Source organism: Mandrillus leucophaeus, unplaced genomic scaffold (genome assembly GCF_000951045.1).
Source record: "Mandrillus leucophaeus isolate KB7577 unplaced genomic scaffold, Mleu.le_1.0 Scaffold223, whole genome shotgun sequence".
NCBI classification, from domain to species: Eukaryota; Metazoa; Chordata; class Mammalia; order Primates; family Cercopithecidae; genus Mandrillus; species Mandrillus leucophaeus.
The window spans coordinates 2,581,001-2,686,229 of NW_012102288.1; the positions used below are offsets into that span (position 1 = coordinate 2,581,001).

A 105,229-nucleotide genomic window follows, 5' to 3' on the forward strand; every position below is an offset into this window, starting at 1 on the left:
GGGGGTGGGGTGGGGAGGTCTATTTCGGAAGAATCCAGTGCATGGTTTATTAGCTGGACCGAGGAACCGAGAGGTGCTGGATGGCATTTGTGGGGAGCGAGCAGCCTAATTTGTTTTAAATAGCGGGACCCGTGGCAGGAAGTGCTTCATAGAATTGTACGGAAGAGCTGTTGTTGCTTGTCAGGTTTCGTAACTCGTTCTCTTAACCGCTTGGCAGATAACCTGTTGGTCTGCACTTGTTTTGCTTGCACGTCTCAGCCAAAAGCATTTGGTGCAGAATCTACAGATGGAGACAGGCGGTTTTGCATTAGATGGCCGTGGACAAACGTTTTAGCCTTACATTTGTGGTTTGGGACAAGCGGGTTACTTTTCTAGTAGCTCAGACACTGCCTGGGATTCTCCAGAAAACTCTGCACTTGAAAGGGAAATGTTACTCATTTTCCTTTTAGATTTTTACCCTAGATTCTAACTTCTTATTGCCAGAACTTTTTCTGTACTGTTTCTCTTTTTGCATTTTCGCTTCTATTTCTAATTGAAGACAAAGGGAAAATTTTTATTGATACAGATAGGTAATGTTACAGAATGTAATACAGAACTTCGCTGAAAAGTGACAGTAGAAGGTATACTAAAATTTGATAAGTTTTTCAAGAAAAATATCTTGTAACTTCAGATATTGACCTCGCCTTGACTCAATTTCCTTGTCTATAAATGGGGGTTTTATGTGGCAGAATCATTGTGGATTTCAAGAGATAATACAAATGAGAGCCCAGCATTGGGTCTGCCAAATGGTGGTTTGAAAATGTTTCCTTCTCCTTCCCTGAAATCAACAGAACTTCTTCTTGGTTACAGACCTTAAGTTTTGAATGTTCGATGTTTGCAAGAATTTTCTTTTTCACTACCTCCTCTTTTGCTCGCTGCATAATCGTTGCTTGTCTTCCTGCTTCTAGAGGTGAGCATCCATCCTTGGGTGTCTCATTTCCAGCTTGAATTACACAAATCAAAGCAAAACTGTTTTCTTTTTTTAAGGGTAACTTTGGTGCCTAAGTGGGTAGTTAGTAGAGAGTGTGAAAAGAGAGTTTTACCTCTTTCTTTCCTGGCTGCATTCCTCTCTCCTAAAACATTTTGTAATTTTTTTTTTTATTCCTCCTCTTTGCCTGCCAGCTCTTCTGTTATCAGAAGGATAATCCTCTCATTAGTTACCCATAAATAAATCTTTCCTTGAATGCTTTCTATGTCAGGTACTTATTAATACACACATGTACCTAAATGGTTGCTTTCCACACGTAATTCTTGTAACACCCCTGTGAGGTTTTATCCCCTAGTTGTTTTTTAAGAATTGAGGAGTACAATGAAGACACATGCACACATATGTTTATTGCAGCACCATTTACAGTAGCAAAGACTTGGAACCAACCCAAAGCCCATCAATGATAGACTGGATAAAGAAAATGTGGCACTTACACACCATGGAATACTATGCAGCTGTAAAAATGGATGAGTTCATGTCCTTTGCAGGGACATGGATGAAGCTGGAAACCATCATCCTCAGCAAACTAACACAGGAACAGAAAACCAAACACTGCATGTTCTCGCTCATAAATGGGAGTTGAACAATGAGAACACATGGACACAGGAAGGGGAACCTCACACACCCGAGCCTGTCGTGGGGAGGGAGAGCATTAGGACAAATACCTAATACACGCAAGGCTTAAAACCTAGATGATGGGCCGGGTGCGGTGGCTCTTGCCTGTAATCCCAGCACTTTGGGAGGCCGAGGCGGGAGGATCTGGAGGTCAGGAGATCGAGACCATCCTGGCTAACATGGTGAAACCCCATCTCCACTAAAAATACAAAAAAAAAAAAAAAATTAGCCGGTGTGGTGGCAGACACCTGTAGTCCCAGCTGCTTGGGAGGCTGAGGCAGGAGAATGGCCTGAACCCGGGAGGCAGAGCTTGCAGTGAGCCGAGATTGTGCCACTGTACTCCAGCCTGGGCGACAGTGTGAGACTCCCTTTCAAAAAAAAAAAAAAAACCTAGATGATGGGTTGATAGGTGCCAGAAACCACCATGGCACATGTATACCTATGTAACAAACCTGCACGTTCAACACATGTATTCCAGAACTTTAAAGTGGAAAAAAAAAACAAAAAGAATCTCAAAAGAATCTCTAGGATTAAGGCCTAGAGATGACAAGTGACTTGTCCAAATTCCTGTAGCTGTGTCTCCGGCAACATCTCTGCTCCTTCATATATCCCTGTGCTGCCAGGATTATTTGTCCGGTGTGCTCTGTGCCATTATGTAGCACGGTTACTCCATAACTTAGATTTTTATCTAACCTGTGTTTAAAGGTTCTTGTTAATCCATCCAAGACTAACAATTTATTGTCTCTTAAATCTGTCTAAAATCTATTCCCTTCCTTGTAGCCCACACTCGATTCATTTTTTAAATTAACTCCTTGACTTCTCAGTTACTGATTATGGATGTGAGGGGCTAGATACAAAGATGAATGACAACAGTTCGTGATTCCAGAGGGTTTCCTGATTTAATATATACTTTAAGCCCTGTATACACATATTTAATCTACACCTTGGACCAAAAGAGAGTCAGAAGCAGATATCTGGGAAACTTGTGTCTTTATATCTGATAAAGCTTCATGGCAGAGCTATCCATGTTAGATGTATCAGGGCCTAGCACTCCTGAATTGGTCAGGATGCTTTTGGTGCAAGAAACAGAAAACCCAACTCAGACTTACCTGTGCATCTGACCTGAAAAGTCCTGAGGGCAGGACTTTTGCTCCATTTCTCTGAAGTCCCCTCACATGTCTGTTATGTCCCAGGCTGATTTTCCAAGATGACCGACAGCAACTGCCACCGTAATCTCACATGGGGATTTCTTGACTTCCTACCAGCCTCCAAAGAGGGTGCCTTAAGATGATTGACTTAGGCCTTGGTTACTTGAAGCAGTAACTGGAACAGTGGACATTTGATAAGCTGATAAGCTGAAGGTCCATCCCAGAATCAGGGAAGTGGAGTTAAATCTCCTCAGCTAGCTACTTCACCTTTAAGAAGGGCCTGCAGAACACAGGAAGTCAGCTACAGTGTCTATTGTAAGGACCGAACGGATGATTGGATTAAACGAAATTGACTTGAATTAAAATTAGAATTTAGCCTTATGTTTCATAAAGGACTCTTAGTTGATAGGCAGGAATAGGAGGGCATGCATTCTAGGCAAGAGGGAGTTTGGAGAGTAAGCTAGTGTGGAATCATTGGGCAAAAAGCAAATAGCACAATTGGCAAAAGCTGGTTTAGGAGGCAGGAGTGGAAGAAAAGGCGAGAAAGGCAAGTTATTGATGTAATAATAATAATGGCTAACTTTTACTGAGCTATTGTATGTTAGACCTTGCACTGAGCCCCTCACAAGGACTTACTTCTATTATTAATGAATGCTACAGCATTCCCATTTTACAGGTGGAAAGAGGCCCAGAGTTTAGACATTTGATTTGAGGTCACGAAGCATTCCAACTTAGATCACCTTGACACTCTGGCCTGCTCCTTCTCCTAAGGTGTTTGGTAGAACCAATAAGCTTTTGAATGACAGTGAGGACATTCTGAGTGCTGTGCTCCAGAAAGACAGGTTAGAGTGTAGGGTGGATTGGTGTGGATTTGTTAGAGATGGCAGGACATTGAAAAGCCCTGACCTGAAGCCACAGCCATGAGCACAGACTGGAGAGAGGTAATTGTGGGAGACTGTTTCCAGGATAAGACCTGAGGACCAATTAGATCTGAGGGACAGCAAGAGGAGGGGTACTCTTTCAAAGAGAAGAGGGAGCTTTGTAATCAGATGGAAATAGCCCCACAGCCTAGATAGATATCCAGACTAGCCATTTCTTCCAATTCCTCCTCTTCACAGCCAACCTTTGTCTTTTTTGGTTGGCTTTCTGCAAGAACGTGTTTCCACCACATTTCATCTATTGTCAGCTTTTCACATTTCACATCTGGGTAGAAGTGGAGCTTATAATCAGTGTCATCTTAAAATCACTGCAGGTAACTTTCCACATTTTAATATTACAGAATTGGGATGCCTCCTACACTTGTCCCTGGTGAGAAGAGGAAAGCCGCAATATTACCAAAGGTGGTGCAGCCAGATGCTGGCAGAGCCAGGCTTCTGGGCTTCTTCCACCAACTGGGTTACCTCTGCTTACATAATAGATGTTAAAACACACATAGCTTCACGTGATAGGTTTATAGTAAAGCACATACATGTTTGTGTGTTTATTAAAACTGAAATAATTTGAGAAGATTGGAAGGCATGATTGTTTAAGTAGGGTCCCTCATTCTTGTATAGAATCTGGCTGCCTTGGTTTCTTGTCCTAACTTGAAGAAAATCAACTCTGAGCATTGGTCTCTTTTCCTTTAAAAATGAAAGATTAAATTTTATTTTCATTTTGCCTAGAGCAAATTTTTATTTTTTTATTTTATTTTTTATTTTTTCTTTGTTTCTGTTTGGCCAGGGATAGAACATGAAAGTGAGATCATTTAGATCTTAGAAAGATAGATGTTGGCTGGGCACGGTGGCTCAAATCTGTAATCCCAGCACTTTGGGAAGCCATGGTGGGCGGATCACTTGAGCTCAGGAGTTTGCGACCAACCTGGGCAATATGGTAAGACCCCATCTGTACAGAAAACACAAAAATCAGTTGGATGTGGTGGTACATGCCTGTAGTCCCAGCTCCTTGGGAGGCTGAGGTGGGAGGATGTCTTGAGTCCAGGAGGCGGAGGTTACAGTGAGCTGTGATTGTGCCACTGCCCTCCAGCCTGGGTGGCAGAGCCAGACCCTGTCCCAAAATAAAGAAAGAAAGAAGGAAAGGAGGGCAGGAGAATGTCAGAATTTGTGATGGAGATTGCAGCAGTAGCAAGCTGCTGGCTTTCTCTTTATGAGATTAAAACATAACTGCTGGAGATGTTTTGGCCTATCCTGACCTGATTTTCAGTTTCTACAATAGGAACCCTCACCCCCAACCCCAATTTCAACCCGTAAATGTTATTACCACGCTTTTTGGTTCCTACTGTCATGTTTGCTCCATGGTAACGTTTTTAGTTGACTTGTAGGCATTCACTTTGAGAATTGTGTAGCCCCTGGATTTAAAATATTCATACTTGGTGACCTTTTAGAAAGACTAAATTCTCACTCTTCTCCTCCATCCTCTTCTGCCAGTTCTGTGTGAAGTACAGTTGTAATTGCATTCAGGCATGAGTATGTCTTAGTATTCCTTATTATTAGGTTGGACTTTTGTGCCTTTTATTTGATGTCTGCTTGCTAACTGGGATTTAGGAAATAATTTCTGATTTATTTTAAGAGTTTTAGTGTTGATACTGGCATGCTTTCTCTAATTGGGAGAATAACAATTTTATTGAAATATACCTGTGATTTTAAACTGTAATCTTTATGGTTATATTAGGTAGGCACCGTCTTGCGAGCACAGACTAATTATAGGTTCCATCTCTGTTAAGTTCCACATTTACCTCATCCTTTTCCTCATGTCAACAATTTCATCCTGTCAGAATTAATCTCTTATAAGCCCATGCTGAACAGGCCTAATTAAAGCCATGCTGGTGAGTTGGCCACTCGGGTCTGTGTTTTATGAGTTTCTGAACCCCAGAGTACTTGTTCCTCTTTGGTCTTGGCACAGCAAATGCTACAACAAAGTGAGTGTTATGAATTTCTCCTTCCCCAAAGAATAGTTCTTATGATACCAAATTCAGTAATTATTCATTTGCTTCCCTGAGAGTTTGAAAATGTGGTGTTTCTCCCTAGGGGTAGTATTCAGGGTACTTTTGCTTCAGTCTTTGGCAGAAGAAATAATACTACAATATTTACAGAAGTCGTTGACGCCTCCATCAGCTGTTACTTGTTATAAGCATCTCTGTGAAAATTTGAGTTTGCTTCTGTCTGAACTTCTGCATATTTATCTCTTATGGATCTGAGGTTCATTTAAAAGAATACCTTCTGTACTACTTTTAAGTAAGGACAGCTGTAGGAAGCAGATTGGGTTGGCAGCCATGCACCTATGCCGGGTTCCATCTCTGCCACTTAATGGCTGTGTGGGCTTCAGCAGGTAAGTCACTCTACCTCTTTGAGACCCTAGGATCTATCTAGAACTTGGAAGGTGATAATCCTGTGCCTACTGTGGAGGGTGTTAAAACTATCAGTATTGTACATGAAAGTTAGGTGGGGCACTGACTTAATTTGATTAGCATAGTAAAAACATCTGTTATATAGGATATTTATTGAAGCATTGTTTTTAATAGCAAAAGATTGGAAGAGTTAGTAGACTAAATGTCCTTAAGAAGAGTGAATTGTGCTACAGCTGGGCAACGGAATATTCTACAAATTTTAAAGAGAACAAAGCTGTTCTGTGGGTAGTGAATATAGGTGCTTGGTACCACATAATAGGCACTTTTTTGAAGTGTTCAACTTATATTAATTCATTATGGCTTCACAAAAGCGCACGAGTTTGGGACCCCAATTTTACAGATAAGGAAAGTAAGATAAAGGTTAAGTCACTTGTTCAGATATCCACAGCTAGTAAGTGGCAGAGCCAGGATTCAAACCCAGGCAGACTGGCTTAGAGACTCTAATCTTGGCCACACTGCTATGCTGTACACCTGTCAGACCTAAGTAGTGATCTTTGTATTTGAAGCTTTAGATACATGAGAGGAAACAAGGTTGAGTTTCTTATTCATCATTATATTCTGGGAGGTTGACGGTATAATCAACATATAGCTTCTGTTGACAGTAACTAAATAAAGGTTTAGATAAAGAAAGCTAATAGGGAATAACATTTATGATCAGTACTTGAAAGGGTGACCATTTGTTTCTTCCATTACTCCTTATTTTAGATAATTTGAACTTAAACCTCTTTTTGGGAGAAAATCAGAAGTGTAAACACTGAATGGCTTATAATTGTTAGTATAAGAAATCAGTGTTCACTAGCCTGACTGGTCTAGTGTGGCTGGATTAGTGTGACTGGTCAAGGCCATCCAGCACTGGTTTCCTTACCTGGTCCTAGCCCCATCTGGGTTTGATTTACAAGGTATATATGCTCAGAGAAATGCAGACTGGAAGGGAAGGACACCCAGATTCTCTAGGGAGCCTCTTTCTCCAGATTGCCTGATCTCCCTTGGGTGAAAATGTAAGTCAGGTGTACAAGTTATACAAGTCATATATAGCTTGACAATGGGAATACTTTTTGAGAAATGTATCCTTAGGCAATTTTGTTGTTGTGTGGTCATCATAGAGTGTTCTTACACAAACCTAGATGGTTACCACATACATAGGGCGTATGATATACCACATTGCTCTTAGGCTACAAACCTGTACAGTAAGTTACTGTACTGAATACTGTAGCCAGCTGTAACACAGTGGCAAGTATCTGTATATCTAAACAATGAAAAGTTACAGTAAAAATACTAAAGATAAAAAATGGTACAACTAAGTAGGGCACTTGCTGTGAATAGAGCTTGCAGGACTGGAAGTTGCTCTGGGTAAGTCAGTGAGTGGGGAGTGAATGTGAAGGCCTAGGACTTTACTGTACACTCTAGACTTTATAAACCCTGTTCACTTAGGGTACATTAGGTTTATAAAAAATATTTTTCGATTAGGCGTGGTGGCTCATGTCTAATCTCAGCACTTTGTGAGGCTGAGGTGGGGCCAGGCATTTAAGACCAGCCTGGGCAATATTACAAGACCCCATCTCTACTTATTTAAAATAAAAGGTGTTTTAAAAATATATATTATTTTAATATATATTTTTCCTTAATAAACTGTAGCTTATTGTAACATTTTTATTTTATAAACTTAAATTTTTTAAACTTTTTGACTCTTGTAATAATACTTAGCTTAAAACACAGGCTGTATGGCTGTACAAAAAATATTTTCTTTCTTCGTATCCTTATTCTTCAAGCTTTTTTTCTCCTTTTAAAGTTTTTTAAATTTTTTTTTGCTAAAAACTGAAACACACACATTAGCCTAGGCCTATACAGGGGCAGGATGATCAGTGTCACCGTCTTCCATCTCCACATCTTGTCCCACTGGAAGGTCTGTAGGGGCAGTAACACGCACAGAGCTGTCATCTCCTATGACAACAATGCCTTCTTCTGGAATACCTCCTAAAGGACCTATCTGAAGCTGTTTCATAGTTAACTTTTAAAAATACATAATTAGAAGGAATACACTCTAAATTAATGACAAAAAGATATAGTATACTAAATACATAAACTAATGACATAGTTGTTTATCATCAGCATCAAGTATAATGTACTGTACATAGTTTTATGTGTGATACTGTTACAGGTCTAGCTATGCGGTCGGTTTATTTACACCAGCATCACCACAAACATGTTATTGTGCTATGGTGTCACTAGGCAATAGGAATTTTTCAGCTCCATTATAATCTTAGAGGACTACATTTTTGTGTATGTGGTCCGTTGTTGATTTAAAGGTCATTATGCGATGTGTTACTATATTTTGAAAACATTCTGATAGAGAATGACATTAAGTCATTTTGATACAAGGCCCCATTAAGGGCCGCTGTGCTGGGCCATGGTGTTCAGGCTATAGACAAGTCTTCCACCACCTTCAGTTCTCCGAGGATCCTTAGACTCTCTCAGAACTGAGTTTTCTTTCTGGGTGTGGGAGATTAGGTTTGGCAACATTGTAATGGCTTTAAGTATCAGCATTCCTAAAATAAGAAAATCACAAAATTCATGGGGTGGCTTATATATTCACATGGAACCTGAACGGGTGATAAAACTGTTGGTTTCAGAGACACGCTATAGAGGAGATGAATACACAATTGCTAGACTGTGTGTCCCTTTAAAAAATGCTATATTGTAGCAGTATTTTCCCCCATTTTTTACACATTTAACTCTACTTTTCCCTCTCCTCACTCACCCTCACACCCAAACAACAGTTATAAAATGTGGGTGTGTAGATTGAGTTTTAAAAAAGAAATGTGTTTTTGTGTTATATGCCTTATTTATGTTACACAGGCTTGAATTAAAATCTTTTAAGACATTTTCGTTTGGGGGGGTTGCATAGCTAATCTTTATTATGTTTCTCTGCTGTCTTTTAATTTCAGCTGAAGGTATCACTGCCTTTATATACTTTGCACAAATTAAATTGGGGAATTCAATTGATAATTTCCTCAAATGATAATTTATTTTGAATATTCAAGTAATCACGTGAGTTAAGAGACTGCACTCAGATAAGAATCATCAACAGTTGCCCATAGCAGAAAATGTTGCTTAAAAGCCTTTTGAATATTTGTTTCCCTGTTATTTGCAATTGCAGTCTTTTGGTTTACATGTTTAGAATATGATTGAAGTGGAGCCCAGACTGCTTAAGCTCAGGCTTTAAGGGAACCATGAGACGTGTGTGTACTATCTTGGTGTTTGTTACCTGTCTTGGCCATTGATTGTCTTCTCTATAAGGATGCTTCATCCAAAAAGGAAGTTGCCCTTTGAAACAGGTGCCCTGAGCTTCTCCAGAGAGCCCCATGAAGACATTATCCCGGGACCTCATGTTTCTAGGAGAATGTGATATTGTGATGGTTTCATTTTCAGAGCAGCTCCCTTTTCTTCCCTTTGCAAGGAGTAGGAACAAAGAGCAGCTTCTTTTTGTTCCCTTTGTTCCCTTTGCAAGGCCTTAGAATAGACTCAGCGTGACCCAAGGGAAGTTGAATGTGACTAGTGACAGTAAGGTAAGTACTTTTCGCTGATCCCCTGGTACAGAGTTCATGCTTGAACTTATCATCTTTTTAAGAAGTGGAACTGGCATATTTTAAAAGGTCTCTTAAAATTTTAAATGTGGGTGAACAGTTGCAAAGTACTGTCAGAAGACCAAGTCTCATTGCATGATCTACTTGCCCCATGGATTCAAATATCCATCCACCCACCCACCATCCACTCTTAGATATTTATTTCTAGCCCATATATTTTTTCTGAGCTCCACACTCACAACTTTTCATCATTGGGTGCCCCACATACCTCCCCTGTTGGCCAACATAGTCTGGAGCACCGTCCTCCACCAGTTTGCCCAAACTATTAAGCTGGAAGCAATGCTTGTGTTCTTCTCTCTCATCAACCGTGCTCTTACCAAACTTTGCTCAACTGTCAGTCACCAAGTATTACTCATTCATACTCTCTGTCCTTCTTAGCTTATTCCCCTTCCTCACATTGCCCCAGCCTTCCGTAGCACATCACATCCTTCCTGGACAACAACAATTTCTCCTTGGCTTCTTGCCTCTGTTTTCTTGATTCCTGAAAATTAGATGAGGCAGTACCTGTATAGTGCTGTGCATAGTGTCTGGCATGTTTATCTGGCACATAGTGTAGGTATTTAGCAATTATTTGCCTGAATGTATCTCTAAATACATATGTACCTTTCAAATATAACCAGTCCTATAATATGTGCTAATGGCTGTGTGAAACTGAGTATGCCTTGATAGCCTGAGAATACATAATGTTTCACAAATGAAGAGCCTATTTGGGCAGGAGACTTTAGAAGGCCGGTTGCCTTGCTTCCAGCTGAAGGAGTAGAATACCAACAGCACTCAGACCATACAGATTGCTAGACACCTTTTCCTGTTGTGACGTGGTGCAGTGAGGAGCTCTTACCTATGCCTGGAGACATGCCGTCTAAGGACTCGTTGGCTGCAGTCTGTGCAGATCTTCAGATACAAGGAGATGGCCATAGCTGTGGTGCTTTGCAGATGTGGCAGTGGCTTTATCAAGATGAACGAGGGGCCCCTGGAGATGATCAAGCTGCTCACATTGCAGTACAAGCTACTGGAATTAGGTCTGCTTCTGGACAAGGAACAGCTTGCTGGAATGGACATTCATGTTTGTGTGAAGGGTAGTGGTCATATGGTTCAGATTTATGCTGTCCTTCAGTACATCTCCAAAGCCCTGGTGCCCTGTTACCCAGAATATGTAGATGAGGCTTCTGAGGAGATGAAAGACACCCTCACCGGACCTTGCTGGTGGTTTCCCTGTTGCTATGAATCCAAGAAATTTGCAGGCCCTGGTGCCTGTGCTCACTACCAGAAATCCTACCAGTAAGCCCATCACAAAGATCAAGGTTTACCTTTATAGAAAACAATGGTTGAAGCGTCTTTAAGGTTAAAAAAAAAAATTGCTAGACATCTCACCTGCCCTAGAAGCAGAGATGACACATGCTGTTATTTTAAAGGGCCTTGCTTACCTGCATATTACCTGTTAGGGCTTTCAGGTGCAATATGCCAATGATAGACCAGTGTGGGTGGCACTGTTCCCAAGGACAGAATAGAGTGAACTTTGATGTCTAGGCACTCAAATACTCCATAATAAAATGATAGTGGAAACTGGCACTCTTTTTTTTTTTCTTTATTTCTTCTTTTTTTTGAGACAGAGTCTTGCTCTGTCACCCAGGCTGGAGTGCAGTGGCGCGGTCTCGGCTCACTGCAAGCTCTGTCTTCCGGTTCACGCCATTCTCCTGCCTTAGCCTCCTGAGTAGCTGGGACTACAGGCACCCGCCACTATGCCTGGCTAATTTTTTAAATATTTTTAGTAGAGACGGGGTTTCACCTGTGTAGCCAGGATAGTCTTGATCTCCTGACCTCGTGATCCACCCGCCTCGGCCTCCCAAAGTGCTGGGATTACAGGTGTGAGCCTCCGCACTCGGCTGAAACCGGCACTTATTCCCATTGCCCAGGATGGAGTGCAGTGGCACCATCTCAGCTCATTGCAGCCTCAAATTTCCCAGGCCCAGGTGTTCCTCCTACCTCAGCCTCCTGAATAGCTGGGACTACAGGCAAGCACCACCATGCCCAGCTAAGTTTTTATATTTTTGGTAGAGATGGGGTTTCACTGTGTTGCCCAGGCTGGTCTTGAATTCCTGGGCTCAAGCAATCTGCCTGCCTCAGTCTCCCGAAATCCTGAGATTACAGGTGTGAGCCATTGTGCCTGGCCTGGCCCTCTTATTTAACCTTGTTTTGGTTGGCAGCAACATTGAGCCCAGGCTAAAGTAGACCATACATGTCGGACAGAGCTTATCTGCTTCAGTAGCCACTTGGTCAGTATTTGTTGATCTCTCAAACCCACTCAGTGTTGATCATTTGCCTGTGTTTGCCTCTGCTAAGGAATGTGGACCCTACAGAGACACGTGACAATACAGTTACCAGTAAAAAGACCCAGTAGGAATTATGAGGTATATATGCGAATCAACAGGTAGTTTATTATTATACCATGGGTATGGCTGTGTATGTTGCAGTTAGGTTCAGCTGCAGTGATGGACATGCCAAAATAATAGTGGTTTGAATAATGGGATCCCAAAACAAGGTAGAAGTGTGTATCTTTCATGAAAGGCAGGGTGGATGGGTCAGGGCTAGTATGACCCTGCGTAAATTCCTTGCTCATCATACGTCTGTCAGGCTTAGTGTGGCCTCCATCTTCCAAGCAGCAGGATGGAAGAAGAAACGGAAAGTAGAAGCGCGGATGGTGCTTTCTTTTACGGGAAGTTCCCAGAAACAGCCTCCAGATAACTTTGCTTATGTCTCATTGACTAGAATATCAACCCGTGGCTGCAGGTGGCTGGAAAATCTCATCTTGATTCTGGGTGGCCATGTGCAGCTACAAGTGCTGCTACTGTGTATAGAGTTTGGGCAAGAACCGACTGTCTGTGCCATAAGTGGTGGACGAGACCAGCAGTCCCCACTCACTTGGAACTGAGAGTCTGGGGGAAGGATAGTGACAAACAGATATTTACAGTGGCAAAGCCTCTGAGAGGTCTGCGAAGGTATGCCCTGCGAGTAAACAGGAAGGACACCTAAATCAGACTTGGAGGGTGGGGGAGGGGGTCAGGAAACGTTGCCTGGAGACTAAGCAAGAATTTCTGGACTGAAGAAATGGGCAGAGTATTGAAGCAAAGGCTCGGAGGCAAAGGGGGGCAGGTAGTTGGGCGTTGTAGGAGCATATGAGGAACAGAAAGTAGACCAGGAAAGCCAGAGGGAAACAGGGTTCTGATCACGTGGGCCCGGGGGCCACAGGGACGGGTTTGGTCATTTTCCCAGGAGTCTTTAACTGGTTTCTGGAGGTGAGTAACCTAGACAGGTGCTTTAAAGGGGTGAGGAGCAGCACAAGACTAGAGGCGGGAAAGATCCACTAGGAGAGAGTGTACTAATCTGGTTGGGAAATGATGGTGGTTTCAACTACATAGTGACTTTGGGGGTCAAGAGAAGTGGATGCAAATCCTGTAAATCCCATAGAGCTTGGAATTTAGAAATAATTTGGCTTTTTCACGTTATAGGTGATGAAACCAAGAACGAGAATTTAAATGGCTCGCCCAGAGTCACACAGCTAGCTGTAGAGCAGCACCAGATATCATTTCTCTGTCTAACCCTTTCCTTTATGTCACTGTTGAATGTGCTAATTTGGGAGAACAGGGAGGGCATTGTGGGCATTTTGGAGCCAGCAACAGGACCTGAATCCTAGTGTCCATTGCAGAGGGAGGAGTCCACCCTGCTTTGGCGGCTAGATTCCTGGGAAGGTTATGGGGCAGGTCACAGAAATGAGGGAGTTGGAAAAACGAGGTGTGAGAGGATGATGGATTCAATTTTTGGTTTGTTGATTTTGAGATTCAGGACCGCCATCTGTAGGTGGAGAGAGATCAGATGGAAACTGGTCCTTGAGATTGGAATTGGGGATGCAGGATTGGGTGGAATTGGTCAAAACTTTTCTATACCCTTTCTTTGAATTTCTCCAGTGAAAGGGACTCAGCACCTCTGTTTTTGAGTCCAGTGTGTCATGTATCTTAGAATTAAGAGATTTTTCCAGTGTTTAGCCATGAATGACTTTTGCTGCAATTTGAATTCTGTGTACCCTCAAAAATTTAATAAAAATAAAATAGGTTAACACTTAAAAGTAAATTAAAATAAATTAAGTAAAGACAAAGTTATATGGCCCTCCCTTGCATATTTTACCCTGTGTTGCAGATCTTCTCAGGAGCCTCTCTGGCTCTGGTTGGTCTCTTGGTCCAGACTGTGGCCTCTGTCTCCTGGGTTTTCATACTGTAGGATTTCTCCAACTGAGTTTGGCAGGCTGGAGCCCCAAACAGAACTTGATGACTTGTGCTGGAAAAGGGGAAATGGATGCTACTTGCTATAACATGTTAACTTCTGTTTTTAAAATGTCATTTTGGCATCAAACACTTTTTTGGACTTGTTTACATCTTAAGAGTTTTGGTTTCAGAAGTTTTTTGTCCTTTGTAATTAACTTGGTTGCAGTGATTGAAGTATAGCCTATTTCCTGGGAAGTGGGAGAGAAACAATTTCAGAGCAACTGTAGAACATACTGACATTAGAGATTGTTTTCTAGGATACCATAGACAGGGAAGTCAATAGACAGGCAACATGGTATCATAGTTGTTTTATCTCTCGCTGGTCACTGTCTTTCTACCTAATGTTGTTTCACCATGGAATTTGAGCTTACAGGTGAAAAAGACTTTCAATGAATACTGCACCAAGTATAATTTAAAATTTTTAAATCCTATATAGATATGGGGCATGACTAATAGAGTAATGACTTCCATAAACCACACATGAAAACTGCTTTAATTATCATTATCATTACTTTTATTCTCCAGAAAGGGAAATAAGGTTAAAACAAGAGATCCCATTCATTTTAAGTTGACCAGTTAAATTTCTTGTTCTCCCTTCCCTTTGTCCTTTGATTTGATAAAAATAAGATTTATGTGTGCTAAATTGTAAGTATTCATTTACATTATTCAGTATCCGTATAAGACAAAGCCTGTGAAAACATAAACCAAGTGCAGCACGATTTAAAACAGAGGGAGGAGACAGTCTTGGTCCTGTTCTTGATGCCCTGCCCGTTACTAACGTCTCAGCTGTACTGTCCACTATAAAGTCATGATTTTTTTTCCCCATTCTTCAGATCAAGTTGGTTTCCTCTAATGAGACAGTCTACCTCGTTTCATAGGCATTTATCTGTAATGTCTTCCAAACTAAGAAAGCAAACAGCAAGCATTTTGTTGGGAGAAACCTGCAAGTGTCTGTTCTGTGGCTGTGAACTAATGATCTTTCAGAGGTGTAGTTTAAAAGCACTGAGTTTCTTCGTGACACATGAGGATATGTAATGCACCTTTATAGCAGGTAAGTGTTGAGGTTCACACGGGATTAACACTCTCTTTAACACTGTTCTCTTGCAAAGCCATACCCTTCCTAACCCTGAGAGGCATGCTGGGAGAGGTGGAATGTCACTCCCAGATTCTTATTTTAGAGAAGGGAGTGTCATGTAATTTTCTCCCTACCTTACTTATTCATTCTCTCCCCTCTCCCCCTTGCTGACCTCCTTTTCTTCCTTCAGCCAGCTCTTTGCTTTAAGGAGTCAGCTGAGCTTAGGGCCACATAGTGGCCCAAGCCACCCTGTAGCTGTACCCTTTTGGGGAGGGCAGCTTTTGTGTTTTTGTAAAGTTTTGAAGAACCTCTTCCATGATACAGTTTGAACTGATTAGCAAACAGAGCCAAAGAAACTAGTACCTGATGAAAACTGACTGACATGGTAGGCAAATGGAAAGTTTGGTTTCCAAAAAGCGTGTGTTGTGGCAAGTTGAAGTCAGAAAAATGAATTTTTGACTTTCATTCTGAGTGATCACTCCTCTACGCACTCCCTTTTCTCTTTCTCTCCTTGTCCTCTGCATTTCACTCCCTCTCCCTTCTCTCTTCACCTCTTTTCCCTCCTCCTCCTTTGTATGTGTGTGTTTGTATGTATAACAACACTTCAGCATTTATGTAGTGGTTGATAATTGAATACATTCTATTTGCAGTACTACCTAATGTGATTTAACCACAAGAAACTTGCTTCTCTCATTATTTATGATTTTAAATTTTAGTTTTTGGTGATTAAGCTCCATGAGGAGCGTCCTCATTTGGAAGGAAAGTTAGTATCATGCTGTGACTAAAGAAACTGTTTTTATGCCTACCAATAATGTGAAAATCAGCTCACCCCTGTTTGGCTGATTGGGTCGAATTTCTCTTAATACCATACTAAATGTAACTTGACGAGTTAGTAGGGAACTGGTAACAGCTTATTGCACAGAGTACTTCTAGTTATTGATGTAGTTTGGGTGTTTGTCCCCTCCAGGTCTCACGTTGAAATTTTATCCCGTGTTTGAGGTGGGGCCTACTCGGAGGTGTTTGGGTCATCGAGATGAATCCCTCATGAGTGACTTGGTGTCGTCTCATGGTAAAGAGTTCATGTGAGATCTGGTTGTGTAAAAGAGCCTGGCATCTCTCTCTTGCTCTTCTTTCTCTTGCTTCCTCTCTCACCATGTGACACTCTTGCTCCTCCTTCACCTTTCACAGTGCATAAAAGCTTCCTGAGGCCCCACCAGAAGCAGATGCTGGCACTGCTGCTTTGTGCAGTCTGCAGAACTGTGAGCTACAATAAACCGCTTTATAAATTACCCTGTCTCAGGGATTCCTTTATAGCAACACCAAACAGACTAATACAGTTACAATATATTTAGTGTAAGATTTATTCATTATTATTAGCTTATTTCCAAAATGACCATTTTAACAAACTTCACATATTTGAGTGTTAGGTTTTTAAACTCTGTGTACTCCAAGTTTCATTTAACTGCTAAAGGACAAGTTTAGTCATACACTGCATAACCACATTTTGGTCAGTGATGAACTGCATATATAATGGTGGGTTTCTGTAAGATTATAATGGAACTGAAAAATTCCTCTTGTCTAGTGAAGTAGGGGTCATCTTAATTTCCTAGGGCAGTGTATTAGTCATGTGTTTGTGGAGATGTTGGTGTAAACCTACTGCACTGCTAATTCTATAAAAGTATCACACATACAATTGCGTACCATATACGGTGCTTGATATGGATAATAAACAACTATGTTACCGGTTTATGTATTTACTATACTTTTATCATTTTAAAAATGTTTATTTATTTTGGAAATGGGATCTCGCTCTGTCATTCATCTGGAGTGCAGTGGTGTAATTACAGCTCACTGCAGGCTTGATTTCCTGGGCTCATGCAGTCCTCCTACCTCAGCCTCCAAGTAGCTGGGACCACAGGTATGTACCACCATGCCTAGCTTTTTAAATTTTTTATTGAGATGGGGTCCCACTGTGTTGCCCAGGCAGATCTTCAATTCCTGGGCTCCAGCAGTCCTTCCACCTTGATCTCCCAAAGTGTTGGTATTAACAGGCATGAGCCACTATCTGTCATTATTTTAAAGAGTACTCCTTCTGCTTACCAAAAAAATGAAGTAATTGTGAACCAGCTTCAGGCAGGTCTTTCAGGAGGTGTTCCTGAAGAAAGCATTGTTATCACATATTATTGCCCCTGAAGGCCTTCCAGTGGGACAAGATGTAGAAGGGAAGGAAGACAGTGATATTGAAGACCCTGCGTAGGCCTAGGCTAATGTGTGTGTTTCTGTCTTAGTTTTTAAGGAAAAGTTTTAAAAGAAAAATTTACGGAATGAGTGTAAAGAAAATAATTTTTTTTGCAGCTGTGCCATGTATTTGTGTTGTGTTATTACGAAAGAGTCAAAAGTTAAAATGTAAAGGTCTGTAAAAGCCATGAACAGTCGCATGCACCTGTAGTCCCAGCTACTCGGGAGGCTGAAGAGTCAGGATCACTTGAGGTCAGGAGTTCGAGGCTGCAGTGAGCTGTGATTACACCTGTGGATAGCCCTGCTGGGCAACGTAGACTGTGTCCCTAAAAAAAAAGTTTACAAAGAAAAAAATGTTACCATAAGCTAAGGTTAATTTATTATTGAGGAAGAAAAAATTTTAAAATGAATTTAGTGTAGCCTCAGTGTAGTGTTCAGCCTCATTGTAGTATTTATAATGTCTACAGTGTGCAGTAATGTCCTAGGCCTTCACAGTCATTCACCACTCACTGACTCACCCAGGGCAACATCTGTTCATGGTAAGTCCCCTGTACAGGTGTATTGGTTTTTATTTTTTATATTCTACTTTTATTATACCTTTTCTTTGTTGAGCTATACAAATACTTGCCACGTGTTATGGTTGCCTACAGTATGCAGTATAATAACATGCTGAACAGGTTTGTAGCCTCCTAGGAGCAATAGGTTGTACCACATAGCCTGCATATGTGGTAGGCTGTACATCTGGATTTGTATAAATACACTCTATGATGTTCTTATGATGAAATCGCCCAGTGACACGTTTCTAAGAATGTATTGCCATTGTTAAGTGACACATCTGTAGAGACTCTTTATTTTTAAAGTGTATTTGGGATATTTGCCATTAAGATAAGAAGCTAAATATGTAATTTTTTTTAGAAATAAAATCTTACAGAGGAGGAAAATTCTATGTGCAGTTTTTAATACAACAGCTCTCAAACTTTTTGGTCTGAAGACATACTATTCTCTATCTTTTTTTTTTTTTTTTTCCTGAGACAAAGTCTTGCTCTTGTCCCCCTGGCTAGAGTGTGATGGCCTGATCTCGGCTCACTGCAACCTCTGTTTCCTGGGTTCCAGCAATTCTCCTGCCTGAGCCTCCAGAGTAGCTGGGATTACAGATACCTACTACCACACCTGGCTCATTTTTCTATTTTTAGTAGAGATGGGAGTTCACCATTTTGGCCGAGCTGGTCTCGAACTCCTGACCTCAGGTGATCCGCCTGCCTCAGCCTCCCAAAGTGCTAGGATTACAGGCGTGAGCCACTGCACCCGGCCGACGTACTATTCTTAGACAAAATGGCCTGAGAGAAAAACATTTGAAAAAGCAAAAGGAAAAAAAGATAAGATTTGTACTATTAAATGTTACTGAGAAACTCAAAAGCTTTTGTTTATGTGGATTACATCTATTGGTATTTACCTTATTAGAAATCAATTTTAAATTGTTTTAAAACAATTATGAAAACATTTAAAAATAACCTATTGTATGATAATAAAGTATATATTTTTCAAAATATATTTCAAAATATAAAAACGTATTTTTCAAAACTTTTGGTGACAGTGAAGAAGTAATCCCTTAGTAGTAGTAGTATGAAAATAGTTTCCATCTTACCGAACTCCTGAAAAGGGCGTGGGGACTTTCAGGGATGTTTGGACTACTCTTTGGGAATCCCTGTAGTAAGTCCTGTTTGTAGCTTTTTTTTTTCTTCTTTTGAGGTAGAGTCTCGCTCTGTCACCCAAGCTGGAGTGCAGTGGTCTGATCTCCCCTCCCTGCAAGCTCTGCCTCCCGGGTTCACGCCATTTTCCGGCCTCAGTCTCCTGAGTAGCTGGGACTACAGGTGCCCGCCATCACGCCCGGCTAACTTTTTTATATTTTTTGTGACTTTTTTGTATGGAGTTTCACCATGTTAGCCAGGATGGTCTTGATCTCCTGACCTCATGATCCGCCTGTCTTGACCTCCCAAAGTGCTGGGATTACAGGCGTGAGCCACCATGCCCAGCCATTTATTGCATTTTTAAAGAAGGACCACCTTTCTCCTTAGTTATAAAAACATTTTTCCTTCTTGCTTCAGCAGCCATTGCCTTCTGTTTCCTTCTGCCTGAATAAATTTCGTGATTTATGCCACAGGCTCTATGTGTGTCAGCTTCACTTGTGAACTTCACCAGGTGGACTGGTTTTGGTCTTTTTATCAATTGAACATATCTGTAAGGTACTCTGTGTAGATAGGACAGTATTTAAAAGCAAGCTCATGTCCTCTTAACAACACTGGTCGCTTGCTTTAATGCCCTATGAGAAGACTGTAGTGGTCAATTTTTAAAATAAAAACCCACAACAGCAAGGAGTAAATGAAGAGATTAAGGTCTCAGTGTAGCATTAATCGCTTTTTAGATGTTCATTTTATTTTTTTAATTCATCCCTTTTTCTTTGTTATCTATACATTACAGTATTTAGGCTTCCAGACTAGCAGCCTTTTGGAATAGTTTTAAAATAGCTGATTTCTTTTTTGTTCCTGTCTATTGTATAGATACTACTGGACCTTTTTTTTTAACTGTTGATTTTGGATAATGCCTTTGTTTTAATAAAAAATTGCTGCATCATGTCCCACATCTCCATCTTGTTTTATGTAACCATTTAACCTTTAATTCTATGTGTTACAAAAAGATTTCCTCTGGCCTTTTTTTGTATAATGTCAAATCAACTAGATCTTTACTTTGGGGACTGTAAATAGAGCAATAGCCTCCTCTTGATTTTACTCTAAGGAATTCTTTTAAGATTTTTATAACCTTAGATTCTTTGATACGTGAATTGGGTACCAGTACAGTTGAGCAACTCTATTTCCAGATGCTCAGATTTTTTTAAATGGGATATATTTTGCACTATCCAATATAGTAGTCACTAACTACTACTAGTTTTTGAGCATTTGAAGTGTGATTAATATAACTAAGAAACAATTTTTAGTTTTTCATTTCAGTTTACTTAAATAGCTATTTGTGCCCTCGTCTGTCTCATTGGGCAGTGCAATGCCAAGGGTATCTGGCAGTTTGTTTTTATATTTGTAGGTTCATTCATTCATTTTAAAAAGTGGAGGCTATTGATAATTGGCTGACTTTTATGGGGTCTTGGGATTGTTGTAGATGAGATTTGAGGGGAAAATAAAGTTCAGGGAAGGATTTTTAGGTTGAACACTGGAGCAGATTTGTCAGCAGAAAAAAAGGATCCAGTCGAGAGAGGAAATGGAAGGTAAAAGGCAAATGGGAGATGAATAAATTCTTGAAAGAAATGGGAAAAGATCCAGAGTATAAGCAGAGGGATGGAAAGATCTCTGTGAATTGGGAGGGTGAAGAAGGACTTTTAAAAAAGTTATTTGAAATTTTTCAATTGAAGTGTAATTTACATAATATAAAATTAGCCATTTTTAAGTGTTCAGCTTAGTGGCATTTAGTACATCCACAGTGCTGTTTGTGGCAGTCACCTCTAATTCCAAAACATTTTCACATCCCCAAAGGAGACCACTGCCAGTTAGCAGCCACTTGCCATTCTCCCCTCTCCTAAGACCCTGGCAACCACCAATCTGCTTTCTGTCTCTATAGATTTGCCTATTCTGAATATTTCCTATAAATGGAGTCATACAATATGTGACTTCTTGTATCTGGCTTCTGTCACTTAGCATAATGTTTTCAAGTTTCATCCACCCCTGTTGTAGCATGTGAAGAGTGACCATTGAAGGAGGAGGACTTTTAAGGGATTCATAGGGACTGTCCAGATCTCAGCAAAACATCAATTCTGCTTGTTGGATTTACGTAGCAGAGGCGCCACAGGGGTAGGTTGGGCATCAAGAGTATTTGTGATTGTAGGTTCCAGCCTGAGCAAGGAGGGTGGGGACAAAGATCTGCTTTGGTGATGGCAGATTGCCTGCTAGGGAAGGCAGACAGGAGGAGTTAGTGGATAGAAACTTGTCATAAGAGGGAGCAGAATGTCCTGTTTCAAAGGATTTGGGTTCATTTGGGGTCCTAAGTTAGAGAATGCATGTGGAAACATGAGCTCATCTAAAGTAGGGTCATCTCATCTGTCACCCATAACTGTCTGCTGCAGTAGTGGCAGACACAGTTTCTAAAGTTGCAAGCAAGGTGAAAAGCTCTGTAATCTTGCCCTGCTGGGTAATGGTGCCGAGCGCCTGTTGTGAGTGCCTCCTGCTCTGCTGGAAGCAGGGTGGGGGAAAGCAGATCTTGGGTTTTTTTCTGCTTTCTCGTGAAGGCCAGTATGGCTGAGTCACCATACTTTCTGGTGCTTAGGGCAAAGCTGCTTTCCAGCCTCACAGTCATCCCACAGATATATAATGCCTCAAGGACTTAGATGTTAACCACAGGTTAAATAATTTGTATTTGGGGTATGATTAGAATGTACACAGAGGGACCTAACCTAGTCTGGGGCTCTGCAGGAGGAATCAGGGAAGATTTCTCTGGTGTGCACAGATAAGGGGGAAGTAGGACAGGAGGGGAAGGGAGTTTTCTCTGCTAGGGAGCTGCTGGAATCAAGGACACACTGCAGAATGTGAAAAGGAAACAGGTGGGGTTGGGGGCAGTGAGCAGGAGGGGAGGGCAGAAGTTGGGCTAGGGAAAGCAGGTGTGGGCCTGGGTGTGAAAGGGTCTCTAAGCCAGGTGAGGAATTGTAGGCTGTATCGAGAGAGCAAGATGACAAAAGACGTCAGGCAAGAGTGGCCCCACTGGTTTTGGGAGTTAAAAAGAACTCAGTTGCAATGTGGAGGTGGATAGAAGGGGGCAAGAATGAGTGCCTGAAAGCCAGCTGAGAGTCCACAGGAAAGAAAATGGGCCTTGGTGGTGCAGCTAGGAACACGTGGATATTTGTAAGATGCTCAAGACAATAGCTTCAACGGGCTAAGAGATGACTGAGTTATTCTGATACCCTACCCCTTCTGTCTGCTGTGCCCTTTCGCACCTCCATATCTCTTCATGCTGTGCCTTCTGCTTGAAATATCCATCAATCATTTTGCCTTCTAGGACTTCCACCCTGCAAAGTCCTTAATAACCTGGCCAGATGCCACTTGCATGAAGTCTTCCCTGATGCTGTGTCCAGAGTTAATTCATTTAACAAATATTTATGGAGCATCCACGTTTTAATGTGCCTTAAATCATTGCTGACTTGGTTTTCTGGTCAAGCAACGAGTGGAATGTTTAACATATGCCAGCCAATTAACATGGCTGCTTAATAAAGTTGAGGTAAAATTTGAGACACCTTTCAGGCCTACCAAGTGTCACAATTCTTCCCAGATTGTGGCAGCCCACTCCTGCTTCCAATTCTTGAGTAGCAATTTCCTTATTTCTTTCCCCTGCTCCTTGGCCTACCCAAACCTACCAGTCTCTTAAGTGACACTGGAAGTCCCCTTTCTCTGGTGAAGCCTCTCCCTGGGTCCCAAGCCTGGATCTCCCTCCTGAGTACAGCCCTCGGCCCTGTGACTCTCCGTCTCTGACTGGGTTCTGGTGAGATATTAACTTCTCATGTGAGTCTAGTTCTTTTGGACGGTCAGAAACTCAGGCTCACTCCACCCAGAAGAGTGCTTCTGAATACTTGACAGGCATAAATATTTACGGGGTGGGGTATCACATCACTTTCATGGTTTTCCATAAATGATAGGTAAAATACGGGCACTTTTTAAAAAAAACATTTGGACATAAGTATCAGATATTTGGCTTACGACACACAGTAGTGGGTATCTTAAGCCTAGAAGTTGTGTTTTAGATCGAAGAATCATACATGATTCTCTTTGGCTATATTTAACCATAAATTGTCCTGTCCTTGGATAGGACATCTAGACACATGTGAAGTGGTCATTAGTAAATCGAGTGTGAAACATGTGGCAATTTGGAGAATAAATTGTGAAGCAACCTCCCTGAAAACTTACCGGTAGGATGGGACATTCATGTTAGCGAGTGAGCCTAGGGTGTTGGACAGAGTCAGGGAGACCAGGTGACTTTTAGCACAGTGCTTTTCTACCTTGTTTCAGTCGAGATGGAACAGGGTTATCAGTGTCCAGAAAAAAAAGTCCTTGGCCTCAGGTTAATCTGTACGACCCAGCCATTGAAGAGAGTGGGGTGCTTATTTATGCAGTATCTCCCTATGCCTTTTCTAGTGTTTGCATATCTCTCCACAAGTTTCTTCTGTCAGACCTCAAGCTAATTCTTTTCCTTTTTGATATGCTTTGGAGATGAAGAAATTCTGATTTTTTTTGGTATGATAGCCCATTCCTCTGCTTTCTCTCTCAAACTAAGACTAGTTATCCCAGAGTCATTGCTATAGACCAGTTCTGCCCTCCTTCCTGATTCTATTTCTTTTTTCCTTTTTTTTTTTTTTTTTTTTTGAGACATGATCTCCCTCTTGTCCCCAGGCTGGAATGCAGTGGTACCATCTTGGCTTACTGCAGCCTCACCTCATGGGCTCAAGCCATCCTCCTGCCTCAGCCTCCTGAGTAGCTGGGATGGCAGGCACACACCACCGCACCCAGCTAATTTTCCTATTTTTTGTAGAGGTGGGGTTTCTCCATGTTGCCCAGGCTGGTCTCAAACTCGGGGGCTCAAACAATCTGCTTGCCTCGGCCTCCCAAAGTGTTGGGATTACAGGTGTGAGCCACTGTGCCCGGTCCCCGATTCTTTTAACTCTACTTAATCCATGTTTTTAAATGTTATTTGTAGTTATATAAACTTATGTAATCACTATCCTTAGAGATCTGTAACTGTTTTTCTTTTTCTTTTTTTTTTTTTTTTTTGAGACAAGAGTCTCGTTCTGTCTCCCAGGCTGGAGTGCAGTAGAACAATCTCAGCTCACTGCAACCTCCACTTTCCAAGTTAAAGCAATTCTCCTGCTTCAGCCACCTGAGTAGCTGGGATTACAAGCGTGTGCCACCATGCCGGGCTAGTTTTTGTATTTTTAGTAGAGACAAGCTTTCACTATGTTGACCAGGCTGGTCTTGAACTCCTGACCTCAAGTGATCAGCCTGCCTCAGTCTCCCAGAGTGCTAGGATTATAGGCGTGAGCCACTGTGCCCGACCCATAACTGATTTTCTTAAATGCTGCATATCCATATTTTAAAAGGCATATGGGAAAAGCTTGTTGCTTATCCTGGCTTTAGAAACTGACTAGTATTGGGCTGGGTGCAGTGGTTCATGCCTGTAATCCCAGTACTTTGGGAGGCCAAGGCGAGTGGATCAACTGAGGTCAGGAGTTCGAGACCAGCCTGACCAACATGGAGAAACCCCATCTCTACTAAAAACACAAAAATTAGCCAGGTGTGGTGGCGGGTGCCTGTAAGCCCAACTACTCTGGAGGCTGAGGCAGGAGAATTGCTTGAACTCGGGAGGGGAGGTTGCGGTGAGCCGATATCATGCCACTGCACTCCAGCCTGGGCAACAAGAGCAAAACTCCATCTCCAAAAAAAAAAAAAACAGAAAGAAACTAGACTAGTATTGGACATGGTAGAGCCATTTCTCATTCCATGAAGTTTCTATTTGAGATTTTTTTAGTCATAGCTTCACTGAGATCATGTTATCACTGTATTTGCTTTTATGTCATGTCTAGGCAGGCCTACTACCTGAGAATTAACATGACCTTGTTTATTCTGTTTCTAGGATGCCAAAATCTGATGATTCATTTGAATGGGGAAGAAAAACCAAATTATGTGTCACATAAGCATTGTAATTCATGTAACCATAGACTCACTGACGTTCTATTTTTTACACCATTGTTTTGGTGTTAGGTTGTCTTGGACATAAACTGTTCCTCACCTAAATCTTAGACTTCTACTTGGGACCCAGTAGTGTGTTACAGGTATCTGTAGGTTGCTAGTTTGATGCATTTTTGTATTTTCCTAATAGAGTTAAATTTAGTCTAATCTCAATATGATTGACAGTTAAAAGTGCAGGTTGTGGAGTCAGCACCCAGGGTTCGAATCCCATTTTCCAGCAAGTGCAGGCTCGGTAACTGAGCTTATTGAGAAGATTAAATTAAATAGTGCATGTGAAGTGCATGGTATGATGCTTAGCACACATTAAGTGTTCAGTGTTAGCTACTATGATTATTATCCTTGGTGTGTTTTCTATTTTTAATGGTATTATGGTCCTGCAGCAAGGGACTCAATAAAGGAAGAATATTATGGTTTCATAATGAAATCCTTTTAACTCATTAGTGAAGCATTACAGTCTGTAATGATGCAAGCTTTGTTTGATGCTCTAACAATTTAGGCCAGAGTTAATGCCATTTCATCCTGTTAAACCTTGGATAGCTTATCTTAGTACTTGCCCAATGTTTTGCTGGTGGAGTCTTCTTATTCAGTGTGACATAATTCCCAGATAGTGGGCTGGTTGTCCTCCTGAGGATTTTAATGCCCAGGTAGGAGTTGGTTGATTCTAAATGGAAGCTGTTGTGTTTTATGCTGTTTGTTTATTCTGGATGTGGTGATTGAACCGAAAAGTGCAGGCAAGAGAACTCTTTGGGGTTTCTCATTTGTGTCCTGTGACATGAGTATGAAATCTCTCTGTGAGAGAGTAAAAATATTTTTCCAACTGCTCACTTAGTACCTCCACATGGGATTGGAAAAATCAAGCTGTTTTATGCTGCTTTATTGACAATAATAACAACAACATAAACCAAATTTGGCTGACTCAGCTACTGAGTTACAAAAATAGCCTGTCTTCTATGAAATGTTGTATATATAATTAAACAACAGGAAGAGTCTTCTTACTTCAAGTTCTTAAATACTTTAAAATTTGGCTTTTTTAAAGGTAGTTTTGTGCCTCTCTCACAAGAAGTGAATTTTTCCATAGTTTACAGGGTTCCTGTAAAGCTGTGGATGGGTTTGTAGGTTCAGTTTTTTAAATGACAGTCCATGTCCCCAGACAGAATAGATATTTAACAAATGTTTGAAATGTGCTTTTTAAAATCCATACTTGTTCGCAGGGATTGCTATTGTTTATGTGAAGCATAATACTTCTTAGAGGTTTTAAAAGTTGGTAACTAGACTTAGCTCCTTGGATTGAGGGGGAGTTTTTGTGGAATGCAGACAGTTGTATTTACTATGTATTAATAACCTGAGAGAAAGAAAGGCTCCTAACATAGGTGACCTGTTAACAAATACCAGCTTATGTTCACAGATTAATCCTTAGGCAAGCAGAGCACACACAGAATTTGCCATTTCACTTTTCTCTTACCAGTGTTAGCCAAAATGGCTCTTTATTTACATAGATTTTCAGTGTATGTATTTAGTGTTTATTTATTCAGCTGTTGGAATTTCTGTATGATTTATATTTCCAACATACTTGTATAGTGTTTTACGTTAGACTAAATTAATGAAGAATTTTTTTCTTCATGAGGTTGTCCAGTTATGGCAATGGTGCAGTTATATAGGCTGTTTACATAGCCCTTGCTTGTGGAAACATTAATAGATAAAAATGTTTTGAAAAGGAATTTTGCAATGCATTCTAAGACTCTTTGACCTAATTGGCCAATTTCTGGGAGTCTCACTATGGAGATACTTTAATATACAGCTAAAGTGTTATGTGTAAAGATGTTTATTGCAATATTATTTAAACATAGTGAAACCTTGGAAACATTAAATGTCTAATATTGGAGGAATAAATAAAAGTATTTGTATAAATGTTGCTTCAGAAGTCAAATTAGGTTCATGAAAATGATTGCTGGCAGACTTCGTGCAGGTAGATGATCCAAATGCGGAACCGTGGATAGTGATGCGCATGATACCTGCAGGACTGACCCTGCTCGTGGGATTTAACCCTCTTGTCACAGGTAATGTTATTTGGAAATGTCTCTGCAGTACACATACTCTTTGGTATGGCATAGTGTCAACTCCGAGTATGACCTCTTGCTACATACCCAACAGAACATCTTACGTAAGGAAGAAGGCAGGGATCTCTTGTCTGGTGATTATCACAAGCATGGATGAGTTTCTGCAGCAGTTCATCAAAGAATCCAGTTGGTGGAAGGATTCAGTTGGCTATTGCCATTGTAATTGCTTTTTCCCCGTTTTTCTCTTGGGTCTCCATATACATAAATAAGGAGAGGTGATCCTTCTGGCCACCTTACTGCAAGACAGTAGTTTAAATGAATTCAAGAATCCTGTTTTTAAAGTGAATGTTTTCTATCATTTAAAAAAAATAAACATTGGGATAATAAGCTGGTTTCTAAGGAGTTGATTTCTGGTAATTACAGCGAATACTAGAGATGATTTGTTTTTTCAGTCCTAAGAACTTTTTAAGGCTGCCTGCAATTCAATGTGTGATTGGGTGGGACTAGCAAGAGGTGGGGCCTGATATTCTGTGGAAGGAAACCTTTTCTGAGAGGTGTCCTAGCATAGTAGAAAAGACACTAGGACAAAAGTTAAGAAACGTGGGGTTTTTTGGTTTTGTTTTTGTGGTTTTTTGTTTTTTTTTTGTTTTGAGACAGAGTCTCATTCCGTCACCCAGGCTGTAATTTTTGTAGAGATGGGGCAGGGTCTCACTGTTTTGCCCAGGCTGGAAGTATGTGCTTTTTTAAAGCATAGAAAAAGGTAGAAGAAATAAAATTATATTTACTTATGTAAATATATTTATGTCAATTTATATATGGTAATAGCAAAGTTCCATGCTAAATGCTGTACATGAACTGTCTCATCTGATTAGGTATTCATGTTATTCCCATTTGAAGAGAATATTCCAGGTGAGGAGATTGAGGTTTTCAGACATGCATTCGCCCAAGTTCACTCCACTTAATTATAGATGGTAGAAGGATTAACATGGATTCAGCTATACTCTTGGTAGCATTTTGTTTTTACTTCAAAATGAAACAAATATTTTTTCTCTACTTTCCATATTTTCTATAGTAAACATCATTTTACTATAGAAAAAAAATTTATTGTAACGTGGGGAGGCAGTAGAATGTAGTGGTTCAAAGAATAGGCTCTGGAGTTAGTTGGCCTCCTCTCAGTGTAACCTTGGACAAGGGACAGTGGCTGTGTGCCTGGGTGTACTCATCTGTGAGAGGGCTGGCGTGAGGACTGAGATTACCCTTGTAAATATACAGCCGAAAGACTGGCACATAATAAGGATGGAGTGAGTGTTAGTTGCTATTATCATTATTATGTTCTGCAAAGAAAAGGACTTGAAAATAAGGGGGAAAAAACATCATTTGAAATAGTGGGCTGGATTAGGTTTTTAAATGGTTATCTGGTTCTCTTGGAGAAACGTTAATGTGATGAGAGAAATCACTTTGGAAAGCTTCCTTATAAGCATTCGGTCATTAGCAGACTTATTTAGTGAAGGAAATAGCAATTTGCTAAATAATTCAACCTCCTGAAGTGTGTAATTCATGTTTGAGTATAGCTGGCTTAATGTTTTCTTAGGACAGTGGGAGTACGTAAGTCCCTAAACAAATGTGTGGGTTAGGTCCTAGCGTAAGAATGAATTTCTTACATTTAACACTATGAACTTAATATACAATTTATCTTTCTTATTTTACCCTGTAAGAGAACATGTCAGTACAGTGAATTTCCACTAATTTGCACTCCACTAATTCAAAATATATGACATGCCTCCTAATCCAACAGGTTATGAAACATACACATGAGACCATAATCAATTTATTAATAAAATTAGTAAAGTGGTGAAGTTCTAGGTGAACAGAACTTTCCATATTCTCTTCTTGCAGTCTGCTTACCACCCCTCCATACACCCGCAGCCCCCATGCTTCCTCACTCACTACATGGCACCTGCTCCAGCGTGAGAAGCCAGGAGCTTGGACTCCTTCGTCTCCCTCACCTTGCCCACCCTGGACATCTCTCCTGTGTGGCCCCTGCATTGCCTCTCCTGCTGTGCCTTTGGAGGGCCCCATCTCTCATCTGGACTCCTGCAGTCCTTTTTTAACCAACTTGATGCTGATGTCACCCTCTTTTCAGCCTCTTGCCCCCACTTTCATCCCTTCTTTTCCAACCCCCCAGTTTAAAAACAAACTCGAGCTCTTACCTCCTTCTCCAACATCATTTTTCACTTTTTCGCCTCTGCCTCCTGTCTGATCCCCACTAGCAAGCCTTAAATATTACTCTCTTTGCAGAGCTTCACCTGACCCACTGGTCCCCATACAGAATTGACTGCTCTCTATTAATTCCCCCACCCCCACCCATCCTTTTCTCCTGTACATACTTTGTCATGGCACATAGATCACTTTATTATGGTTATTTACTGTTTCTCCTTCCCTTGCCAGAGACTTTTGACCTCTCTGAAGGCAGATTTGTTGTCTTGTGGATTTCTGTGTCTCCAGTGCCTGTCACAGTGTTAAATGTATGTTTGATGAATGTGTGCTTCTGATGATGATAAAAATAGCTGCCACGAATTGAGGTGTTTATGCATTATGCCAAGTACTTCATACAATTTTATTATCTCATTTAATCCTCACAGCAACTCCATGAAGTATAAGCATTATTGTCCCCATGTTTATGAGTTGGGAAACTGACTTCTATATAGTTTTAGCAGCTTGCCCAAGGTAATATTACAGTGTATGCTGTTACAGTATAGTTTCAGAGCCTAGAGAACTCGAACTGAAATTACACATGTTACATATTACATCTTTCTCATAGAAATGGTGAGATTCTAGTCGTATTGCTGCCACTTCATTATGAGTTAAGTAGTTTAGAGCTGGTCTGGAGATCTGTCCACCACTGAAAGCTAGGATTTTTGACTTGGAGACTACTGGGATTTGGGGGAACGCTGTAAGTGTCAGTTTAATCCAAGCTCTGTCATTTTGAGATGGAGAGAATTTCCCTTTTGCTTTAATCAGATTTTCACAATTGATATGGAATCCCCAGAAGTTTAAGAACAACTAATAAAACATTTCTCCAAAAAATTATTTTCCAAAGGCCGGATGACTAATTTATAACAGTACAACCCTTTCATAAAGTGGAGATTATGTGTTTTGATAACTTGACTATGTGAATGAAAATGATTCACCTTAGAGACTAGGTTTTTTAAAAGTGTCAATTTTCTTTAGATTCTGTAAACAGTCATTCCTTTATCTCTTAAATGGAAAACTACTTCTCTGTTAGGGACTGAAGGTTTGTGTCCCCCCACTCTCAATTCATATTTTGAAACCCTAACCCCCAAAGTGATGCTATTGGAAGGGTGGGGCCTTTGGTAGGTAATTAAGTTTAAATGAGGCCATGAGGGCTGAGTCCCTATGATGGGATTAGTATTTTTATAGGAGGAAGAGGGACCAGTACTCTCTCCACCCGTCCCCATGTCCCCAAGTCATCTGAGGCCAGGAAGAGGACCCTTATCAGGAGCCTAATTTGCTGGCACCTTGATCGTGGACTTCCTAGCCTCCAGAACCCTGAGAAGTAAATGTTGTTTAATATAGCAGCATGTGGTATTTTCTTTATAGCAGCACAAGCTGGCCAAGACCCTCTCCTTTTCTTCTCCAACCCAGTTGCAATTTTTTAAATTGTTCATGTATATGAAAAAAAATCATTGCGGAAAAACATAATGCATTTTAAACATGTCACTGCTTCTATAGTTTCATTAATTTTCTTCAAATAATTGTTTTCTTTGGATTTTGTATAGGAAGTATGTGATAGCTTTTCCAAATCAAGGTAGGATATTATGTCCTATTTTATATCCATCCCCTAGCCCCTGACCAGTAAAATGTTCTTTCCTTTCAAGGGTGGGTGTGTGTTAAGCTGTTGTTAATTTGTGGTGATTTTTTTTTTCTTTTTATTTTTTTTCACTCAAATTATGACATAAGACATCAATTTCTGTGTTTTGAAATGATCTGAAAATATGGGTCATGACTGGAGGAATAGCTAGATTTCTGAGCTGAAGGGAAAGGACCAGGTTCTCTGTCCCTACTACTTGCAACAGTGCCTTACACATTTGTTGCTCAGTAAAGGCATATTGGTAAATGATTATATATGCCATTTTACAATCTCAGTTCTGTTTCTAAAATTTTCACGTGATTTCTCCAGGAATGCATTTCTGTAATTTCTGTACAGGAATAGGTATTTGTTTCTCCTTCACTATGTCCTTAATTTTCATTTTGGAACCCATTGGTGTCTCTCCCTTGGTGTTCTGGCTGTAGGTGGGCACTTAATTGACTTCATGTTAATTTGATCACTGGCTTTGCTTCATTTTGTTACAGCTAAATGGCTCTATGACAGCCTAGAGTTGAATATTGGTACTTGCAGAGAATTGAAATGAAGGAAAAATCATATTAGCCAGTCAGAATATTCAGTTACATTAATGTGACTTGCTAAAATCCTACAGTTCCACTAAAATGTAATCATCTTAGGACCTAATTCTCAATATTTCACCTTTAGTGATTGTCAAGGAGGTTTTAAACACAGTGGCTCATTTGTTGAATGTAGCACTTGGTGAAAAGAGGAAAAGCATTGCCAAGAAGAGATCTAATCTTGCTGGATAATTTCCAAGGAGGGTTACAGAAGACATCACCTCAGCCTTTTCTGGGAAACATCCTCTGTGCTCTGAAGAGCTGTGGGGATTGAACAGCTCTTTGCTGATGACAGGCAGCAAAAGGCCCCGAGCAGAGCACAAGCGTGGTGGCATCACTCTTTAGCAAGCTATAGTCATGTAGTGACTGCACATTGTAAAAGTGCTGCTTAACCCTTTTTTGCTTCTCAGTGCATTGACAAGAAAATGATCCAAAAGATGGAAGAAAGCACAGTTTTTTTGTTTTTATAGTATGGTAAACTTTTACTATTTTTCATTTTCAAAAACATTTGGAATCTGACAGTCTAAAACTAAGTTACCAGCGGAGCGTGGTGGCTCGTGCCTGTAATCCCAGCACTTTGGGAGGTTGAGGCGAGAGGATTGCTTGAGCCCAGGAGTTCAAGACCAGCCTGGGCAACATAGTGAGTCTCCTTCTCTACATTTTTTTTCTTTAATTAGCTGGGAGTGGTGGCACATGCCTGTAGTCCCAAGTGCCTCAGGAGGCTGAGGTGGGAGGATTGCAAGAGCCCGGGAGGTCAAGGCTGCGGTGAGCCATCATTGTGCCTCTGCACTGTAGCCTGGGAGACAGAGTGACGTCGTATCTTAGAAATGAAATAAAACTAAGTTTTCTGTGTACCATGTATTAGAAAGGGAAATGGCCAGGAAACTAACTGCAGGAACTTATATAAAGCAGTGGAGTCTTAATACATTATAGACTTTTATCTCAATTATCTGTACCTACTCATCTACAGTACTGTAAAGTGAGATTTGGCATTTATAATTCTGACTCTGAAATACCTCAAGATAATGCCTCTGAATCATCAAAGCTTACATTTTAATCAGGAGGATTTTATTTGGTATCTTTCATAACTTTCTTACTGTTTGACAGCAGGCCTCTTGATGAGATGTATGATTCCTTGAAGTGAATTAGATCATTGGGTTGATCAAAACAGTACCCCCATCACCTGAGTAGTCTGGATAAATAAATGTGTACTGGGAAGCTTCATCAGACCACTGTGAAAATGAGTAGTTGAAACACCAACATTTAGGTAAAGCCTTACACAAACCTTCCTTTACAGTTACAGGTGCCAAAAAAGTCACCACCACATGTGATTGGGTTGGGGAAGTTGAATTTTTAAAAAATCAAATGCTCAGCCTTGTTGGTTTTTCTCATGGTCGTAAATTTTTTTAAAAAATTGAACTTTTTGAGAGAATTGTAGATTCATATGCAGTTGTAAGAAATACTACAGAGATCCCAAGTACTCTTTACCCTGTTTCCCCCAGTGGTGACATTGTACAGGACTGTAGCACAATATCACTACCAGCATACTGACATTAGTGCAGTCCAGATACAGAACATTTCTGTCAGCACATGTGGCCTTTATAACCACATCCTCTTCCATCCTGCCTTCACACCCTCTGTAACCCCAGGCAACTTGTTAATCTCTTTTCCATCTTTATAGTTCTGCCATTTCAAAAGTGTTTTATAAATGGATGGCCCTTTTCACTTAGCTTAATTTCTTTAGAGATTCATTCAGGTTGTTGTATGTATCAAGTTCTTTATTGCTGAGTAGGGTTTAATGGTGTGGATATACCATGGTTTGTTTTAACAGTTCACCTGTTGGAGAGTATCTTGGTTGTTTCTAGTTTTTAGCTATTATGAATAAAGCTGCTGTGAATATTCGTGTACAGTTTTTTATGTGAACATGAAGTTTTCATTTCTCAAAAATAAATGCCCAATAACTTCATTTGAATTATGGCATGATATTTAATTATATTCCTGTACTATAATTTCTGTAGCAGAAGGTTACTTCTAAAAGGTTGCAGAAGGTTTCATCTAGAAGGTTACTTCTAGATGGATACTTGAAGGCTAACCACCTTTCAGTTTTTGTTACAAATATCATTGATGACAATCATAAGTCAATCTTAGTGCACATCTGCTTTTATTTCCTTACTGTAGATTGTTAGAAGTGGGCTTGAATGTCTAAAATATTAAACCTTTTTTTAAAGTACCTCTCCTTTTCTTATTTTTAAGTATATCTAATTCTAGAGCAATGTCATTACCTTAGAAAGAAACATCATAAACAGTATCAGTCACTTGCCATTCCTTCGTTTCCCCAGCCCCTGGCTACCACTGATGGATCTGCCTATTCTGGACATTTCATGTAAATTGAATCATCTGTGGCCTTTTGTGTCTGGCATCTTCCACTTTGCGTAATGTTTTCCAGATTCATTCATGATATAGCAAATGTCAGTACTGTATTCTTTTTAATGGCCGAATAACATTCCATTGTATGAATGTACCACATTTTGTTTATTAATTCATCAGTTGATCAACTTTTGGGTTGTTTTTACTTTTTGACTATTACAAATAATGTTACTATGAATATTTGTGTACAGTTTTTGGAATGAATGTATGTTTTCATTTCTTTGGGTGTATACCTAGGAGTGGAATTGCTGGGTCATATGGTAATTCTGTGTTTCAGTTTTTGAAGACTTGCCATACTATTTTCCACAGCAGATGTACCATTTGACAGTCCCACCAGCAGCAAGCGCCTGAGTATTTCAGTTTCTCCATATACTCGCTAGTATTTGCTATTTTCTGTTTTTATGATTATAGCCACTCCAGTGGTTACTACATGGGTCTTTTTTTAAAAAGAACTGTTTTGGCAACACTGCCTCACTTACCTACCAGGTATGACAGCCACAGGAACAGTTTATGTTGAAGTTTCTAGTGGTGCCAATTGGCTGTCTCTAGGCTTCTGTAGAAGAGAAAATTGTTTCACTGCCTACCTCTCCTGCCAGAGCACCAGACTTGATGTGAAGTTCTGTGAAGAGCCCACCCAGTCACCTGTCAGCTCATTTAGCCACACTGGAGAGTCTATTGAGGTACAGAGGGGAGTTACCAGTGTCGTTTTTGGACTCAGTTGCTATTTTGGAACAGAAATTTATGGAATCCTTCAAGCTGAAAAATTTCCATGCTAGTATGTATGATATGAATAGCAATTATTTACCCTTTCACAGAAAAAAACCCAACAGTCTTTTCTGTGTGTAATGTGAGATAAAGCCTGGAGGGGTTTGTGGTTTTCTTTTTAATAGGTGACAGTTCGAAATTTGTTGCAGATCACAAGCTGCCAAATAATAGCTTTAAGATGTACTTTTTAAAATCAGCTGTGTGATTGGCTGGGTGCAGTGACTCACTCCTGTAATCCTAGCACTTTGGGAGGCCGAGGCAGGCAGATTGCTTGAGCCCTGGAGTTCAAGACCAGACCAGCCTGGGAACAGAGCGAGACCCTGTCTCCAAATTAACAACATCAACCAAAAAATCAACTTGTGATAATTGTAAAGAGCACAAGTTTTGGACCAGCTACAAATTTAAGTAACTTAACTTTGTGAGCTACTTAACAATAAGTAATGTGATTAACTCTTAACTCTTCCTGGTGTGCCCGAAAATTTTTTGATTTTTATCACTGAAAACCTTATATCCCGGGAAATCCCCCCAGAAAAACAGGACGGTTGCCTACCCTAAGCCATATAAACCTAGAGTTAACTAACTGGCTCAGTTTGTTGTTTGAGCAAGTTACTTAAGATCTGTGAACTTTAGTTTCCTCATCTAGAAAATAGGGATAATTCCTTATTGAGTCTTTGAAAAGATGGCTACATAGTAGGCTCTTCGTAAATGTTAGATCTCTTGTCTCAGGCTAATAACAAAGTGTTGTATTGTTTTCATTACTAAATTCTATACTTTAGATAATAAGCCTTTTCACTTCTCTTCCCAGTTCCAGTTAAATCAAGGGGGGGGGGGAGCGTTTATATTTTATTAGGCCATGCTTGTAATTGGTGCCTTAATTATGTGTAGTAACCAAAAGGAAGGCTCGCAAGAGGAAGTAGAATTGAGTTGTAAGAACGTCTTCTTCCAACCCCACTGACCTTGTTAATTTCTAAGCCTTTTATCTATTGTTAACAAATTACCCCCAAATTTGCCACCTTAAAATGCAGAAACATTTACTATCACGCGTGTTTTCTGAGGGTCAGGAGTCCCAGCAAGGCCTAGCTGGTTGGTTTTGTCTCAGGGTCTTTCATGAGGCTGCATTCATCTGAAGCTGACCAGGCCAGAGGATCTGCTTCTGAGCTCATTCAGGTGGCTGTTGGCAGGCGGCCTGTTTCTTGCCACATTGTCCTCTCCCTAGAGGGAGAAGCCACAACGTCTGTTAGCACCTAATCTCAGAAACGACATACCATCCCTTTTGCTTTATTCTGTTGGTCACACACCCAACCCTGGTTCATCGGGGAAGGGTACTACATAAGGGTGTGAGTATCAGGTGTACCAAAATCTTTGGGGGCATCTTAGACTCTGCCTCCCATAGATACCATATTTACTTGAAGAAAGCTTCAAGTAGTCTAAGTCATGTAGTCTAGGTAATGAAACGAATATAATAGGAAGCAGCTCAGCTTAGGACTGATGATAATAGAGCCAGAGCCCACATTTCTCAACTAGTGTTCAGGTTCTTCCTATCACCCATTTTGCCTCCTTCCAAGGAGTGTATGAAATTACCCTTGGCCAAGCATCTGATTTGGCGGCAGCAGCAGCCTGTCAGCAGTGTTCCATACTGCCCCAGTTCAATATGATGAAACAGGGAGTTACTAAATTCCTTCTGTGTCCCAACAACAGCTGCTAGGGATTACAGGGAGCAAGGCAGATGTGTTCCTTGTTCTCACAGAGCTTTATAGACTTGGCCACTGTTGACTCCTGGTAGTAATGGTGTTAAGGATCTCCTCTACTGATAGTAATATTTCTACAACAGGATCCCCCAAAAAGAGCTTACCAGTAAAAAAAAATCCGTCAGGTGCAGGATGGATTAATGCATGCTTGTTATGTGTGATGTGTACCATGTCACACAGTGTTTGAAAAATATGAGAACTGATCTCTACCTTGGTATGAGGTTTTATTTCAGCGTGAGAGATGGTTTGAGAAAATATGATTACTGTCCCCCCGGCCCGCACATCCCCTCCTGCCAGCTGGTGGAATTAGAGGAAACGGGGAATTGCTGCAGAATTTGTTGGAATAAAAAACAACTTGTCCTCGAGATCATCATCCTAGTCTAGGCTCTATCTCTGTAATACAGTACATGGATACCGTCTGGGTGATAAAAATTAAAGGGCGGCAGGGGATTTTAGTAAGCATCCAAAAGCTAAATTTATATATGTAGAATTGGTTCCCAAAGCAGGCTGTTCCCCCAGAATTACCTAAGGATCTTTTCAAAAAGATATTTCCTAGCATCTATTGAATTAGAATTTCTAGGAGTGGATCCCAGAAAACTGTTTTTAAAGCTGTCAGGTGATTTTAAGATGCAGCCAGATTTGAGAGCCCATTGATATGAAACTCTAGAAAGTCATTCATTCATTGATCCATTCATTATTCATTCATTCACTCATAGTTTCAGTGAGCAATCAACAATTGGTCAGGCACAGATCCAGACACACTAGCGATAAAACGGGAACACCATAGGCTCTGCCCCAGAAGAGCTTAGAGCCTAAAGGGATGTGGACAGATGAACAGATAATTATAGTGTAACTGATAATCACAGCACTTAAAAAATAAGTCTGTAATTTTATCACTGATTGAGATACAGTAGAAGTGATGATGAGAGTGTGAAAATGAGGTCAGGAAGGATTGCTGCCCCTTTACTTCCCATCTGGGTCTTAATTACAGAGATCTTAAAGGACTCTGTTACCAAACATCTTGTTCCAAACAACTTTTTTTTTTTAACTTGATAATGTTATTTTAAAACTACATAGTTCTGTATCTTTTTCTCATAAAACTATATGAATTCAGGCAATACTAACACATGTTGTCACCATCTTTTATGTAAATACGTGAAGATGTCCTCTTGAGAGACTGCATGGGGTATTTTAAGAATGGTAGGCAACAGAGTTGGAGACGTGGTTCAAATTCTGACTCTACCCAACCTCTGTGACCTTTGGCAACTCAGCCCCCTTTTCAGTTACGGTAAATGAATAAGTTTATTGGCCATCTATTATATGCTAGTTGCCAGGAGTACAAAAAAAAAAAAAAGGCTTATCCGATGCAGATTTATTTCTGCTCTGTAATAAGGTTGGGATAGACACTGGTCTGCTGGAGAAGTCAATGACCAGCATCTCCTTGACATTTCAGAGGAATTTATCTAGAGTCTTTTACAAATCCCCAGATTCACAAGTGTCATTATGGTGTGTGAGTCCATGCCAAATAGAGAATAACAGAGCTGTGAGGTATGGATGTGAGCACGTTTCACTGCCCATGGACCTTGCAGGGAACTCCAGTTTATGCCTTAGCAAAATTCTTCCATAAACATTGAATATGAAATTGATCATTGTCAAAGGTCTCTGTAATGATGATAATAATAGAAACATTTTTATAGCACTTGCTGTGCCACACACTAAACATTTCACATATCTTAACTCATTTAATCACATGAGGAAGTTAATGTAATTACCCTCATTTTACAGTCTAATAAACTAAGGCACAGAATGTTAAGTAACTTGCCCAAGGTTACACAGCTAGTAAGTGGTGAAGCAGGGATTTGAACCCAGGCTCTCTGGCTCCAGATTGTGTGTTCCTAACCACTACCACCCAAAAGTGGTTGAGCCACAGATGTCTTTGCACACTGCTTACTAATTTGTACTGTGTCAGAGGTCATGTCTGTCTCTGTCACCGTCCTGTTCCTCACAAGCAATACTGCTTGACACAAAGCAGACACTAATTAAACAGTTGTTAACTCAGTGAGTCAACTGCCTTTCAAATGGCTGGTAGCCTGAAGAGCAGTCATTCTGAGAATCATTGGACACACAGAAATAAAATCAGTCACTAGGATGACTGACTCCTGCACCTGATGGATTTTTTACCTTGCTTCACTGCAGCCTTGTGGACATTAATTAGTTACTGTCAGCAAAGTTCTATGTGAAAGTGGAGTTCTGAGTCCAGCTGCAGCAATCTGGCCTTCACCCACCAGCAAGGAGCATTGTGTGTGAATTATCGTTGTCTTCGTCCAAATAACAGTGCTTCACCCAACTAAAAGTTATCACCACTTCTTCTAGTTTCAAAAGAAAATTAAGTTGGCAGCTTTAAGATGGTAAAACTCTACAAGAGTAATTTTCTACAGTCATGAACCCTTTTCTGAATGCTCGTTTGTTTTGTGAATTGTTGTAAGTGGTCCTTGTCTTGACTCTGCTGAGAACTGGGGGAAGAACTTTGAACTTGACTACATTTGGTCTTTAGCTGTGAATAAGAATTCCCCTAGAATAAAGTTCTAAAATCATGTTACCCTCCCCCTACCAACTGCTGAAAAAATTTTCTGTATCTGAGTTAAGATCAAGTGTATTTGTGTATTGCCTTTCAAAACTAGAATACATCTTTGTCTCCCAGTGGGAAAGAAATTCCCTTGAATGTTTAAGAGGGGTGTGTGTGTGTGTGTACATGCATGTTTTTGTTTTTGTTTTTTATGGGCGCACACTTTACAAAGTGCCTTTACTGATCATGTAGTAGATGAGAAGAGAGCATCTCTGTTAGAATTCCAGATAACTAGCACTGAGAAAGTTTTCCCCGAGGAAATGTCATCTGTAACTAGGATTTAGTGCATGTTTTAGGATGCTGCCATTGTGGAGTCAGTTGTGCCATTTTCTTTTCTTTTTATTTTGTAATAACAGGTGTATCTCCTCATACTGTCATCAATAGATAATTATTATACTCATAGGACAGCTTGGAGTACTTGCTGTTAAAGAGTTTGGACTCTAAGGAGTTGCAGTTTGTTCCCATAATAACTGAACACAGAAGTATCTAGCTCATATAAAAGTTGAAGTTGTTGTATACTAAATGAGTTGTCTAGACAGCAACAAGAGGGGCAGCGGAGTGGAGGTAGGCTTTGTAACACCTCATCTGGGCCTTGGAGAAAAGGTTGGAAATGAAGGCAAGAGGACAGGGAGGAAGGACCACAGATAACAGCCACTGGTGTGACTCTTCCGCCGCGTTAGAAGGATGTCCTTCTCCAGCGATGGTTAAAAAGTGCTTTTTAATTAACTGGTGGCAGCCAAGGAGCAGGAAGTGGAGGCTTCTGTTTTGACCCTAAACTTATTTTTATACAACAATTTGATTGTTGCAACATTTAAAAGTTTCCCCTCCAATTATCCATTATACCAGAATGAAGTTGTTCTGCCTTGTTCAGCTGTGGAGCTAACCTGTGGCAGTGCTTTGTAGAACCTATCAGTGCCCCAGTTTTGCAGTTACTCATCTAAAACCCCAAATAGGGCTGTGTTTTTTTCCTCCATGTATGATATATGGCAGGAAAAATGACTTTATCAGAGAATTACAAGAGTTTGTTATGTCCTTAGAATGGAAGTTAGAAAGTATAGGAATTCTGCGGGGGAAAGACAGACAATAAGCATAGATTCAGTGTGTTAGGATGATAGTACGCAATCAGATGTACCACAGTTGGTGTGGTAGATCTTTTTGAGCCAAGATTTAATCCAGAGTTATCATTTATTTAAATGCCAACACTTTAACATGAATTGTGTTGTCAAGTTACTTTCATTTCTAAAGCTTGTTAGTACTTGGATGTTCTTTCCTTTATGGTCTTCATGACATTTTGTATTTTAACATTCCTAAGCAAGGTGTGGTTTTATTTGGGAGCTGATTTTCCCAACCTAGAAAAATCTTTTTAAATTCTAGAATCAGGATTGTGACTACCAAATTAAAGCACCGTTTAATTTGTCATTTTGTGTAACTGGCAGCCAACTTGAAGAATGTTCCCGTGCCTCCCTAACACGATTTGACTGATAAAAGTGATGGATGGGAATGAGAGAAGAGAAAATGCAAGGAAATCGCATTCTGATCCCTTGCAGCACATGGGTTTGTAAACTCAGCTGACTCATTTTTAGGTGAACAATAACCATTAAAAAACGTAAAGCAGGATATGATGAAGTTAAGCTAGACAATAGCTAAGCTTTTTTAAATCAAAAGGAATGTGACTTGACTGATTTCACAGGAAAGGGAGCTTTCAAAGCAAGCTGACTGCTGCCTTAGAAGCCAAACAAACCAAGACTTGGCCCTAAAAAGATCTTTACTGCTTTAGAGTCAGCAAACAGCCTGGTTGTGGGTTTAGGAAATAAACTTTTCTTTAATATAATTATTATACCAACTCTTTAATACATATTTTTTAAAATCTTGATATCTTTTAAAACAGATTTGCCTTAAGATCCCAGTACTTTTCCTTTGCTGGGCAGTTTTCTCACTCTCTCCTACTCCAGGTAGAAATGGCCAAGATGCTTAATATTTGCACTCTCCTAGAGACATATACTTCACCTTGAGAATTGTGACTGTGCCTTCTCCTCATTAACCCCAACCACCTCCTTCCATTGTTGCCACCTGCCCCCATTCCCTCATGTTCTGTTGTCCTTGGGAGCCAAGTGGAAAGGAGGAGGAGGGGGACTGATTTGCTGTAAAGCTTATCATAGTGTCTTTTTTCAAACATGCTTCTACCAACTAGTTTGATTATTAGTTCAAAGTGAGCACTGATGTTGACTTAACCTCCTACATATGATTCGCCTGGGCATATACTTGCCCCTGGAGGGAGTTGAGCAGTGGACAGATGGCTTTTCCATATGAGCAGGACTCTCTTTAGGGCTTTGGGTTTTGCTCTGTGTTCTGCTCGTGTTAGTATTTCCAGGTTTTTGTATTCCAGACTGTGGTAGTTTCAGTCTCTCTCTCGAATTCAGGCCCAAGGATCCTAAAATTCTACAACACTTAGTATAGTACATGGGGAAGGAACTAGCCAGGAGCACAGAACTGATCCATGGTGGTGGGGGTGAGTCAGACGAAGTGTGCTGAACTCCCTTACACTCTCATGCTCCTTTCAGCTGTGTCTTTAAATATAGGGTAGTTTATAAAGAGAATGATCAGCTCCAATCAGTTTTTTGTAGTGAGATACTTAAAATGAGACACGATTATAATATAGTTGCATGGTTACCAAAAACACTCCAGAATTTTTTTAATGGGAAGTGGCTTTTTAAACTAGGAGTGTCTTTTGGAAAACGTGCACTAAAAAGGAATTCTTTAAAATTGGTTCTAATTTACCTGCCCGTAATCCATTTTTACTGTCATTATTTTGTGGGCATGGCTCTTGAACTAGTGAATAGCTTTGAGAGATCATTTTTGTTGGGATTTGTTTTTCACTGGGCCCTATTATTACTCTCTGTTGTGACCTGTAATTCTGGGAAGCCCCCTAGGTTGAGTGCAGGTCAGAGACTCCTGGTTAAAGAGGATGGGAGTTGATGCTTTGGCTTGGTGTCAGCATGGTCTTGTTCCTGGGACATGCTGGCCACTCCCAGCCCTGTCCGTTTTCCTGTCAGTGTGGGGAACCAGCCAGATCAAAGAATAGCTTATTCTTTTGCTGCATGTAGGACTAAAGCTCCTTTTCCACGGAGCCTAGTGCCTGGGCTTGGTCCCTGCTAGTACAATTGTACAGAGCAGCTGTGTTCCCACTTGACCCAGCTCACCCAGGCTGCCTGTAGTGTGATGCGGGTTATTGAAGTGTTATGTCATTGGCTCATGTAGCTCAGAAGATGGGAAACTGCACCAGTGAGGCCAGCCACAGACCTGGCAGTGTGATTGGGCATCTTTTGTGAAGTAGGTCATGCCGTTCCCATAAATCCAGATTACTAGGCAAAGTGTCAAGAGTTTTGCATGGCCCTATGCCTCCCATTCCTTTAGTACAAAAGAGTATAGCTCAGCCCACAGACCACTCAACAAGTGCCCAATTTACTTAACAGGGCAGGCCAGCCTTGCCTGGTGATGAAGAATTCATTTGCTGAGACCTTTGTACTGTTCATGTGGCATAGCAGATGAGGCTCAGCAAGGAAGATGGGAATGAAAAGGGCATGTTGCTGGCAGGAGGGCTGCAGGAAGGAGGGTTAGGAGATGGTGGCAGTGTGAGCAGATAAGGATTGGCACCGTCTTCTGTTCCTACCCCGTTGGCCACATGCTCTCTGCAAGGTGTATCTCGTGACTGACCTCTGTCTACTGCTGAGCAAGGCCTAGGCACCAGGCAGAGAGTGGAGGACAGAGGGCCTCCCATGGTGCTGCCCACTCTGTCCTGGCCTCTGGTCCTTGTGCCTGCCAGCCTAGCCATGGCCCCAGGGCCATTGTGCTCATTTGTGCCTCTAAATGGAACACCCTTTCCCTTGGTAGGCATGTGGCTTGGTGTCACCATTCAGGCTCTGCTCTGTTGCCACCTTCTCAGGCAGCCTTCTCTATGTTTTCAAAAATAAATTCCCACTCCATGATTCCAGCCCCTATATTCTGCTTTATTTTTTCTTGCTAACAGTTATTTTGCATATCATGTTGTACATGTGTTTCTGTCTGTAATTAGTATATGTTTATGGTCTTTCTCACCAGGCTGCAATCCCAGGGCCTTCGGGCCTCCATGCCTGGCGGGTGGCAGGCACTTGGTAAGTGTGTGGTATGAATGAAAAGTGAGTACATGGTATTGAGGGACATTAGTTATGGGGCTGCCTTGGCAAACATGACGTTGTATTGAGTAAATGATGAAGCTTTTGGTGAAGATGTCTCTTAGTAACCTGTGCAGAAACAAACAGCCTTGCCTGAGAAGATTACAGTACATATCCAATTGTGGGTGTGATAGGGGAGAGTTTGGGGAAAATATTAAACATGCCAGAGTCCAGTCCAGAATCAAGCTTGGGATCCACGGATCAGGACTCTTCTGATAGGGCCCGTTGTCCAGGGGCTACCTCTACCTACCCCTTCTCCCTTTTCACTGTAGTCATTTCAGAAACAATAAGCAGGAACAATAATTTGAAAATTATCATTTCCTCCCATGTATCTGTTCTTTTAGAGAATGTTTTGCTGGCTATTTCAGTATATTCCTAAGTTTGATTGTGAAAAGTTCTGCAAACCTAGGAGAAAAATTCTCAAGCCGAGAAGAAATGCAGTCTAAGAACAGATGTACCGTTTTTGACAAAAATTGTTTCTTGCATGTGCTTTTGTAGAGAACACGTTTCATTTTATGAAGTCGAAAGAGTGCTCCTGTGCCTGCCAGCTTCCGCAGGGCCTCTGTTCAAGATGGTTTAGACTCAGATTATTTGGGACAGATGGCTTGTAACAGGATTCTTCAATATCTCCAAATACTAAATTCCACAGTCTCTTTTGGTAGCCTGCTGCTGGTTCAGTACTCTTGGACTGAAATTTTACCTTATGTTTAATCAAGCTGCTTTTCTGTTGCCATGATGTTAGCCTAGATTCTCAAACTGGACTATGTCCTAGGCATTTGTCCTTATGGTAATAGGTCATTTATCGCAATTCCTGGGCTTCATTTTTTTCCGGGGCCACTGCTGTTATCCCTCTCCACTCCTGCCCCACCAATCTGTATTTTCACTTTGAAACATTTCTTCACTCTTGTTTCTAGCTTCTCTATTTCCTCCTTACATAGAAACTGACCCTGGCTACAGCCCTCTGAAAGATCTCTTAATTAAAAAGTAAAATGATTGATTCCCTTATTTTTGTTAGACATATTCCTCCTGTTTGATCTCAGAATACTGTCATTTGAATTTTGTTACAGCATGGTTTTAAACATATATTCAGCTTATATTCGTATGCATCATTCTACTGTCTGCTCATTTGCAAACTGGATTTTGTTTTTGCTTTACTGTATCTGACTCTTTTCCCCGTTATGAATGTCTGATTTTTTCTAGGTCACCAGGTATGCTCCTTTATGTTTATCCCTATTTTGGCAATCCTTTGCATTAATATACAGTAGGTGCTAGATATTTGTGTATTTAATTAGTATATTCCTTTTAGTTTTGTCTTTCATGTTTGGGTAATATCTGTTTCTGGCAAGTTCCTCTCTTGATATATTATCAGCTGCCCCCCACCCCTGCCTTGTCCCCACCTTCTCTTGCTGTCTCTCTAGGGGTGTGTTAGGACATACAAGTGGACATTGTGGGTTGTCAGAATGGTTGGGGCTCACTGATGGCATTTAGTGGACAGGGACCAAGGACAATTAATGATCCACAATGCACAGGACATTGATTGTTTCCACTGGAATGCCAGCAGTGCCCCTGCTGAGAAGCAGAGACAGCCGTGGGTGGTTGACAGTATTCATCATGGAGCCAATCCTGTGGCAGACATACATTCAGAAACATCTATTGAGGGCTTCCTACATGCCACACACTGCTGTAAGGGCCTTATTTATATTACCTTATTTAATCTTCTTAAACTTAAAGGCAGTTACTTTGGTCTTTTCCCCATTTTTCAGAAAGATTAAATAACTTGTCCAAGGTCACGTTGCTAATAAGTGAAAAAAAATAGGGGGGTTTCGAACCCTAGTTTCTTATAAAGAGTCTAGCATTGAACCTGCTTAAAGTCCCTTCATGCTTAATACCTGATTATTGTACATTTAATATGACCCATAAGTAAGTAAGTTAATATTACCCATTAGGTAATGGAATCTAGGTTTTAAAATGCCTTGGAGGAAGGTATCTGTCCCCAGTGAGCAGCTTGTCCATCAGTTATTCAGTCCATTAGTCATAGCCTTTATGACCTTGTTCCTTCTGACTTCCTTTGATTTGGCTGTTTGGGATGCAGCCAGTGGGGAGCAGGGAACCCTGTGACCTTGATATACATGGCCCACCATACATCATAGATGAAATTAAATTGTGTTAGTGTGATTTCAATGTTACAAAATCATGATGGTTGTCTTCCAAAACTTGGATTTTCTAGATGATTTTCAATAGATGTTGAAAAAATAGACATAGCCAAATTATCTTTTAGCCAGTGCCCTTCCTGAACCCACCTCGGGCAGAACTTTTATAGCCTTTAAAAGATAAAACATTTCTTATTTAACTGTGTTTTAAAGAGGAATTCTCTTTACGAAACGTAAGGCTAAACCTGTTCTCTTCAGCACCAGGATTTTCTAGAATTTCTTGTCTCTCCTGAAGTGGTTCAGTCTAGGGCAGGAAGATGGCTTAGGACAAAAATGGCCTTTCTTAAGAATACAGTACATTAGTACCCCCTCATCGTCAGGGAGTACATTCTAAGACCCCTAGAATGGAAGCCTAAATCTGCAGATAGTACCAAACACTATATTGTATATAGTGGGTTTTTTCCTATGCATATATACCTGTAATAAAGTTTACTTTGTAAATTAGGCAAAGTAAGAGATTAACAACAACAATAATAAAATAGAACAATTAAGTAAAATAAAAATTATCTGAACATGAGCACTGCGATCCTGAGGCAGTTGATTTGATAACCCAGAAGGTTACAAAATGACTCAAGGGTGAAGAAGTGTCTACAGTGAGGATATGCTGGACAAAGAGATGATTCCTTTCCCAGGCAGGATGGAGTGGGACTGCAGGAGATTTCATCACGTTGTTCAGAACAGTGTGCAATCTATAACTTATGAATTGTTTATTTCTGGAATTTCCCACCTAGTATTTTCAGGCTGTGGTTGATTGCAGGTAATTGAAATCTCAGAAGGCAAAACCGTGGATTAAGAGGCGACTACTGTATGTTAAAATTTTAATTGTTGGATTGCAGAAGTGACCTTGTGCTAAGGTTGTGTAACTATTGAGAGGCAAAGGTGGCTGACCTGGTTATTGGCAGATGGGACAGATGGGGAGCTGGTGCCTTCATTTCCAGCCATGAATTGGTGTCAGCACCCTCCCCAATCCCCCTTGGGCAGGAAAGCTGTCAGGAGAGAACCCTGTTAACTACTTTGAAAGTGTCATTGATGGCTCCTCCTGTCTCTACGTCCCTTCTTATCTGGATTGACTTAATTGTAACTACTACAACCATTAGATAATTTCATGGATAAAGTAATTTAAAATTAGCCAGAGAATATATACGCTTCAGTGTCGCAAGCCAAGGAAGAGAAGTGTTGCTAAATGATTAAGAGCTTAGTTAATAAAATCAATTCTGCCTTGCCCTTGGAAGTTATAATATTGATGATTATTCCTGTAAGAACAATGGCCAGGAAAGTTGAAAATGTATGTCTTTAATATAGAAAATCTAGTCAGTATGCTTATGAAAAGTTGATTAGCTACCCTCTAAATATAAATCTTAAATTGGGAAAGGTTGGGAGCTACAGAATCTTGGAAGATGGAGGTAAATCTTTAACTGGTATCTCCAAGATGTTTTATTAAGTGAAAATAAGCAAGTAATATATACACACTTCTATATATAATAGTGTTTTTTAAAGTTTTTTTTAACTGTGATCCCCACGGTAAGAATATATTTTACATCACAGCTGAGTATATTATACTTATAAATATGATATAATAAAACTAAAGTTTTATGAAACTATATTCATTCTCACTAAGAGCAAAGCATTCTGATTCTTTATTATGATCAATTATTATTTTTAATGCTAACTTGACATGATCATCTACTAATGGGTTGCAACCCACAATTGTGAAAACATCCATTAGCATGACCTCTTTGTGCTCAAAAGAGGAGAAATCGCTGGAAGTATGCTGAAGAAATGTTACCATTAGGTTCCTTGTGATGCATGGCTTGGTGATTGCGGTTGAGGGAAGTAATGAGATTTTTGCCCCTTTTTTCATTTTTAATATTTGAAGTTTTTTACTGTAGACATGAAGTACTGTAAAATAATAATTGATAAAAGTAACAAGCGGAAAAAACTGTCTCATCACTGTGGCATTCTGTTCCCTGATATGGCTCTTTCTTGTCTTACCTCAAGTCCTCAGTTGTTGCCCAGACAGGATCTTTTCCTGTCTGCCACCTCTCATTCCAGTTAGTTCCACTTTTTTCCCCACTGAGATTTCAGCTTCACGGCAAGAGTTTTTATGGAACTGAGAAAAGAAATTCAGAAAACTGGCATTTCATTTATAAAGTGAATTCACAGAATCATGTCTTTCCTTTTATTCTTCAACTGAGATCTAGCACAGAAGTCACTTTTGTGAGTTAAAAAAATTCTTTTAAGCTATGGAACTGAACTGAACTTTGTCCGTGGCATATTCGTTGAAAAGAATTTATTCTTTTATGAAAAAAATATTGTATAAAAAACATTTTGAGTAGAGAGTAATCAGTATCTTTTTTTTTTTCTTAATAGGTTTTAAAATGGAACATTTTGATGCATCACTTAGTACCTATTTCAAGGCATTGCTTGGCCCCCGAGGTAAGGTGGTTTTTGGCTTTGCTTACCTTCTGCGGCCTCACTCCCTAGTCACTTGTAAATATTGCATGAGGAGATACTAGAACATGTTAGTATTTTCTATGATAAGTCCAAAACTTTATCCTGGATAACAAGGGATTTGGAGAAGTCTCTGACAGAGACACCTGCTGTGGCTGGTCCTCTGTTGACTTTAACTGGAGTTTAAAAATATGCTGTAAAGCTTGTAGCCGGAGAATACTATAGATTTCACCATTACTGGTGGCATGTTTTTCTCAATTCTTGGCAGTCTCTAAGAAAAACTAATTTCCAAAATGCAGAGGTGCAGTAGGAGTTTAAAACTCGTCCGCTTTTACAATTTTAATTTATGCTTTTTAAGGTCTTCTCATTTCATATCGTGTTAACTCACTGGTAAATATGCACCTGAACTTTACTTGCTGTATCTTTTAAAAAGTAAATCAGCTCCATATTGCCTTCTTTTGATGTCATCTGTAAATGTCTTTAAAGTCTTTTCTGTAAGAAAGAACTTCTTAGGCTCACAGAAAGATTCACAGAAAAACTAGAAATGGCTTTTAAACAGACAAAAAGAATCTCAGTTTCTCATGATTTTTAAAATACAAAAGAAGTAACAAAAGGACTTAATCTGTTAGTATGGCAGAGATGAAATAATAGGTTTCATGCCACCTGTGGTAATAGTGAAGGCATGGAGAAAGAGTCAAAATGGGTACAACCTCTCTGAAAGGCTGTTTTGCCTTCTGTTGGAATTAAAATGCACATGTCCTTTTACCTAGCCATTCTACTCCTCATACTTTATCCTATGGCTAGCCTTGATCAGTTATGCAGTTATGCAGTGATGCGTATCGGGATCTCAGTACAGCATTGTTTTTCAAGGAATCATCTGGATGCCTGTCAGTAGGGGACAGGTTATGTAAATTAGTGTATGGCCAGTTGAACAAAAAAGAATAAGTTCTAAATCCATCTGTGTGTGCTTGGTTTGAGATAGTGCCTTACTTTAGCGGTAAGGGACAAAAAATCCAACTCTAAATGGCTAAAATAATAATGAAAATTATTAGCTTGCATTACCAGGTGGGGCAGTTCCATAGTTATTTCAGGGGCTGTATGATGTAACCAAGGATCCTTGTTCTTGTCATTTTCTACTTTGCCACTTCCAGGTATCAGCAGCTCTGTCCTCAGAATGGGTCCCCCACCTCACACAGTTGTAGGATGGCTGCAGCAGCTCCAAGCAGCACATTCAGAGGAAGAAGAAAAAATGTTTCATTTGTGTGGTTTTAAGCATAAGGAAGCCGTTTCCCAGAGCTCTTTGCCAGCTGTCATCCCTCAAAACTCACTGGCCACAATTGCTTTATATGCCCCTGCCTGAACCAGTCACCAGAGAGGGAGTTAGGACCACCACAGATTGACTAGATCCTAAGGATTCTCTACGTGGGGCTGGAATTCGGATCAGGTGCCTGGGAAGCACTCTTCAGTGTGGGAGGATGAATATGTGCCAGTTTGGAAAGATGAATATTTGTGGGAAAATGAATAAAGCAAAGTGTAAATCAGAGGTTTAAGTTTAAAAAAGAGGGAGATTTGTGTGTATTTATTGTTCGTGATATATATGTTCATACAAAATATGTAACAGTCTCATGTTAGTTGCTAAGTGGGAACTGGTTTTCTTAAAATTGACAGCCAAGGCCCAAAGCTGAGAACAAAAGGTGTTAAGCATCCCCTTAAAGTCCCTGGGGCCAGCCATTTCCCTGAATGACTTCTAAGAACAACCAGTTCTGCCGGACTGACAGTAACACCCTCTGTTACCATAGCATAACTAGTGGGGAGGGTGTGGGGGACATGTCCCTCTGATGCCAAAGAAAGCAAGCCATGAGAGAAACGCTGGGTAAGTTTAGTGTGTACAGTGCAAGAAAGGAAGACTGACTGACAGTTCCCCATGTGGACATATGCTTTATTGAGCCTGTTCTTGTTCTGTGAATCAAGGCAAAAACAACCGGAGGGAGTAGCAAGATGGTCCAGCCTGGGAGGGGTCATAGGGCAGAGCTGGGCTCACTCCTGTAATCCCAGTACTTTGGGAGGCCGAGGCAGGTGGGTCACCTAAGTTCAGGAGTTCGAGACCAGCCTGACCAATATGGTGAAACCTGATCTCTACTAAAATTACAAAAATTAACCGGGGGTGGTGCTGTGCGCCTATAGTCCCAGCTACTCTGGAGGCTGAATCACATTCTCCTGGAGGAGAATCGCTTGAACCCTAGAGGCAGAGGTTGCAGTGAGCCGAGATCACGCCACTGCACTGCAGCCTGGGCGACAGAGTGAGATTGTCTCAAAATAAATAAATAAATGAATAATTAAAAAATTAAAGGGCAAAGGCTATCCTCCCAACTGCTGCTTCTCTGAAGACATAGCAGGTGAATGCTACATGTGTCTCAAGCTCTGGAGTTGTGAGCCTTGGTGGGTAGTTAAGATTGAGGAGCCACAGGTTTTCGGGGATCATCATAACAGGGTTCAAAGGGGAGCATGCTTCAGAGGTAGCTTCCTGGGGTCAACCAGAGTACGAAGCTGAATCAGGGAACACATAACACCTAGGGGCTCTGGCTGCCAAGGAGTTTCCCGCCATCCAAGAAGAGGTTGTCAGTTTGCTGCTGGCAGCTGACCTGTTTCCCTCTCCCTCCTCCCTGCCTAAGAAAAGAAATGGGGGCAGAGGAGACCCTTCCTATACCAGTAGCTCCTCTGGATCTGCCTAGGTCTTCTCTCTCATGCTACTACTCCTCAGTTTGTTAAATACTACACTTTAAATAGGCACTTATCTGATCATTGCTGCTTCACCTTCATGTTTTGTTTTGTTTTTATTTTCATTTTTGATATGAAGTCTCACTCTGTTGCCCAGGCTGGGGTGCAGTGATATGATCTCAGCTCACTGCAGCCTCCGCCTCCCAATTTCAAGCGATTCTCCCACCTCAGCCTCCCAAGTAGCTGGGATTACAGGTGCGCACCACCATGCCTGGGTAATTTTTGTATTTTTAGTAGAGACAGGGTTTTGCCATGTGGGCCAGGCTGGTCTCGAAGTCCTGACTTCAGGTAATCTGCTCTCCCCGGTCTACCAAAGTGCTGGGATTACAGGCATGAACCACCACACCCAGCCCTTGTTTTGTGTTTAAATAATTGTCCTCTCTGCTGTTGACCATTACACTCATAGCAAAGACTGCCTTCCTAATTAGTGCCAGTTTCACTAACCTGGCTAAGCAGCGCGTTTTCTGAGTCTGCATATGCTGGCCACACTTGCTAACTGACATGTGGCTGAGATGGAGGACTGGAGTTCAATGACTGCCATTTCTTGGGTTTCATTACCCTATGTGTAATCTGGTAAACCTGGTTAATAAATCCAGTTAATGGGAAATGTAGCCTTCTCCTTGTTTTCTTCTTAAATTCTTTGGAAAGAATATTTTTATTATGATTTTACTTAGCAAAAATCATGAATAATACATTGTTATTCAGAGCATGTAACAAGGAGCTTCACCTTGTTTGATATGTATTGAAAATCCATGCCTTCTCTCCTGGTTGCTTTATTGGAATTAGGAACATGAATATCAGGTAACTTTTATATCATCATGGTTAGATAAATGTTTTCAACGTTTGAAAAGTTGTGATTATTTTTATATATCATTAAATTTTTTTATTTTTCAGATACTAGAGTAAAAGGATGGTTTCTTCTGGACAATTATATACCCACATTTATCTGCTCTGTCATATATTTACTAATTGTATGGCTGGGACCAAAATACATGAGGAATAAACAGCCATTCTCTTGCCGGGGGATTTTAGTGGTGTATAACCTTGGACTCACACTGCTGTCTCTCTATATGTTCTGTGAGGTAAGTCAAAGGTTACCACAGTCTTCCTCTCACTTAAATGCACTCATCTTGCTGTCCTAAATTGTATTCCTAAATGAGGAAAGGTGGCCCCTCGGGGTATAGAGACAACTGGGCAAGCAAGTATCTTAATGCATTTTGAGTGTGTTTCAAAATTCGATTTTTCAAAATGTCAGAATTGTTTGTACAAGTATGCCTTCTAGAATATCTAAAATAGAAACCTTTGTTATTGATTGTTTTGTTGTGTTTCGTATGATATTCAAAACTAAAATATTTTCAGAAATACTGTTATGCAAGCAAAATACAGATTGGAAAATGAACGAAATGTGAAGAAAAACACATGTGAAAGCGTTTTATTATTAAGCATTTAATAAATGCCTGCTTCTTGTTTGAAGGTAGGGGAGGAAGGAAGTGGGTGGTACTTGTGTTTGGTATGTTTTGTGGCACATCACCCTCTGTGAACGGATAACTTGTCAAATCTCAGTTGTTTTTTAAAAACTAAGAGGAGTGTGACTGTTGAGATCTGCATTTAGGTTTTGAATTGTCTGTGTGAGTTCAGGCCCAGTTATTTCTTTTATATCACTGCAATGTTGAAAATCACATTTGATGATCTCAGAGGCAAATGTTATAGCATAAAAATGAAAGAAAAATCAGAATCAACCCTTCTCTTCTCCCTGTTTTGAAGGGGTAACACTATAGCCTTTAAAGCTAAAAGGGGGAGGAAAGCTGCCCTCCAGTGGTAAGCAGTTTGTGTACATTTTTCTGGGAAGGCCTACTCATTTTTCATTCTTACAACACCAACCTATTTCTAACTCTTCCAGAGAATTAAGCCCTGTATAAAACAAATGTTCAGGCACTCCTGTATAGTGTTTCATTTTGGTTTTAGTTCTTCAAGCAGTAGTAAAGAAGAAGGTAGATGCGGGAGGAAAAGGAGAGATATAAACATGAATCTTAGAGTTCAGGGGACAAAATGAATTCTCCATCAGCCTCAGGCTGTGATGGTGTCTCCCTGGCCACATGTGGTGGTGTGCAGGAGTGTGGGCATGTGCAGGCGTATTTGATTATCAGAGGTGTTGCAGCTGTGGGATATCTGTGTCTTGTTCTCCTATGTATGTTTCATAAGCCAAGGTACAGATATTCTGACTAGAATAGTAGATGCTCCTAGCATTGCTTTTATACTTGACACTCCAAGAAATGCTTACAACTCCTTTTTTGCTTTTTTTTCTGTCCTATTCTAGAATGAAGGCAGTTTAATTAGCCTCCAAGATGGAGAGTTCAGGACTGGAGGCAGGGGAAGTGCACAGGAAGGAATGACTCCTGGCCCCAGCACTGTGCACATCTCTGTGTTCAAGGGACAAAACCAAAGCAAGCTGTCAGGTTTCTCCGAGTGAACTGTTTACTTTTCCATAATTGATGAGCCATGTCTTTAAGAGAACTCTAATAGAGTTTATTATTATACATAACAATATTATAGAGAAAAATATTTCATATGATTGTTAGAGAACTTAAGCATTTGCCTTATATGTTTCTTAAGCCCTAGAAATATAGCTATAATTTCATTATTTATCCTCTCTTAAACAGATAATTTCCTGCTAAAGAGAAGAAGGAAAATGCTGTATCAATTACAGCTGTGTGCATCTGAGTGGATGTGGGAGGTTCTGAACACATCGTAATAGAAAGTATAGATTTTCCTCTGATAGCTTGGTGAGAACAGAAGACTTTGAGCAGTGACTAAGCACTGAATACAGAAATTTAAGAAATATACAGAATAGGGAAACTACGTTTTTAACTCACAGTTTAGAGTACATAGGTAATAGGCGAAGAGGCAGTGTTTCCTTAAATTAAATCAAGTTTACAAAAAGCTATCCAGATCAGATATGCCCAAGTTGATGTTACTCACATTTGATTTTTGTCCGAGTTTTCTCCTGTACATATGTAAAACCCATCAGTAATTCCATTATTATGTGTCGTTTTTCAAGCTTTGAATATCATTTTAGCTACACGTTTTTCTGTTTGTTTTGAGACCGAGTTTCACTCTTGTCGCCCAGGCTGGAGTACAGTGGCGCCATCTCGGCTCACTGCAACCTCCACTTCCCGGGTTCAAGTGATTCTGTTGCCTCAGCCTCCCTAGTAGTTGAAACTACAGGCATGCGCCACCACTTCTGTCTAATTTTTTGTATTTTTAATAGAGACGGGGTTTCACCATGTTGGCCAGTCTGGTCTTGAACTCCTGACCTCAGGTGATCCACCCCCCTCAGCCTCCCAAAGTGCAGGGATTACAGGCATGAGTCACTGTGCCTGGCCATTTTTCTTTTTATACTTAGCATTTCTACTCAATTGAATGTTAAGACACAGAAGGGCAGTCATGGAGTTTTACAATGAAACCAACTGAGGATATCATGAAGCCCCAGGGGGCTCCTCATTTTAGAGGAATGTCCCGGGAGATAGAGCCATTCTTCTGTGGTCCCACACCTATAATGATCATTATTGTAGTTTTTATTTACCTTCCTGCTTATCTGCATATTCGGGGCTTGAAAGAATTTTTTAAATAAGCAGTCTTTTGTATTTTTGTTTATTCTGTGGCATAATTTCACAGCTGCTTTAGCAAGTTCTAGATTAATACAAATAAAATTAACTGTCACTTAAAGGAGACAGGAAGAAGCAGGGGTTTTTTTGTTTGTTTGAGACTGGGTCTCACTGTTGCCCAGGCTGGAGTGCATTGGTGCTCACTGCATCTCGCCTCCTGGGCTCAAGTGATCTTCCACCTCAGCCTCCCAAGTGGTCGGGACTACAGGAGCATGCCACCACGTCTAGCTAATTTTTGCATTTTTCATAAAGACAAAGTTTCATCATGTTGTCCAGGCTGGTCTTGAACTCCTAGGCTCAAGCAATCCACCTACCTCTGCCTCCCAAAGTGCTGGGATTACAGACTTGAGCCACTACATCTGGCCAATAGGAAGAAGTCTTGAAAGAAGGGAGATGATCAGAAGGAAATGAAAGGGGGTCACTGAAACTTTAAATTTACTGGAAGGAAAATAACTAAATCACAGTTTTAAAACTGTGAAACTGAGTTTAAACTGTAGAAGGAATATAGACTTGCTCATAGTTTGTGCACTTGATAGAAACAAAATTAAAAGGAGAGAAGAGGTATTACTTCTCATTATCTCATTAACTTTAGTGTTTATTTCCAGGAAAATGTCATAGATCCCTGATTTGGAGCATATTTGAATTAGTGGTATATTTTAATTTGGAAGTATTGGACTTTATAGCAATCCTTTTTGCTTTTGCTTAATAGGGGTTGTCTAATATCACAGTCCATGGTGAAGGCTAGGAAATGAAATTCCAAATTATAGAAGAGAAACAACTTAGTTTGCATTAGTTACTCAGCTTTGTAAAACGATGCCCTTACAGCAAACATAAAAATCTTGTGTGCCTTTCAACCGCCCAAGATTCAGGGCATTTGTCCTCTGAAGAGAAGCCTGATTTTTCACACTATGCATGTGTCTTTTCTCTTGTCTGCAGTCCCAAAATTGAGAACCTCTACATACATGATGCCAAACGGTGGCTTTCCCTCACTTTGCCTTATCTACCTGGCTGGATCAGATTTCCCTTGACCCACCCAGTGAGCTATCAAAGCCACTTTCAGCTCCTTTGTTAGAGTGTTACAGGTGGTTTCCCTTTTAGGCAGCTGCTGTGTCCTCATGTGAAGCCATTTAATGTGTCTACTCTTCTCCTGCTGTGCCTCTGACCTCTTAGACCCTAAGCAGAGAGGATCTAATTGTGTTTGTTACAGTCTGAAAGGGAGCACCCCTATCAGTCTGCCTGTGCCTCACGCACTGATCCTTGGATTCAGCAGCAGCTGGCAGGAAACAGGGTCAGTGTTGTGCAGTGCACATGGCTTTGAATCCCCCAGGAACACTGTTGAAAGGGCGGCTGGCTCCTTTCCTCAGAAGGAGGCACTCTGGCCTTCCTTAGCCGTTCTATTATGCTCAGCTCTACTCAAACCACAGCAACACCAGGCTCTTTCATTCTTCTGGGCTCTACCCCTTAAAACTCCCTCTCCTGCCTGTCAGTCTCCTTCTCACTTTTGAGGACTGTGTGCAAGGATCCAATTCCTCTGTGAAGCCATGAGCGTACTAAGGGACAGGATTCAACTCTAGAGAGTGATCCCCCCGCCCAACCCCAACCACCCCACCTGACTATCCCATTGTTCCCAAGGACTATGATGCATTCCTTTCAAAGTACTCTCATGATTTGCCCCTTAGCATCCCATCCTTGCGCCACCGACACTCACTGGCTTAGGCTAGAATGAAAAGGTGTTTTCCCCATCTTTTTCATCCCATTGTTACTATAGCTGATTACTCCACCAAATGTATCCTCAGTATTAGAATATACACACAAAAAGCAAATGTCAGAACCACATTTTCAAGTTATTTAGCAGTCAAAGATAAATCATGAGTTACACACAAGATTGTTTTTTGAGTGTCTATGTATGTTTCCTCCCTTGCGGTTAGAACTGTATGTTGTGAATAGTGTGAGAGAATGTGCTTTAAAATATTCAGAACATTTAAAATGTAATTTTGAAAAAAAAATTTTTGTAATTTTGAAAAACAAATAGCTGGATGGATGCATCTGGCTTGGCATAAATCCAAACTTAACTTTCTTCCCCTTTTCAATTTTTATTTTAAATTGTAATTTTGGAACTATTTGAAAATATTTAAAATAAAATTATATAGATGATATCTGTGCACCTAACAAGTGCTTGATTTTTTTTGTTTGTTTAAATAAGAAAACATTACAAAAATGCATCTAAAGTACAGTCCCTCTCCAGACTTCTTCAGAACTTTGTACAGTTTTTCTCGGATATATTTTTACTACATATATATGTATACATGACAATACATAGTACGTTCTAAGATAGTTTTTAAAAACCATACATGAATGGTATACTAATTAAACTTTCTCAAATAGATTTTTTCCAGCCAGTATATTTTGACAAATTCATCTTGAGTCATATAGATGTAATTCGTTAATTATAATTACGCTAATTATAGTTAATTAGAAATTAATTCATTTTAACTGCTTTGTATTATTTCAGTGTTGGAATTTATTACACCATTTTGCAAGTGTTTCTTTGGATGGATATGTAGGTTGTTAGATTGTTTTTTGTTGTCGTTTTTTGAGACAGAATCCGGCCCTGTTACCCGGGCTAGAGTACAGTGGCACGATCATACCTCACCCACTGCGGCCTAGAACTCCTGGCCTTAAGCCATCCTCCCACCTCAGCCTCCCAACTAGCTGGGACTACAGGCATGTGCCACCACGCCCATGTGCCACCACGCCCGGCTGATTTATTTTTGGTAGAAACATTGTCTCACGATGTTGCCTGGGCTAATCTCAAACTCTGGAGTCAAAGTGATCCTCCCACTTCAGCCTCCCAAAGTGCTGGGATTACAGGTGTGAGCCACTGTACCCAGCTCTGTAGGTTTATGCAGGTTATTCAATTAGCAGTGTGCGAAGAATCTTCTAAGACATATCTCCTTATGCAAATGTGGTAAGTATTTTGACCAGATAAGTGCATAAGGGTTTAGTGACTGAATCTGACAGTCTCTTGTCTTTTAATAGGAAAATTTAATTCATTTTCATTTAGCATGTTAATAGTTATTTTATACCTCAGATATTATAGGTTTAGTTGCAGATCACTGCAATAAAATGAGTACTGTAATAAAGTAAGTCACACTATTTTTTTTTTTTTGCTTTCCCAGTGCATATAAAAGTTATGTTTACATTATATTATAGTCTATTAAATGTGCAATCGCATTAAATCTAAAAAAAAAAGTAGACATACCTAAATTTTAAAATGCTGGCCCGGCACAGTGGTATACACCTGTAATCCCAGCACTTTGGGAGGCTGAGGCAAGAGAATTGCTTGAGGCCAGGAGTGTGAGACCAGCCTGGGCAACATAGCAAGATCCTATCTCTACAAAAAATTTTAAAACTAGCCAGGCATGGCTTGAGCTTGTTGTCCTGGCTACTTGGGAGGCCAAGGTGGGAGGATGGCTTGTGCCCAGAAGCTCAAGGTTACAGTGAGCTATGACCACACCACTGCACTCCAGCCTGGGTGACAGAGTGAGACCCTATTCGTAAGATAAAAAAGATAAAAGTAAAAATGCTGCCAGGTGCAGTGGTGTGTGCTACAGTTTAGTGTAGCCATGTTCATCAGTGATCTTAGTTAAATCTTCCAGATAACTGGCAGCAGCTTCTATAGCAGCACTTGCTGCTACACCTTGCCCTTTTGTGTTATGGAGATGACTTCTTCCTTTAAACCTTACGAGCCATCCTCTGCTAGTTTCCAGCTTTTCTTCTGCAGCTTCGTCACCTCTCCCAGCCTTCATAGAATTGAAGTGAGTTTGCGGCTTGCTCTGGATTAGATTTTGGCTTAAGGGAATGTTATGGCTGGTTTGATCTTCTACCTAGACCATGCAAACTTTCAGCAATAAGGCTATTAATGCTTTCTCATCATTTTTGTGTTCATATGAGTAGCACTTTTAATTTCCTTCAGTAACTTTTCCTTTGCATTCACAACGTGGCTAACCTGGTAGAAGAGGCCCAGCTTTCATCCTGTCTCAGCTTTCCACCTGCCTTCCTCACTAAGCTTAATCATTTCTAGCTTTTGATGTAAAGTGAGAGACATGCTACTCTTCCTTTCACTTCAGCACTTAGAGGCCATTGTAGGATTATTAACCCAATTTCAATATTGTATCTCAGGAAATAAGGAGGCCAGAGAAGAAGAAGATGGTTGGCTGGAACAGCAAGTCTGTGGAGCAGCTAAAATACACACAATATTTATTGAGTTTGCTGTCTTATATAGGTGCGATTCATGGCACCTAAAAACAATTACAATGGTAACATCACAGTTCAGTAACCACACACAGATCACCGCAACAGATATAATAGTAGTGAAAAACTTTGAAATATTTTGAGAAATATTTTATAATTGTGAGAATTACAAAAATGTGACACAGTAACACATAGTGAACACATGCTGTTGGAAAAATGGTACCAATAGAGTTGCTCGGTGCAGAGTTGCCACAAACCTCAGTTCAGAAAACCTGTAATGTATACAAAGTGCAATAAAGCAAAGGTGAGGTATGCTTGTACTTTCCGTCACCTTTTTTGTGTATGTGTTTTTTCTTTGGCCTTCTTTTCTCCTTTACTGCTTTGTAGAATTTTTGTAATCATCATTTTTTATTTTACTTATTCAAAAGTTATTCATTCTCTTATTTGAGTGGTTACCCATAGATGTTTACCATGCATTTTTAACTTATGAAAGTTTCAGTTCAGTCAGTATTTCTGTTCTCCTAAACAATACCAGGGACCTTAGAGGATTCTAGCTCTGACCCCTCATCTTTCATGTTACTATTGTCAGGACTTATTTCTACCTTTTTTTTTTTCTTTTTTTTTTTAAAAAAAAAAAAAAGATAGTCTTGCTCTGTTGCCCAGAATGGAGTGCATTGACATGATCATAGCTCATTGTAACCTCAAACTCCTGGGCACAAGTGATCCTCCTGCCTCAGCCTCCCAGGCAGCTGGGACTACAGGAGCATGCCACTGTGCCCAGCTAATATTTTTATTTTTTGTAGAGATGGAGTCTCACTTTGTTGCCCAAACTGGTCTCAAATTCCTGGGCTCTGGCAGTCCTCCCACCCTGGCCTCCCAAAGCACAAGGATTACAAGGCGTGAGCCACCACATCTGGCCTCACTTTTTTTTTTTTTTTTTTTTTTAAGGTCCTGAATAATCACCATTATTGACATCAGTGTTTACTGATTTTCTTTGCTCTGTAAAATTTATTCTTTCTCTTTTGATTCAATTTTTTCGTAAGTAGTTCTTTCTATGAAGAGCAATATCTTAGTCTGAGTGTGATGTTATTTGCCTTTACACTTGAATAATATTTTATCAAGGCATAGGATTCTAGACTAATAGTTATTTTTCCTTAGCACTTTGAAGATTTATTCCAGAGAAGTCTGCTGTGGTCCAACTTTTGCTCATTTGTAGGGTAATCTTTTTTCTTTCGAGGCAGTTCGAAAATTTTGCATTCTTCCATTCACTCCTACTTCCTTCATTTGTTTCTAATCTAGTGTTTCATCCATCTATTGTGTTTTTAGTTTAAATGGCTGTGTATCTTTTACTTCTGAAAATTCACTGCTTGCTCTTTTTTTATTCCATAACATGGAAGTATTGTCCCCCTCGAATGATATAGATTAGATGACAGTGATCTCCAGATTTAACCATTTGCTGTGTTGCCTTTTTAAGTATTCTGTTAAAAGTTTGCTTACAGATATATCTGTGAGGTTATGCCTCTGGAATAATTATTGTCTGTGTTAAATTTCTTTACCTCCTAAAATAGAAATAAAGGTTTGCCTAGTGTTCTGTGTAAGCATCCCAAGCTAGTATTGTTGGGGTCATCTCAGGTAAACATGCCTTTTCCACATAAAAGAAAGATTTTGGAAGGAGTTGAATTTAAGCTGACTTCTCTTTTCTAAAGAATAATTTGTTGTGGGGACCTCACATTATAGGTAAGAATTGATCGTGTTGGAGTTTTTGCTGTGTTTTATACCACATTTCTACCTGTGTTTATAGTGAGAGAGTTGGTTCTGCTGTTGTTCAGTTTGCCACGTTGCTAGAACCAGAAGTCAGGGGTTTTTTCCTTTGAATTTCTTTTGAAAATGTGTGATGCTTTTTTATTGGAAAGATGAAAGAAGTTGAGCATTTGGTGACTGGGTGCTTTGTTTGTGCTTTCTAACCTCTGTAATTGTGGGCCATGAAAGCATCTCCCTGGGCTCTGGCTTTGAAGGCCATCTGATGGAACCACAGAGCAGTTGCTTTGGAAACATAATATTCTAAACTGTCTCGTTGTTTTTCTTTCCCTTCAGGCTTTCCTAAAATAGATATGTTATTGTGGGAAAATAGGATTTGGAAAAACACTTAAGCAACCTGGCAATTGATTATTGAATTTTATTTGAAAAATTACTTTGTTTACCAAAATACTTCGAAAAGGCTGTTTGCTGTTCTTTTTCCCATTTAGCAGAGGTATACAGCAGTTGAAACATCTGGTGAGATTAGTACTTACAAGAAATGCCTGATCATTGCCTAAAATACTTTTCGCTCTTAGTTTCCTTACAACTAAAATTCCTTGCTGAGAAAGAAACTTCTCTCAGGGCCTGAAAGGAAACAGTTAGTTGTCCCTTGTGTATCTGACACTCCCTTGAGAGAATGCCTCACAGTAGGGAGAACGGAGAGAAGGATGCAGTCCAGACGCCCTTCATTCCTCACCCACACCCAGGGGAGGGGAAGAGAATGCTTTCTACAGAGAGGAAGCCTTCCAGCTTGTCCAGAGCCAGGCCTCACTCTTCTAAGCTTGTTCCTGCAGCCCCTGGAGAGCTTGGCTCTGCAGTTGGTGTAGCTAGGAGCACATCACTCTACAGATCCTCAACTAAAATGCACTTAACTCTGCAAAGGAGGAGTCAGTTGGTAGGCTGGAGACCTTCCTTTAAATGACACAAATTATGCTTTGGCTGGGACATCCAGCACCACCTTAGCCCTAGTTGGAAGCAAAAATACTTAACATTTGCCTAAGATCATAGGAAAGACAGATAGTGCCTACCTTATGCCAGGTATTGGGCTAACTCATCTAATGCTCATTACACTCTTACCATCTGCTTTCCACAGAGGGAAAGTTCTGGGAGGGCTGAACAGGGAGAACTGCTAGCGTAAGAGGGCAGGGCTTGAGAATTCAGGGAAAATGCCAGACATACCTGTTTCAGCTTGGACTGAGGACAGGCTGTTTCTTTGTGCTTTGTTTTAAAGACTTCTCAAGTGTACAGAACCTATCCTTTTGACTTAGCCAAGAGTATTACATTCAGCTGTAACCCAGGGGTGTTCCTGTTCACAAGGAGAAGGGGAAAAAAAACCACCTGTGGAGGTCATGGGTGTGAAATTATCTTAATGGTCATCCTTATGCTCTGGACATGAAAGATTTGAAATTTAAAAACCACATGCTTTGACCTGGCACTCCCTAATAGCACTGCCAAAATTGGCCAACTAAACCCTAGACGAAGTAGGTGCTTTCAGTTTTGAGTAGTTCATGGTTAATTTTAAACCAGACATCTGCGGAAGAAAAAGACGCAGCTAAAGGTCTACTTTTCCACAGAATTCTTCATGGACAGAGTATCCCTACCTGTTCTTACTAAGAATTCAAAAACAGATGAAGGACAAAGATGCTTGGAACTGCGTTTTGAGGTGCATTTGGACTGAGAGTCAGGATTCCTTTGTGCTAATCCCAGTGGTACCAAGACCTGGGCCATCCTTATCACTTCTCATTCTCTGTTTTCTCATTAAAAATATGAACTTGTACCAGACCTAAAAAATACACACTTGAGGACTCATATAAAAACAAAGCTATGAAAAGGGTCAACCCTACATATTCTCGGAGATTTTGCTTAGGAAAGCACCTTAAGTCCTGTGATGTAGTTGAACTTGAGTATGGATAGTCTATTTTCCATTACTTTTTACTCCATTTCTGCTTAGGAGGTAGTAAACATACAGCTTTATCAATCTCTTATCACCAAAAGCAGCCAGCCTTCTTTGGAAAGGGATTATCTTGTTGCTCTGACATCTTGGGATGCTGATGTTAGTGGCTGATAAGGGCCACCCAAGATGATGTTTTCCTACTTTTTCTTTAAGTGTTTCAAGTGACCTTGTTTCCTGAGATGTTTCAGTAGCATTCCAGAAGGTGCCATGAAAATGGTTATGCTAAAGGTTACAAGTCGTTCGTGGTTAAATATGTTACTAGATGGGAAAAGTCAACTCACCATTAAAAATTATTCACTCCTAGCTGGGTGTGGGGGCTCACGCCTGGAACCCCAGCACTTTGGGTGGCCAAGGCGAGCAGATCGCTGGAGCTCAGGAGTTTGAGACCAGCCTGCGCAACATGGTGAAACCCCACCTCTACAAAAAAAACAAAAATTAGCCGAGCATGACAGCGTGCACCTGTAGTCTCAGCTGCTTGGGAGGCTGAGGTGGGAGGATGGCTTGAGCCCAGGAAGTGGAGGTTGCAGTGAGCTGAGATTGTGCCACTACACACCAGCCTGACAACATAGCCAGGCCCTGTCTCAAGAAAAAAGATCCACTCCATGAATTATGTCATCCAGAACCAGGTGTGAAACTCACCTAAATTTTTTTCTTTCATTGAAAAGTTGCATGAAACCATTAGGGTTATTGACTTTTATCTCATACGGAGAAAAGAAAGCTTGTAGCTAGGTTTTAATTATAGCTCTGCACATCCTTGTGCACATCCTCTTGGCCTAATTAAAGTTTGCTTTACTCTAAGGAAGGAGGAAGCATATAAAGCTTTGCAGTGGTACTGTTTGTATCTCAGTATCTTTTTCTCTTTTTCCTTGGAAAAAGCCATGCAAATAATGCCCCTGGGTGGTTCTTGGCCTGCTTTTTCATTGTAGTATAGTTTTACCCTCTTTTGATCTGATTCTCAGACACCTGCCCTTATTTTCAGCACTTCACCTTCTCCAACCTATGGGGTCCTCTCACCCTGTGGTGTCTACTTACATGCAGCTTGAAGAATTTCTGGGAAATTGACCAAAACAGCTCTTTGGAAGGAAGCCAGGCCTAAGCCCTGAAGGGAAAGGTGGCTAATGTGACTTTGACTAGAGGATTGTCTCCTGTGATGTGCTTCTAGTGGGGCTAGAGGGGTCAGTCCTTTGCTTTGAGCACCTCTGGAGTCCACTACCCATAGACACATTGCTATCCTCTGAGGGGGATGGAGGGAGCAGAGCCCTCTACTACTAGCCCATTTTATGGAGGTTTGATGAGGGTCTTAGGTGAATAAGCTTCAACTCAGGTCCTTGGTCTTGGTTTGTTAAATTATTCTATCCTTTCTGAAGCCAGGGAGATTTGAGAATTTCCACATCCCCATTATGAAATTGATGATGAAGAGTTTTCATCTTGTGAACAGGCTTCAGATGAATATCATCACAAAACCAAGCCTCATTTAAAATACTATGAAGTTCTCTTTTGCTGCACATGAAACATTAAACCTAGATTTAGGGGAAAGAAATGGCAGTCTTGAACTCTTTGTCATTCGTTTAGCAAATATTTGTTTGACATCTCTGGTGCACTAATCCCTGTGCTGGAATGTGTTGATGCGGATGCAGGAGCCACAGTCACCACCCTTCGAAATCTTACAGAAGAGCGCACAACAGGCCCATTAACAAAGGGAGCATGTGAGCAAACAGCTATAGGTCACGGCAAGGTGAGGGTAGAGGAAGGAGAATAGACTTCAGGCTTTAGTGCTCAAGGGAGTAATCATGAAGAAAATAGAATTTTAACTGAACTTTGAAGGATAGATAAGATTTTGAGAGCCGGAGATGGGGTACATGGGTGCAGTGGATATTCTAGTTGAAAAGAATAAAACAGTGGTCACTGCCAACACTTAGGTTTAATCCTATGTACCACATTGGGTGAGACAGGCATTATGTACTTCATGGTGGGAGCCTTATGTTTATCCCATTTGAGGACTGAGGAAACTGAAGTTTAAAATGTTGGAATAGCTTACCCAAGGTCACCTAGCAAAAGTAAGAAAGCTAGGGTTTAATGGGCTAATGCCCAAACCCATGCTCTTTCCCCTTGGCCACTGTGTAGTGGTTAAGGAAGGGCATGTTTGGAGAACGGGAAGAGGTCCAGTTTGCATGCAGGTAGGGGAGGAGTGAAAGATAAGCTTGGGACCACGTTGTGGAAGACACCTGGACACTGCACCTAGGATTCAGGGTTTCATTCTGAAGGCAATGATGAATCGCTGGAGGGTTTTAAATATGGAAATACGGAATTCAGTGGTTTGAGGGGCACAGAGGCCCCAGTAGAAGTGGTAGGTGTGAGTAGCAATGGAGGGAGTGTTGCATTGAAGCTTGACAGAGCTTCTACAGGGAACTTCAACAGGTGAAAGAGGAATGGTGGGCCTCGGTCAAGTGGAGTGGCACCGAGTGAGCAGCTTACCTGGTTTATGCTTTAGGAGTGAAAAAAGTTCACCACCCAACACCGAGGTTTGAGTTCTTTAACTAAACTCCAAAGACAGTGGGCGTTTTATACATGGATTCCCCTGCCCCGTTTATGGGTAGGGAGAGGGCAAATGGAATTTTAGGTTAACTAGTTTAAAGAGTCAAGGCAATCCCACCTGGATCCCTTCTTTAAAAGGAAGCGTATGTCCAAGAATCCCTTCTGCTGAGTTAACAAGACCCCTTCAACCCGTACTCATCCTTGGGATTGAAGCACCTGCAGGATTACAAGAGAGGATTTATATTCCTCTTCTCCAGAGAGATCCTTTGATTTTCCCCACCCCTGCCAAGGTAGACATTCATGAATGCAGTCATCCACACCTCCAAGCGTGCGCACACACCAGCCATCCTGTTTTAAAACAGACAAAAGCAAAACCAACCTAGGATGTCTCAGGACACTATAAACCAAAATAGTCGCTGGAAAAAACAGTGATGGTAGGTTCCCGATTTAAGATTCATAAAATGATAACATTTCCAAAAATATCTCTGATGAAGACAGTCATATGTTAGTAGGTTTTTAATTTTGCCAAGAAAGGTTGCTGTTTTAAAAAAGAGTATCTTTTACATTGCATGAATTTATCTTCATGAAAACTTTACTGCATTGTCCTTATTTTTCTCATTCGCAGTTGTCCCGTGAACATTTCATCAAGAAGCACCAGTTCCCTTTCTGTGCCCTCAAGCCACAGGAGGTAGTTCCTTGGTTCCCTCCTGGGGTAGAAAGAAGGGCAGAGAAAAGAGCTCTGTACTAAGCTGGCCCTTCCCTCCCCACCCCAGGTCTCAAGAGTGCATGCCAGCTTCCTCCCCCAACCTTCACCCCACTTTGGATTCAGGCTTTGTGTCTTGCTTCTTAGGACTTCTGATCAGCCTGCATGGATCCTGCTTGACTGACCATGACTTTAGAGAGTGGAATAAGACCAAAAAGTTAATACACCTTCTAATGAATTACCGTGTGGATACTGTTCTTTCAAAGATAGTATAGAATAGTTTGTTGTGTGGTCTGATTTTAAAGTCTGTTAACATGAAGCTACAGAAAATTGGAATAAACCCTTTAGAGATAATTTAGTCCAACTTCATCCTTTTACAGTAAAAACAAGAGCCCACAGGAATTAGCTGGCTTGCCCCAGGTGCTGGGCCTGGCACTCAAGCCTTCCTCCTAATCCATGGCTCTTCATCATGAATTGGTGCTTCCCCCATGCTAAATCCTTGTGCTCTTGTTTGGCCATGAAAAGCCTGTTAAGTCTCAGTGCTTTTTTATGTGTAGAAGGTGACAAAGCAGAAGGAAAATGGCAAGAAAAAGATAACCAAAGAAAAATCAGATAGAACGCAGGATACGCAGTGTTAGTACAGCGGTGCACCCATTTTTGGCATTTATTTCTGAGGTCAGACCGGGTGGAAATATCACAAGGTGTCTTCAGATCCTCGTAATCACCTCTTGTTCCCTGCGGGGAATCTGTGTTGCTCACCAAGCTAAACTCTTGTGTTCAAGGACAGGGAACACAAGAATCGGGGTGCAGGCTCTACATCACAGCCATGGGCCTGTGATAACTGCAGGGCTGTGATGTAGAGCCTGCACCCCGAATTCTGGGGTCCTCTCTGTCAGCACAGTGCCTACTGCGCTGCAAGTGATTCTGAGGCATGGGCACAATTTCTTCAGGCTGTGAAGCCTAATTCATGGATCCAGAGGATTGTACATACAACAACAGGAAATAATGAAGATAAAGTTGGACTGAATTATCCCTGGGCCTACAGCAGTGGTTCTCAAACTGTGGTTTCCGTATCAGCAGCATCAGTATCACCTGGGCCCTGTTAGACATACAAATTCTAGGCCCCCAGACCTACTGGAACAGAAGCACCCCCAGGGACCCATGTTTTAATAACTCGCCCCTCAGGTAATTCTGATGCTGCACGCTCAAGTTTGAGGAGCACTGGCTTAGGGAAGGCAGCCAGAGGCCTCTGTGGGGGCAGAGCAGGGGGCCTGTGATTGGCTTGGTCTGGGCACTTGTGCTAGGACCAAGGGGGTGATAGGCTGAGCGTTCTGCAGAGAGGCAGTGTGGTAAAGGAGGGTCTCTGAGGACAGCAGCCTGGGAGTGACTTTTAAGCCCGTCCCTTAGGAAATTGAGGCTCAAGTCATTAAAACTTTCCTTTTGTTTACACTTCCCTACAATTGTTTTTTCTCAGAGCAAACTTGGCTCAGCACAGCCTGAGGTAAATTATCACAGATTCTGCAACTGATAAAGTTCAAACAGGACTTTACATGGCTCAGATGCTGTTGGTGACTGGCTTTTTCTTCTTTTTTAGTTAGTAACAGGAGTATGGGAAGGCAAATACAACTTCTTCTGTCAGGGCACACGCACCGCAGGAGAATCAGATATGAAGGTACTGTCTCTTTTTCAGAAACTTTATTGTAAGTGTTGAGTTTTTTAAAAATAAATTGTATAAAATACAAAATGGCCCATAACCTCACTTCTCAGGCAATCCCTGTTGATATTTTTAAAAGAATAAAAAAGGCAATATATATACATGGTATTAAAATTTGAACGTGAAAGGTATAAAATAAAACCTAAAGCATCCCCCTCTGTAAAAATAACTCCTGTTAACAGTTGGCAGGAAAAATCACATGCATTTGTCAGCATGTTATATTTACACAAACAGGATCATGAAAGCAATGTCTTAAATTTTTAAAATCACTCATTTAAGTACTTTTTTTCCGAGTAGTGGTGTTAAAAATAAAATCTGACTTCCACTCGTGAGGTTTATTTTAAATCACAGGCCAACAGTCGCAGCTCAGCATGGGCAGTCATCTCCTTAGAGCACCTGTTTGATATGTGTAATTAGGCAGAGACCTGACACTGCAGGTTCTGATTCCTTCTGTGTCTCTTGTCAGGTCAGTTGCCCCATGCTAGTCCCTGAAATCAAAAGCATTTTTTCAGATGGTTTTCCTTTGCTAATGGCTGTGCAGGCTGCTTCCAGAGGGAATAGGCAGACTTCAAGGTTTTGAACCTTGAGCCTCATGTTTTTATTAGTCTCAGAGAGTGTCAGGGACCCTTTCAAAACATTTCCTATAGTCATTTCAAACCCCTCCAGCTGTCCTAGTCCAATCATGTTCTTCGGTTAAAGGTACTTGGAGAGTGACCATAGCTCCCAACCACTGGTGGACATTAAAAGCTGTTGGGGCACTCAGGCTTCTCCGAGTTGACATCAGATTTTTGGATATTAGTGAAACATTATAGAGGCGATATTCCAGAGAAGCCGTGAGGATAAGCCTATTAAATCTTTGACCCTTTCCTCTTAGATTATCCGTGTCCTCTGGTGGTACTACTTCTCCAAACTCATAGAATTTATGGACACCTTCTTCTTCATCCTGCGCAAGAACAACCACCAGATCACGGTCCTGCACGTCTACCACCATGCCTCGATGCTGAACATCTGGTGGTTTGTGATGAACTGGGTCCCCTGCGGCCACTGTAAGTGTTAGAGACGGGGACTTGGGGAACAGGTGTGAGCAGGGAGGAGAGTTCAAACTAAGGCTTTCAGAAAAGGTGCTGTTGCTGTAAATGTCTAGGTCAGGCTTTCAACTTTGTGTTCAAGTTGCTTTTAATGATAGTTTATGTACCTATGCAAACAAAACCCTTTTTTAGTTAAGTGAACTTTCTGTGCTGATTGGGCAAGATGAGGGAGATACCACTGGGGACATATTAAGGAATAGGTATAGTATTCTGTCTTAGAGGGCAACTGTCCAGGTTCTTTCTGGTCCTTCTGTACGATGTAGAAGTGTTTGACAGGGGCAAGTGAGGAAAATAGGATCACACTGTTGCATGAGTACAGGGAGCAAGGCTCATTTTGAAATACAGCTTTAGCTGTCATGCATTAGGAAGTCTCCACATGTTCTAACAACCCTCATATTCCCTGAAGCATGGTGATCAGGGTGTCTTCCATAACAAGCACCAAAACTTGAGATAAATTTTCTAAGGTTGTACTTGGTTTTTGGAAAGGTTGTAGTCCAGAGTTTCTTAAAATTTTCAAAGATTGCCACCTTGAGATTCAGCCTGGGAGTTTTAGCAAATGTCTCAGTCAAAAGTCCTGTCATGCCAACACTGAAGAATTTAACTGAGAACCTATGGGTCTATTTACCATACTTTTTCTCTGGGATAGCACTGCCCTTGATTACCTGAGCCTACCAAGATTCACAGTATCATGGAATTCCAGAGCTGGGAGATAAAAAAAAAAAAACTTTCCAAATACAGATCCTTTGGGTTTGGGAGGAAACTGAGACCACAGAAAGGTGGGTAGAGCTGGGACTTTCTGCTCCCTCTTCCTCCCACGGTCAGAGTTCATGATAGTGGATTAGCTGACCTAACTTTCTAATAGAAACAGCCCCTCCCTACATTTGAAGAATGCTTTAAATTTTCAGAGAACTTTCAGGAGGACAGATTTAATTAACTCCACTTGGCCCATGAGAAACTGAACCAGGGAATGGATGTGACATGTCCAAAGTCAAACAGCCAGTTCCTGTCATAGCCAGGAGTAGAAACTTGCCTAAAACTAGGCACCTCCAACTGCACAGGGAAAAGCCATATGGCTTGGTTTGGTTGCTGACTGTCGGGGAGGAGAACAGAGTCTGGAAAAAAAACTAGTGGTCCTACTGGACATTGAAAATGATGTGATAAGATGGCTCTTTTATCTCTGAGGAACTAGACTCTTGACTCTACTATTAATAAAAATGTATGACCTCAGCACTGCAGTCCTGTGGAATAATTAGAAGGTGGCTTCAGAGACCTCTCCACACCCCAGCAAATGTGTAGAAACAGCCATTTTTGAGCATGTTGCCCATCAGCTGTCTTCCACAGCCTTCAGAGAGCATATCTGAGGCAGTTGTGCATGCAAAGAAAAACAGCTGCCTCTGGGAGTTGGTAGGCATCTGCAACAAAGCCTGTAGGTGCCGGAATGGCGTCATGGCTTCTGTGTCAGGTGGGCCCCTAGCAGCTACAGCTGACCCCTGGGCTCGGAGCCTCTTGGTGGCTGCCTGCCCAAGTGGAAATTGAATTCTTGTTACACATCCATGCAGTGCTTGCTGTTGCAGTGTTTGTCAGCCCTGTTGGAAATCATCTCTCTTTCTGATTCAAAAAGAGTCTTGAATTTTTTTTTTTTAAACCACCTATTCTGTTTAAAACACTAATACATTCTCCTTCCCAAATCCCTCTGTTCCTGCAGCTTATTTTGGTGCCACACTTAATAGCTTCATCCACGTGCTCATGTACTCTTACTATGGTTTGTCGTCGGTCCCTTCCATGCGTCCATACCTCTGGTGGAAGAAGTACATCACTCAGGGGCAGCTGGTGAGTGACTTGGCCTCTTTCCCCAGGACTTGCTTCCTGGTGGATGCAGACCTCTTCCTGGTTTTAGTGTTGTGTAATAGCAGCTAAGATGCCCCTTCTCCACCTTTTTTCATTTGATATAATTAAATTCCTTGAAGTGGGTAGATTAGGGAATTTTCTTATTTTGAATTGATAGTGAACTGTGACCGTGGGCGTACAGCTAGTTGAATTGTAGAAAGAGGGCTAGAATCTAATCTGCCAACTTCAAGTTCAGCTCTTCTGAGTTTTTGCACATAAGCACATATGCATGTATGTGTGTGTATATATATATGTGTATGTGTGTGTGTTTTCTAATTATAGTCCAAAATCCAAAATGAAAGTTCTGTGTTTCTGGGGGTTTTAGAAGGAGCTAGAGAGTAGTATGGAGTCCAGGGTATGTGTAGCCCATTACTAGGCAGCAAGGATATTTGTCTGGCAGGTATGGGTGACCCCTCAGCCCCCATGCAGAGGAGTACCTGTTGGTGAGGATGGCAGCTGTTTGCTTCAGTTAACAGCTCCCTCCCCTGGTTTACTGCCAGGGCCAGGCCACTTCACCTGATACTTCTCACCATCCTTGATTAAGCCTTCTCCATTTATCAGTATATTATAGTTAACCTCTTTCTCTCCTCTTATGAATTCTTCTATGAACTAATTAATACTACTACTGCTCATGTTAAAAACTGACATTTCCTATGTGTTGAGCACATGTTGGGCACTCATACTAAGTACATGATTTTACATAGATTGTTCCAGTAGCCTGATTTCATATTATTGTCCCCAGGCCAGGCGCAATGGCTCACACATGTAATCACAGCATTTTTGGGAGGTCAAGGCAGGAGGATCACTTGAGGCCAGGAGTTTAAGACCAGCCTACGGAACATAGTGAAACCCTGTCTCTACCAAAAAAAAAAAAAAATTATTGTCCCTATTTTATAGATGACACTGAGACAATAAGCCAAAGCTAGCTGACTGAGGGGTGTGGACATTAAATCTTTTGCCCTTTCCTTGCCTTATTAACACATTTTTCTAAACAGACCAAGCTGATTCAGACCCCTTCAAGTCAATTAGGATTTTTCAATCTTTAAAAATAACAATCTGAAAAAAAAGTCTTGAGAAAATCTTCTGAGAGACTAAAGTGTTTAATATTTCATTTTCACCTCCCTGTCAACTGCTATGTTTTCTCACCCACCTGTGAAAAAGGAAAATTGTTGATTAACCTCCTTGTTATACTTGAGGAGAAACGATGCAGAAATTGATTTATACCACAGTTTTGGGTCTGGTGGAAGCAGAATTTAAAAGAAAAGACTGGCAAAGTTGGTCTCCCATTAGGCTCTGTACTTTGAGGTGGAGGATTAAACCTACCCAGGTTGTCAGGATTTATTTTAAGCACCACTCCTAGTTATTTCTCAGTCTGCAGTACTAACCTTAAAAAGAGAAGGCAAACAGTCAGGCACAGTGGGTCATGGCTTGGAGTCCCAGTTACTTAGGAGGCTGAGATAGAAGGATCTCTTGAACCTAGGAGTTTGAGGCCACCCTGGGCAACATAGAAAGACCTTGTCTCAAAAATTAAAAACAAAAACCTCTACATAGAAACATTGGAGCTGCCAGAAATACAGTGCGCAGAGCCTAGCCCTTTTTTGGTTTGAGACGGAGTCCCGCTCTCTGTCACCAAGCTGGAGTACAGTGGCGCCATCTTGGTTCACTGCAACCTCTGCCTCCTGGGTTCAAGCGACTCTCCTATCTCAGCTTCCCAAGTAGCTGGGACTACAGGCATGTGCCACCATGCCCGGCTAATTTTTGTATTTCTAGTAGAGACAGGGTTTCACCATTTTGGCCAGGATGTTGTTGATCTCTTGACCTCGTGATCCACCAGCCTTGGCCTCCCAAAGTGCTGGGATAACAGGTGTGAGCCACCATGCCCAGCCTGAGCCTAATCCTTTTTAAAACATCTTTCCACCATTTCTCTAACCAGTTCACATGCGTTTCAAGATTTATTCATCAGAATTAATCAATGCACTTACTGTTGTTTGCCAGTAAAGGTTTAAATCTACTCATCAGCCTTCACTAAACTAGAAGGGTCCGTGGATAAGGAGTTGGAAGAATGTCCAGCCAGGTGGCACATCCTGCAGTGATGTTATCAGTGCCCTTTCAACATACACACTCACTCTTCCTTCTCAAAAAACAAAAACAAAGTCTTGCATCTCTCTATAGTGTGTCCTTGAATTTTGGAGAAGGTAGTTTAAATAGCTTGGAGGGCAGAGGAAGAATATGTATAAGACAAACACACCTAGAGTTTAGGATGAGTGTTGTGTATGTGTTGTGTTCATGAAGTGACTGCTGTACCTGCAGAAAGGGTAGTGAGTGGTAATTCAGAAATTTAGGTGATGCTGGGTAAAAAGTCTGCCTGGTGTGGGGCCTCGTCCATGCACTGTCCCTGCTCAGCTGCATCCCCTCTGTTCCCCTAGCTTCAGTTTGTGCTGACAATCATCCAGACCAGCTGCGGGGTCATCTGGCCGTGCACATTCCCTCTTGGTTGGTTGTATTTCCAGATTGGATACATGATTTCCCTGATTGCTCTCTTCACAAATTTCTACATTCAGGTAAATCTCACTCTTCTCTGGGACTTGGTATCTGGGGCCTTTACCAACAAAGGCCCTCATCTGTTAACTTAATGGGCATGTGGAGCCTTTGCTGGGTGACAGGCTCTGGCCTCTAATGGAGTCACTATGACAAGAGCAGCCCCTGCCTCTGGGGGGCTCACAGCTCACTGGAAGACACTCTAGAACCCTGTTCTAGAGCCTGGGTGAGGGAGTCTTGGGATTCCCCTGGGAAATGGAAAACTGTGCAGCAGGACCCTGTGTTGCTTCCCTCTGACCTGCAGCAGAGAGACGTGAGAGGTGATTTCAATCAGAAATCTCTCAGTTCACTACCTTGAATGTCATGGCCAAATAAAATTTCAGAGGAGATTTTTATCACAGTCCTCAGATACGGAGATCCGCTTTATGTCCCGGCTTTCTTATACATTTAGTCCTCAGGTGTGAGGATTTGGTTCATTCCTGAGCATATGATGTGGTGACGTAGGTCTTTGCTCACAGAAAGGTCCATTTAGGGCAGATCATCTCCAGTGGTGCCTGACCACATTGCAGCCACTGCTCATTCTCCTGCCATGTGTCACCCCCCAGATGACATCTGTCCTGCTATTGTTGCCAGTGCCTGGTAGCCATAAGGCCTGCTGATCTGGGCAAAACACAGAGGTCAGGAGCAAGGGCAGAGGCTGCGAGTCCTGAGGCTCAGACATTTGTCCTTTCCTCTTCTGTGCCCATAGGCACCTGTGTGTGGCATGTTGGGTTTGAGTTGAAGTCATATACTTCTGGGCTTCATAGTTTATGGCTGCACTGTGGGACATACACCAGGTACAAGGAAGGTGAAAGGATAGGACCTGATGAAACTGAAATCACATTTATTCTAACTGCTTATAGCAGCATAGCACTTTGTTCATGAAGACCGAGATAGTCACTGAGGCAGTGAGGAACTTTTGAAGACGAAGAAGGGATGTGGGTGTCGAGAGAGCTACTGCCAGGTGGGAAAGGCTGATTTGGCCACATAACCCCTGTCATCTGCCATCCAGATACTAAAAGGCAAAGCAGAGTAAAATGTAAATTGAATTTTCTATGTGACATTTTAAATCGTATTTCTGTTGCAGCCTGTGATTCAGTTAACTTACCTCAGGCTAAGCCTCAGGAAAAAAAAGCAAGAATGATTGAAACCAGTGACAAAAGATTTAGTCATGGGAACTTGACCACAGGAGTTTCTCGTTGATAAGATTTGATCTTAAAAGAAAACCAGGCCTAGTGTTAGAGATGCAAGTCCCAGTAACATTCCCTGTAAAGAAAACTGTCTGTGGTCATTTGGTTCTCATCTGCCCTTACACATTTTAGACCTACAACAAGAAGGGGGCCTCCCGAAGGAAAGACCACCTGAAGGACCACCAGAATGGGTCCGTGGCTGCTGTGAACGGACACACCAACAGCTTTTCACCCCTGGAAAACAATGTGAAGCCAAGGAAACTGCGGAAGGATTGAAGTCAAAGAATTGAAACCCTCCAAACCACGTCATCTGATTGTAAGCACAATATGAGTTGTGCCCCAATGCTCGTTAACAGCTGCTGTAACTAGTCTGGCCTACAATAGTGTGATTCATGTAGGACTTCTTTCATCAATTCAAAACCCCTAGAAAACCTATACAGATTATATAAGTAGGGATAAGATTTCTAACATTTCTGGGCTCTCAATGACCCCTGCGATAGACTGTGGAAAGGGAGTATTATCGTAGTATACAACACTGCTGTTGCCTTATTAGTTATAACATGATAGGTGCTGAATTGTGATTCACAATTTAAAAACACTGTAATCCAAACTTTTTTTTTAACTGTAGATCATGCATGTGATTGTAAATGTAAATTTGTACAATGTTGTTATAGTAGAGAAACACACATGCCTTAAAATTTAAAAAGCAGGGCCCAAAGCTTATTAGTTTAAATTAGGGTATGTTTCAAGTTTGTATTAATTTGTAATAGCTCTGTTTAGAAAAAATCAAAGACCATGATTTATGAAACTAATGTGACATATAGTTTCCAATGACTTGTTGATGTGAAATTAGACACGGCACCTTCAGTTTTGTACTATTGGCTTTGAATCAAGCAGGCTCAAATCTAGCGGAACAGTCAGTTTAACTTTTTAACAGATCTTATTTTTTTATTTTGAGTGCCACTATTAATGTAAAAGGGGGGGGCTCTAAAGCAGTCTCAATGAAACTTAAATATATATTCTTTGTCCTCGCGATTTTAGGAAGGGTGGAAGGTGAGTAGGCCATTTTTAATTTCTGAAGTGCTAAGTGTTTTTATACAGCAAACAAAAAGTCAATTTTGCTTTCCACCAGTGCAAGAGAGGATGTATACTTTTCAAGAGAGATGATTGCCTATTTATCATTTGACAGAGTCCCATAGATGAGCAATGGGGAACTGGTTGCCAGGGTCTAAATTTGGATTGATTTCTGTACTGTTATCTGTTTTGACACAGATTTCCTTGTAAAATGTGCCTAGTTTACCAAAATTAACAAAGAGGGGTGGGGAAAGGACTTTAAAAATGTTCAAGGTAAAATCAAGTATAGCCACAGCGTAAGAGAATCGAGAAATTTGATAGAGGTAACTTGTTTAATGTAAATCTAATAGTACTTGTAATTTCTTTCTGCTTAGAATCTAAAGATTTGTTTAGAACCTCTTGTTTAAAAATAATAGACTGCTTATCATAAAATCACATCTCACACATTTGAGGCAGTGGTCAAACAGATAAAGCCTATGATGTGTGTCATTTTAAAGTATTGGAATTTAGCCTCTGAATACCTTCTCCACTGGGGGAAAGATATTTGTGGAACCACTCATGACATATCTTAGAAGGTCATTGACAATGTATAAACTAATTGTTGGTTTGATATTTATGTAAATATCAGTTTACCATGCTTTAATTTTGCACATTCACACTATAGGGAGCCTATTGGTTCCCTATTAGTCTTGTGGGTTTTCTGTTTGAAAAGGAGTCATGGCATCTGTTTACATTTACCTTACAAACCTAGAATGTGTATATTTATAAATGTATGTCTTCATTCCTAGGTACTAATTTGCAGATGTCTTTACATATTTCAAATACAGAAACTATAACATTCAATAGTGTGCTGTCAAAGTGTGCTTAGCTCACCTGGATATACCCACATTGTTAAATGTCTAAACAGTAATCATTAAAACATTTTTGATTACCTGTGCCTTCGTTTTACATTTTTTGTGCTGGCAATTCTGAAGAACTGGAGAAAAATCCACTTCATTCACTGTCTAGGAGCTTACGCAAATGGATGGTAAATCATTCAGTTTGGAAGGCCATATTATTGCTTAGTTCTCAACGAGGAAGGACCCTGCATAATAACGCATAGTGGTGGTTCTACCCTAACGTTGTCCTCTCTGCCTCCTCCAGGTAATCCCACTAAAGGTTCCAGCTCTAAACATGCTCCTTTATCCTTCCTCCCGTTGGCCCCAATCTCTCGCCTTACCCCAAGAATGTTAGAATTACTCTCCGAGGTCTAGACCATAGGTCTGCAAAATTTTTTTCTGGAAAGAACAAGTTGGAAAATATTTCAGGCTTTGCAGGACATACAGTCCCTGTTGCAGCCACTTGACTGTGCCATCGTGGAGCGCAAAAACAGTCATAGAAAATATGTAAAGGAATATGCATGGCTGTGTTCTAATAAAACTTTATTTACAAGCTTGGACAACATAGCAAGACCCTGTCTCTACAAAAAATTTGTAGAAACTAGCTGGGCATGGTGGTACATACCAGCAGTCCCAGCTTCTCAGGAGGATGAGGCCACAAAGATCGCTTGAACCCATGAGTTCAAGGTTACGGTGAACAAGGGCCATGTGACTGCACTCCAGTCTGCAACAGACTGAGACCCCATCTTTTTAAAAAAAAAAAATTACAAAACAGAAGGCCTGTGCCCATAGTTTGCTGACCTCTACTCTAGAGTAATGAGGTCCCCTCCCCTTTGAACCTAAAGCTCAGTCATTTTCTTTGCCAAAGATCATTTTATGTCCCAGATCATGGCCCTTCCCAGCCTACCCCATTTTGTTTCAATTTACAGGTGCATTCATGTCTACAACAGGAGAGATGACGTGGATGGTCCATCTTCCTTCCATCTGCTTCATGCCATACGGTCCCCAGTATAGGCTCTTAGGTGCTAAACTAGAAAGCACCTAAGAGCCAAGACTGAGCCTGTACTGTTTTAAATGAGTGCACATGAAAGACATGTTAGTTGCTGAAACCACCTGTGGATATGACTGCAGAATTGTCAGAACTCCAGAGAAATGTCACCTAAAACTGCATTTAGTACTTGGGATATTATCCAGAAGGCACAAGAGGATTGTTGGGGAGCTGATGGTAATAAATTATATCCCTGTCTTTCCCCTCTAAGTTCAGAACAAATTGAAAAAATACTGGAAATTAGACCAGTAGGAATTAAAATAGCATGTGTCTTACTAAGAAGGCTGGATTGGTGAAACTAAGACCAGAGTGTGGCTCTCTAATTAACCCTTGCTAATAACTCTGTTAACCTAACTTACCAGGGCTCAGTAGCACACCAGTGGTTGCTCTGATGGTTGGTCTGGTGATAAAGTGGTTATTAAAATATATTAAATATCAGTCCTGGAATTTACCTACCTTAAATTGTAAACTCCCCTTGTAGTGGCAGATTCTACACTGATGACCTTACCATGCCAAGAAAGTGTGCTTAGCTGCAACTCTCAAGCAGCAATCCCTCCTCCCTTCAGAGAAGTGAGTGGATAAGAGGCAAGAGAGAGGGCAGATGTGTTCTGCTCTCCTTTTTCCTGTATGGAAAAGGGAAGATTCCCATTTCTCCCTCTATTTTTAGCAGCCTTGCTAATCACGTAGAAGGGCGTTGTAGACTAAGAGAAGTACGGCTTGGAGGCTGCATTGACTGGGTTGAAATCCTCCCTGTGTGACCTTTTGGCAAGAAAACTTTGCCTTAGTTTTTCTCATCTGCCAAATAGGAATAATGTTGGTTTCTATGTTATAGGGTCCTTGTAAGGATTAAATAAATGACTAATGATACTGTATATATATATAACCTTTGGAACCCCATCTAGCTCAGAATAAAGTATAAGTGATGACTTACCTTCAGAATTGTAATCTCAACTCACCCCACTGGTCTCTTTCAGCTGTAAGCTGATTGGCTGCTCTAGTAATCCTATCAAAAAAAAGGGAAGGAAGTTATTTTTTATGACATTTTCTTTGTTAAATCAGTGTTGAAAAGAAATAAGCAATTCTTAGGAGTCAAATGTTCACCGTCTATGTTATTCCTGATTTTGCCAGAGTTTTACATTAAATTCACCATTCTGGAGTTTTTAGAATCTACTTTGGAAAATAGGGCAGTGATTATCAGTATCTGGACTTTATTCATTATTTCTCTGGAGTTCTGACAACAATTCTGAAGTCATATCCGCAGGTTGTTTCAGCGACTGACATGTCTTTCATGAGAACTCATTTAAGACAGGTGTCTCCTGCTATCCTGTTATCACTCTTGGACTTCAAATCCTAACCAGGTTTTTTCTCTATACTCTTTAATTTGGAAATGATTGTCCTCAGTGGAGCAGATGGAGCCAAATAGTGGTTGCTGTCGGTTTTCTGCTCTGCTCTTTACCATTGCCTCATTGGCCATTAGTTCTTATTCCAGGCATAGATTTTAAACCTGTTTTTGTTATCCTCGACATTTTTGTAATCCTTATCTTCTCTCTTTCTTCAGTATGTTTATGGCTCACTGAAAAGAGAGTTCCTGGGCCAGTTTTTGCCATAGTTAGCAGAGGATGTCTGGATTCGACTCTTGATCTAAGATCAAGAAAGACTTCTGGGGTGGAAATTGTAGGAATAAGCAGTGCAGGATCCAGTGAATGGATAATGTAATGGTGACAGAGATCCAGTTGTCATGCTTCCCTTTCTCACATAATTAGGACACTCCTGAACAGCACCTACCACCCTGTCTGTTGCCCCATTTGTGTTACTCTGTTGGCCAGGCCTTTGCAGAATGTTCACTGGGAGAGTGCTTGGTACAGAGGACTGAGCTAGGTGTGTTGAGCAAACGGGGATCGTGAGAAAACCAGCCCTCGCAGGAGCCTCTACTGAATTGGTATCAAACATACACACGTGTCCCTTCTGTGTAAAATGGTTTGTGGTGAGTGCCATGAGATTGGTATAAAGCAGCTACCATGAGAGTCCAGGGAGGGAGAACCCTTCTAGCAAGGGTGGGTAAGAAAAGCATTGTAAAGGAGTTAGCTTTTAATCTGAGCCTTCAAAGACCATCTGGGTTTCAGTAGATGGAGCCTGAAGGTGCTGGGAGACAGCATTCCACATACAGGAACCAGTATGAGCAAACGCATAGAAGGCCCGGGGGGAGATGACACATTGCACTCGAATGGATGTGTGGATGAAACTGCTTGTTTTAAAAATGAGGTAAAGTGGGAAGAGAGCGGAATTGTCTGGGTGTTCTCATTGGTGAAATGTGTAGAATGTTGCTCAGAGCTCCCAGAGGCAGTAGTGATTATGTGTAAAGGAACCATTCTGAGCGGAGCCTCCTGTCACTGGCCTGTGCCCCAGCCCTCCTGCTCCTATCACCAGCAGTGCCAGGGAGGAGCCAAAACATGCTAATAACAAGAACCAGGACTCACATTAGTCTCAGTTACAAGCTGATGGAGTCTTCTGTCAGATAGGGCAGGTTCAAAGGGGACCTCAGACCTTTGCCAGAAAATTGCCCCTCACCAAAGAGACGGCATTCGAAATCTGAAAATGGGGCCCCTGATGGAATGAGTCGGGATTGAAATCCCACATTGGCTAGTAAACAAATATTTCTTAGGTGATTATGTCAACATATTCCTACTGGTGTTCTTTGTTCAAAAAATGGGCATAGATGCAGGTTTCCCTTGGATGAATTTGACAATGTTTTCACCAAGCTGCCACTTTTCAGCAAATTGCGTGCTTTCCCCTTGACAAGGTTCCCAGTGAAACAGGCGCGCGTTTGTAGGAAAGCATCAGCACCAGATTCCAGCAACCTTGTGCCTTTCCCTGAGCCCCCTTTTTTTTTTTAAGACAGAGTCTCACTCTGTCACCCAGGCTGGAGTGCAGTGGCCCAATCTTGGCTCACTGCAAGCTCCACCTTCCGGGTTCATGCCGTTCTGCCTCAGCCTCCCGAGTAGCTGGGACTATAGGCACCCGCCACCACGCCTGGCTAAAATTTTAAATTTTTTTTCCATATTTTTAGTAGAGACAGGGTTTCACTGTGTTTGCCAGGATTGTCTCCATCTCCTGACCTCGTGATCCGCCCACCTCAGCTTCCCAAAGTGCTGGGATTACAGGCATAAGCCACCGCACCCAGCCCCCTGCTCCCTTATTAATTGCTGTGGCTCTCAGTCCTCCAGGAAGGCTACGTGGTTAGGGGTTGACCAAGTCGCACCTGCCTGCTACCTATGCCATTCCTGCAGAGCTGGAGTACTGTTGGTTAAGTGTACTTTAAAACCAAGGCCAGGGCTGGGTGTGGTGGCTCATGCCTGTAATCCCAACAGTTTGGGAGGCCAAGGCAGTTGGATCACTTGAGGTCAGGAGTTCGAAACCAGCCTGGCCAACATGGTGAAACCCCATCTCTACTAAAAATACAAAAATTAGCTGGGTGTGGTGGTGCACACCTGTAATCCCAGCTACTTGGGAGGCTGAGGCAGGAGAATCACTTGAACCCAGGAGGAGGAGGTTGCAGTGAACTGAGATCATACCACTGCACTCCAGCCTGCCTGGGCAACAGAACAAGACTCTGTCTCAAAAAAAAACAAAAAACAAAAAAAACAAAACCAAGGCCAAATGTCACCCCATGATCTTACAAGGGAACAGTCAGAATCCAAATCCTAAGCACACAAAGCTACTTTCTTAAGGGCAATGGAAGAGGGAAATTGTGATGGCCCCAAGCTAGAACCTAAATTACACATTTACTTTAGAACTAGGTATAGAAGGTTACATATCCCAGGGCACAGATGGGCGTCTGTGTCCATGCTAGAAGATTCTATGTGTCTTTGGAGGTGGCATAGCATACCTGTTAGAAAGGCTTCGCTATTTACTACTGTGGGACCACAAGCAAGTTACCTCTTTTCTGAACCTCAGTTTCCTAAACTATAAAAAAGATACGGATGCTTAGCTAATGTGGCTGGAATTAAATGCAGAAATGAAACAGAAAGCTTTTTAGCACAGGGCTTTACCCTAACAGGCACTTAATATCAAGAGTGGTTTATTACCAGGTAAGGTAAGTAAGCAAGGAAGGTGTGTGTTAATCAGTTTGTCATCAGATTTAAAATTTTATTACCCAACACATTATTTTCACTAAAGTATCCTTGGTTAAAGCTCAGTTAATACTAGCATTTAGTAAGATAACTCAAATTTCTCAAAAAAAAAAAAAAATGGACAAATTGGATGTCTTTAATTCAACTGACTTACAAAATGATTTTAATATGAGAATCGTCTAGTCATAAGTTGTCACTCAAGAACAAAAATTATTTGTTCTGGCGCTAACTGGCATGTGATTCTGGTGAGGCACATCATGACTCTGGGTCGCCTGTAGAAACGATGGGGTTGTGGGAGCGCCCCGGTTCCTTCCATCCTGAACATTCTGCGATGCCAAAGTAGCACTCCAGCATAGCCCTGATTTACTTCTAATTCCTTTCCTTTTCAGGACATTGACATAAAGTAGAACATGCTTCCTAAACGCCTTAAAGATTAGACGTTACACACAGCGTACAGCCAATGCAAGGAGGCCTGCACACAGTGAACCTCTGTCTAGGACTGCGGCTGGTAAGGCCTTCCCGTATGGACTGCAGCACTGCTCGGGAAAGCTGCCTGCAGGTGAATAAGTGAATGTGAAATTAAGCGAGACTCTCTGCAACTGTATTCAGTATATCACACTTTAATTTGGCCTCTTTTGCATTATTTCCTAGTGTTTGGAGAATACATTTGAGAAAGCATGTTATATATTTTTTTACAACTCATTTTACATTTACCTCAGTTGGAGAAAAAATTGATGGGAGGTGATTTAAATATGTCTCTTTATGGAATGAGATCAAGGGATTAAACAACCTCCCAAGTGTCCACACTGGCCTAGGATCCAAATGAGAATAGACTGTCCCAGGACCTGTGGTGGGACTTGAAGTTTCTGAAGAAGTTGAGGTAGGAATAGAGTAGATCAAAGTACAAAATTTGGATAGAAGGAAAAAAAAAATGAAAGGTTGATGAAATAACTGTACCAGAGAAGGTTTGCTTTTCTAGAGACAGCCGTTTTTCTCGTGATCTGAATTAAATAGCATGGTGTTCTCAGTGGCCTTCCACATCACTGAGAATCACTAGCAGGCTCACCAGGGATTCACTACTGGCTCAGAAGGTGTTCTAGAAAGCAGTTTCCAGAATGTGTTCTAGAAAGAAGTCAGATGCAGAGCGCCTCTCAAGTGTGAGACACCAAGGTGCCTTCCTCCCAGTATCTAGGTATTGGCAGCTCTCTTCACCGTTTTGCAGATGAGAAAGTTGAAATCCAGAGTCTGCCCAAGGTAAGTGTGACGCCAGAGTTCAAATGGGCTTTCCTGGTCCAAAGCTGTTGCCAGGCATTGGCGCTCACTAGGCAGGGAGACAGTACAGAAAGTGGCCCCTCAGACCCGCCCCTCTAGACACAATTACAGCTACAGGGACTCACATTGTGCTGGCAACTTCATTTCTAACCAGGACAACAGTCTGTCTACGGTGATATCAATGTGAATGTAAATTATTTATAAAGTGCACATTATCTAATGAGGATGTTCCACTCGTGAATTAGCAAAGAGATGTAGAGAAAATCCTTCAAATACTATTTCCATCATGCTGTGATGCCATTGAGCAAAAGAAACTGCCAAGTCATAAAAGTAATTACCAAATAATATCTATAAATCTAATAAACTTGGCCAAGCACGGTGGCTCACACCTGTAATCCCAGCACTTTGGGAGGCCAAGGCTAGTGGATCACCTGAGGTCAGGAGTTCAAGACCAGCCTGACCAACGTGGTGAAACCCCACCTCTACTAAAAATACAAAACTTAGCTGGGTGTGGTGGTGGGCGCCTGTAATCCCAGCTACTCGGGAGGCTGAGGCAAGAGAATCGCTTGAACCTGGGAGGCAGAGGTTGCAATGAGCCAAGATTGCGCCACTGCACTCTGGCCTGGGCGACAGAGCGAGACTCTATCTCAAAAAAATAACAGTGATAATAAAATAAGTCTGAGATAACATATTACATGTTCATAATTCTGTATTTAAAAACTGAATAGTATCATATGTTTGTACAACTATGTAGCATTTTTGTAATATTACAGTGAAGCTTCTGGGATTAAGCTCCTGCCAGACACTAAAGACAGTTTGAAATCATTTTGGCCATGGTTAGGTCTACAGAATCTCAGAAGCTTGCTGCTTTCCCCAACCCCTGCTTGCAATCCTGCAGCATTCACCAGGGCCTACGCAGCTCCGGGCATCTTGCCAGTGCTGGAGAGACAACGAATGAAAAGATAACCTCATTTTGGCTGAAAGACAAAGACAAACAAAATAATTACAAATTATGGGAACTATGCTAACGGCAACAATCAGAATTCTGATGTGAGAATAATCTCTTAGGTACTTGTAAAGATAATTTTGAGGCACGTCAAAAGATATTGGAGTTTTACCTATGTGTTTACATGGGTAGTTCCTATTGTCTCAACCAAATAAGATATTTCTGGAAGTTTCACCTCTCTAAAAAATTATCTGGAAACTTTTGATTATCTGAAGCTTCTGTTCTCCACCTAAATGATAGTCCGCCATGCATGAGTCAGGCCTGCACTTGGCCCTAACAATTCTGTGAGCGCTCAGAGACTTAGCAATTTCCACTGCCTTCAGCTGCATTGTCCCTGTGTGATGGGCAACTGATGACTTTTCAGTTTAGTCCTGAATCACAGTGTGATCTCTTTGAAAGTGACAAGGATCATATGTAAGTGAAATGCACAGAATGGTACTACATACCAATGGTAACTAAGGACAGATGGATCAATGGATGATTTTCATGCATGGCAATGGCAGATGCACAGACAATGACAGGTATAGACAATATGTCATGTCCTGCCTGGCAGCTGGCAAAGTTCCTTTATGAGGATAAGACAAATCTCCATTCAGAAAGTCTAAAATTGGGGTGTAGGGCTGTGTGTTATAATCTCACTTCATCCTGGAAGATACAGTGTACATTCTAGACAACCCACTTGATTCCAAGACACTTGAGGGCAAGAATTGTCTCATGTGTCTCTGCATCCCTGGTGTGTGCCCAGCACAGCACTGAATATGTAGCAGATGCTCAATAAATGTTTTGGTGAATGAATGGAAATATTTGAGAAATATTAGTGTGGTGCATAACAGGGAAAACAAGCTTTCCAGCTGTATCAGTCCATTTTCACACTGCTATAAAGATACTACTTAAGACTGGGTAATTTATAAACAAAAGAGGTTTAATTGACTCACAGTTCTGCATGGCTGTGGAGGCCTCAGGAAACTTACAATCATGGCAGAAGGGGAAGTAGGCATGTCTTACATGACAGCAGACAAGAGAGCGTGTGAAGGAAGTGAAGGGGGAAGGGACTCTTATGAAACCATCAGATCTCATGAGAAATTATTCACTATCATGAGAACAGCATGGAGGAAACTGACCCCATGATCCAGTCACCTCCCACCAGGTCCCACCCTCAACATGTAGGGGACTATAGGGATTACAATTCAAGATGAGATTCTGGTGGGAACACAGAGCCAAACCATATCACCAGCCAATTAGATCAGAGTTGAAATCCTGCCATCACTCAATAACCATGTCCCCTTGTCAAGTTACCTAACCTCCTCAACCTCAGCATGGTTCTAGAATTCAAGAAAATAGATACAGATCATATGGTCTCCAGGGGGGTGTCTTAGAAAGAATTATGATCCCCACGCAACAGTTAATGGTCACATGAGGCCATAAAAGCCTGCCCGTGGCACAATGGGAATAAAATACGTTTCTGTTAAAAATCCCATCAGGTTCTAGTGGACCCAGAGTGCCAGAGCAGCTCATCTGAATCATAAAACCTCCAGGAGGGTGGGTCTGGCAGCCACAGGGACCTTACCACAGGACCCACAGGTTCTCCCCAGAATCCCTAACTGAATGCTTCCAGTTTCCTGGGAATCCAAGGTTGTAGCTGCTGGGATCAGAGACCGCAAAAGTCTAGTGAATCAGCTCTTGGGATGGAGCAGGACCAAGGCCCCTTTGAGGTCACTAGCTTGCCTGTGTCTCAGGGCCACCTCTAGGCAGTTGCTTTGCAGAGAATAAAAGCCTATGTCTCTCCATGGCCTACAGGCTCCTGGAGCTGGCCCTGACCCCTCTCACGTCTCGCGTCCTCTTCCATGCTCACCACATTCAGCTGCCCTCACCTCTTGCCTGGTTCTCTAGAGGAGCCGCTTCCATCTCAAGGCCTTTGTCCTCATCCCCAGATATTTATTTGCATGGCTTGTCCCTGCACTTAAATGCCACCTCCCCAGAGAGGCCTCCCCAACTACCAGATCTAAAATATCACCCCCTACATCTCTCCCCACGTATAACTCTCTTTGACTTGGCTTTATTTTTCTCTGTAATATTTTCATTGTGTTGTATCTACATTTAGTTGTCTGCCTTGAAATCAAGGGCTTTTTCTTTTGCCTGCCACATAGGAGAGTCTCAAATATTAGAATAAATGAATTTGTGAATGAATGAACATGAGATGATTAATGTTGATGTTGCCCAAACCCTCCCTTGTGGGAGCTATAACCTTATCTCACATGTGAAGGGCACTGTGTTTTTAATAGCCCTGAGGTTGTCAATAGGACATCTTAATCATCTCAGAAAAGAGGACCCGGACATATTTTGGAACAGAGCATATGATGGTGAACATCAAATCCCACCAATGTTAAGAATTAATGAGCTTTCTGTTCTCCTATGAAGTTAATGTGTAAATTCTGCTGCTCTATACCTTTCACATTTAGAACTGAAGACAAAAATAATGGTGAAGGTGAAGGATGGCACTGGAAACTATGTTTAGAACTCTGCAACAAATGAGATTTTTTTTTTAAAGGTACTCAGTGTAACTTTATTTGATTTTATGACCTCTGCTAACTGTTCTTCAAATTATAGCTTGGGACTAATGATCACCACAGTTTTTCTAGTTGTTATTAGAACTAACAAACAGCTCCTAATAAGCTCAGTCCAGTGAGGAAATGAAAGAAATCCGTAAGTCACAATATTGGGAATAATCCCTAAGCTTATTACCCTCCCCACGAGGTCAATGATAGCCAGGGTTGTGGGGATGTGCCCACAGGTAAAACAGGGCAATGATTTGCCAAAGAGCTTTATGGGCATGACTCCAGATATTGTGTTAAGGATCCTTCATTGGCTGCCCTGAGAAATAAGTTTTCAGGCACTGAGCAGAGACAGAAAACATCCATCAGCAGCTGGTGAGACCCAGGACATAGATTCCAAGGTGATGAGTAGGGCAAAAACAAAGAATTGCAGCTGAAGGCAGTGGCAGGATGGAAAGCTGGGGCAAACTGTAGAGGCTACAGGGATGATAGTGCAAGAGCCAAGTTAGCAGAAACAGAACTAAGAGTACGGGGGAGGAAATGACCTTTACAGAGGAGACACTTGAAATCAGTGGCCTCGCTCTTTTCCCTTCTCCAACAGACAAAAATCAAACTAATGTGTATTAACTTTCTCTGTTTGTTACCCATTTTTTTATTTTTCTCCAAGCAAGATCTAGACAAATCACTGAGTGGAAACAACACTAAGTTTTTATAAGACCAAGGATGGTCATTGCAGGGTCGTTCTTTGGTTGTGTTTTTCTTTGTTTTGTTTTGTTTGTTTGCTTTTTGTTTTGAGACGGAGTCTTGCTCTATGGCCCGGCTGGAGTGCAGTAGTACAATCTCAACTCACTGCAACTTCCGTCTCCCAGGTTCAAGTGGTTCTCCTGCCTCAGCCTCCCGAGTAGCTGGAATTACAGGTGTGTGCCACCATGCCTGGCTAATTTTTGTATTTTTGATAGAGATGGGGTTTCACCATGTTGACCAGGCCAGTCTCAAACTCCCGACCTCAAGTGATCTGCCCACCTCAGCCTCCCAAAGTGCTGGGATGACAGGTGTGAGCCACCATACCCAGCCTGTAGTGTTATTTATAATAATTTAAAAAATGGGTAATAATCTCAAAGTACCAATAGGTTATGTGCAGTAGATGTGTCATTCATAGGTTAGACAGTATGCTCTGATCAAACATATTTTGGAAACAATTTAACAATGTGAGAAAATGGTCATGGAAATATCATTAAATTAAAAAAGAAAATTATCAACCATTTTATAGCACATTTATTCCAATTTGTTAAACTACATTTACATGTGTATGAAAAAGATAGGAAGAATCCATATCAAAATGTCAATAGTAATTTTATGTGAGTGGGAGAATTATACGTGGTTTTAATTTTTCCCTTTGTGGCTTTCTAACTTTTTAAAAGTTACTGCGATAAACATTAATTGTTTGTATAATGGGGAGGTCATTAAATTTTTTTGAAAGAATCAGCCCATCACCTAGTGATTCAATCTATTTGAAATAAACACTTTTTTAAAAAATGAGAGCAAAGCTCTTTCCACCATAGATACTGCTCTTGGTTTCTACAGAAAAAGAACTTCTTGATTTTAGAGGGAGGCATGAAGCCGTGCAATCTTTCTCAAGTTATTAAATATTTTTCAAAGAAATTGACAACCCCTAGTGTGTTAGAAAAGACAAGAGGTCCAAATTTATGCTCTGCCACTTACTACTCTTGAAACCTGAGGCAAGTCAGTTCCCTCAGTCCCTTTCCCTATCTGTAAGATGGAGAGCATGGTCACTCTTCTGTTTAGCTAACAAGATTATTATTAGGGCTGGGCACAGTGGCTCATGCCTTTAATCCCAGGACTTTGGGAGGCCGAAGTAGGTGGATTACTTCAGGTCAGGAATTTAAGACCAGCCTGGGCAACATGGCGAAACCCTGTCTCTACAAAAAAATACAAAAATTAGCACGTGATAGCACGTGCCTGTGGTCCCAGGTACTTGGGAGGCTGAGGTGAGAGGATCACCTGAGCCTGAGAGGCAGAAGTTGTAGTGAGCCAAGATCCACTACTATACTTCCAGCCTGGACTACAGAGTGAGACCCTGTCTCAAAAACAAAACAAAACAAAAACCGGTATTATTAGGTATGAAAAATCCCACATTGCATGAAAAGTAAGGTAGAGAAACTCTCTCGTAAATATACAGTCAAGACTCTTCTTTCAACATAGAGTATTTTTTAATAGAAGGCCAGAAAGGAGGCTGGTTCAGAAAGATAAATCCCTGCAAGGAGCGAACTGCCAGAGATGAGCAGTGAGTCATCCACGATCAACTGAGGCAAAAGGCAGAGGAGGCAGGAAACATTATTAGATGGGAGCCCACTGAGGTCTGCGGCAGGGATGCAAGTTCAGCCTTTTCCAAAACAGTGTGGGCTTTATAGCTAACTGTTTTGACTAGTCTGCCATCTGGCAGTATCAGTTCCCATCCAGCCTGGTTCCCAATGAATTCCCCTTCCATGAGAACTTCTTAGCCATCTCACCACAGAGAATGGGAGAACTGGATTTCATCTCTACTCAGCAAACACTCTCACTCTCAGGGTCACAGCTAGGCAAACTAGCCAAGCTGCCAGCACTTGACCAGCACTGTCAAATTTCCCTTTTTCATTATTTTTTCATCTTCACCTAATCTATACTATATGCAGTCTAGTAGTAATTTACCTTCTAGTAAGAATTCAAGCCCCTAAGTCTTTTCTCCCAGTAACATTTTAAGCTCCTTTATTAAGGTTTTGTGAAATGGCGTTAGGAAAAATGAAGAAAATGTGAACGGGGTGGAGGGAGAAAAGGGAGGTCAGGTGGAGTTAGAGGGGATATCACTCTCTTTCTCCCAGGGCAGAGGCACCTACTCTTTCCCATCATAAAGTCTGTTCTTAAGGTCAGTGGAGATTGCTTTGGGAAATACAATACTATATTGGAATATTCATGGAAATGAATACTTCACATTCATGGAAATGAATTCATGGAAATGAATACTGAGAGTTTTCTCTAAAACTCCAAAGATCAGAATAAAATGCAAACTCTTCACACTTGCCTGGAGCCCCACAAGATCTGGCCCTTGGCCACCTCCACTGGGTCATCTTTACCACCCCTAAACCCCCACCTTTCCCCGTCCCTATTCTCTCTATTTCAGCCCCACAGGGTTTCTTCCTAAGCAAACTGGGATCATTTCTGCCTGGAAAACTTTGCGCTTACTGTTATCTCCTGGGATGCAACCTCACCTCATTCATGGGGGCCTCATGGGAGTAGAGAGAGTTATGTGATAAAATTCAAGACATCTAGTTAAATTTGAATTTCAGATAAATGAGTAATATTTTTGCACATGTATGTCCCAAATATTGTATGGGACATATTGATACTAAAAAAAATTTGTCATGGCCAACAAACATATGAAAATATGCTCAACATCACTAATTATCAGGGAAATACAAATCAAAACCACAATGGAATACCACCTTACTCCTACAAGAATGGCCATAATCAAAAAATCAAAAAATAATAGACGTTGGCATGGATGTGGTATAAAGGGACACTTTTACACTGTTGGTGAGAATGTAAACTAATACAACCACTATGGAAAACAGTGTGAAGATTCCTTAAAGAACCAAAAGTAGAACTACCATTTGATCCAGCAATCCCACTACCAGGTACCCCAGAGGAAAAGAAGTCATTATACAAAAAAGACACTTGTACATGCATGTTTACAGTAGCACAATTCACAATTGCAAAAATATGGAACCAGACCAAATGCCCATCAATGAATGAGTGGATAAAGAAAATGTGGTATATAGGGGGCCGGGTACAGTGGCTCAACCCTGTAATCCCAGCACTTTGGGAGGCCAAGGCAGGTGGATCACTTGAGGTCAAGAGTTCAAGACCAGCCTGGTCAACATGATGAAACCCCATCTCTACTAAAAATACAAAAATTAGCTGGTCCCAGTGGTGTTTGCCTATAATCCCAGCTACTCAGGAGTCCGAGGCAGAAGAATGGCTTGAGCCTGGGAGGCAGAGGTTGCAGTGAGCCGAGATGGCACCACTCTACTTACTCCAGCCTGGGCAACAGAGCGAGAGTCTGTCTCAAAAAAAAGGAAAAAAAAAGGAAAACATTATATGTATATACACATACACCATGGAATACTATTCAGCAATAAAAAGGAATGGAATAATGTCATTCACAGCAACCTGGATGGAATTGGAGACCATCAGTCTAAGTGAAGTACCTCAGGAATGGGAAACCAAACATCGTATGTTATCACTTATAAGTGGGAACTAATCTGTGAGGATGTAAAGGCATAAGGATGATATGATGGACTTTGGGGACCCTGTAGGAAGGGTGAGAGGGGGTGAGGAATAAAAGACTACAGATTGGGTACAGTGTACACTGCTTGGATGATAGGTAAACCAAAATCTCAGAAATCACCACTAAAGAACTTACCCATGTAACCAACCACCACCTGTTCCCCAAAACCTATTGAAATAAGAAAAAGGAAAAGCATTTGTCATCTATGTAAAACTCAAATTTACCTGGTGTCCTGTATTTTTATTTGCTAACTCAGGCAGCCATGCATGAGAACCCTTTCCTAACCCCCTCATCCAGCTCCATCACCCTCTCATCTCCTTTCCCTGTTTTACTTTTTTTCAAAACACTTACAACCACCTGAAATTATTTGTTTGTTGTTAGCTTCACCTACTAGCCTGAGAGAAAGTTCCATGCAGACAGAGATTTTATCTTTTTCCTGGCTATCCCTTTGATACCTGGAACATAGCAAATACAATTTTACATGAATGAATGAATGAATGAATGAATGAATGAGTTTTATACATGCATTTGCTTTTCTTGAATCTTTTGCTTGAGGGAAAAAGCAAATAGCTTCCCATATGAGCTTTTGTTCAAGGTTTTCTGCTCTTCATCTCCTTAGCTTCATGTTCTGCTTCATCAGGCACTGGATACCTTGCTAATGACTTCTGCCTGCCTTTCTGGCAATGCCTGTCCTGCTGGGACCCTAACTTTCCTGACCACCCTCGACACTCCCTGCCCCAGCACAGGTTTCACCTCTCTTCCCCATCTTCTCTGTTGCCTGGAATTACACACTGACACACTACTCTTGCTTTAAGACTTTCCATGTGAGGGCTTGCAGAAGATAACAGTTTGTCCATTCTCCGTGATGCAAATGAATTTATCAGATTATTTCCTGGGAACGGGTTTTGGTTTGAAGAAATAAGAGAGGAAGAAAGCTCCCCAGGGCCCAGTGATTGCATAAAATTAAAAGAAAGGGTTCAGACAAATGAAATTAGGGGTGAACTTTCGTTTTGTCTAAGCTGGCACCTTCGGTCTGCACCAACCCTCTTCAGCCCTGGCTGCATTAAGGATTATCTGCAACCCTGTCTCTATCCTTTCCCTTCACCGTTGGCCTTCAAGAGAATGCTCCTGACCATGGCTTCAAACCTCTATTAGCAGTGGTTGGTTAGCACCCGACAAAGGCATCTTTGCAAGACAGGTTAGAATAGCATCTTTTTACTGCTCTGGAAACCCAGGTGCAGAAAGAACAAGTGACCCAAGGTCAGTCCCAGGTTCCACCTTGGGACTCAAGGTTCCTTCCCAGCAGTCTCCCAGGCACTAACAGGAACACTAAATAAATGTCAAGTGATGAAGCATTGCAGTGGCTGAAAAATGAAGCTTGCATTCCCGTAAACCCACTAAATTGTTCATATAGAGCTTCCTGATTGATTTGGGTTTTCTTTGTGTGCAACTTTGAATCCCTGTCTCATATTTGGGTCAGAGCAATGGGAGGGACACATGACTTGCTTTAAAATTAGCCTCAAAACTCATTGTATAACAGCTCTCATTGTCACTAAATGGAATGATTTCTTGAGAGGACAAGCGCAGCATTTGTAATAAGTCTGCATAGTTGAGTCACCATGGAGAAAATCCTTTAGAGTCACCAAAACACTCAATGTTTCCACCTGTAAAATGGGGTGTAGATTTTGTTTGAAAGAAAATAAAAGGTAACAAAATAAACGTAACCACCTCATCCAGACCCCGCCCCCCCCACCCACCGCTGCCACACACACACACACACACACACACACAGTCTTTGGGCTGGCCAGTAGATAGGGAACAATCTCTTCTAGTCCCCAACAGACTGGACAAAGATAGACAAGGAAAGAAACCCTTTCTAACTCATACTATTACCAGAGTCTAGACTTCATGTTCTGATAGTTTAATAAGCTCAGAGAACATATTTTAAGTCCTAAGAAAACAAACTTATTTCTGACTAAAAGTTTCTCCTGGGAGAAGAAACTAACAAAAAAATCATTCTGATCGCTGTCCTTCTCCAAAGACCATTTCCCAAGATTTCTGATTCATTTGGCAACATGTGCAAATAAACCCGAATGACCCAGAGGCGAAATAGCTGCAAAGAAATGTATGTGACTAAGCATGGCTAAAATGTTTCTTTATAGCAAGGAAAGTTTTCCCTTGGTCTTCTGAGTTAGATAAATGGTTGATTATAATTTATGTATCCCTTCTGAGGGGTGGTACAGAGCTGAGGGTTGAGGGGGCAAGTGCTAAAAGATTTGGACCACCCTTTAAGTAGGGGGGCCAAAGAACGCAGAACTATCAACCCGGAACCACCAAGAATAGGGCTTGTCTATAACAGCTCCATATGTGACCAGGCAGCGAGGCTTCCGCGTGTGCTTCAAGTAGGTCTTACCGTCAGACAGATCTAGGTTCAGATCCCAGCTCAGTCACTTGCTAGCCATGTGACCTCAGGCAAACTGCTTGCCCCTGAACCTCAGTTTCCTCATCTGGAAATTGGGGTGAATAATCATGCCAATCTTATGAGGCTGTTGTGAGAATCAAATGAGATAATGCTTGTAAAAGGGGCTTGCAGAGGGCCTGGCACATGGTTATTAGTCACTGTCAAATGACATGGTAAATGCTCATGGTTATTAGTCATTGTTATCTTCAGCGTTAGTTGCCTGTAGCTGCAGTAACAAATTGCCACAAACTTGGTGCTTAAAACAACAGACACCTATTATTTCACAGTCCCGGAGGCCAGAAATCCAACATCAAGCTATAAGCAGGGCCTATTCCCTCTGAAGGCTATAACTTGACTCTCATTCTCGGCCTGTGGCTGAGTCACTCCAGTCTCTGCCCCTGTAATCATGTGGCCTTCTCCTCTTCTCCGTCTCCCCTCTGTCTTTTATGAAAGCACTTGTTATTGAATGTAGGGCCCACACAGATAATCCAGCATGAGCTTATCTCAAGATTCCTAAGTTAACACATTTGCAAAGCCTCTTTTTCCAAAAAAGATTGTATTTATAAGTTCCATGGATTCGAACGTGGACATTCTAATGGGAGACACCATTCAACCCACTGCAGTAATATTCGTATGGTTATTTAGCAAGGGGTGCAGCATTGGCCTTCAAGGACTAGGGTAAAGTGGTCCTGGGCCCTCACTTTAGAAGGTCCTCGATCACTTCACATTCACCACTGGCTCAGTGCAACTTGTAACCCTGAACACCACTCATGACTAACATCATTTAGGTCCCAGGGGACCTCTAAATCTTCTGCCCTGTGTTCTCCAAACAAAAGGTAACAACATCCAGAGCTGTGATGGTTTGTAGGTTGTACTTCTGCTAACATCAGAAACAGACACTGCCTTGGGGAGTGAGGAGAGTTGGGGTAACAGAAGCTCCTTGGTAAGAGGAAAGACAATTAACTCTCCAAAATCTTCCTCTCAGCCTGAATGCAAGAGTCTCGTTTCCTTTCATGTTTCAATTTAAGATTCTGGAGTTACTCATGAATTAGCACAATATTCACAACAGTTCATGTTAGGTGTTTTTTGTTGTTGTTGTTGTTTTGAGATGGAGTCTCACTCTGTCACCCAGGCTGGAGCACAATGGCAGGATCTCGGCTCACTACAACCTCCATCTCCCAGGTTCAAGTGATTCTCCAGCCTCAGGGTTCTGAGTAGCTGGGACTACAGGCGCGTGCCACCATGCCCGGCTAATTTTTGTATTTTTAGTAGAGAAAATACAATGTTCAGTTTAATGAGCTCAGAGAACATATTTTAAGTCTTAAGAAAACAAACTTATGTTTTAGTAGAGAAAATACTATGTTGGCCAGGCTGGTCTTGAAACCTTGACCTCGTGATCCACCTGCCTCAGCCTCCCAAAGTGCTGGGATTGCAGGCATGAGCCACCGCACCTGGCCTTCACGTTAGTCTTAAAGGTGTGCATATGTAGGTCTGCACATGTAAGCCTGAAACACCATAGCAAACTTTCACAAAAATATATGGGTATAGATTTTTAAGATATTATTATAAGAAATCTTGAAAATCATTATATAAGTGATAGCAATTTATGGGATGAAATTAAACTATTTTATGATAGTCCCTGTGATAATGGCAATATACCATATGCAACCCAATTATAACGATTGACATAAAATTCATGATTCATTTCCACACTGAAGGGTTGCTTTAAGAATTTTAATGACAATTGCAATTGCTACTGCCTCTGCAGAGCAGTTTCTCTAAATGGAAACTTGAAAAAATGAAAAGAAAAACTAAGATTCAAGAAAGGTAATCTAATTAGGTATTACTGTCAATAGAACACAAATTATGTGAAAATACTGATTATAACAATATAATTATAATTTTCCTGAAATGAAAGCAAGAAACATTAATTTTATGGATAAATATATAATGCATGAATTGTATATGTCTTTATTATACATTCACACATGTCAGCCCATTAACAGAACACCCACAGTCGTGTAATAATGAAGTCCAATTATTTCTTCTAGTTTTTGCCAACTTTCAGTCAAATAAAAACCATAAATTTCACTTTCCCCCCATTTTCTTGCTATGAACGTATATTTGCCAAAGTACAAAGATGGAAGAAAGTTTATTTAAATATTAGACATTTGCTGGGCGTGGTGGCTAATGCCTGTAATCTCAGCATTTTGGGAGGCTGAGGTGAGAGGATTGTTGGAACCCAGGAGGTCCAGGCGTGATTGCACCACTGCACTCCAGCCTGGGTGACAGAGCAAGAGCCTGTCTCAAAAGAAACAAAATTAGACAGTTGTTGTGTAGGTCTCCATTCACACTTCACCCTCTGCAACTCTGCAATGTTAGGGTTAATCTGACCCTATGGTTCAAGGTCTCCATCTATAACATGTGGACACATCTGCACTTAATGGGCATTTTCTTGACTTAGAATCTTTCTTTGTCCTTTGGCTGCATGATACCTTCCTTGCCCATGTAGAAAGAGGGCTAACATGTCTAGTCTTCCAAGGTCACCAAAGGAAGATTTTTCTACAACAACCATTGCATAGGAATTTACGCAGCAGTTCATGATTTACTTTATAGAACACATCCCCCGAACTAGATGCATTTAACAGCCTTGGGCCATTAGTGTTTGAACCTTAGGAGGAATTTTAGAGGTCTGCCCTCATTTGCAAAAATGCAGTGCTCTTGTTGATCACCTAGGTCCTAAATTTATGAATGAATAGGCTCATCAGGCCAGATGCACAGAAGCAAACTTGCACAGCCTCTCCTAGCTGTCCATTTTGCTTTTTTCTCCTTTAGAATATTCTTAAACCACCTTACACTCATTCCTACAGAATCCATTGCCTTTGTTTCTCACCATGTGTCATACTAAAATTCTAATCCTGCTGGTAAGAAAGTTTAGTCCTCAGAGCTCAGGGGCTCCATGTGTCATGTCTGCCCCCAAGGTTTACATGAGTAAGCCTCTGCCTCGCGGGCTATGTAAGATGTAGGTAGTGTGCATGGTGGAGGCTTGCTCCTGTAGGAACTCTGCAGGCATTCACTATGGAGGCGCTGACATGCAGCTCTGCGCTCTCAGCTAGGGTTGGAGATAAGGCGCCATCCACTCTCCTAGCCTAGCCCCACTTCTGATCCTCCCTGAGGGGACATTCTTTCCTAATTCATCCAGCCAGAGATGCACCTTTTCTAATTCTCATAAAGGCTGGAAGTGGCAGTACTTGCATCCAAGTCTCTCCACCATCCTCGTTTCCTCCCTCCTCTACAAATCAGGGGTCAGGAGGACAGACAGTGAAGCCAGAAGAAGTGAAACCACCATGTAAGATAATAGGTTCCAAGCTGTTTATATTGCAAGCAAGCATATCACCTGCTCAGGTGAATTGCCTTTTGAAACCTGTGCTTGCATAATAAATGGAAAACAACTGGAGTGCAAGCCCTGAACAAATTAGACTTGAGCTCTTCTGACTGGGAGCCTGCCCCGGCCAAGTTACAGAAGAGTATGCAAACCAGCTGGACGCTCTTGGTGGCTCCCAGCCAGGCCGGTGGCTCCCAGCCAGGCCAGCAGCTCCAGCAAAAGGCCCCTTACAAGGTTCCCTCGGTGTTTGTGTCCTTGCAGCCTCAAAGACTCTCTCCAGGCTTGCAGGCTCCCCATGTTTGGTGTGTTATGACCCTTGCCTATTCTTTCAGTCTACACCAGTGGTTCCCAACTGGGGTGATTTTTGTCTCCTCCCCCTGGGGACATTTGACAAGGCCTGGAGACATTTTTTGTTGTCACATCCTGGGGAAGGGTGCTATTGCATCAGATGGGAGGAGTCCAGGGATGCTGCTAACCCGCCTACAATGCACGGGACACCCACACAACAAAAAATCACATGGTTCACAGTGTCAATAGGAACAGGACTGAGAAATTCTTATTGTACCCCCTCTGCCTGGATCTTTTTACTTGCATGTGATTCTTACTCTTTTATTGACCCTTGGACTAATACTTCACCACCCTTTGTCCCAAGCCTAATTCTCACCTGGATGTAGATGTCATGTTCCTTTTCATTCCACATCCTGAAGCCACTAAGCAAAGGAAAGGGTGCCTTCACCTCACCAGGTTCCTATACATTCTTCAAACACTGGAGCTCTGCAATTATTTCAGGCCATTCTCTGGCTCTTCCTACCACCTCCACACCTGAAAGTCAAGCAGTGACTTTCCTGCAGATCCTACAGATGCCTGTAGGATCAATCTGGTTAATGCTGATATGTTCTTGGTTTTTAAATAGTATGATTTTAGACTTTCAGTTCTATTGGTGAAGGTACAATATATAATAGAAGGAAACTCCAACAATCCCCTACTAAACCTTTGCCCTTTGCTCGGTCTCTTAAAGATTCACGTGCTTCCAGCTCTTAACTAGTGTTGTCCTACTTTTGCTTGTGTTGTAATTTATCTCCTTTCTTGGGTTGTTTCTTTTTCTTTTCTTTTCTCTTCTCATATAAACCTTCTCTACCTCTTTGTACTGCTTGTCTCACATACTATTAAGTAATTTGAATTTTTTTGTTATAGTCTTTAGTTTCCCAACACTGTCTATACTTCTTTAAACAATAGATTTCACCTGCATGGTAGGCAGAATACCCGCGAATCCCAAGAGGTCCCTGTCCTAATTCCTAGAACTTGTAGATATGTGACCTTATATGGCAAAGGGGACTTTACAGATGTGATGAGATAGGGGATTATCCTGAATCATCTGGGTGAGCGCAATAGAAAGCATGAGCCCTTAAAAAGGGGAGAACCCGGCCAGGTGCAGTGGCTCACACCTGTGCTCCCAGCACTTTGGGAGGCCAAGGCGGGCGGATCACATGAGGTCAGGAGTTCAAGACCAGCCTGGCCAACATGGTGAAACCCCAAGAGTCCATCTCCAGTGTTTGAGACGGGGTTTCACTCTGTCGCCCAACAGGAGTGCATATATCCTCTATCTCCCATTACCGAAGATTGATTCAGACATCCGTTCTTGATCTTTCTAGGAGCTGTGAAGTTGCAGAATTTTGGTCTGTTGGGATGCAACCTGGTGCTTACTTACAGATCTTGTTTTGCAAGTAAAAACAGGAAACTGTGGCCGGGCGCGGTAGATCACGCCTGTGATCTCAGCACTTTGGGAGGCCAAGGAGGGGCAGATCACCTGAGGTCAGGAATTCAAGACCAGCCTGGCCAACATGGCAAAATCCCATCTCTACTAAAAATACAAAAATTAGCTAGGTGTGGTGGCCCGCACCTGTAATCACGGCTAGTCTGGAAGCTGAGATAGGAGCATCACTTGAACCCGGGAGGCAGAGGTTGCAGTGAGCTGAGATCGCACCACTGCCCTCCAGCCTGAGTGACTCTGTCTCAGAAAAAAAAAAAAAAAAAGAAGAAGAAAAAGAAGAACAGGAGACACTAGGGAGGCCACCAGGCCTGTCAAGGTTGCATGGTTCTCAGGTGGCAGGCTGGCACCACGCCCCCCGCCCTGACTCACACACTGTTCCTATTTTCATTTCCTTCCCCTTAAAAAAGTAGAACTATCTCATTGATGTAAGAAGAACATGCTTGGCTTTTTTTTCTCATAAGGAGTCTTTAAAAACACACTGATAGTTGACACTGTATATATCAAGGTTTTCTGGCAAAAATTTCCATAGAATGTAGTTCCAGGAGATGCTCCAGAAAACTTTTTAAAAAGCTTCTGCGGTCAAATAAGCTTGGAAAATGCAGCATGCTTATTCCTGCCTTGGAATGTCATCACATACATAAGCTTAACAAAACTTCTCAGAAGTCCTAATTCAGAGTTTTTCCTTTTCACATAACACCCATTAGCAGGAGGCAAGAAATGCTAGTATAGAAGTGGTTTCGTGTCTTTTCTCTGTCCCTTTCACTTGCCGTGTGGCTGGTTTAGCACTGTAGGTGGCTCTGGCCTGAGGACGCGAGGTGACCCTTTGGGAGTCAAGCAGGTGAGTGCATCCCAGAGCCCCAGAGCCCTGATGAGGTGAAGTCATTTCACCACCCTAGGACAGCTTCTAGTCTTCTTGGGAATGTGAGAAAAACAAACTGTTACTTGCTTAAGCTCTTATAGCTGAGTTTCTGTTCCATGCAGCCATTTTCCTAATCAAAATAATGTTTCAATGTTTATTCCTGAGTATCACATAATTTTGCTCTGTAGGTGTCGTCTTGGCTTTCTTTATGAATGGTAATTACTGGCTGGGCGCGGTGGCTGAGGCGGGTGGATCACTTGAGGTCAGGAGTTCGAGACCAGCCTGGCCAACATGGTGAAACCCTGTCTCTACTAAAAATACAAAAAAAAATTAGCCAGTGTGGTGGTGCATGCTTGTAATCCCAGCTACTTTGGAGGCTGAGGTAGGCGAATCACCTGAACCCAGGAGGCGGAAGTTGCAGTGAGCCAAGATAGCGCCATTGCACTCCAGCCTGGGCAACAAGAGTGGAACTCTGTCTCAAAAAAAAGAAAAAGAAAAGAAAAGAAAGAAAGAAAGAAAGGCAATTACTGGGTAGGGGCTAAGAAGTTTACAAAGCAGGCCAGCAACAGCATCAAGTCACTCAAGTCAGTGGTTCTCAATGTGACCCCCAGACCAGCAGCCCCAGCACCACCTGGGAACATATTAGAAATGCACATCCTCAGACCTCACCTTAGATCTGCTGAACCTGAGACTCCAGGGGTGGGGCCGAGCAACTTGTGTTTTGGAAAACCCTCCCGGTGCTCCTTATATACTAACATTTTAGAATCATTTTAGAACTTACTTTAGAACTAACATTTTAGAACTTAGTTACACATTCAACCTCAATGAATTTGTAAACCCAAGCAAAGAAAAACACTTTGAATGAAATAGTTGAGTTTGAACAGCAAGACTCATGCCCACACCTAACAACAGAGAACAGGCTCTGTGAGAAAAGGTGTCAGGCTTTGCCTTGGCAATTCAAACTGAGATAGAAGTACTATAAAGGGACCGGGCATGGTGGCTCACGCCTGTAATCCCAGCACTTTGGGAGGCCGAGGCAGGTGGATTACGAGGTCAGGAGTTCAAGACCAGCCTGACCAATATGTTGAAACCATGTCTGTACTAAAAATACAAAAATTAGCTGGGTGTGGTGGTGCAGGCCTGTAGTCCCAGCTACTCAGGAGGCTAAGGCAGGAGAATCGCTAGAACCCGGAAGGCAGAGGTTGCAGTGAGCAGAAGGAGCAACTCTGTCTCAAAAAATAAATAAATAAATAAAATAAAAAATAAAAACAAAGAAGTACTATAAAGGTAACAGTGACAGAAATGGAAGCTACCACCACTTAAAGAGTGTGGTTAATTGTGGTTCATGTCAAGGTACCAAGAGGCTAGTGCTACAATTTTCTTTTCGCTTCACTTCGCTTTGCTTTGCTTTAAGATGGAGTCTCACTCTGCCACCCAGGCTGGAGTGCAGTGGCGTGATCTCAGCTCACTACAACCTTTGCCACCTGGACTCAAGCAATTCTCCTGCCTTAGTCTCCTGAGTAGCTGGGATTACAGACATGTGCCACCACGCCTGGCTAATTTTTGTATTTTTAGTAGAGACACGGTTTCACTATGTTGCCCAGGCAGGAGTCTTGAACTCCTGACCTGAAGTGATCTGCCCACCGTGGTCTCCCAAAGTGCTGGGATTACAAGCATGAGCCACTGCGCCCAGCCAGTATTGCAATTTTCATAGGAGGCTTTCACTTTACCTTTTCTTAATAACATACTGTTCCCTTGCCTCCAGCTTGGTTCACAGGGCAATTAGAGTATATAGATAGAATTTGTAAAAATCTCAGCAATTTAAGAATCTGCAAAAGTGCATATGAGTGAAGACGAGGTAAGAGTGCGATTAGAAATGCTCAGTGTGACTGGAAATGTTATGAGCATGCTTCATTCTCACTCTCAACTTGAGATCTCCAAACTCACTCTATTCCATCCCAAGGTATCTGCTTTCTCCCTTCTATTAAGCAACCAACCATTACTGAGCACTCTCGATTTTCCAAGGAAGGTGCTCATATATTTTTGGTGAGTCCCATGAAGCCAGTATTTGTAGCAGACGTCTGCTGTAATGCCAGAAGCAGAAGGGACCTGGTCCTCCTTTCCCCACTCTCCCCACACTGTGGAAGCTTCAGGGCACAGAGGCGATTGAGAGCTGCTCAACAGCAGTGGTGCTGAGCTTTCAGCTCTGGCCACAATATCCGGTGGCCAGTGCAGCTGATGTCAACACCAGTTTCTCAACCAGACCAACCCTGAGGCTTTGCCCTGCAAGACTTTCTCTGCTCCCCGAGCTCCCTTAGGTTCTGCTAAGCCTGATTCTATAGCCTTCCCTTCTATTGTGTGAATTGTCCAAAACGGATTCAATAAATGCCTCTTTTGCCTAAGCAAGCCAGAGTCATTTTCTGTTTGCTTTCAACTTAGAAGTCAGAGTAACATGATATTATCGCCATCTTGTTTAAGTGAAGACACTGACACTTGGAGGTCAAGGAACTTGCCAGATGTGTAGTACCCAGCCTCCAAGATGGCCCCCAGTGATCCTCACCTCTTAGGTATTTATGTCTTTGCATAGTCTCCTCCCGTGTTTAATCAGGACTGGTCTGTGTGGAGTTCAGCAGGGATGGTATGTGACTTCTGAATCGCGACCATAAAGGACATTGCAGCATCTGCCTTGCTCTCTTGGATTGCTTACTCTGGGCAAAGCCAGCACCATGCTGTGAGAATGTATTTACCATGTCTTTTATTTTTGTATTTTTATGCCCCTCCCAGGACTAGCCAGTTTTTAGAAATAGCAAACAACCATGAGGGTGCTTTATAAATGTAAACCAATCAATCTAGATCCCACAAACTGCCACCTCCTTTATGGGCTCTCACCCTCCAGGCCACTATCCACCTGCCCTAATCACCCCAGGAGTAGGAACTAGACAACTAGGGATAGCCCGTATGGCCCAGAGCCTGCTGAAATGATTCAAACTATTCAATCCAAAGCCGGATCACCCTCCCTTGCTCATTCCTTCCCACAGAAACCACAATAATAATTTGTGCCCCTGGCCGGGCGCGGTGGCTCACGCCTGTAATCCCAGCACTTTGGGAGGCCAGGGCGGGCGGATCACGAGGTCAGGAGAATGAGACCATCCTGGCTAACACAGTGAAACCCCATCTCTACTAAAAATAGAAAAATATTAGCTGGGCGTGGTAGCACGCATCTGTAGTCCCAGCTACTCGGGAAGCTGAGGCAGGAGAATTGCTTGAACCTGGGAGACAGAGGTTGCAGTGAGCCAAGATCTCACCACTGCACTCTAGCCTGGTGACAGAGCAAGGCTCTGTCTCAAAAAAAAAAAAAAAAAAAAAAACAAAAACAGTTTGTGCCCCTGTTTTCACTCTGCTCCCTCTGCCTCCTGACTGACCTTGGTACTTCCCCATGTGGTCCCATGGTGTGACACACCCCTTCCTCTTGAGATCTGTGAGCATAACAAACTGTCTTTTTATTAGCAGTCATTCCTGATCTGATGGCTTTGCCATACCTAAATATTAATAAAACTTATATTTTAAAACAGAGGACACTCAAGTACCATGTGGTGAAGCCCATATAGAGAGGAACTGAGGCCTCCCACCACAGCAAGCCCCCATTGGCCAGCCAAGTGAGTGAGCCTCCTTGGAAGCAGACCCACCAGCCCCAGTTGAACCTTCAGATTATGGCAGCCCTGGCCCACACCCATCTGCAATCTCATGAGAGGAGACACTCTAAGCCAGACTTCCCATTCAAGCTGCTCCAAAATTTGCAGCTTACAGGAACTGAAAGACAATACATGCTTATTGTTATTTTAAGCCACTAAATTTTGAAGTAATTTGTTCTTCAGTAACAGCTTCTAAGTGGAGGAACTGATTCCTCCACTAACCCCATTTGGGGTTTCCTTATTGCCTCTCCAGTGTACCAGCATGAGAAAGAGCAAGATACTTTGGGCTTCTGACTCAAATGGTAAGAAAACAAAAAAAATTGAATTTCACATAACAAGAATTCAAGAAGAAGAGCATCCAGGGTAGATTAACAAAGCAGCCCAGTGATCTCACTCGGGCCCCAGATGATACTCTTCATTACTCTGCTCACTCAGCCTGTCAGCTGAGCATTCTCTTTTTCAAAAGATGTTAGCATCATTCCAAGCATTTTATACAGACGGGACAGTGTGAATCTTCCCAGAAACCTCTTAACTGACTTACTCCCTCTGGCCAGAATTGCAGTGTATGGCCATACCTAAGATAATCACTGGTAAGTAGGCTGGGAGAAGGAGTGCAGTGATTGGCTTAGACCAACTACCAGTGGGAGCCCAGTGATTGGCTTAGACCGGCTACCAATGGGAGCACAGTGATTGGTTTAGGCCAATTACCAGTGGGCATGCAGTGATTGGCTTAGATGGATTACCAATGGGAGTGCAGTGATTGGCTTCAACTGATTACCAATAGGGGCTCAGTGATTGGCTTAGACCAATTACCAATGGGAGCACAGTGATTGGTTTAGACCAATTATCAATGGGAACACTGTGATTGGCTTCCACCGATTGCCAGTGGGAATGCAGTGATTGGCTTTGCTTAGACCGATTACCAATGGGAGCGCAGTTATTGGTTTAGACCAATTATCAATGGGAGTGCAGTGATTGGCTTCCAATTACCAATGGAAGCCTAACGATCAGTTTTTCTTTGGGGATGAAGTTCGGGAGTTCTTCACTTGATCACATAGGGCTGGGGACACCCTTGAACAAAATCCAGGTTCTGGCAACAAGGAAAACCTATGCACAAGGGTTGGGGTGATGAATGACTTAGGTACATTATCTTCTATATAAACCATCAAGAAGTCAGCTGCACTAGCGAGAAAGGCAATAGAGGCCCAGAGAAGGTGTCAGGAAAGCAGAAGAAAGAGTCGGGGCAGGTAGGTCGGGGCCAGTTGGAGGGCCTTGGGCTTTACACATAGAACGAATCACCTGAATGAGTCACTCCCTAAACCACTGTTCCTTCACCCCATTCTCCCTCCTGAGGATGTGTTATGCACCTGCTCACACATGTGACTGTTCTTTCACATCACCAGTTTGAGTCAGGGTGACATGACCCAGCTGCCTCCAGAAGCCTCCCAGCCAACGGACGCAGAGCAGGCTGTGGGCAAATCAGTCAGGTGGTGGCTGCTGATTAGAATTCATCCGCATTCTCAGGGTGGAGGGCAGCAGGAGATGTGTGCAGCCTCCTCCCCTATGGAGGGGATGCAGGATGCTATTTGTTTAAATGGTGGTTGGTTACACCAGAAACACTTGGCCTCCTTTTATCTGGATATAGAATAACCCAGCACAAATAGATCAGTCGTAGTAGTAGTACAACAGCTATAGTAGCCCAACCCTTCTATTTTGTAGATGTAGAAAACCAAGTTCATATTGAAGTGACTTGGCCAGGATCAAAAAGGCCAAGCTGGAACTAAGACTGAGTCTTAAGACTCTTGCTTTGATTATCCCTCATCATACCTTATAGGAAGACTTTCTATGCTAAATTCTATGCCAGATCTATAATGTCATTTTTCTGAGACACAAAACTGCTTTAGGTAAGTGTTCTAATAGTTCCTCATGTTCATCTGAAATCTACTAATTATGATTGACATGGAGACTTTTATTTTTAATGTTGTGTAATTAGACTTTCAAGTTCCGCCCTTAAAACTTTTTATCTGTTGTTTACCAAAACAGGCCAAGATTCCAGCTAATAATATTTTCAACCACTTTTGTCATTCTCCAATAAATTATATAGAAAATTGTCAAGAGTAATTCCTGGCCGGGCGTGGTGGCTCATGCCTGTAATCACAGGACTTTGGGAGGCCAAGGCAGGCAGACCATGAGGTCAGGAGTTCGGGACCAGCCTGACCAATATGGTGATACCCCATCTCTACTAAAAATACAAAACAAAACAAAACAAAAAAAATTAGCTGGGCGTGGTGGTGTGCGCCTGCAATCCCAGCTACTCAGGAGGCTGAGGCAGGAGAATCACTTGAACCCGGGAGGCAGAGGTTGCAGTGAGCCGAGATTGCGCCATTGCACTCCAGCCT

At 41.6% G+C, this 105,229-nt stretch overlaps 1 protein-coding gene and 1 pseudogene across 4 annotated transcripts; both read left to right on the forward strand.

Moving 5' to 3' along the window:
• The first annotated feature begins 12,999 nt into the window (after positions 1–12,999).
• Positions 13,000–76,368, forward strand: ELOVL5 (ELOVL fatty acid elongase 5). Of its 4 annotated transcripts, XM_011981292.1 has the most exons (9): positions 13,000–13,130; positions 48,135–48,200; positions 51,888–52,075; positions 55,866–55,946; positions 67,496–67,573; positions 68,490–68,661; positions 70,409–70,533; positions 73,017–73,151; positions 74,490–76,368. In XM_011981292.1, exons 2-9 carry the CDS (start codon positions 48,143–48,145, stop codon positions 74,631–74,633), a joined length of 981 nt encoding a protein of 326 aa, XP_011836682.1. In that variant the 5' UTR covers positions 13,000–13,130; positions 48,135–48,142; the 3' UTR covers positions 74,634–76,368. The 4 variants fall into 4 exon arrangements, with proteins under 4 accessions (XP_011836682.1, XP_011836681.1, XP_011836683.1 ...); XM_011981291.1 differs by lacking the exon at positions 13,000–13,130 and having other exon boundaries at positions 48,129–48,200; XM_011981293.1 differs by lacking the exons at positions 13,000–13,130; positions 55,866–55,946 and having other exon boundaries at positions 48,129–48,200.
• Positions 76,369–81,770: 5,402 nt separating this feature from the next.
• Positions 81,771–105,229, forward strand: part of LOC105540628 — a 24,876-nt pseudogene continuing 1,417 nt past the window's right edge.

Excerpts from the sequence above, each read along its gene's own strand:
- ELOVL5 (XM_011981292.1), top strand. The coding sequence starts at position 48,143 with ATGGAACATTTTGATGCATCACTTAGTACCTATTTCAAGGCATTGCTT. Across the intron at positions 67,574-68,489 it reads CAGGAGAATCAGATATGAAG|ATTATCCGTGTCCTCTGGTG; the intron begins GTACTGTCTCTT and ends CTTTCCTCTTAG. Across the intron at positions 70,534-73,016 it reads ACATCACTCAGGGGCAGCTG|CTTCAGTTTGTGCTGACAAT; the intron begins GTGAGTGACTTG and ends CTGTTCCCCTAG.